We start from the raw sequence: 128,443 nt of genomic DNA, 5'->3' as shown, positions 1-128,443 counted from the left end.
CAGCAGTCTGTACCATCCATCACCTGCTAGTCTTCCTCCAAGCCGTACACTGCCCTGATTTAGAAATATATTGCCATCCCTTCACTGTCCCTGGGTCAAAATCTTGGAACTCTTGTTCTAACAGCACTGTGGATGTCCCTGTGGTTCAAGAAGGCAGCTTACCACCACCTTCTCAAGGACAATTTGGGACGGGCAATAAATGCTGACTTAGGCAGTGATGTTCAAATCTATTTTTTTTAAAGAACAAGAGGCAGGAGTGATCTACAAACACATGGAACTCCTTTCCTCCACACTGATCAATTACCAACATTAATTGATCAATGGAATTACAAGTGCATTATTTTCCATGAAATAAAGTAATTTAAACTGCATGAAAATAATTGGGCAATATGTGTTGGGCTAAAAGGGAAGGTCAAACATTAAGCCATCAAGTGATTGTGAAACACAGCACGGTTCCATTTTTTTTTGATGTGTGTAATCGTATCCCAAGAATAATCACAATCTTGAAGATAAGCTTCAATGCAGAGACTTACGGAATGATGCCACTTGGTCGGAAGAGAACTTAAAGACAATATAAAATAGTGGCGTATGATTCTAAAGGGGTACAGGAGCAGAGGGACCTGGGTGCAGATGTGCATAGGTTATTAAAAAGGGCTGGACAGGTGGAGAGAGCAGTAAGTAAAGCATAGCATTCTCAACTTTATAAATGGGGGAGAAACAAATTGCTGGATAAGATCAGCAGGTCTGCCAGCATCTGTGGAGAGAAATCAGAGTTAACGTTTTGGGCGAGGACGGTTAATCGTGGCAGGGTATTCAAGACCAAGAAGGGGATGTTGAACTTGCACAAGACACTTGTTAGACCTAAGCTGCATACAGTTGTGTTTGACACATTATAGGAACGATGCAAATGCATTAAAGAGTGCAGAGTGGTTTACAAGAATGGCTCCAGGGATGAGGAACTTCAGTTATGAAGATAGATTGAAGAAGTTGGGACTGTTCTCCTTGGAGAGATGAAGCCTGAGAGGAGATTTGTTAGACGTTTTCAAAATCATGCATGGGCTGAATAGAGTAGGTGAGGAGGAACTGTTCCCACTCGCAAAAAGAACAAGAACAAGAGGTGATAGATTTAAAGCCAACTGCAGAAGAAGCACGAGTGAAGTGATGAAAAATCTTTTCACTTCAATATTTAGAATATGAAATGAATTGCCTAGAAATGTGATGGATGCAAATTCAATTGAGGCGGTCAAGAGTGCATTAGATGATTATTTGAATAGAAATATTGTGCAAGGGTATTGGAGGAAAGCAGGAGATTAACACCAGGTAATGTTATTCATTAATGAACTGACACAGGCATGTGAGTCAATTAATCTCCTGCACCAGAACGCTTAGAGTCACAGAGTCACACAGCATGGAAGCAGACTGTTTGATCCAACCTGCCCACGTAGACCAAGTCTCCCAAATTAAACTAGACCCATCTACCTGTATTTGGCCCATATCCCTCTGAGCCTTTCTTATGCATGGACCTGTAAGAGTCAAATGCCTTAACTATTTCTACTTACAGTTGTTTGATAGCACAGAAATTGAATATTCCTGAAAATAGACACATTTCGAGGAAGGATGTTCTAGTAATGGAAGGAGTGCAACTAAGGTTTACCAGACTGATTCCGGGGCTGGCAGGACTGATGTCTGAAGAGGCACTGGATTGGTTAGGTTTACACACACTGCAGGTTAAACGAATGAGCGGGAAAATCTGATAGAAAACCTATAAAATTCTAACAGGGCTAGATAGGGTAAGCTCAGGAAGGATGTTTATGATGACTGGAGAGTCAGAAACAGGGGTCACAATTTAAGGATAACAAAATGTGGAGCTGGATGAACACAGCAGGCCAAGCAGCATCTCAGGAGCACAAAAGCTGACGTTTCGGGCCTAGACCCTTCATCAGAGAGGGGGATGGGGAGAGGGTTCTGGAATAAATAGGGAGAGAGGGGGAGGCGGACCGAAAATGGAGAGAAAAGAAGATAGGTGGAGAGGAGAGTATAGGTGGGGAGGTAGGGACGGGATAGGTCAGTCCAGGGAAGACGGACAGGTCAAGGAGGTGGGATGAGGTTAATAGGTAAGAGGTGGAGGTGCGGCTTGAGGTGGGAGGAAGGGATGGGTGAGAGGAAGAACAGGTTAGGGAGGCAGAGACAGGCTGGACTGGTTTGGGATGCAGTGGGGGGAGGGGATGAGCTGGGCTGGTTGTGGGATGCGGTGGGGGAAGGGGAGATTTTGAAGCTTGTGAAATCCACATTGATACCATTGGGCTGCAGGGTTCCCAAGTGGAATATGAGTTGCTGTTCCTGCAACCTTCGGGTGGCATCATTGTGGCACTGCAGGAAGCCCATGATGGACATGTCATCTGAAGAGTGGGAGGGGGAATTAAAATGGTTCGCAACTGGGAGGTGCAGTTGTTTATTGCGATCCGAGCGGAGGTGTTCTGCAAAGCGGTCCCCAAGCCTCCACTTGATCGCCCCAACGTAGAGGAAGCCACACCGGGTACAATGGATACAGTATACCACATTGGCAGATGTGCAGGTGAATCTCTGCTTAATATGGAAAGTCATCTTGGGGCCTGGGATGGGGGTGAGGGAGGAGGTGTGGGGGCAAGTGTAGCACTTTCTGTGGTTGCAGGGTAAGGTGCCGGGTGTGGTGGGGTTGGAGGGCAGTGTGGAGCGAACAAGGGTCACAGAGAGAGTGGTCTCTCCGGAAGGCAGACAAGGGTGGGGATGGAAAAATGTCTTGGGTGGTGGGGTCGGTTTGTAGATGGCGGAAGTGTCGGAGGATGATGTGTTGTATCTGGAGATTGGTGGGGTGGTGTGTGAGAACAAGGGGGATCCTCTTTGGGCGGTTGTGGCGGGGGCGGGGTGTGAGGGATGTGTTGCGGGAAATGCGGGAGATGCGGTCAAGGGTGTTCTCGACCACTGCGGGTGTAATGTTGTGGTCCCTGAAGAACTTGGACATCTGGGATGTGCAGGAGTGGAATGCTTCATCCTGGGAGCAGATGCGGCGGAGGAATTGGGAATAGGGGATGGAATTTTTGCAGGAGGGTGGGTGGGAGGAGGTGTATTCTAGGTAGCTGTGGGAGTTGGTAGGCTTGAGATGGACATCAGTAACTAGCTGATTGCCTGAGATGGAGACTGAGAGGTCCAGGAAGGTGAGGGATGTGCTGGAGATGGCCCAGGTGAACTTAAGTTTGGGGTGGAAGGTGTTGGTGAAGTGGATGAACTGTTCGAGCTCCTCTGGGGAGCAAGAGGCGGCGCCGATACAGTCATCAATGTAACGGAGGAAGAGGTGGGGTTTGGGGCCTGTGTAGGTGCAGAAGAGGGACTGTTCCACGTAACCTACAAAGAGACAGGCATAGCTGGGGCCCATGCGGGTGCCCATGGCCACCCCATTTGTCTGTAGGAAGTGGGAGGTATCGAAAGAGAAGTTGTTGAGGGTGAGGACGAGTTCAGCTAGGCGGATGAGGGTGTCAGTGGTGGGGGACTGGTCAGGCCTGCGGGACAGGAAGAAGCGGAGGGCCTTGAGGCCATCTGCATGAGGAATACAGGTGTATAGGGACTGGACGCCCATGGTGAAAATGAGGTGTTGGGGGCCAGGGAATTGGAAGTTCTGGAAGAGGTGGAGGGCGTGGGTGGTGTCACGGACGTAGGTATGGAGTTCCTGGACCAAAGGGGAGAAAATGGAGTCCAGATAGGTGGAGATGAGTTCGGTGGGGCGGGAACAGGCTGAGACAATGGGTCGACCAGGGCAGGCAGGTTTGTGGATTTTGGGAAGGAGATAGAAACGGGCACAATTTAAGGATATAGGGTAGGCTATTTAGGTCTGAGATGATAAATTTCCACACCTAGAGAGGCTGTGGAATTCTATGCCACAGAAAGCGATTGAGGCCAAAACATTGAATATTTTCAAAAAGGAGTTTGATATAAGTTATAATAGATAAAGGGATTGTCCATTCCAATCGCCCTTGAGAAGGTGGTGGTGAGCTAACTTCTTGAACTGCAGCAGTCCATTTGGTGTAGATGCCCCTACAATGCCATTTGGAAGGGATGTCCAGGGTTTTAACCCAGCTACACTTAAGGATATATTTTCAAATCAGGGTGTTGAGTGACTTGGAAGGGAGCATGTAGGCAATGGTGTTCCCATGTATTTGCAGCCATAAGACATAGAAGCAGAAATTAGGCCATTCAGCCCATTGAGTCTGCTCTGTCACAAGCCCTTGTCCTTCTAGATGTTGCTCCTGATCCTTCCAATGGTGGAAAAATCCCCATTTATTTTGGTTGGCTGCTTCATGGTTTTGAATACTTCTACCAAATCTGCTCCTAATCTTCTCTTCTCCTAGGAAAACAATTACATGAAATTCCTCTTTTCTAAAATCACTTTTTGAATCTTTTCTGTATTTTCTCTCATGTCTTTCCTAAAGTACAACATATAAAACTATGTGCAATATTCAAGTTCAGACTGATTCAGTTGCTCCAGATTACAGGTTTATTAATCATACATTCAATCTCACTAATGTACATTGTGAGAACTGAACTGGACTAGCCATATCAATCCATTGATCTACTCTTGTTAACCAGAGGCTAGAAATGTTCTAGCAAGTGACTCACCTCCTGACTCCCCAAAGCCTGTCCACCATATACAAGGCACAAGTCAGGAGTGTGATGGAATACTCCCCACTTGCCTGGATGGATACAGCTCCAACAACACTCAAGAAGCTCAACACTATCCAGGACTTTGCAGGTAGTTGATTGGCACCATATCCACAAACATCCACTCCCTCCATCACTGACCATACATGCACACATTCACGTTGGGTCTGAATCCCATCAGCCAAGGCATCGCTTTGTGGTGCACTTGCTGGGCCCGAGCAGTATAACGTTCTGATTTTACTCTCCAGTCACTGTTGAGTTGTGGATTCAAATCCTACCACTCCTGAAGCCCCAGGCAATGTGCCCCAAGAGGTCATCTCCAAGGCTACACGCCCTGGGATTATAAGTGACTGCCTTTGATCAGAAGAACAAAGGGAGGCTAGAACAAGATTTTCAATGAAAATACTTTTAACCTGAGAGTGAAGAAATATTCACTGGGTCGAGTTGGTTAAATATTAAATGAGTGCAGCATTTTACAGCCGTTTAGCATTTGCTATTCTCCACTACTGCGCTATGCACTGAAAACTACTCCTTTTGGCTGACTGCTGCATTAAGAACAGTGTGTCTCAGCCACATTTCAGGCAGGAAACAAATCCATCAATGATTCTCTGGGCCACACTTCACAATTATGGGGAGGCGATGGCCTAGTGGTATTCTCGCTGGGCTGTTAATCCAGACACCCAGATAATGCTCTGGGGATCCGGTTTCAAATCCAGCTGTGGCAGATGGTGGGATTTGAATATCTGGAATTAAGGATCTAATGATAGCCGTAAATCCATTACCAATTGTCGGGTGGAAACCTGTCTGGTTCATGAATGTCCTTTAGGGAAGGAAGCTGCCATCATCATCTGGCCTGGCCTACATGTGACTCCAGGCCCAATCAATGTGGTTGACTCTTAACTGTCCTCTGCGTAATTAGGGATGGGCAATAAATGCTGCCTAGCCAGCGATGCCCTCATCCTGTGAATGAATAAAGGGTAAAGGATATACAGAGCACAGGCTCAGGAAAACGCAAGGAGATTATATCCTCAAGTGAGTGAAACTGTCTCTGAGCTTCATCCAGGAAATCTGGGCTGATAGAACTTGTAGAAACCTGCTCCTCACAAACAGTCCTTCACATGAGAAAGGGTAAAAATCCTTAAACATTTGGCCACGGCTGCAGCAGATTCTTCCTTTCCTCAGTACCTTTTTAACCAAATTCTGAAAGTACAGTCTCCAGAACGGCAAACAGCAAAAGTTGCTGAGACAGAGAATAAGAAAGTGTTTGTCTCGGCAGACAGATGAACATTTCTGTAACAGAAATGACTGGGTTTATGGAAGCAGATTCACAGATTTATTCACTGTCTGACAAGGTAACTGCTAGGCACACAGGTTGCTTCCTTATTGTATGACTCTAATGCACTGAGTAGCAGCAGTGCATCTTATCTACAAGACGTACTGCAGAAATGCACCAAGGCTCCTTAGACAGTACCTTCCAATTCCATGTCCACTTCGGTCTAAAGCGACATTGGCAGCAGATACAAGCAGAGGTGCACCAACTCTTGCAACTTCCCCTCTAGTCACAAATCTTGACGTGGAAATATATCATCATCCCTTCGCTGTTGCTGGGTCAAAATCCTAAATGGCATTGTGAGTGTACCACACTTCATAGGCTGTGATGGTTCAGAAGGCAGCTCACCCCCACCTTCTCAAGGGTGATGACAGATTGATAATAAATACTGGCACTACCAGTGACACCCGCATCGCATTAATAAATTTTACAAAATCATAAAATAGAATTGCCAGGGATCAGGTGTATAGAATTGTAACTGCAACTAGACCCATAATTAAAGGATTGTCCCCCTGACATTTAGGCATTCTACATCTAGCCTATCTGCAAGGAGAATATTTAATACAATGAGTTTTATGATGATCCTATCATGCCATTTATTTTCCCACCCAACTACTAATCAATTGCAATATCACATTAACTCAACAATAACAAAATGAAATTAAATTTCAGTGCTCAAAAAGTCAAATATTTAAACAAACATTGCAATTAGTGTCAGCTGGTTCTATTTAATCATTTGTAAAAATTGTTTTACAATATCTGAATTAGAGTGAAAGAACTTGAAGGCCCCAGAGCTAAATGGAGCTTGTACACTTCGAAAGCTGGTAATAATGGAGAGTTTCTAATTGAGAAGCTTTGGTCAGTGAGCTTTATACTTAGAGAACAAGCAACAAGATTACTAAATGCTGAATTTTCCTACTTTTTGACTTTTTTTTCCAGGGACATTCATAGTGGGTACTGTGCTATGGACCATGTCAATTTCTGTCATGCAATCTTCCACTCCTCAGCTCATTAATTATACAACAGGCCTCTCCAGGGTCCGGCTAATGCAATAGTGTGGCACAAATGGTGGAAGTGCTTGGTCTTGTTGCAACTTTGCGAAGTTCATGCTACTGGTGCCAGATTTAATCCACAATCTCCACAGAACCTTAGACACTGTAGGCCAGAAACTACTCCTTTCATTCAAGTAAAAGAGAAGTACTGCAGATGCTGGAAATCTGTACTAAAAACAGGAAGTGCTGGAGGAACTCAGCAGGTCTGGCGGTGTCAGTGGAGAGAGAAACAGAGTTACTGTATTGAATCCCATATGAATCCTGTTTGGTACTCCGGTTCTGAGGAAGTGTAATTTTGGGCGTGGGAGACAAGAGACTCGTGACTTACTCCAGCACTTTTTGTTTTCATTCATCCCTCACTTTCTGGCCCTGCACCATAGGGACCCAGTGAACGGAATGAGAAGATGGCACCCTGTTTCACTGACAGGGACCTGCAGACGCTGGTGGACAATGTGCAGAGGAAAAGAGCATTGCTGGTTCCTCCAGGCCAACCCAAGAAAACTCTTCCACCAGATACAGAGAGACTGGAACCAGATCAGTGTGTAAGCCAAGGTTATAAGAAATGAGGGTGTGTGTGTGTGTGTGTGTGTGTGTGTGTGTGTGCATGTATGTATGTGTGTGTGTTTGGGGGGTGTTGCAGGTGGGTTGGGGGGGGTGGAAGGGGTGTGGGCTGGGTGGGTAGAGGAGTTGGCAATGATGGAGAATTCCACTGCCGGATTTGCTTGATTCTCCTTGTTACGGGGGAAGTATAAGCTGGTGCAATCGGCCAAAACAGGCACCAGTAATATCTCAGATAACAGAATGTGGAGCTGGATGAATACAGCAGGCCAAGCAGCATCTCAGGAGCACAAAAGCTGATGTTTCGGGCCGACCCTTCATCAGAGAGGGGGATGGGGAGAGGGTTCTGAAATAAATAGGGAGAGAGGGGGAGGTGGACCGAAGATGGATAGAGGAGACGATAGAGGAAGCGCTGCCTCTTGCTCCCCAGAGGAGCTCGAACAGTTCATTCACTTCACCAACACCTTCCACCCCAACCTTAAGTTCACCTGGGACATCTCCAGCACATCCCTCACCTTCCTGGACCTCTCAGTCTCCATCTCAGGCAACCAGCTAGTTACTGATGTCCATCTCAAGCCCACCGACTCCCACAGCTACCTAGAATACACCTCCTCCCACCCACCCTCCTGCAAAAATTCCATCCTCTATTCCCAATTCCACCACCGTATCTGCTCCCAGGATGAGGCATTCCACTCCTGCACATCCCAGATGTCCAAGTTCTTCAAGGACCACAACTTTACACCCACAGTGGTCGAGAACGCCCTTGACCGCATCTCCCGCATTTCCCACAACACATCCCTCACACCCCGCCCCCGCCACAACCGCCCAAAGAGGATCCCCCTTGTTCTCACACACCACCCCACCAACCTCCGGATACAACACATCATCCTCCGACACTTCCGCCATCTACAATCTGACCCCACCACCCAAGACATTTTTCCATCCCCACCCTTGTCTGCCTTCCGGAGAGACCACTCTCTCTGTGACCCTTGTTCGCTCCACACTGCCGTCCAACCCCACCACACCCGGCACCTTCTCCTGCAACCGCAGGAAATGCTACACTTGCCCCCACACCTCCTCCCTCACCCCTATTCCAGGCCCCAAGATGACTTTCCATATTAAGCAGAGATTCACCTGCACATCTGCCAATTTGGTATACTGTATCCACTGTACCCAGTGTGGCTTCCTCTACATTGGGGAAACCAAGCAGAGGCTTGGGGACCGCTTTGCAGAACACCTCCGCTCGGATCGCAATAAACAACTGCACCTGCCAGTCGCGAACCATTTTAACACCCCCTCCCATTCTTCAAATGACATATCCATCATGGGCCTCCTGCAGTGCCACAATGATGCCACCCGAAGGTTGCAGGAACAGCAACTCATATTCCGCTTGGGAACCTTGCAGCCCAATGGCATCAATGTGGATTTCACAAGCTTCAAAATCTCCCCTTCCCCCACCGTATCCCACAACCAGCCCAGCTCATCCCCTCCCCCCACTGCATCACAAAACCAGCCCAGCTCTTCCCCTCCACCCACTGCATCCCAAACCACTCCAGCCTGTCTCCACTTTCCTAACCTGTTCTTCCTCTCACCCATCCCTTCCTCCCACCTCAAGCCGCACCTCCATCTCCTACCTACTGACCTCATCCCACCTCCTTGACCTGTCCATCTTCCCTGGACTGACCTATCCCCTCCCTACCTCCCCACCTATACTCTCCTCTCCACCTATCTTCTTTTCTCTCCATCTTCGGTCCGCCTCCCCCTCTCTCCCTATTTATTCCAGAACCCTCTCCCCATCCCCCTCTCTTATGAAGGGTCTAGGCCCGAAACGTCAGCTTTTGTGCTCCTGATATGCTGCTGGGCCTGCTGTGTTCATCCAGCTTCTCACTTTATTGTCACAAATATAGTGTCTGGTTAGGGGAATAATAGGAACTTCAGATGTTGGAGAATCTGAGATAAGAAGGTATGGAGCTGGATGAACACAGCAGGCCCAGCTGCATCAGAGGAGCAGGAAGGCTGACACTTTGGGCCTAGAACCTTCATCAGAAGGATCTAGGCCTGAAACGTCAACCTTCTTGCTCCCATGATGCTGCTTGGCCTGCTGTGTTCTTCCAGCTCAGCACTTTGTTATCTCTGGCTAGGGAGAGTTGTTTCTTTCCCAAGACCACTCGCCAACATGAAAACCTCTAGTAGATCTGCTCTGTCCCAGGGATGAGTATTGGCTGGAATATAAGGGATGGCAAGCAGCTAAATTATAGGGAAGTGGTTTCAGGACATGAACGTGGAGGGGTGCGGGTGTGTCCAGAGAAGAGGTGATTGTGACTTTCCTTGTGGACTCCACCTCTCCTATCTCCACAATGATATACTCACACAGGAAATGGAGCAAACATTTGGCCCTTTGTGTCTCTTCTGACTTATTTCTTTCTCTACTGGCTGCCCTGAGTAACGTGTTAGAATCTGTATTGGCAGCAACCTTTTTTTGCTTTTTACGATTAGCCTGCCTTTGTCCTCCAAACCTTTCTCCTCAGGTAGAACACAATCTAGGAGATTGTGCTTCACTTACGGGAAACATGATTACTTAAACCATTGTAACTGTCCCTGCCTGAGCCATGCTCAGTTGACTCATGTAGTGTACAACATCTTCATTGTCTACATGATGAGCTCCAATGAACAGTCACAATTCTATTTAACCGAAGCTGAGGGAATGCCGTCAGGTTTTTGTTCAGACTCTACCAATTACATGTTTCTGAGTCAGACATGAGTTGGGAGAGAGTGAATATAGGCAGATTGCATTGTACAATGTAAATGTATCTCCTGCAGACATTTGACCCACTGCTTGTCTCCATCTCTCTGATGAAACAGCCATTCACAGGTAACATTGTGTAAGATCACAAGCTTTTCCTTAATCTCTTTCATCCTTCACAAGGCCTCCAGAACATTGACCACATTCTCACCTAACTCTAAGGTCATAGTATACTCTCAAATTATCTTTTCATTTAGCTTTTGAATCCTGTATGGCCATTTCATCTGCAAAATCCAGGGCCTAGGAATATATTAGGTCTAGTTTTCTAGTACTAATTGAGTGGAGGAAATGCTTCCTGCTTTTCCTGTGGGCTAGAGGGAAGGCGACGTGACAGTTGTTCATGTTCTTTCACCTTTAACATGCTGACTGACACGAGTGTACAGTTCCACAAAGGTCAGATAGTCTTCAGTACCTCACCTAATTTGCCACTTGTCATCAATGTCCCTCAATAAGGAACAAATTATTGAACACATGAAGTATTACCATCTACACTTTGTCCCGTATTCAGGTATAAACTGTTGATGCGCACTTCTCAATTAGTCGCTGAATAAACTATTCAGGACAAACTAGTGAGAAGTATAAGAATGGACAATCAGAGCTTCATTAAACATATAAAAACGGGTCAACGTGAACGTAGGCCCTTTAGAAAATCGACCTGGGAAGACAGTTATGGGGAACAAGGAAGTGACAGAGGAGTTAAACAGATATTTTGCATCAGTCTTTACAGTGGAAGATACTACAAACATCCCACTAATACTAAAGAATACATAAGAATAATTAAGTACCTTCGCCATCACTGGAGAAGTAGGATTAAATAAATTAATGGGCTCAAGGCAGATAAGTTCCCTGGCGTAATGAAGGGCCCCGAACCAAAACTTCAGCTGTGTTCCTCCAGATCCACACTGTGTTGTCTCAGGTTCCCTGGTCCTGATGGCTTGCATCCAAAAAGAGTTAGCTATCGGGTTAGTGGATGCATCAGTTGTCATTTTCCAAAACTGCTCGGATTTTGGAGAAGTTCCGGAGGATTGGAAAACTGCCAATGTGACACACTAGTCAAAAAGGGAGACAAAAAATGCACATAGCTGTCGGCCGATTGGAACCAATTACTGGAATTAAAGTCATAGAATCAATTATTAAGGAAGTAATTGTAGAACGTTTGGAAAATTATAGTCGAATCAAAAAGAGGCAGCATGGTTTCATAATAAGGAAATTGTCTCTGACTAATTTATTACAGTTTTTTGAGGGAGTCTCAACCAGGGGGGATAGAGAAGGCCTGGGATGTGTGTTGATTTTGGACTTCCAATATGTGTTTGAAAAGGTACCCCACAAAAGGTTAAGAGCGATGGTGCTATAAGTAGAATAGCGGCTTGGATAGAGAATTGGCTAATGGGTAGGGAACAGTGAGTGGTGATAAGGGTTCTTTTTCAGGTTTACAACCTGTAACAAAAACAGAAGTTGCTGGAAAAAACTCAGCAGGTCTTTCAGCATCTATGAAGAGATATAAGTTAACGCTTTGGATCTGGTCACCCTTCCTCAGACCCAGCGGAGTTCTACTGGGATCGGTGTTTATTTCTACAACTCCAGCCCATTCCTTCGTAACTTAAAATACATTTACCAAATTCATAAAAGCAGCCACTACATTTTCAAGTCTTCGTTCATATTTGCATTTCACCTATCAATGTCCTTGTGAACCTACACCATATCTTAATATCCCATTATTTAATCAATGATACCCACAGTTATAGAGTCACAGATCTGTACAGCGTGGAAGCAGACCCTTCAGCCCAACTCGTCCATGCTGACCAGATATCCTAAATTAATCTAGTCCCATTTGCCAGCGTTGGTCCCTTATCCGTTTAAACTCTTCCTATTCATGTACCTATCCAGATGCTATTTTATGTTATAATTGTACCAGCCTCCTCCACCATAAGCTGGGCATATTTCCAGTAGCCAGGACCTGCATTTGTGCAAGAAGTGCTTTTAGATACAGCTCCTAGAAGCCTAGGTTTTTGAGTTGGAGCAGCGTTAATGCACATGGTGGAGCATTTGCAGTACTGTGGATCGCACATATAGAGAGGTGGTCACACCACAGTTTCAAACTCCACAGGCTGGAAGGGAATAGCTGATCATCAGGTAGTACAGGAATCTCATGTAGCTGTTCCCCTGCAAAACAGACATGCCATTTTAGATACTGTTGAGGGAAATGGCCTCTCAGGGGATAACAGCAGCAGCCAAATTCATGGCACCATGTTTGGCTCTGCTGCAGAGGGAGGAAGAGATAGGCATAGAAATGCTACAATCATAGGGGATTCAATTGTAAGGGGAATAGATAGGTGTTTCTGTGGCTGCAAACGAGATGGTGTGTTGCCTCCCGGGTGCTAGGGTCCTGGATGTCTCGGAGTGGTTGCAGGGCATCCTGGAGGGGGAGGGCAAACAGGCAGTGGCTGTGGTACACATTGGTACTAATGACATAGGTTAAAAAAAGAGATGAGGTCCTAAATACAGACTACAGAGACCTAGGAAGAAAGTTGAAATGTAGGACTTCAAAGATAGTTATCTCAGGATTACAACCAGTGCCACGAGCAAGTCAGAGTAGTTAACAGCAGAGTAGGGATGAACACGTGACTGAAAAGATGGCATGCGGGGGAGGCTTTCAGATTTGTGGGGCATTGGGGTAAGTCTGGGGGAGGTGGGACTGTACAAACTGGGTGGGTTACTCCTGGGCAGGACTGGGACTGAAGTCCTTGGCAGGGGAGGGTGGGCGGATACTCGGTGTAATGGTTGGGGAGTGTTTAAACTAATGTGGTGGGGGGGGCTTGTGGGAGTAGGGTATTAGGTACTGAAATTAAGGGAGAGGTAGAAACCAAGGAAAACATTACTAAGGACAAAAACTGACAGGGAAATGCTGAAAAGAGCAGAGGAGATGGAGAAGTATAATTGGCAAAGCAGATGAACTCGGAGCTTTGAAATGTCCTTGAAACTGCAACATTACTGCGAACACAGAGACTTGGCTAAAAGAGGGACAGGACTGACAGTTAAATCTCTCAGGATTTAGATTTTTCAACTGTGATAGAAAGGGAGGTAAAATGGGTGAGGGAGTTGCATTACTGGTGAGGGTGTATCTCACAGCGGTACTGAGGGAAGACTCATGCTGTGAGGCAATATGGGTTGAACTCAGGAATAGGAGAGGTGAAATCACAATGCTAGGATTAAACTGTAGGCCTCCCAACAGCCAGTGGGAGATAGAGGAGAGAATATGTAGACAGATGTTGGAAAGATGTAAAAATAGCAGGGTTGTTGAGATGGATGATTTTAACTTCCCCTATATTGACTGGGATTCACTACATGTTAGGAGCTTGGATGGGGCAGAATTTGTAAGGACCATTCAGGAGGGTTTCTTGATATAATATGTAAACAATCTAACCAGGGAAGGCGTTATACTGGACCTGGTTTTGGGGAATGAGCCCAGCCAGGTGAGTGAAGTTTCAGTGGGGGAGCATTTCGGGAATAGTGACCATAATACTGTGAGTTTTAGGGTAGTCATGAATAGGGATAACAGCAGTCCTCAGGTGAAAGTATTACATCGGGGAAATCGAACTACAATAGTATTAGGGAGGAGCTGGAGAACGTTGATTGGAGGCGGCTGTTTGAGTGTAAATCTACATCAAACATATGGGAATATTTCAAACAGCAGTTAAAAAGAATTCAGGAGTGGCACGTTTCTGCGATAATGAAGGATAGGCATGGCAAGTTACATGAACCCTGGATGACCAGGGAAGTTATGACTTTGGTCAAAAAGAAAAATGAAGCATACGTAAGGTGTAGGAGGATGGGAATTGTCAAAGTGTTGAAGTATATAAAGAAATTAGGAAAGAACTTAAACAAGGAATTAAAAGGGCTAAAAATGATCATGATAAGTCATTAGCAAACAAGAATCCCAAGGATAAAAAGCAAGAGGGTAGCCAGGGAAAGGGTTGGCCCACTTTAGGACAAAGGAGGGAATCTGTGTGTGGAACCAGAAGAGATAGGTGAGGTCCTAAATGAATACGTTGTGCCAGTGTTCACCAAAGAGAAGGAATTGGCGGAGGATGATCTCACAGAAGGGAGTGTAGTAGGAACTGTAGATGCTGGAGAATCTGAGATAACAAGGTATAGAGCTGGATGAACATAACAGGCCAGGCAGCATCAGAGGAGCAGGAAGGGTGACGCTTCAGGCCTTGACCTTTCTTCAGAAAAAGGGTCTTCTGAAGAAGAGCCCAGGCCCAAAATGTCAGCCTTCCTGCTCCTCTAATGCTGTTTGGCCAGCTGTGTTCATCCAGCTCTACACCTTGTTATCACAGAAGGAAGTGTTGAGTTTCTAGGCCAAGTTGCTATTAAAAGGGAAGCGGTGTTGAGTGTCTTAAGAAATGTTAAAGTAGATAAGTCCTTGGGTTCTGATGGGATTTATGCTGGAATATTGAGGAAAGCAAGAGAACAAATTGCTGGAGCATTGACAGACATCTTTGTACCCTCTTTGACGACAGGTGAGGTCTCAGAGGACTGAGAATAGCCAATGTTGACCCATTGTTTAAGAAGGGTAACAGGGATAATCCTGGAAATTACAGGCCTGTGAGTCTCATGTCAGTGGTAAGATTCTCAGGGACAAGATCTATATGTATTTAGGAGCAAACGGACTTGTTAGCAACAGACAACGTGGTTTTGTGTCGGGAGGTCGTGCCTCACTAACCTGATCAAGTTTTTTGAGGTGGTGACAAAGATGATTGATGAGGGAAAAGCGGTTGATGTTGTCTTCAGTAAAGCCTTTGACAAGTCTTATGGCAGACTGGTACAAAAGATGAAGTCACATGGTATCAGAGGTGAGCTGGCAAGCTGGATACAGAACTAGCTTAGACATTGGAGACAGAAGGTAGTGGTGGAGGGATACTTTTCAGAATGGAGGGTGTGACTGGTGGTATTCCACAGGGATCAGTGTTGGGACCTGTGCTGTTCGTGGTCTACATAAATGATTTGGAGGAAAGTATAGCTGGTCCAATTAGTATGTTAGTGGATGATACAAAGATTGGTGGAGTTGCAAATAGTGAGGAAGATTATCAGTGGATACAACAGGATATAAATCAGGTGGAGGCATGGGCAGAAGAATTTTAATCTGGACAGATGTGATGCCATTTGAAAGGTCAAGTACAGTGGAAATTATAGCGTGGATGGCAGAAATCTTAGGAGTGTTGATATGCGGAGGGATCTGGGTGTGCTGGTCCACAGATCACTGACGGTGGCAGCTCAGGTACAGAAGATAGTAAAGTAGATTTATGGCATTTGTCGGAAGGGGCATTGAGTATGAGGATAGACAAGTTATGCTGCAGTTTTATGGAACTTTAGTCAGGCCACACTTAGAATATTGCGTACGGTTCTGGGCACCACGCAACCAGAAGGCTGTGTACGCTTTAGATGGGGTACAGAAAAGGATTTTGCCTGGTATGGGGAATTTTAGCTGTGAAGAAAGGCCAGATAGACTGGGTTTGTTTTAACTGGAGTGCAGAATGTTGAGGGGTGACCAAATAGAAATTTATAAGGTTGTGAATGGCATGGACAGAGTGGAAAGTATGAGGTTTTTACCCAGGATGGAGGGGTCAATTACGAGGGGACACAGGTTCAAACTGTAAGAGGGGAAGTTTAAAAGAGATGTGCGAGGCAGATTTTTCACACAAAAGGTGGTGAGTGCCTGGAATGTGTTGCCAGAGGAGGTGGTGGAAGCAGACACAGTAGCAGCATTCAGGAAGCACCTGGACGAATACATGAATAGGAAGGGAATATGGGGATACAGATCCTGTAAGTGAAGACAGTTTTAGTGTGGAAGGGCAAAAGGTCAACGCAGGCTTGGAGAGCCGAAGGCTCGGTTCCTGTGCTGTGTTGTTCTTTGAACTTTCTCTGGCACCTCATTCCACACACATACAACCCTCTGCGTGAAAAAGTTGCCCCTTAGGTCTCCTTCCGCTCTCACCGCTTTAAATCTTTCCGCTCTCATCTTAAATCTCACTGCTTTAAATCTTTCTGCTCTTACCTTAAACCTATGCCTTCTAGTTTTAGACTCCTTGGCCTTGGAAAAAGATCTCAGAAATTCACTCTCCCCATGCCGCTCTCAATTTTAAAAACCTTTATGAGGTCACTCCTCAGCCTCCACTGCTCTGGGGAATATAGCCCTGATGATTCAACCTCTCCTTATAGCTCACACCCTCCAACCCCAGAAAAGTCCCTGAAAATCTTTTCTGAACCCTCTCAAATTTAACAACATCTTTGCTATTGCAGGGAAACCAGAATTGAATGCATTATTCCAAAAGTGGCCTAACCAATTTCCTGTACAGCCGTAACATGACATCCCAACCCCTGTACTCAGTGCTGGGACTGCAACCATTTACAGTAAATATTAATGACTTGGAGGAAGGGCAAATGTGCTGTTACTAAGTTTGCAGACAACACAAAAGTAAATAGAGATTGTCGGAACTGTCAATGCTGGAGTCTGAGATAACAAGGTGTGGACCTGGATGAACACAGCAGGCCAAGCAGCATCAGAGGAGCAGGAAAGCTGACGTTTTGGGCTTAGACCCTTCTTTAGAAATGGGGGCTGGGAAGGGGGCTCTGAAGTAAATGGAGAGAGAGGGGGAGGAGGTGATAGAAGGTGGATAGTGGAGCAGATAGGTGGAGAGAAGATGGGCGGGTCAAGGAGGTGGGGATGGAGCTAGTAAAGGTGAGTGTAGGTAGGGAGTTGGGATAGGGGTTGGTCAGTGAGGAGGGAGGGGTGGGTAGGTTGAATGGAAGACGGACGGGTCAAGGAGGTGGGGATGAAGCTAGTAGGTGAATGTATGTTGGAAGTGGGGGTTGGTCAGTGAGGTGGGAGGAGCGGATAGGTGGGGGAGGAGACAGACAAGTCAAGGGGGCGGGGACGAGAGGGAGGGCTGGTCCTGGGATGAGATCGGGGTGGGATGTTTTTGAAGCTCGTAAAGTCCACATTGAGACCATTGGAATGTAGGCTTCCAAAGCGGAATATGAGGTGATGCTCCTTCAGTTTCCGGGTGGCATCGTTGTGACACTGGAGGAGACCCAGGATGGACATATCATCCAGGGAGTGGGAGGGGGAGTTGAAGTGGTTCACGACTGGGAGGTGTTATCATTTGTCACGAACCAAGCGTAGGTGCTCCACAAAGCAGTCTCCGAGCCCCTGTTTGGTTTCCCCGGTGTAGAGGAGGCCACATCGGGAACAGCTGATACAATATATCACATTAGCAGATGTGCAGGTGAACATCTGTTTAATATGGAAGGTTTTCTTGAGGCCTGTCATGTAGGTGAGGGTGGGACTTGTAGGGGCAGGTGTAACACCTCCTGCAGTTGCAGGGAAAGGTGCCGGGTTCGTGAGGCTAGTGAGAAGTGTGGAGCGGATGAGGGAGTCGCAGCGAGAGCGGTCCCTCTGGAAGTCAGATAAGGGTGGGGAGGGAAATATATCCTTCGTAATGGGGTTGGAATGCAGGGGGCAACCAGGCCATCCATAACCTCATCACCTCAGGTACCTCCCACCCACAGTCTCCAACTTCATTGTTCCCCAACCCCGGACCATCCATTTCTACCTTCTTCCCAAAATCCATAAACCCAACTGCCCTGACCACATTCCACATCAAGCAGAGGTTCACCTGCACATCTACCAATGTGGTATACTGCATCCACTGTACCCGGTGCGGCTTCCTCTACATTGGGGAAACCAAGCGGAGGCTTGGGGACCGCTTTGCAGAACACCTCCGCTCAGTTTGCAAAAAACAACTGCACCTCCCAGTCGCAAACCATTTCCACTCCCCCTCCCATTCTCTTGATGACATGTCCATCATGGGCCTCCTGCACTGCCACAATGATGCCACCCGAAGGTTGCAGGAACAGCAACTCATATTCCGCCTGGGAACCCTGCAGCCATATGGTATCAATGTGGACTTCACCAGTTTCAAAATCTCCCCTTCCCCTACTGCATCCCTCAACCAGCCCAGTTCGTCCCCCCCACCCACTGCATCCCAAAACCAGTCCAACCGGTCTCTGCCTCCCTAACCGGTTCTTCCTCTCACCCATCCCTTCCTCCCACCCCAAGCCGCACCCCCCGCTACCTACTAACCTCATCCCACCTCCTTGACCTGTCCGTCTTCCCTGGACTGACCTATCCCCTCCCTACCTCCCCACCTACACCCTCTCCACCTATCTTCTTTACTCTCCATCTTCGGTCCGCCTCCCCCTCTCTCCCTATTTATTCCAGTTCCCTCCCCCCATCCCCCTCTCTGATAAAGGGTCTAGGCCCGAAACGTCAGCTTTTGTGCTCCTGAGATGCTGCTTGGCCTGCTGTGTTCATCCAGCCTCACATTTTATTATCTTGGAATCTCCAGCATCTGCAGTCCCCATTATCTCTGCCCTGACCGACCCATTGTCTCTGCCTGCTCCTGTCCCACTGAACTTATCTCCACCTACTCAACTCCATTTTCTCCCGCCCTGGTCCAGGAACTCCCCACCTATGTTGTAGGACACCACCCAAGCCCTCCCCCAAAACATCCAATTCCCTTGCCCCCAACACCTCATCTTTACCATGGACTTCCAATCCCTGTATGCTTGTATTCCCCATGCCGATGGCCTAAAAGCCCTCCGCTTCTTCCTGTCCCATAGGCTCGACCAGTCCCCCTCCACCGACACCCTTAACCACTTAACCGATCTCATCCTCACCCTTAACAACTTCTCCTTCAATTCCTCCCACTTCCTACAGACAAAGGGGGCGGCCATGGGTACCCGCATGAGCCAAAACTGTGCCTGCCTCCTTGTAGGATACATGGAACAGTCCCTCTTCCATAGCTACACTGGCCCCATCCCCCACCTCTTCCTCCATTTCTTTGATGACTGTATCGGTGCCGCCTCATGCTCCCAAGAGGAGCTCGAACAGTTCATCCACTTCACTGACATCTTCCACCCCAACCTTAAGTTCACCTGGACCATCTCTGATAACTCTCTCTCCTTCCTGGACCTCTCTGTTTCCATCTCTGGTAACTACCTGGAAACTGATATCTATTTCAAACCTACTGACTCTCACAGCCACCTAAACTACACCTCCTCTCACTCACTGCAAGGACGTGATCCCCTATTCCCAATTCCACTGCCTCCGCCGCATCTGCTCCCACGATGAGGCATTCCACTCCCGGACATCCCAGATGTCCTCATTTTTCAAGGACTGCAACTGCCCCTCCACGATGGTTGAAAATGCCCTCAACCACATTTTTGATCAGTTTGTATATTTGACGATTAAAGATGAAGTGTGAGGTGAGGCAGAGGTCTACATTCAGACTACCCCTCCTCTCACCCACCTTCCTGCAAGAATGCAATCCCCTATGCCCAATTCCTCCGCCTCTGCAGCATCTGCTCCCAAGATGAGGCGTTCCACTCCCTGGTATGCCAGATGTTCTTGTTTTTCAAGGACCGCAATTTCCCCTTAACAGAGGTTGAAAATGCCCTCAACCACATTTCTTGCGTTCCCCACACCTCAGCCCTCACACCCACTCCACACAATAAAAACAAAAACAGGATTTCCCTTTGTCCTCATGTATCACCCCATCAACCTCTGGATTCAACATATCATTTTCCGCCACTTCCGCCACCTGCAATCTGACCTCGCTACGAAGGATATATTTCCCTCCCCACCCTTATCTGCCTTCCCGAGGGACCGATCTCTCCGCGACTCCCTCGTCCACTCCACATTCCCCACCAGTCCCACCACCCATGGCACCTTTCCCTGCAACCATAGGAAGTGCTACACCTGCCCCAACATCTCCCCTCTTGCCCCCATCCCAGGCCCCAAGAAAACCTTCCACATTGAACAGATGTTCACCTGCATATCTGCTAATGAGGTATATTGTATCCGCGGTTCCCAATGAGGTCCCCTCTACGTTGGGGAAACCAAGTGGAAGCTTGGAGACTGCTTTGTGGAGCACCTATGCTCAGTTCGCAACAATGACAACACCTCCCAGTCGTGAACCACTTCAATGTCCCCTCCCACTCCCTGGACAACATGTCCATCCTGGGCCTCCTCCAGTGTCACAACGATGCCACCCGGAAACTGAAGGAACAGCACCTCATATTCGCCTTGGGAGCCTACAACCCCATAGTCTCAATGTGGACTTTACTACCTTCAAAATCATCCCACCCCCCGACCTCATCCTAGGACCAGCCTTCCCTCTCGTCCTCGCCTCCTTGACCTGTCTGTCTTCTCTCCCACCTATCCGCTCCACCCACCTCACTGACCAACCCCCACTTCCTACATATATTCACCTACTAGCTTCATCCCCACCTCCTTGACCCGTCCGTCTTCCGTCCCACCTACCCACCCCTCCCTCCTCACTGACCAACCCCCATCCCAACTCCCTACCTACACTCACCTTTACAGGCTCCATCCCTACCTCCTTGACCTGTCCATTTTCTCTCCACCTATCTGCTCCACTATCCACCTTCTATCACTGCCTCCCCCACTCTCTCTATTTATTTCAGAGCCCCCTACCCCTACCCCATTTCTGAAGAAAGGTCCAGACCTGAAATGTCAGCTTTCCTGCTTCTGTGATGAACATAGAACATAGAATGTAGAACAGTACAGTACAGTACAGGCCTCAAACGTTTACCCTAATCCTAACGTCTATCTAATCTCCATTTTATGCTATTATCCATCTGCCTATCTAATAGCCGGTTAAATACCCCTAATGAGGCCGACTTCACTACCCTCTCTGGCAATGCATTCCACGCTCCGATCACTCTCTGAGTAAAGAACCTACCTCTGACGTCTCCCCGATATCCATCTCCTTTCACTTTAAAACTATGCCCCCTCATAATAGCTACCTCCACACTAGCAAAATGTCTCTGGCTGTCCACTCGATCTATACCCCTGATCATTTTGTACACCTCTATCAAGTCACCACTCATCCTTCATCATTCTAAAGAGAAAAACTCTAGCTCTCTCAACCTTTCCTTGTTAGACCTTCCCTCCATTCCAGGCAACATCCTGGTAAATCTCCTCTGCACCTTTTCTAACTCTCCACATCTTTCCTGTAATGAGGCAACGAGAAGTAGACACAATACTCCAGATGTCCGAACCAGGATTTTGTTTAGATGGCGCATAACTTCACAGCTCTTGAACTCAATCCCTCTATTAACGAAAGCTAACACACCATACGCCTTTTAAGCAACTCTATCCACGTGGGTGGCAGCTTTCAGGGAACTTGGATATGAACCCTAAGATCCCTCTGCTCCTCCACACTGCCAAGAATCTTTCCATTAACCTTGTATTCTGCTTTCAAGTTTGCCCTTCCAAAATGAATCATCTCACATGCTGATTGTACCTGGCCTGCTGTGTTCATCCAGCTCTACACCTTGCTATCACAAAAATAAATAGAAAGGCTATCTGCAAGAAGGATACAAGCAGTTTACAGAGAGGTACTGCTAGGTTAAGAAAATGGGCAAATAGATGGCAAATGACGTATAATGTGGGAAAATGTGAAGAAGTTCATTTGGAAGGGAGAACAAAAGAACAGATTACTATTAAATTGGAGAAATAATACAGAAATCTGCAATACAAAGGGACTTTGGAGGTTCTTGTGCATGAAACGCAGAAAGCTAGCACACAGGTACAACATTTCAACTGGAAGGCTAATGAAAGTTGGCCCTTATTTCAACGGGGTTGGAGTGTAAGAGTACGGATGTTTTATTGCAACTGTGCAAGTTGCTGGTGAGACCACATCAGGAGTACCGTGAGTATTTTTGGTCCTTTTATTGAAGAAAATATATCATTTCATTGCAGTAGTTCAGAGAATGTTCACTTGGATGATCCTGGTATGGAGGGATTGTCTTATGAGCAAAGATTAAATCAGTTGGGACTCATTGGAGTTTAGAAGAATGAAAGATGAACTCATTGAAGCAGATACTTGGCTTGACAGTGTAGATGCTGAAAGGATATTAACTATCAAGACAGCCTAGGACCAGCAGGCATAGGCACAGAATTAAGGGGTGCAATTTAAGACTGAGATGAAGAGGAATTTCCTCTCTCAGAAGTTTAAAAGTCTTTCAAACTCCTTTCCACAGAGAGCCGCGGGGCTAGATTCCCTGTGTATTTAAGCATGGGTGAGACTTTTGCTCAATAGGGGAATCAAGGGTTATAGGGAAGGAAAGTGGATGTGAGGGACTTGATATGAGCCATGACCCTATTGAATGGTAGAGTAAGCTCAAGAGCCAAGATACCTGCTCCTGTTTCTATTCCTTATGGCTTCATGGAGGTTAGATAGACCTTAGGTTTAGGGTAAAAGTTCGGCACAACATTGTGGGCCGAAGGGCCTGTACTGTGCTGTACTGTTTTATGTGCTATGTTCTATAAGTGACCAGAATTGGGAGCTATGGCTGATTCCAGCTTCCATGGCAGCTGCTAGACCAAGAATGTTTATAGTTTCCTTAATGTCCTCCCGGTCGATTGAGCTTCATTTTCCTATGTGGTTCAGGGCCATAATGACTGGTTGCACAAGGAGCAGTGGAAATGAATAAAATCCACGCACTTAAGCAGAAGCATCAGTGAGCAAGGGGAAGACAGGAAATGACATCAAGGCATACGGGGCTGGAGACTAGGTGCTAGTAAGTAGGATTAGAACGAAGAACAAACAAAGAACAAAGAAAATTACAGCACAGGAACAGGCCCTTCAGCCCTCCAAGCCTGCACTGATCGAGATCCTCTGTCTAACCTGTCATCTATTTTCTAAGGGTCTGTTGTCTATTTGCTCCCTGCCTATCCATGTACCTGTCCAGATATATCTTAAAAGACGCTAACGTGTCTGTGTCTACCACCTCCGCTGGCAACGCGTTCCAGGCACCCACCACTCTCTGTGTAAAGGGCTTTCCATGCATATCTCCTTAAACTTTCCTCCTCTCACTTTGAACTCATGACCCCTAGTAATTGAGTCCCCCACTCTGGGGAAAAGCTTTTTACTATCCACCCTGTCTATACCCCTCGTGATTTTGTAGACCTCAATCAGGTCCCCCCTCAATCTCCATCTTTCTAACGTAAATAATCCTAATCTACTCAACCTCTCTTCATAGCCAGCTCCCTCTATACCAGGCAACATCCTGGTGAACCTCCTCTGCACCCTCTCCAAAGCATCCACATCCTTTTGGTAATGTGGCGACCAGAACTGTACACAGTACTCCAAATGTGGCCGAACCAAAGCCCTATACAACTGCAACATGACCTGCCAACTCTTGTACACAATACCCCGTCCAATGTAGAAAAGCATGCCAAATGCCTTCTTGACCACCCTATTGACCTGCGTTGTCACCTTCAGGGAACAATGGACCTGAACACCCAGATCTCTCTGTTCATCAATTTTCCCTAGGACTTTTCCATTTACTGCATAGTTCGCCCTTGAATTTGATCTTCCAAAATGCATCACCTCACATTTGCCCGGATTGAACTCCATCTGCCATTTATCTGCCCAACTCTCCAGTCTATCTATATTCTGCTGTAATCTCTGACAGTCCCCTTCACTATCAGCTACTCCACCAATCTTAGTGTCATCTGCAAACTTGCTGATCAGACCACCTACACCTTCCTCCAGATCATTTACGTATATCACAAACACCACTAGTGTCCCTGCTGACTACATCTGCGGGAAGTGCACCCAACTCCAGCTCCTCGAAAACCGTGTTAGGGAATTGGAGCTGGAGACAGATGAACTTCGGATCATTCGGGAGGCAGAGGGGGTTATTGAGAGGAGTTACAGGGAGGTAATCAGTCCTCAGGTGCAAGAAAAAGGCAGATGGGTTACGGTCAGGGGACGGAAAGGGAACCAGCAGGCAGTGCCGGGATCCCATGTGGCCATTCCCCTCAATAATAAGTATATCGTTTTGGATACTGTTGGGGGGACAACTTACCAGGGGAAAGCAGTGGGGCACAGGTCTCTGCCACAGAGTCTATCCCTGCTGCTCTGAAGGGATGGGGGAAGAGGAGCAGAGCAGTAGTCATTGGGGACTCCATAGTTAGGGGGACAAATAGGAGGTTCTGTGGGGACGAGAGAAACTCACGGTTGGTGTGTTGCCTCCCAGGTGCCAGGGTGCGTGATGTCTCTGATTGTGTTTTTGGGATCCTTAAGGGGGAGGGGGAGCAGCCCCAAGTCTTGGTCCACATTGGCACCAATGACATAGGTAGGAAGAGAGATGGGGATTTAAGGCAGAAATTCAGGGAGCTAGGATGGAAGCTGAGAGCTAGGACGAACAGAGTTGTTGTCTCTGGCTTGTTGCCCGTGCCACGTGCTAGTGAGGCGAGGAATAGGGAGAGTGAGGAGTTGAACACGTGGCTACAGGGATGGTGCAGGAGGGAGGGTTTTGGATTCTTGGATAATTGGGGCTCTTTCTGGGGTAGTTGAGGCCTCTACAAGCAAGATGGTCTTCACCTGAACCAGAGGGGTACCGATATCCTGGGGGGAAATTTGCTAAGGCTGTTCGGGTGGGTTTAAACTAATTCAGCAGGGGGATGGGCACCAAAATTGTAGTTCGACTATAGAAAAGGTTGAGAGTAGGGTGTTCCGAAATAAAGTTTCAGGGACACAAGATGGCACCAGCAAGCAAGAAGTTGATTTGAAGTGTGTCTACTTCAACGCCAGGAGCGTCTGGAATAAGGTGGGTGAACTTGCAGCATGGATTAGTACCTGGGACTTTGATTTTGTGGCCATTTCGAAGACATGGATAGAACAGGGACAGGAATGGTTGTTGCAGGTTCCGGGATTTAGATGTTTCAGTAAGAACAGAGAAGATGGTAAAAGGGGCAGAGGTGTGGCATTGTTGGTCAAGGACAGTATTACAGTTGCAGAAAGGATGTTTTTTGGATGTTTTTACCTCATCAACTGAGGTAGTATGGGCTGAGATTAGAAACAGGAAAGGAGAGGTCACCCTGTTGGGAGTTTTCTATAGGCCTCTGAATAGTTCCAGAGCTGTAGAGGAAAGGATAGCAAAGATGATCCTCGATAGGAGTGAGAGGGTAGTTGTCATGGGGGACTTCAACTTTCCAGATATTGACTGGGAACACTATAGTTCGAGTACTATAGATGGGTCAGTTTTTGTCCAGTGTGTGCAGGAAGGCTTCCTGACGCAGTATGTAGATAGGCCAACAAGGGGCGAAGATTTGGAACTGGGTAATGAGCCCGGCCAGGTGTTAGATTTGGAAGTAGGTGAGCACTTTGGTGATAGCGATCACAATTCTGTTACGTTTACTTTAGTGATGGAAAGGGACAGGTGTATACCACTGGGCAAGAGTTATAGCTGGGGGAAAGGCAATTACGATGAGATTAGGCAAGATTTAGGAAGCATAGAATGGGGAAGGAAACTGCAGGGGATGGGCACATTAGAAATATGGAGCTTATTCAAGGAAAAGCTCCTGTGTGTCCTAGATAATTATGTACCTGTCAGGCAGGGAGGAAGCTGTAGAGCGCGGGAGCCGTGGTTTACGAAGGAGGTGGAATCTCTGGTCAAGAGGAAGAAGAAGGCTTTTGTTAGGATGAGATGTGAATGCTCAGTTACAGAGCTTGAGGGCTACAAGGTAGCCAGGAAATACCTAAGGAGAGAGCTCAGAAGAGCCAGGAGGAGACATGAGAAGTTGTTGGCGGATAGGATCAGGGTAAACCCTAAGGCTTTCTACAGGTATTTATGGAATAAAAGAATGAAGAAAGTAAGATTAGGGCCAATCAAGGATAGTAGTGGTAAGTTGTGTGTGGAGTCAGAGGAGATAGGGGAAGCACTAAATGAATATTTTTCAACAGTATTCACTCTAGAAAACAACAATGTTGTCGAGGAGAATACTGAGATACAGGCTACTAGACTAGGTGGGATTAAGTTCACAAGGAAGAGGTATTAGAAATCCTACAGAGGGTGAAGATAGATAAGTCCCCTGGGCCGGATGGGATATATCCTAGGATCCTCTGGGAAGCCAGGGAGGAGATTGCCGAGCCTTTGGCATTGATCTTTAACTCGTCATTGTCTACAGGAATAGTGCCAGACGACTGGAGGATAGCAAATGTGGTTCCCCTGTTCAAGAAGGGGAGTAGAGACAACCCTGGTAATTATAGACCAGTGTGCCTTACCTCAGTTGTTGGTAAAGTGTTGGAAAAGGTTATAAGGGGATAGGATTTATAATCATCTAGAAAAGAATAAATTGATTAGGGATAGTCAGCACGGTTTTGTGAAGGGAAGGTCATGCCTCACAAACCTTATTCAGTTCTTTGAGAATGTGACCAAACAGGTAGATGAGAGTAAACCGGTTGATGTGGTGTATATGGATATCAGCAAGGTGTTCGATAAGGTTTCCCACAATGGGCTATTGTACAAAATGCGGAGGAATGGAATTGTGGGAGATATAGCAGTTTGGATCGGAAATTGGCTTGCTGAAAGAAGACAGAGGGTGGTAGTTGATGGGAAATGTTCATCCTGGAGACCAGTTACTAGTGGTGTACCGCAAGGGTCGGTGTTGGGTCCACTGCTGTTTGTCATTTTTATCAATGACCTGGATGAGGGCTTAGAAGGATGGGTTGGTAAATTTGCAGATGATACTAAGGTCGGTGGAGTTGTGGATAGTGACGAAGGATGCTGTAGGTTGCAGAGAGACATAAATAAGCTGCAGAGCTGGGCTGAGAGGTGGCAAATAGAGTTTAATGCAGACAAGTGTGAGGTGATGCACTTTGGTAGGAGTAACCAGAAGGCAAAGTACAGGCCTAATGGTAAGATTCTTGGTAATGTAGATGAGCAGAGAGATCTCGGTGTCCATGTACACAGGTCCTTGAAAGTTGCCACCCAGGTTGACAGGGCTGTTAAGAAGGCATACAGTGTTTTAGCTTTTATTAATAGAGGGATTGAGTTCCAGAATCAAGAGGTTTTGGTGAAGCTGTACAAAACTCTGGTGCGGCCACACTTGGAGTATTGTGTACAGTTCTGGTCACCGCATTATAAGAAGGATGTGGAAGCTTTGGAAAGGGTGCAGAGGAGATTTACTAGGACGTTGCCTGGTATGGAGGGAAGGTCTTACGAAGAAAGGCTGAGGGACTTGAGGCTGTTTTCGTTAGAGAGAAGAAGGTTGAGAGGTGACTTAATTGAAACATATAAAATAATCAGAGGGTTAGATAGGTTGGATAGGGAGAGCCTTTTTCCTAGGATGGTGACAGCGAGCAAGAGGGGGCATAGCTTTAAATTGAGGGGTGAAATATATAGGATAGATGTCAGAGGTGGTTTCTTTACTCAGAGAGTAGTAAGGGAATGAAACGCTTTGCCTGCAACAGTATATTTCCCAAACTTTAGGTACATTTAAGTCGTCATTGGATAAGCATATGGACGTACATGGAATAGTGTAGGTTAGATGGGCTTCAAATCGGTATGACAGGTTGGCACAACATCGAGGGCCGAAGGGCCTGTACTGTGCTGTAATGTTCTATGTTCTACGTTCTAACAGTGGTCCCAGCATAGATCCCTGTGGAACACCACTGGTCACAGGTCTCCAATTTGAGAAACTCCCTTCTACTACTACTCTCTGTCTCCTGTTGCCCAGCCAGTTTTTTATCCATCTAGCTAGCACACCCTGGACCCCATGTGACTTCACTTTCTCCATCAGCCTGCCATGGGGAATCTTATCAAACGCCTTACTGAAGTTAAATAGTTAGGATTTGTTTCTGAATGGTGCACACATGATGGGCTGAAGGGCTTTTCCTGTGCTGCAGACTTCTGACTTTATGACCATTATTAATTGAGTTTGGTGAAGAACTGCAGGAGGGGACTTATCAGGATCTTAAGCAGCAACATTGGCTCATTTGGCTGAATGACCTGCGTCTGTCATTTTAATTAAACAAAATATGAAGCAAATAATCCTCAGTAATCTTTTACAGGACAGCATTTATTATTTCACCTTCGTTACATTTGCATTTAATATATATTTCCTTCCACAGGACATTGGACATTGACTGCTGTTTAACTGATGATAGGCACAGTATGTAAATGTGTAACTGCTAATGTTGTTATCCATTCTTTGGCAGCCTTCCATCTTGTGAGATGACTGTTTGTGGTTTATTGGTTGACAATTTCAAACATTAACTCAGGAACCTCACTCTGGCAGCCTCTGGTGCATTTCCTGCAGAGAAAAATTAGTTTCTGTCTTTATTTTCCTGGACCCTCCTCTTGACCAGCTGAGCTTTTTGTTCCTGCTTATCACTTCTAAAGTCACTTCAAACAATCAGTTTCCAGAGTCTACAGTTATTAGCAACTGTTTCCTCTTGTCAGTGTCAGTTCCTGACACCCTTATCCTCACTTGTAGGTGCCCTTCTACTCAACATCTTGGTGCCCAGCAGCTGGTAACTCAACCGCCAGTTCATCATAGAGAAGGTCTTTGCAGTTATGGCTGTCATCTATCTGAGGAATTTATGCTGAGCTTTGTTGACTTGATAATGAGTATAGATATTATTAATCAGCCTGTTTGGGTGGCACAGTGGTTCGCTCTGCTACCTCTCAGTGCCAGGGACCCAGGTTCAATTCCACTCTCGGACAACTGTCCAAATGGAGTTTGCACATTCCCCCCTTGTCTGCATGGGTTTCCTCCAGGTGCTCTGGTTTCCCAACCAACAGCCCAAAGATGTACAGGTTATGTGGACTAGCCACACTAAATTGCCCACAGTGTCTAAGGGTGTGCGGATTATGTGGATTATTGAGGTTGGTGGATTATTGGGGTTGGTTGGCTCACGTTGCTGGTTTGTTGTTCTGTAGACATTTCATTACCCTGCCGGGTAACATTATCAGTGCAGCCTCTGATGAAGGGGAGGCTGCACTGAGGATGTTACCCAGCATGGTAACAAAACATCTGCGGAACAACAAACCAGCTCGGCGAGCCACCCAACCTCAACACCCGCAACCCGAACTACAGATCTACTCCAAAATCTTAGGTGGATTAGCCATGGGAAATGCAAGGCTACTGGGATAGGGTAGAGAGTTCAGCTGGGTTGAATGCTGTTTGGAGGGTCGGTATGGATTTGATGCCCCAAATGGCCTGCTTCTACACTGTAGGAATTCTATGATCTCTGTACCTTCAGGCCACCTTGATACTGGAACCCGATCTTCTGGCCCATTTCTGGTCATGAGTGTATGCTGATGGAATGAGCAAGCTTCATGATCTCTCAGTTGATGTCTTAGTTTTACCAAAAGATGTTGAGGATGCATCTGAAACAGTGAAGTGGGAGGTTGGGGATCCTTCAATCTTTTCTCCTCTAGCATTATGTTCTGCAGGTCTCATTGCTATAGATGAGTGGTGCTGGGGGCACCGGCTTGTTGTGGTTTTTCTCAGGTTACTGTTATTCCACAATCTCTTACTCAGCTTGGATATAACAGCTGCAGATTTTGTGATTTCAGCACCACGTCACAGATTGCTGGGAACTGTGAAGCCTGGATACATGAAGCTAGCAACATCCTCCAGCATCACATTGTCAATAACGGATGATGGGGATGTGGTCAGGTAGCAACATGGTAAGATCTTGGATCAGGACGTATGTCTTCTTGATGCTCATGGTCAAACCAAACTCTTTACCGACATGAGAAGAGTTTGTCCATTTGATGCTCAAGGTGTTTCCTCAGTGCGGAATGCTGATGGGAACTCCGTGAGCAGGCTGAACAGCTTTCCTGCACTTCTGGTATGCAGGCCGACACCCCTATAGGTTTATTCTTCATTATTTCAATCCTTGGATCAAGGGTTGGGGATGGAATGCTGGAGGTGAAGCTGGGAAATCCAAGGCCTAGAACTTGGAGGTTTGGAATGAGAATGTTGAAGTCAGAGGCTCAGGGGTAGGGTGGTAAATCAGACAGCTTCTGGGGAAGGTCAGAACCATGTCAGGAAGTAATAGCGGATTCACACGAGTAGGAGTTGAATCAGGCAGGGTGTAGTTGTTGGGAGCGGAAGGAGTGGTTCCAGATGGGTGATCAATCGCAGCACCTTCATTATACAGGCACTATGGATCCAGCAGGTACATAGAAAAAGACTTATCTCCTCAATCCTACTGTCCTTGCCTGGTCTTATCTGCCAGGTTTCTGAGGTTAAACACTGCCACCCACAGTTAAAATCAAATAAAACTTTAAATTTGATTTTATTGTCACGTGCATCGAAATGCAGTGAAAAGCTTTGTTTACGAGCGGTACAGGCAGATCACAGCAAGCAAAGGATGCACAGATCAGAAAGACTTAGTGGCATCCAGGTTACATTGTAGGTTATATTAGTTGAGGCTAGAGGCTATTTATCAGTCTGATAACATTTGGAAAGAAGCTGTTCCTGAACCTGCTTGTGCGTGTGTTCAGGCTTCTGGATCTTGTGCCTGACAGAAGAGGTTCTAGGAGATCATTGCCAGGGTGCAATGGGTCTTAGATGATGTTGGCAGCCTTTCAGCAGGAGAAAGCCATGTAAATGGAATCCATGGATGGAAGGCTGGCTTCTGTGATGGCCTGGGCTATGTACACAACCTTCTGTAGTTTCTAATGGTCCTGGGCAGAGCCGTTGCCATACCAGGCCGCTATGCAGCTGGACCGTGTGCTTTCAATGGCGCATCTGTAAAAGTTGGTGAGGATGAACACAAATGAGACTCCCAGGCACAATGCAATAATTAAAATGCCAACACACCTCATTGAAACCAGGTTGGTGCCCAATCAAGTGGATAGCTCAGGAGAGTTAAAAATGTAGAGAGACAAACATGCCAAAAAGTCTACAGCTGAGCCCAAAAATGAGCTGTAACCCATGTCTTATTGCTGCCTGGTGGTGAGCTGCCTTCTTGAACCATGGTAATCCATTTGGTGAAGGTAGATTTGCTAGGACTTATAAAATTCTAACATGACCGGACAGGGTAGATGCAGGGAGGATGTTCCCGATGGTGGGTGTGTCGGAACCAGGAGTCACAGTATGTGGATTCGGGGTAGACCATTTAGATGAGGAGACATTTCTTCAACCAAAGAGGGGTGGGCCTGTGGAATTCATTATAACAGGAAGTAGTTGATGCAAAAACTTTGAATTTATTCAAGAGGTGGCTAGATATAGCAATTGGTTGCAAATGGGATCAAAGGTTGTGGGAGAAAGCAGGATTAGGCTATTGAGTTGGATGATCAGCCATGATCATGAAGAATGGTGGAGCAGGCTCGAAGGGCTGAATAGCCCCCTCCTGCTCCTATCTTCTATGGTTCTATGGGAACACCACCATTTGCAAGTTTCTCTCCAAGCCATTCACCATCCTGACTTGGAAATATATCACTGTTCCCTCACTGTCACTGGGTCAGAATTCTGGAATTCCCTCCCTAATGGCATTGTGAGTCAACCCACAGCAGCTGGACTGCAGTCGTTCAAAAAGGCAGCTCACCACCATTTTCTGAAGGGCAACTAGGGATGGGCAATAAATGCTGGCCAGCCAGCGATATCCACATCTCATGACAGAATAAATCAAAGTATGGCCATACCTGCCCCTATGGTCTCCTCAGAAATGTTCCCCATCCAAGTGGATATCAAGTCTGTCACTCAGTTGACATCCATGCAGGGAACCTGATAACACATCTCGGAAGTAAAACCCTGGCTTCTGGCCTCCCCTGCCTTCCACTGATATAACCCACTCCCCTCACCCCTATCCACCGCCTGTGAAGGACCAGGTAAGTTAAAATCCAACCCAACATTTCAGATGAAGGATCACTGACCCAAAAAGTTAACAGCTTGTCCTGGATACGTTTTTGTTTTAATTCCAAACTTCCAACCTCTGCTGTAGTTTGCATTTCAACTTGCATGAGCATGTGCATTATCAAAGAATTTTCTTCCATATCATTGCCTGTGATGCTTTGTAAAGTGCTTAGTTTGTCAAAGCTATCCTTTGCTGGCCATCTGTTTCAGAGATTATCCCTCTGATCACGGAATGTCAACCACAATGAGCACTGCGTCAGGCTCGCTGGAGATAAAATGGGCTCTGGGCTGACTCATACCTGGATAATTTCTCTTCCCTGGGACAAGAAACACAACTCACAGAATGGCTCAAAAAACTGTTTTAATTACTGGCTGCTCTTCAGGAATTGGCTTGGCTATCGCCTCTAAACTGGCCAAGGATGATAAAAAAAGATTTATGGGTGAGTTTCAAGCACAAAAGGTTTGTATCTCAGAGAGACAGCCACAACAATATGAACAGAAAGCAGGGAGAAGGAGGGGTACAAACCAACTTCAACCCGAACAGGAGTAGAAAGGACAGACAATGTTAGGGAATGTCATGTAATAGAGGGAAGAATAGAGAGAATGTTAGTGCAGGATGGTTGAAAATATAGACAAGATAGAAAAAGAACTAAGAAAAGGATTGGTAAGCGGGATAGAGTCAGAGAGTGTGAATTGGGGGTAAACGTGAACAAAAATAGGAGGGAGAGTACGAGCAGAGGCAAATGGGATAAAGTGAAGGGCAGGACAGAGGGAAAAGAACAGAGCTCAACCCAGGGTTTGGGAGTGAGACGTTTTGCAGGAATTGAGTGAAAACTAATGAAGATTCCATTACAACATGGAAACTATAAAGCATCTGTAGTTCTGACTGAGATTTTTTCAGATGCATTTGAAAATCTATGCTCACACCCACTAGAGTACAAAATGAAAAACAAAGTGTGATCCTGTCATTGAAGCTGATATACATTTTATGTGTCAGTGTAAGGGAATAATACAGAAGGAATGCAAATCTCTAATCTTTGGCAGTTTATATTGATGTATTAGCCCAACTGTAGACTAAAATAGTCAATTCAAGCTGCAAGCAAAGTCAGGGAATAGATTGCAGGAAATCGTTTGCATTTCTGAGACATAATAATCTTTACAAGAAGCCATCTCTCCTAATATTAAAAGTATCAAATGTACTGGTTATATTTTGGTAACTGAGTTTTTTAGAGCTTTGTCTCACGAGGAAGCTGTGACCTGTACCTGCTGTTTGTATTTGCATTATTTGTAAATTCATTTGCAGTTTATGCCACCATGCGGAATCTGGATAAGAAGCGAGATCTCATGAATACTGCCGGAAGTGCACTGGGCAAAACACTGGAGATTAAACAATTAGATGTTTGTTGTGAAAAGTCAATCCGTGACTGTATTAACAGTATTCCCAACAGGAAAGTCGATGTACTTGGTAAGCACACCTAGTCTTAAAATGATTCGGAAGTAATTTGTTAGGCCAGACGTGGAGAAAGTAAGCTCAGTATAGAATTCAAGAGGAAGTCATTAAGCTTTTAGAATGTAGAAGTTGTGAATACAGCTCTGTAGTGGATGCCTACGGTATCTCCTGGTTGCCCAGGTTTGAGCTGCGAGATCTGTTTCTGTCTCATGTAAAGCAGCAGTAGAGCCACACAACATGATGGAGGGTGTTTGCAGTGCAAAGATGGGACTCCTTGCTTATTGATCACTCCTCCCAAAACTATCATAGATGGATGCACTTATGCCAGGTAGATCGCCAAGGGCATGGTCAAGTTGATTCATCCTTCGTGTTCATTCTCTCACCTCATGCAATAGCCCAGAAAGGCAATTATAGGATTGGTAAACTCCATCTGTTGTAAAGCCATCATGATGCTTTTGGTGGTAAATGGCAGTCTCAGCCGTTGTACATTGGGCAGAATTAAACTGCAGCCACTGGAATGAGGTTGATGCTGGTGGGGGTCAGGGAGAATTAGCTGGGAGCACCATATTAGATTAGATTAGATTAGATATTAAACTCCCAGCATCAGGAAAGCTATCACCAGTAAAACAGTGCTGAATCAGCGATTAACTGTGAGTTGGACTGCCCTTTGAAACTGCCTGAAGACTGCACAAAATTCTCTGTAAGTTTGTCAACAGTCTCTTAGGTAGGGGTATTGGGAGAGGGTGTTATCCTTCATTGTCAGGCATTCAATGCTTGACTGAGGACCCAATATTGGGCCTGAATGTTCATCCCATGCCCTAGCCTCCGACTCCCACTGTCACCTCTCACTCCTGCTCCCTGTGAATCTTATCCTGCCGTCACTGACACTTCTTCAATCTTAATGCTCTGGTAGGTGCATTATCAGCAGCTGTCATGCCCCGTGCTGAGGCAGATGCTTTATGGGTTAATTCTTGCCCTTATTCGTGGGACATTCAGAATGAATTACCACAGGTTTGGAATCATTTTTAGGCCAGTCAGGTTACAAATGACAGATTTCCTTCCCAAAAAGAAATTAGTGAACCAGATGAGTTTTTACAACAATGCTAGTTTCATGGTCACTGTTACTGTTGAGGTTTTTATTCCAGATTCATGATTAAATTACATTAAAGTACCCCAGATGATGGGGTTGTGAGATTTTAAGTTCTATCTCAATGCCATTTACTGATCTTGGTTCTATCTCCCTTGATACCTATATGTAATAGAATTTAATCAATTTCAGTTTGAAAAATTTCAATTGATCAAGGCTCAGAAGCTTTTCCAGATGTCAAAAGTTCCAGGTTCCCTCTATCCTTCATGGGAAGAATTGATTTTTGACATTCACTGCCACAGGGCCTAGCTGTTATTTTAAGTTTGTCTCTCCTTGCCCTGGGTCTCCCTGTCCCCAATCCCTACAAGGGAATATTTATTCAGAAGATTAGGTCATGCAATTGCTAATTCCCTGCCTCTAAGCCTGAAGCTCTAGGTTCAAGCCCTACTTCAGGACTTGTTGATCAAGGCAGGCACATTCATAATGTGACCTCACTGTATAAACCAGCAAATCTTTTGATGTAGGCAGTAAGAATGGGAGAGATTCCTGGTTAGTTACATTCTAGACAGAATGTTGGAGTCTTGACCATCAGTATTTCTAGCTCCAGACCACAGCATGCAGGTAAAGGATGAGGAGAATTTTTTCTACCAGGAGAATGGTGAGTCTGTGGCATTCACTGCCACAGAAAGTATTTGAGGCCAAGACATTGAATGCTTTCAAGAAGGAGTTATATCAATGTTATGTGAAGGAAGTGAGAACAGGATACTGAACAGTATACTAAGTGGTGAAGCAGGCTCCAAGGGCCAATCAGCTTATTCCAGCTCCTATTTTCTTTGGCTCTATGTAAAAGTTCATCTTGCCTCAGCAATACAGATTCCCTGGGTGGACTGTATTGTGCACACATCAAATCCTCTAATCATCTTAAACCAGTCAATTGGATCGTCATTTAATCTTCTATATCTAATGTATACAAACCTAACTATTCTAACTATTATCATAATTTAATACCTTCAGCCCTCATATGTGATCAAAGTTGAATAAAATTCATCAGCTCTAATTATTTAACACCGTAGGTGTAAATTCAGCCCAGAAAATCCACTGTCACACAAACACAAGATTAGAATTTCAGAAGACATACCATAATTGCCAATCCACAGAACAGACAAAATGTTGGCTGGTAATTTCAGTAACAAGTCTCGTTTAAGTAAATTGTCAAAGATTATAAATTCTGACATCATTTAAGGAAATTGTGATAATTTGAAGAAAGGAAGGAAATGTCTAGAGCAAACAAGGCTGTACTGTGAAGTTTATAAAAAGCTCACTGAGCTTTTAACCATTGTTTGATTATTTAAACAATCTCTTCAATCAATGCATTTTGGGTGATTTAAACTACAAGGTGCAGAAAGCCCCTTTCAGTGCCAGAGAAACTGCAGCAGAGTTACAGGAGCAGAATCTTTGCAGGATTGGAAGAGATTACAAAAACCAGGAGGAGTAAAGCCACGTAGGGGATTTAGAAATAACAGCTTGAGAATTTTAAATTGCAACAATGCCTTTCTTGGATTCAGTATGATTAAAGAAACAGAGTGTGTTAGGTGGACAATGTGACAGTGGATAAGTGCTGGAGCAAGATGGCATGATCAACCATATCATAGCTGCAGAAAGAGTGTGAAGAATAGGGAGGAATAGTTTAGCTTTGCCATAGTCACATAGGATATCATTTAGGATAACAGTTGTTTCTGTGGAGAAACTCAGCCGGTCTGGCTCTTCAGACCTTTTTGAAGAAGGGTCACGAAACATTAATTTTGCTTTCTCTCCCCAGATGCTGCTAGACCTGCTGAGTTTCTGCAACAATTTCTGGTTTTGTTTTGGATTTCCAGAATTTGCCGTACTTTTTGTTTTGTTATTGTGCCACAGGTGGAAAATTGATTGGAGGAGTTTAAACATGGATTTCTGGGAAAAGTGGGAATGGATTTGGATATTGACAGCATGTTCAGGGCTTTGGGGAAGAAGGAAAAGTTGGAGATAGGGATTGCAAGGCCAAAGAGGGTGCAGAATTAGGGAAAGGACAATGAAGGCTGTTCGAAGGAGAGATGAACAGTTTATAGAGTAAAAACCATTAAACGTATTGGCTAACATGGGAACCAGGATGGGATACTGGATAGTGAGCAAATTAATTAGAGCTGGAGATGGATCCTCTTGGTACGTTGAGTTTGGAGAGGATAGCACGGAAATGCAGGAGCAAGTGGAGAAAGGTACTATTGCAGGGTTAGGACGCAAAGGATCCTTAAAGGAAGGTTGCTGTGGTGGGCAAGGGGAAGGTAAGGAGATACTGGAGGTAGCTGAGTGGAGAACCTCAGTTTTAGAGATAACAAAATCCATGCGCTCCTTGTATTTGTTTGAGATGGAAGTGGAAGAGTGAAAGGATTTAAGGCAACTGTTTGCAGCAGAGAAAGGAACCTGGAGGTGATCTTTATATTTATTCTGGGGGGCCCTGGAACTGTTGGTAGTTTAAGCAGACAAAAGCAGGACCTGAACATGTTTTATATGGTTCAGCCAGATCTGTCAGTGAATGACTAACCCAGTTGTCTGCTGTATCTGTTCAAGTTAGCCTCCTATCCTCTGCCTTGGGCTTAAAGGAGGCATGATATGGGTCGCACCTGGAGAAATATACAGGACAGGATTTTAATTTGGACGTGGATAGCAAGAGGTGAATGTGTGATGGGTTGATCAGTCACTGCATGAAGTTGTGAAGGAATTTTGGAAGTGTGGTTGTAAGCAAATTATGAGAGAGCTTTCTCCAAGACAGAAGCAAGTCGAATTGGGAGAGGAAAGTGGGATGTGGGTGGAGAATGATACAAGGAATTTCAGAGTTGACTTTATGTGCACAGATATGATTTGAGTAGAAAGGTGACATAAGATGGAAAAGTACATGGAGGGAGAGATTGCAAGAGGACAGGATGGGGATCCGGAGGAGAGCGAATCCCAAACAAAACTAATTCTCGACAGCCTAATGCTAATATCAAATTGAGTCTACTTTTTATATTAATCTTAATCCTAACTTTAAAATAAACTCATTACATATGCTAATCCTAATCACTGGTCCATGCTGCTTGGAATTAACTGGCCTCAAGGTCTATTGTAAGTTAGGGAACAATTGACTCCGTCTGAGTTACATTGCTTGTGGTGGAGTAATTCTTGTCGAGGCACTGAATGAGTTTCCTCGCTGTTTCTTACCAAACTTGTCACATTAATTGGTGCTTCAGCCCTTACCAAGTCTGATTTCCATTCTCTTTTACCATGTACTGCACATGGACCAGTTTAACACTCACTGGACTTCCTGGAATTGACTGGCATCACAGCCACGCATGCCACCTTTAAAAACCCACTGTGCACCCAGACAAGCACTGTCAGTCTGGAGCTTCGGTTTTTGACATTTGTCCTGGTCATGACAAACAGGAGCAAATCAACACTTTGCTTTCAGACTGAACCTTAGAGGTCCTACTGAACAGGCTGGTGCAATCTCACCCCAGGATCAGCAGAAGAAGGCACAATACCAGACCATGCCAGACTGGACCAAGGATGCCACCCAGATACAGCAGTTTCAGCTTTCTAGAGGAATACATAGAGCTGTGCTTGACTGACAGTTTCGGGATTCTCTGAGCAAAGTCTACTCCCCTTGTATTTCTGAGGCCTGCTGACAATCGTGGCAAGCTTCAAGCTTTGTGTCTGCACTAAATGGCATGGAACGCGGTCATAAAAGGAGCCTGGTATGTCTGGCTGAAGGAGCAAGGAGAGAAAAGGCAAGTCATTCAGGTTTCTGAGTGAGTGAGTATTAATGACAGTGAGCAAAGAGGTCAGAAACGCAGCCTGCTCCAGTCCGTGACCTGGGTGTGTGTGTCCCTGAGTGCACACTGCCCATGTTACAGCTCTGCATTGAGAGTTGCCTGTGCAACCCAAGGTGCAGCACTGAAGTGCAGGAACATCCTGTAAGTGGATCGGACCAGTACCATGATGGTTCATAGAGGTTGGCACATGTTGGACTCCAATGGTCCTTGGATATGGGATGTGTTTGGGTGGTGTCCATAGAGCATGCCTAAGATGTTGGTTCCTGGTGTCCAGCATGGAGGTTTTTTGGAGCAAGTGACACCTTAAGCCTTCCAAGAATTGCTTTGGTTGTGGGTTTACATGTTTAGATTTTCTGATGGCTAATCCGTATCTAGAGTTTGGTAGGATCACAGCCCATGTTGAATTGGACTCTTAGCAATGCATTTACTAAGCAATAATGATTATTGATTGGGAATTCACCACTGGCTATCGAGAATCTCACCACACCACTTGGGAAAAGCCTATTAGATATGGTGATATGATCTCAATGTTGAAATGGCAGCAGCAAACATCTCACCTAATAGTAACACTCATCTCATCATGGCCCACTTCACTCAGAGTCTGGTAAAACTCTGCCCATTGAGTTCATTTGCACTATCTTCAGCACCTACAAGAACCACTGAGGTCTGGACAAGATAGTGGTGTTCTTCTGCGGCAATATTTCGGAAAAGGCATTTGCAGAATCTCTCAACTTCACTCCAACATTCATCCTTGATATAACAGCCCACACCCATCTCTTGTTTAAGAGGGTGTGGTATAAAAGTGGTGAGAATTGAGCAGAATTGGAATCTAGCCCAAATTCCAGGCGGCTATGTGAACGTACCCTCCCAACACAAACTGTCTTCTGGCCAATGAGCCAAGTGTCACTCCCAGCTGTAGCAATGAAGCGTGAGCATGAGAGATTTCTGATTTAGCCTTGTATCTGTGCTGAGTTAGTTGATGTCAGCTGGAACACCTCCAAGTCTCTGCATCAAAGAGGAGGGGAGAAACATTCGGAGTTCCTATTCCTACCCATCACACCACAAATGAATGTATACAATAAAGACTGTTTTTCTGAATGTATTTTTGAATGTGGACAGAAATGGGAAAAGGACTGTTTGGAAGTCTGGGGTCAGCTCAGTGGTTAGCGCTGCTGCCTCACAGTGCCAGGAACTAGGTTTGATTCCAGACTTGGGAGACTGTCTGTGTGAAGTTTGCATATTCTCCCTGCGTCTGCTTGGGTTTCCTCTGAGTGCTGTAGTTTCCTTTCACAGTCCAAAGATGTGCAGGTTATGTGAATTGGCTGTGCTAAATTTCCCAGGGATGTACAGGTTAGATGGGTTAGCCCAGGGTTACAGGGATGGGGTGGGTCTGAATGGGATGCTGCTCCCGTTGCCTCTTTGCTTATCACTCCCCTAATGTTTTCGCTCACTGCCAACTGCCTGCCACTCCCCTAGCTAACTCACTTACCACGCCCCTCTCGTTGGCTCCTTCAATGCATTGCTCTCTGCCCTGCTCTGCACAATCCACATGATCTGAACACTTCAATGATCAAAACACGTGTCTCAGAATCACAGTGTTATTGTGATGCAGAAGGAAACTGCTCAGCCCATCAAGCCAGGACCTGATCTATTATCTAGTGCAGCTCTATGATCTATATCCCCGCACAGCATTACCACCCTCAATGTACCTTACATGTAGGGGTCAGTTAGCTCGGTTGGTTGGTCTGCAATGCAGAGCAATGCTAACTGCATCAGTTCAATTTCAGCACCAGCTGACTTTAACAAGAGTTGGCTATCCTTCTCAACACCTCTGCTCCCCAAGGCACAGTGACCCTCATATTCAACCACCATCAGTCATCTCTCTCAAGAGAATAGCTCCATGGTCTGGTAAGAATGTAGTGACTTCACCTTATCTTTAAGGTAAATCTAAGTTTTAAACAAACCGTGATTCCTGCATTGCACTCAGTTCAGTTTCTGTGTTCTTTGATGAACTCCCTGCAGTGTTGATGACAGTGGCATTACATTTGTGGGAGACTGTACTCCTTACTGTTGCAGAGGCACACGTTGAGCCATTTTAGACAGCATTTTTATATTCTGCTGAGAGAAACTCTGTGAGGAACAATATCAGAGTTAACGTTTCAGGTCTGGTGGCTCTTTCTCAGAACAAGGGAAGGGTCACCGGACCCGAAACGTTAACTGCTTTTTTTTCTTCACAGATGCTGCCAGACCTGCTGAGCTTTTCCGACAACTTCTGTTTTTGTTGCTGATTTACAGCATCCGCAGTTCTTTTGGTTTTTACACAATACTATCAGCGATGCAGAGACAGGGTTTTACACTTCCATCCTGTCTAGTTTCAAGGCAGACTCATATAAAATTCAGCAGATGGATTCCCACCACACCTACCCATTGAAATTTTAAGTGCTGTTGGGGCAGGTGAATCAGGTGAATCTATTGAAGTAAAAGTGTCATAGACTCATAGAGTCATACAGCATGGAAACAGACCCTTCGGTCCAACCAGTCCATGTCAAACATAATCCCAAACTAAACTAGTCCTTCCTGCCTGCTCCTGGCCCATATCTCTCCAAGCCTTTCCTATTCATGCACTTATTCAAATGTCTTTTAAACATTGTAACTGTGCACACATGCACCACTTTCTCAGGATGTGAGCTACCCTCTGTGTAATAAATTTGCCCCACATGCCTTTTTAAATCTCTCTCCTCTTACCTTAAAAATGTGCCCCGCCTCATCTTGAAATCCCCCATCCGAGGCAAAAGACACCTATTGATGACTCTATGTATACCCCTCATGATGTTATAAATCTCGATAAGGTCAGCTTGCAACCTCCCTCATTCCAGTGAAAAAAGTCCCAGCCTATCTTTATCACTCAAACTTTCCATACCCAGCAACATCCTGGTAAATCTCTTCTAAACTCTCTAACTTAATGTGTTTTAGGCTAGAATTTGTGCTCAGTCTCTGCAGTGGGGCTTGAACACATAGCTTTATGAGTCAAGAGATGAATGTACTACCACTGAGCCACAGTTGATTAACGGGTCAAAGCAGAAAGTTGCATGCAAAATACATAGATATATGCAATTTAAATGGTATTTAAGTTACAAGGGGTCTTGTGGTACAATGGTAGTGTCACTGTGTTCAAACCCTGTGTCATGGCTTGTCTAAACAAGGTGATTTTAAAAGTGTAATGGTTGCATGAAAAATAAACAGTTTAAAAGTAAACTTGTTGAAGTATTTTTGTAGAAGGGATAGAAAGGCAGACTGCATGAGGTTAGAGCACACCATCCCGCAAGAATTAGTTTGTATTATTCTTAAAATGAAGGGGCTTACAATTGAGTGAAGATGAAAATTTATTAATGCTGATTTAACAAGGACATTTAAGTTTTGCAAATGTATGAATGTACACGTATTTACATTAATTTAATAATAAATCAGCTTTGCTTGGTTAAAACCAAAAACTGAGTACAAACTTGTGATTGTATAATTCTGTGTGCATTATCTCTTCCAGTTAGCAATGCTGGAATGGGGATGATTGGACCGATTGAGTGCCAGAGCTTGGAGGAGATGAAGTATGTTATGGACACCAACTTCTTTGGACTTGTTAGACTCCTTAAAGAAATCCTGCCAGATATGAAGAGGAGGAAGAAGGGTCACATTGTGGTTATTAGTAGTGTGATGGGAATTCAGGGTATGGTTTGCAATATAATCACTTAACTAACAGACACGTTGAGATCAAATTCTTCATTGTCCATGTTTTATTTAATTTAACCTGTGAATTAATTTCTCTTTCTTGAGTGGTGTCATTTTTCACAAGAAATTTCAGTTGTTTGGCTATTTTCTTTTTGCAGGTATTTTGTTCAATGATATCTATGCAGCCTCAAAATTTGCAGTGGAAGGATTTTGTGAAAGTTTAGCAATTCAGGCGATAAAATTCAAGTTGAAGTAGGTACCAACTTTGCCAACTTTGAGAAAAGAAAGCTTTGAGTTAATTAATAGTCAGTTGTTACATTTTTATATGTGTGGAACTGATTTAAATGATCTGCTGCAAAACTTATTCAAATTACTACATTATATCAGGCAGTGTATGAATTTGGTGATTACATTGACAAAATTAATAATTTATGTTTCCTATTATTAAATAGTTTTTATAATAGCTGTGGTGCCATTTCATCTGTCAGTTATATATTATCTATGAAAATCCTTAGCCACATTTTGCCAACATGAATGTAAATCACTGATATTAGCTCCGGATCCAAATTTCTGTTGGCCGTATTTACCAGACTAGACACATATTGATTGCTTACAAGGGAAGTAAGTTTGGTGTTGGGGTGGATGGAGGTGCCGCAGAAGAGAGTAGAACAGAAACCATTGCCCCTTTGTCTACTTTTGAACACCATTTATGGTAAACATCTAAGAATACATTACCCCTTGTATGATCAGCTTCTTCTATGGAATATCCCATCTTGCATCGTAACATTTCAGAATCTATGCTCTGACCAGGGAAGATAACTGGACTCATATCTTCTCAACAGTGAGTTGAACGCTGACCTTTTCTCCCAATTAAATTGCTAGGAAAACAATTAGACATGGGATCCAACGGACAACGTCATGTTTGGGACAAACAGAAGCTCCATCTGCCATCAAAACCATTTCTGAACTCAATAGAACTCTGATGGCCAACCATTACAGAGTGACATGTTAAGTTATTAAAAAGGCACAATAACTTGCATAATGTTTACTTGTTATTTGCTCGAAATTTCCCAAATTGTATTGGAAACAGCAAGGTGATATTTCTATGCACAAGTGCAAAACCAGCATTCCAGAATGCCCACTCATTCCAATAAAATGTACCTAATTTCCATTTTCATCAGATTCCACAATGGGCTGCAGAATTGGAATGGCAAAATTTGATCCCCTGTGAAATTCCTCCTCAGCTCCGTTCTACAGGGTCATTCCTTCACTCTATGCCGTCAGGTCTTAGTCTCCCCAACTAGTGGAAATATCTCCTCGTCTACTCAATCCAGGTTTCTCAGTATTCTGTACGTTTCAATCAGAACCTCTAAATAGGCCAAGAAACATCAAGCACTCCTCATATAACAAACCCTTCATACTAGGATCATTCTTATAAACCTCTTCTGGACACCATCCAACACCAGCACATCCATCCTTCGATAGGGGGCCCAAAACTGCTCATTCCTGCTGAAAGTGCAACACCAGAGTGTTCCATATTTTTGACATTTTCCCTCATGGATTGTTCAAAATAAATGCCTCTTGTTAACCTGTATAAAGTTATGTTCCAAGTCTATGATTCTATGGATAGAATCTTCTGCTGGAAGAAGGGTATTAAATTTAATTGGATGGCGCCATACCTGAAAATTGTGGACAGCATGGCCCATAGTCTACCATCCCACCCCTCCCACCTCGATACCTCTCCCCTGCCAGTTGGTTCCTCAATCAAAGACTGTCTGTTCCTGTTTGAAGGATTGGTCATCAAGAATGGAGAGGATGCTGAGAACCAACATTCCCAACTCACCACTCTGCCCATCAAGCCTTGCTGGCAAACCCTCAGCTTCCTTTGCCTGTGACCCAACCCTGTGAACCCCTACCCTGTGTTACTCACCTTTGCCTTGCGTCATCCTGGGAATCCAGGGTGTGTGTTGACTGCAGCAGCCACAGTCAAAATAATAATGACAGCAAAATGATTGAAGAGAAAAAGATACTCTGACCATGTGGAAGCCACTACTGGCTGTCTAAGAAATAATTAATTATCAGGAGTTCATCAGTGACTTCTCCTCTTTTAATCTGACAGCATCACTCTGATCGAGCCTGGCCCCGTAATCACTGAATTCGAAAAAAAGGTTTATGAAGAAGGACTGAAGGTGGATCTGTCTGCAGCAGACCAGGAAACGAGAGATATGTTTACAAACATTTACCTGCGTAACTACAAGGACATATTTGTAAGCTTGGGACAAACTGCTGATGATGTGGCTGAGGTATGAGAAATTAAACAAAAAGCTACACCATATAAATCAATAAGAAGTGAAATTATTTGACTGGAACTATGCTTGAAAGGAATAAAATCAATGTTTTCTTTTCTTATGATTTCAAACAGAAACTTAACATGTCCTTGACTTTGAGCCTTGAACATAGAACATTACAGTGCAGTACAGGCCCTTCAGCCCTCAATGTTGCGCAGGCCTGTGAAACCAATCCGAAGCCCATTTAACCTACACTATTCCATTATAATCCATATGTTTATCCAATGACTATTTAAATGCCTTAAAGTTGGCGAGTCTACTACTGCAGGAAGGGCATTCCACGCCCTTACTACTCTCTGAGTAAAGAACCTATCTCTGACATCTGTCTTATATCTATCACCCCTCAATTTAAAGCTATGTCCCTCGTGCTAGCCATCACCATCTGAGGAAAAAGGCTCTCACTGTCCATCCTAGCCAATCGTCTGATCATCTTGTATGTCTCTATTAAGTCACCTCTTAACCTTCTTCTCTCTAATGAAAACAGCCTCAAGTCCCTCAGCCTTTCCTCATAAGACCTTCCCTCCATACCAGGCAACATCCTGGTAAAGCTCCTCTGCACCCTTTCCAATGCTTCCACATTCTTCCTATAATGTGGTGACCAGAACAGTATGTAATAGTATAAATGTGGCCACACCAGAGTTTTGTACAGCTGCAACATGACCTCATGGCTCCGAAAATCAATCCCTCTACCAATAAAACCTAACACACCGTACACCTTCTTAACAACCCTATCGACCTGGGTGGCAACTTTCAGGGATCTATGCACATGGACACTGTGATCTCTCTGCTTAGCCACACCACCAAGAATCTCACCATTAGCCTAGTACTCTGTATTCCTGTTACTCCTTCCAAAGTTACTCACCTTACACTTATCTGCATTAAACTCCATTTGCCACCTCTCAGCCCAGCTCTGCAGTTTATCTATGTCCCTCTGTAACCTGCAACATCCTTCCTCACTATCCACAACTCCACCAACTTTAGTGTCATCCACAAATTTACTAACCCTTCCTTCTACACCCTCATCCAGATCATTTATAAAAATGACAATAGCAGTGGTCCCAAAACAGATCCTTGCAGTACACCACTAGTAACTGAACTCCAGGATGTACATTTTGCATCGACCACCACCCTCTGCCTTCTTACAGCTAGCCAATTTCTGATCCAAACCGCTAATCACCCTCAATCCCATGCCTCCGAATTTTCTACAATAGCCTACTGTGGGGAGTTTGACAACGTTTTAGCTCATGTCTTTTGTTATTTGTTCGCTCAGGGGAAAGACTATCTCGAATCACCCTTGGAAAGGTGGTGGTGAGCTGTCTTCTTAAGCTACTGGAGTCCATGTAATGTAGTTACTGACCCAATGACACTGAAGATACAGTGACACATTTCCAAGTCAAGATGGTGTATAACAGGGAAAATGGATATCATAGTTTTCCCAACAATAACTGAAAGCAGTAGTTGTGTATTCCAACCATTTCTACAGGTTTTTTAGAGCACTAATAGATCCTGCTTTTAATTGCCCTCCCTGTACACTCAAAGTACCTGCGAAGGAGCAGTCAAAATAGGATGAGTGACTTACTTGCATCTCTCCCTCTTCATCTGCCTGACTGCAATTCTAAACTGTAGGTATCAAAGACTGATCCCGGCAGCTTGTATTTATACATGTGCCAGTACTGGAACTAGATCTCCAAATTTAATCTGAAATTGGACTAGGGGCAGCAGAGCTGTGTCAAAGCTGCTCGGCACAGAAATCAGAGGATGTTCAGAAAAGTTAAATATTCCTTAAGTATCCTTCAAGGACCATAACAGCAGGGGAATCCTCTTTAGTGCCCTCAAATAACATCAATTCATATAATTTCTAAATGGTTTTGTCTTTCCTTTTATTGTACAGCACACCAAGAGGATCATTATCTCAGACAATCCGCCATTTCGTCATCAGACAAACACCCTTTACACTCCAATGACAACTCTGAAGTATGCCGATCCAAATGGAGATCTCCCCATTGACACCTTCTACAAAATGGTTTTCCACCATGATAAAGTTTTCCACGCGAGTCTCAATTTTATTAAATTGTTGAGATGGAGAAGCAAAAAGAGTTTTAACTTAGGAAAAACAAATACTAAGGAATAGTCTTTATCTACCCTGACTATGAAATGGCTAGAAATCACTTGTTAAAAATGAAAGCCGTTACTTCTATTCATTAGCTGGGCTTCATGTTATAATTTACCATTTTCTCATGTATCTCATGTATCATTAAGACCAGGTTGGGGAAGCTGGAGCTATTCTCCTTACAGAAAAGTAACTTGAGGGAGATATAATACTGCGATACGTTTAGATAATGTAGAGAGAGTTAAGCTGTTCCCATTAACTAAACCTTGTCCCATGGTAGCATAATTGTATTACAATTAACTTCAGTGACGGAAACTAACACTGCAGAGAATATTTGTCAATTGTGGCTATTTTCTGTCGGTTCTAGTAATAATTCAATCATACAGATGGAGGCTATAAAGAAAATTTGAATCAAAAGCAGAAATTGCCAGAGAAACTCAGCAGGCATGGCAGTACCTGTGGAAAGAAAACAAAGTTAATATTTTGAGTCTTGTGACTGTTCTTCAGATTTGATTGGGTTTGACTTGGTTTGATTCAGTATTCACATGTACCAAGCACATGCTAACCAGATAAATCATACCTTACATAAGCACGTCAGGGTATATAAAACCAAATGCAGAACGTAGTGTTATCGCTACAGAGAAAGATTAGCTCTGACGAATGAGAGGTCCATTCATAAGATGGCAGCTAGAGAAAAGTGGTATTTATCTTGTCAACAGAGGTGTAGGGGCAAATGAATGAGCAAATAGGTGGAGCTCAGAGTGAGAGGACATAGTTAGGCAGACAAAGGTTGATTGTAAGGCAGGGAAAAAGCTAGATAGAGATAATGGTGGATTATGATTGGTGAAAATAGCTTCATTGACAGTGCTGTAAGCAACCATGTCATGACAGGACCTGGCTGTGGGCATGGGCAAAACACATGGAAGGAGGTGTTCAGGCCCAAATAGAAATTGATTCTGAGTCCTGAGGTGAGAACTTGAGGATTGCCTGGCTCTTTTGTCATTTTAAATGCTGACTGATAGATTTTAATTCTCAGACACTGTGTGACAGCATTATTGTGGCAGTGATACAATATTCATTATATATCAAAACTAAACAGCTTTCGCGGAAAAAAAAATTGTTTCCAAAAAAGCAATGTTCCTGCTGCCCTAGAGATAGTAAGAACGGCAGATGCTGGAGAATCTGAGATAACAAGGTGTAGAGCTGGATGAACACAGCAGGCCAAGCAGCATCAGAGGAGCAGGAAGGCTGACATTTCGGGCCTAGAAAGAAGGGTCTAGGCCCGAAACGTCAGCCTTCCTGCTCCTCTGATGCTGCTTGGCCTGCTGTGTTCATCCAGCTCTACACCTTGTTATGTCTTCCTGCTGTCCTATTTAACTTACACAACAAACGTGACTAATTATCACAGAGTCACGGTGTCATTGTCCTGGCAGGGTAGAATTGTAGCCATATTCTTTGTCATCTGGTTGTCTTGAAATGAATAGCACAAATTGTAACATTGTTGCTTTAGAGAAAGCTTACTCTGTCAATGTGGGCTCTTTATGGCTAATCATGTGCAACACCCATTATGGAATGTTACTACAGCTGAGAGGAGTGAAAATCTATTTGTGTTGGCTGCAACGGAACTGAATACTACAGGCAAATGGCTTTGCAGCCCAGAATTCCAAAACATAAAGCAAGCTAAATTATGTCAACCCTAAAAGTGTTTTTTATATTCTCTCTCAGGATGTGCACATCCCTGACTAGACCAGCATTTATTCCTCGTGCCTAATTGCCCTTGACAAGGCAATGATTGTTAAACCCCAAAGGCTAAACTGTTCATTGAACAGAATGCAGGAATGTACATTTTTTTCGTCAGCTTTAGTCTAATAAAAATATCACAAAAATTCCAACCCACTGCTTACTTGTTTTCCACATAGCTATACACCCAATTGTCCCCAAATTAACATAAAACCATTGCCTGTTCCCTAATTCCATTTGGTCTGACACCTCCCAACCAGACTCCACTTACTCCACTCTAATTATAAACTACCTTACTGAACTGTTGCAGTCCTTGAGATGGAGGAATACCCAGTGCTCTTAGGAAGGGAGTGCCAGGACTTTGACTCAGCAACAGTGAAGGAATGATGATATTATTCCAAGTCAGGTTTAGTGTGTAAATGTCTTCCCAGGTATCTGCTCCCCACGTCATTCCAGATGGTTTAGAAGGTGCTGTAGATGGAAACTTGTGTTACCGTCTTCATAATCTGTCAAATTAATAAATTAAAAATGATTTTCTCCTTCTTCATTTTGTAAAATCAATCGTGTCAGCGTCTGATGTTCTATAACTCTCATGCAGCATCTTAACACAAAGTCAGAACAGTTATGATTGTATCACCCCCACCACAATGGCTCAGAGGTTAGCACTGCTGCCTCACAGCGCCATGGGCCAGGGTTCAATTCCACCCTCGGGTGACTTGTCTGTGTGGAGTTTGCACATTCTCCCCTTCTCTGTGTGGGTTTCGGCTGGGTGCTCTGGTTTCCTCCCAAAGATTAGATTAGATTAGATTCCCTACAGTGTGGAAACAGGCCCTTCGGCCCAACAAGTCCACACCGCCCCTTGAAGCATCCCACCCAGACCCATCCCCCTACAACCCACACACCCCAAAACTACCAGCAACTTAGCATGGCCAATCCACCTGGCCTGCAAATCTTTGAACTGTGGGAGGAAACCCACGTAGACACAGGGAGAATGTGCAAACTCCACACAGACAGTCGCCGGAGGTTGGAATCAAACCCGGGTCCCTGGTGCTTTGAGGCTGCAGTGCTAACCACTGAGCCACCGTGCCGAACCGATGTACAAGTGGATTGGTCATGCTAAATTATCTGTAGTGCTCAGAGGTCTATACGATAGCCATGGAAAGTGTAGCGTTACGGGGATGGGTCTGGGTGGGATGCTGTTTGGAGGGGTGGTGTGGACTTGTTGGGCTGAATGGCCTGTTTCCACGCTGTAGGGATTCTACGATTCATACACCCTCTACACTGTCACTTATGAGGGGGTTATGCTGGGATAGTGCCCTGTCTCCAGATTCAGCTCGATCTGCTACCACCCCACTGTTTATGTCCCTGCACTGCATGCCAGTAATGGCCTCAGAAATATTCATACACCAGGGAATGAGAATGTCATGTGGATCCTGATGTTATTTTCATGAGTCATGTGTATGTCCAACGATGCCTGGAAAATCTGCTGTGGATCAGAAGCTCAGCTGGAAAAATGTATTAAGAAGTATTTTAGGAGGCCTTCTTGTGAGTAGTCCTTCTCATCTGGAACTGATAAAGAATCCTTGACTTTCCTCCATTTTCTCTTTCTTTTCTTGTGGTGGAATGGTGGCTCTGTGGTTAGCATCGCTGTCTTCCAGTGCCAGGCACCTGGATTCGATTCCATCCTCAGGCAACTGTCTTTTTTGGAGTTTGCACAATCTCCTCTCCCCACGTGTGCTTGGGTTTCCCCCCACCGTCCAGAGATGTGCAGGTTAGGTGGATTGGCCATGCTAAATTGTCCATAGTGCGCAGGCTAGGTGGCTTAGCCATGGGAAATATGGGGTTACAGGGTTAAAGCAGGGGTTTTGATATGGGTGGGATGCTTTCTGGAGGGTTGGTGTGGACTCGATGGGCTGAATAGCCTGTTTCCACACTGTAGGGATTTCATGATTCCTGTGACAGCACTGCCCGTGTCATGTCTTCTGGGCTGCCTTCCTATGCCTGAAAGCAACATCTGTATTTCTTGTAAACATCATAAAACTTTTGGTGAGGAACTAAACCAGTGCCTTGCCCTTCCGTAGATTTTTTAAGGTTTCCACTCCCATTCGTTTTTGTCTTTTGTTGACAGCTGCTGACTCACAAGGATTAATCATTCTTGATTGAATCAAGCTTGAGACCTGATTAGCAAGGAATCCTGATTGGTTTTTCAAATTTGTGGTTGCTCAGTTGTGAGCTTGACCTTACGTCTTTCGGACAGACACACTTCTAGTAAAGGTTACTACATCATGATCAGGAATCGTTAGTTGATTTTGGTTCTTAAGCTTGCAGACACGAAGCAGAACTTTGAATCAAGTAGGATCTAAAGGTTTGAAAATCCCAAACCTGAGCCCAACCCACTTGAAACGTGCCCATCCTAACTTTGGCAGAGATGGAATGGGGCTTGTGCGGGCAAGTTGATCCTAAGAAGCATGAAGGTCCTTTAAATAGAGTAATCAAGTTGATTGCCTCTAGTTTTCTTTTTGATTTAAATTCAAACCAGCAAATGGGGTCAAGAATGATGTGTTGTCACAGCCTTGCTGGTGGCCTGGAGCAAGAACCAGTGACCCAACTCCCCTGTGGTGATCAAGCAACATACACACCATCCTCCAAGATCAGGTATCATTGCAAACGAGAAACAAAGAACTGTGGATGCTGGACATTGGAAACACAAACAGAAATAGCTGGAAAAACTCAGCAGGTCTGGCAGAACCTGTGGAAAGAAAGCATGGCTAACGTTTTGGGCCCAGTGACCTTTCTCCAGACTGCCATGTAGCAGAGAAATGGCTGGTAGATATGCTGAAGATGGGTTTCGGGAGGAAGTAATTAAGAGGTGGAGATGGAATACAGAGAGAGAGTGAACAGTGATCGGGCAGGTAAAGGGATGAGTAAAGTTCAGCCTGGGAGGTGAACAAGAAAAATGTTTAGAATGGTAATCCTATTGGAGAGAGGGGCAGAGCTCCTTCAATGTCATTCATAGTATTATTGAATCTATATCAACCTGCAAGCATCTCTGCAACTGCCATCGTCAGCCTTTACCACAAACCATTCCCTAGGCCACTGAACCTACAAGCCACTCTGTACACACCCTATCCCTCACGGTCTCTTTCTGGCTTCTGTGCAGCAGTAAAACCATGGGGTCCTCAGGCAGCACCTCTGCTCCTCTTCTGAAAGTGAGGCCAGCTCGCCAACCTGGTGAGCTTTCCAATAAGGAGTATGTGGAAGAAAAGTCACATACTCTGTTCAGGAACCTGAACTCTTTCCCCCAACTCTGCCATACCCTTACCAATAACTCAAACCTCTGCCAACTCTCAGTAAATATCAGAGACACTGAGATCAGTTCTTGACCAGTAACATGCCATGATTGAGATCCCGAAGCTCACATTAACCACGTTGCCTGCTTGACTCAGCTACTTGATGAAAAGCTCTGAGTCATCAGAAGAGTCTTGTGATATGCATATTAGAACTAAAAGATTACAATGCCCTGTCTTAATACTTTCCTCAGCCAAAACACATCACTACTGGAAGCCAGTGTCAACTAAAAGGCTCTTTCTCCCCAAACTAATCATGTCCTCAAACCTCTTTTCTATCCCCAATCTTGCAACACCAAATGCTAACATTTCATGGATATCCTTGGCGCTCAGACTAAATTATCTTGGTGATGCCCCTGTCACACTTTCCCTTTCCTCTCTTTCTTGCTTCCAACTTCTCTCCAGATCCTAGCTATATTCTACCTTCGTTGCAGTTTCTTCCATATTTCTCCCACTGCGGTGCTTTTTCCAAGGATCCCTTCAGCTCCCTATGTTAGCAAGAAAAGGATCAACAAAATTCATTATATTTGATCAGCAGCCTTCTTCACCCAGTCAGTGGCCTGGTCCATCCATGTCAGAATGATGGTTAAGAAAGCATACCAACGTCTCTACTTCATCAGAAGGCTAAAGAAATGCTAGAAGTCCACAACGACTCCTTCCAATTTTTATAGACATGCCAAAGGAAGCATATCATCTGGATGCATCACAGCTTCGTATGGCAATTGCTCTGCCCAAGACCACAAGAAATTACAGAGTTGTGAATGCAGTTCAGTCCATCATGAAAACCAGCTTTCCTTCCATTGACTCTGTCTACACTTGCTGCTGCTTCGGGAAAGCGGCCAGCACGATCAAAGGCACCTCCCACCCCAGTTATACACTGTTCCATCCGGCAGAAGATCCAAAGGTTTGAAAACACACACCAACAGATTTAAGAACAGCTTCTTCCCTGCTGTTATCAGGCTTATGAACAGACCTGTAGTATATTAGAGTTGATCTTTCTCTGTAGCTGTAACTGTAGCTGTACATTTTGCATTCTGTTCTATTACCCTTGTGCACTTATGTAAGATATGCTTTGTCTGGATAGCACATAAAACAAGACTTTTCACTGTAGCTTGGCACATGAGACAATAGTAAATTAAATCAAATCAAAAATCAGTAGAAAATTTGACAAGAAATAATGGGAAAACTGAATGAATCAGTCACTGGGCAATCCTGCTCTGATTTGCCCCTGTGAATGAGGTTTAATCTTTCCTTCCTTCAAAACAAAGAGAGAAAGACTTCGAGGTATCGTCTCAAAACCAAAATAAACTGCTGGAAATCTGGAGTAAAAACAAAATATGTTGGAAAAACTCAACTGATCAACACTAATGGCACGAGAAACCAAATTAACATTGTAGTTCAATGACCTTTCTTCAGGTCTGAAATATTGGATGCAATCTTACATTCCCACAATGGTGGGTTTGAAGTTGGGGGTCTTGACTCAAATCCAATTTTCAGGGAGTGGTGGAAAATTCAAGTATCTGTGCCCTGTCCGCACCATACACCACCCCCCGCCCCACCGACTTTCTTGGGCCTGTTATAACTCTTAAGTGGCTAATTAATGAAATCCTATGCCAGGCATGTAACCTGGCAGCTATTACTGGGTACGTTGGTGCTAGATAAGGAAAGGGGATGTCCTTTGTGACCTGCAGAGGCAACCCTTCCACCATTTAACTTTCCCTCTCAAATCAGGTCTCGACTTTCCTCAGCCATCTCACAGTGCCTGTCAGCAAATCTACTGCAATCTATTGTAATCCTGACATTGGCCACCACTCTAACTTGGTGCTGTTCAGATTGTGTAGACTGCTAGTTGGCTCATGGGATTGCTTGGCAGTGGCAATGTTCTTAGCCCATTAATCCCTTTCTAAGTGTTAAACAGTTGTGAAAAGCTTTTGTGGTGTCCCTACCTCTAGACCAGGAGGCTTGGGTTCAAACTCCACCTGCTCTAGAAGAGTCACTGCACACAGCCGGGCTTCACAGAGTCAGGGACCTGGGTTTGATTCTAGCCTCGGGTGACTGCCTGTGTGGAATTTACACATGGTCCCTGTGTTTCTGGGGTTTCCTCCGGGTGCTCCAGTTTTCTCCCACAGTCCAAAGATGCGCAGGTGAGGTGGATCGTCCATGCTAAATTGCCTGTAGTTTTCAGGGATGTGCAGGCTAGGTGGATTAGCCATGGGAAATGCAGGGTTACAGCGATATGTTAGGGGAATGGGTCTGGGTGAGATGCAGTTTCAAAGATTGCTGTGGACTTGATGGGCTGAATGGCCTGCTTCCACACTGTAGAGATCCTTTTCTATATGACCTAAATCTATGTGCCCCAGCTGACCTTTACCCACTCCATTGTCTGCCTAACTGATTCTTTCTCTTTGGGCTCTATCTCTACCTCTTATCTTCTCCTACCCCCTCCCCTATCCCATCTTCTGCAGAAATACCAACCTTTTCCTAGCTGCCATCAGTTCTGAAGAAGGGTCAGTGGACCCAGAATATTAACACTGCTTTCTCTCCACAGATGATGTCACATCTCCTGTGTTTTTCCAGCAATTTCTGTTTTTATTTCGGATTTCCAGCATCTGCAGTTCTTTTGATTTTTTTAGAGTATAACTTAAATGGCTGTGGGCCTATCAGTAAGGTAGGAAGCTTGGTAAGTAGAGATGTGTTCTTCATCAAACCTTTGGTGTCAGAATGTGTCCCCAGTCCATTAACTTGATTTCTTTGTCCTATGGGTGCTGTCAGTAAATTTCCTTTTGTAACCAGATCTGTGTTTGCTGCTTTCTGTTCCAGATAATATTTATTTCAATTTAATTTACAATATTACAGAGATAGTAGGAACTGCAGGTGCTAGAGAATCTGAGATAAAACGGTGTGAAGCTGGATGAACACAGCAGGCCAAGCAGCATCAGAGGAGCAGGAAGGCTGATGTTTCGGGTCGAGATCCTTCTCCAGAAAATTTACAATGTGTTGTTTTCCCCAAGTGTCAGATAAAATGTCCCAGAAATCCCCACAAAGGAAGCACATTTCAGTAAAGTTAATCCAAGTTATTCGTTGTCAGTTGATGTATGCCCAGCTCCTCAACAGTCCATAGGCTGACAAATGCATAGTATAGCTGACTTATAATGCTCAGAAGGAAGAGGGAGATAGAGATTTGATTTTAAATAACACCTTTCACAACCTTGGAACAGCACCTCCCAGAATGTAATAGTCTCGCAGTCTGAATTTACCAAGTGTAAAGGAATACTAATATATTACTGAGGATGATGCATGGCAGCAATCTCTAGACAGATGGTTACTATTCCGAGATAATGGGAACTGCAGATGCTGGAGAATCCAAGATAACAAAGTGTGGAGCTGGATGAACACAGCAGGCCAAGCAGCATCTCAGGAGCACAAAAGCTGATGTTTCGGGCCTAGACCCTTCATCAGAAAAGGGGGATGGGGAGAGGCTTCAGAAATAAATAGGGAGCATCAGAAAAGGAGGATGGGGATGAAGGGTCTAGGCCCGAAACGTCAGCTTTTGAGGTCCTAAGATGCTGCTTGGCCTGCTGTGTTCATCCAGCTCCACACTTTGTTATCTTGGATTCTCCAGCATCTGCAGTTCCCATTATCTCTGATCACAATTTTAACTTCACTGCAAAGCCTCTTCCAGGATGCCTAACCTGAAACAGTTACCCTCGTCCCTCCGGACCAACCTCAGGGGATCTCTCTCCCACTGCAACTCTCTTGTACCTATCTTCTCCTCTATCCATCTTCAGTCCGCCTCTCTCTCTCTCCCTATTTATTTCAGAACCCTCTCCCAATCCCCCTTTTCTGATGAAGGGTCTAGGCCTGAAATGTCAGCTTTTGTGCTCCTAAGATGCTGTTTGGCCTGCTGCGTTTATCCAGCCCCACACTTTGTTATCTTGGTTACTGTTCCAACTGGTTAAGAGCCTGGAGTATCTCTGTGTTTTCTTCTGATGCAATGAGTGAGATTGAAAACTCGCTATGTGCAGAACATAGTATAGGCTCCACACTGGAGCAAACTGTGACTCAGTTTACTGATATTTCAGTGCTGTACCCCACCCATGGCATTGAATTCAGTCACCGGACAGCAAAGAGGATCAGGAAAGCTGTTACTCATAAAGTTGGATGTTTCACCCGCAGTTCCAGTTTATAATAAGGCTGAGCCAATCTGCCATTGCACAGACACGCTCAAAAAGGTGTTTTTCCCACGTCTGGGCCTTGTGTGAGTTCATGATTATGCTAGTTATTGAGAAATTGCGCCATGCCTGGTAAATGTTGACATGGGTCAAGTTAATCAGGAATTTGGGCCGTCTTCAGGTGCAGTGGTAATGCCCCTACCCCTGGTCCAGGAGGCCTGGGTTCAAATCCCATCTGCTCCAGAGGTGTGTAATAACATCTCTGAACATGTTGAATGGAAAAATAGGTTAAATAAAAGAAATTAATCAGGGATTTGGGCCCTGTTGTTGGGCTGTGGTAATGTCCCTACTCCCGGACCAGGAGGCCTGTGTAATAACAACTCTGAACGGGTTGATAAGAAAAAGTAGCTTGAATTAAACTAAAGTTGACTGAGGATTTGGAACACGCCCATTTCATCACTCTCATGGTAATTATACAGAAAATTCACAAGGCTTTATGTTATATAGCTGAGCTTTGCTAGTGCATAATGTGAAGTTATCCGCTTTGGTAGGAAGAGTATATGATCCAAACATTTAAGTGGAGGGATGGTGCAGAGAGATCTGTCCTTCTGCATGAAACACAAAATGTTCGTATGGCAAGTAATTAGGAAGCCAAATAAAATGTTTGGTCCTTATTGAAAGGTGGATGAAGTACAAAGTTAGAGAAGTTTTGCTACAGCAGTGTAGGCTGTAAGTGAAATGGTACCTAGAGAACTGCATACAGTTTTGGATTTCTTAATTAATCATAGAATCGCAACATTATGGAAGCAGGCCATTTCGCCCATTGAGTCCGTACCTAGCCTCCAAACAGCATCCCACCCCCCACTCCATCGCTGTAACCCTGTATTCCCCATGCACAATCCACCTAACCTGCACATCTTTAGATTGTGGAGGAAAACCACGATACCCTGAGGTAACCCAGGCAGGCACCAGGAAGAATGTGCAAATTCTACACAGTCACACAAGGTTGGAATCAAACCTGGGTCACTGACGCTGTGAGGCAGCAGTGCTAACCACTGAGCCACCGTGCTGCCCAATTAAGGAAGGATATACTCGCAATTGAGGTATTTAAGTGAGAATTCACTTGATTTTTTAGGATGAAGGCATGCATCTAATCAGGAAGGTTGATCAGGTTGGGCCCATTCTCATTGGAGTTTAGTGGGATAAGAGATGATCTTACTGAAAAATACAAACATTTTTCAGATAGTTTGACAGAGTGGATGTTGAATGGATGACTTTCTTCACGGGGGAGTCTAACATCTCACAGGGCCTGAACAATGTAGGCTGTGGTGAGATTTGTGGCAAAATTGGACAAAATGCCCAGGAAGACATATTTCATTATCAGGAGCAATGGCTGCATCATTTATGCGTTTGCTGAATGTTATGGTGCGTTTCCCTGGTATGACTCTTCTTCAGAACTGAATTTTTTAAATTTGTATTTTTGGCGGAGGGGGTAGGCCCTGTGAAAGAGGACAGAGGGGCTTTTAATGATGGTGAAAAAAAAGTTGTAAAATGGGTTTAAACTAAGGTGTGAAAAGGAGAGGATTTGTCCTCTTGACTAAGTGCAAAGTGAACAAACTACCAATAGATCAAAGTTCTGGAGCAGTGGAGGGGTGGACAGAATGTAAGGAAAATAGAGATTAGGCCACACTGCAGCCATATTTCTGACATTGCTGCGAGGCCTGCTGAGTTTATCCAGCATTCTCTGTGTTTGTCTCGCATTTCCAATATCATAGTATTTTTCTTTTATTCAAGGCAAGTTTCTCACTAGGCAGTGACAAATCTCAATTAAAGGAGAATTATAGCTTGTTGAATTTTTTATTCATGGCTTAAATCACCTGATTAACATTCAGCTTCCTGTCCTACCAAACCTACCAGATAAACTAGAGGTTGAGAAACCTCAATGCGGTAGACGGACAGGGCACCAGGAGACTTCAGTGTACTGCTGGCTGTGAGGAGCCACCATGTAACTCAGCACCAAACAGCTTCTTAGGGACTATCCATGGGGACCAGACATACACTCACCCCTTGTCCACAGAGATTGGTGTCTGACATTTCCCAAGACTTCACAAGCCTCATTGCACTTCCCTGATCCATTTGCGAGATGTTAAGGAAGGACAGACTTGCATCGTAAGGTACACTTGCAATTAACATCCACAGGAAGGGACATCTGCTCACAGGTTGGACTAGGTTGCAGCTCAGGGCTGACCACTTGATGTTTTTTGCACTTGCTCATTTCATGATCCCACCCAGATTCTCGCAGCATCCATGCCTTACCTTGCCAATTGGCTTGGTCACACAACCAGCCAGTTTATCTCGCTGCTCAATAGTTCCCAGTCAAGGAAGTGAATATCTTGCTGTACTGGCAGTGTGCTATATCAATCTCCACCCACATCATGTGCCAACAACTTACTTAGTAAATACACTGCACATGTAGCAAGCAAACAATCATGTCTCAAAGTCTGAGGGAGTAGTCATCACTGAAATCTTTGGAGTACCCATCAGTCTGGAGGGTCCTGGCACGGTAAGTCAAGAGCAGATTCCGATATCGGTTCAGGGAATTTGCCATGGTCAGTTATCTGGTCAGACAACCGATTAAGAGATCATGAAGTACCAACACAATCTACCGCCCTCTATACACATGTCCCTCTTGCTCCCACATGTGGCAGCAGCTCTCAATGCAGACATCGATCCATGGGGTGGAAGTGGAATGAAGCATCATGCTGGCACAGTCACACACAGAGCTACACAGAAAGTCAAACCAACAAAGGCAGTACAAAAAGAATCAATTTTTACAAATATCAAAGGTGATATCTGACATAGAGTGCAATGTCACCAATGTGGCCAACATGCCTTCAATAGGTTTTTCTCTTCCTCCCACTCCCATTATGTCTTAGTCTAGTCCCTGAAGATTTGATCAGGAAACTTTGGGGTGATCCAGAGATGCTGAAGCTCTACTTGCCAGAGGCAGGTGAACTCTCCATAGCTGCAACTTCCAAGAATTGGTGGGGAAATGCAGGACAGGGCCTGGCTACGTCCAGAGTGTCATGAGAGGAGATTCTGATGGGTCTGTATGAGGTTCCTCCTCCGCTAGCTGCCTCTTGGCACCAGCCTGTTGCATTGTGAGGAAAGGGGCATCTGTAGTGCATGCCAGGTTCCCTATGCCCCTGTCACCATCACCAGTCCTGAGGAACAATAGCCAGGATGATTGCCTGCAGAGTATGTGCTCCCCAAGCAGGCCCTGAGGCTGCTGTCTATGGCAGCCACCAGACGGTCACATGCTTGGGGTGAGTGGGTCACCAGAGGTTAGCTGCATGCTGCAGCTTCTGGCTAATGATGGCTGTTGGTTCCCATAGTACAAATCTGTTTCTCCCTGTACGTGTGGATGAAGTCCCTGATTGCCAACACCATGGAGTGCGCTCTTGCCTGCGGCTGCCAGTCCTCTGAGTGCCAGCGACCTGGGGCATTTCCTCCTCGGCCTGCTGTCAAGCTGGCACAGTGAAGTGCCCCTACACTTTCTAAAGCAAACATTCCCAGTGGGGTGAGAGATAATGGGAACTGCAGATGCTGGACAATTCCAAGATAATAAAATGTGAGGCTGGATGAACACAGCAGGCCAAGCAGCATCTCAGGAGCACAAAAGCTGACGTTTCGGGCCTAGACCCTTCATCAGAGAGGGGGATGGGGAGAGGGAACTGGAATAAATAGGGAGAGAGGGGGAGGCGGACCGAAGATGGAGAGTGAAGAAGATAGGTGGAGAGAGTATAGGTGGGGAGGTAGGGAGGGGATAGGTCAGTCCAGGCAAGACAGACAGGTCAAGGAGGTGGGATGAGTTTAGTAGGTAGATGGGGGTGCGGCTTGGGGTGGGAGGAAGGGATGGGTGAGAGGAAGAACCGGTTAGGGAGGCAGAGACAGGTTGGACTGGTTTTGGGATGCAGTGGGTGGGGGGGAAGAGCTGGGCTGGTTGTGTGGTGCAGTGGGGGGAGGGGACGAACTGGGCTGGTTTAGGGATGCAGTAGGGGAAGGGGAGATTTTGAAACTGGTGAAGTCCACATTGATACCATATGGCTGCAGGGTTCCCAGGCGGAATATGAGTTGCTGTTCCTGCAACCTTCGGGTGGCATCATTGTGGCAGTGCAGGAGGCCCATGATGGACATGTCATCTAGAGAATGGGAGGGGGAGTGGAAATGGTTTGCGACTGGGAGGTGCAGTTGTTTGTTGCGAACTGAGCGGAGGTGTTCTGCAAAGCGGTCCCCAAGCCTCCGCTTGGTTTCCCCAATGTAGAGGAAGCCGCACCGGGTACAGTGGATGCAGTATACCACATTGGCAGATGTGCAGGTGAACCTCTGGACGTCCAGTCCCTGTACACCTGCATTCCGCATGGAGATGGCCTCAAGGCCCTCCGCTTCTTCCTGTTCCGCAGGCCCGACCAGTCCCCCTCCACCGACACTCTCATCCGCCTAGCTGAACTCGTCCTCACAGTCAACAACTTCTCTTTTGACACCTCCCACTTCCTACAGACTAAGGGGGTGGCCATGGGCACCCGCATGGGCCCCAGCTATGCCTGCCTCTTTGTAGGTTACGTGGAACAGTCCCTCTTCCGCACCTACACAGGCCCCAAACCCCACCTCTTCCTCCAGTACATTGATGACTGTATCGGCGCCGCCTCTTGCTCCCCAGAGGAGCTCGAACAGTTCATCCACTTCACCAACACCTTCCACCCCAACCTTCAGTTCACCTGGGCCATCTCCAGCACATCCCTCACCTTCCTGGACCTCTCAGTCTCCATCTCAGGCAACCAGCTTGTAACTGATGTCCATTTCAAGCCCACCGACTCCCACAGCTACCTAGAATACACCTCCTCCCACCCACCCTCCTGCAAAAATTCCATCCCCTATTCCCAATTCCTCCGCCTCCGCCGCATCTGCTCCCACGATAAGACATTCCACTCCCGCACATCCCAGATGTCCAAGTTCTTTAAGGACCGCAACTTTCCCCCCACAGTGATCGAGAACGCCCTTGACCGTGTCTCCCGTATTTCCCGCAACACATCCCTCACACCCCGCCCCCGCCACAACCGCCCTAAGAGGATCCCCCTCGTTCTCACACACCACCCTACAAACCTCCGGATACAACGCATCATCCTCCGACACTTCCGCCATTTACAATCCGACCCCACCACCCAAGACATTTTTCCATCCCCACCCCTGTCTGCTTTCCGGAGAGACCACTTTCTCCGTGACTCCCTTGTTCGCTCCACACTGCCCTCCAACCCCACCACACCCGGCACCTTCCCCTGCAACCGCAGGAAATGCTACACTTGCCCCCACACCTCCTCCCTCACCCCTATCCCAGGCCCCAAGATGACATTCCACATTAAGCAGAGGTTCACCTGCACATCTGCCAATGTGGTATACTGCATCCACTGTACCCGGTGCGGCTTCCTCTACATTGGGGAAACCAAGCGGAGGCTTGGGGACCGCTTTGCAGAACACCTCCGCTCAGTTCGCAACAAACAACTGCACCTCCCAGTCGCAAACCATTTCCACTCCCCCTCCCATTCTCTAGATGACATGTCCATCATGGGCCTCCTGCACTGCCACAATGATGCCACCCGAAGGTTGCAGGAACAGCAACTCATATTCCGCCTGGGAACCCTGCAGCCATATGGTATCAATGTGGACTTCACCAGTTTCAAAATCTCCCCTTCCCCTACTGCATCCCTAAACCAGCCCAGTTCGTCCCCTCCCCCCACTGCACCACACAACCAGCCCAGCTCTTCCCCCCCACCCACTGCATCCCAAAACCAGTCCAACCTGTCTCTGCCTCCCTAACCGGTTCTTCCTCTCACCCATCCCTTCCTCCCACCCCAAGCCGCACCCCCATCTACCTACTAACCTCATCCCACCTCCTTGACCTGTCCGTCTTGCCTGGACTGACCTATCCCCTCCCTACCTCCCCACCTATACTCTCTCCACCTATCTTCTTCACTCTCCATCTTCGGTCCGCCTCCCCCTCTCTCCCTATTTATTCCAGTTCCCTCTCCCCATCCCCCTCTCTGATGAAGGGTCTAGGCCCGAAACGTCAGCTTTTGTGCTCCTGAGATGCTGCTTGGCCTGCTGTGTTCATCCAGCCTCACATTTTATTATCTTGGAATTCCCAGTGGGGTGTCTGTATCAGAGCTGGAGAGGGTACAGGAGGCAGGCTTGCCAATGCTTCTGCCAAGGTCTTAGTCCTCTCATCCTCGATCGCTGACTATCCAAAAGCATTGGTCCCCTGTGTACTGTTCACCTATCTATTGTTGAGCAAATCCTTTGCACCAACACTTTTGGGAAGAGAGACTCAGGGAAAGAACTGTGATGTTTGATCATGAGGAGCACAATCCGCTGCCCTCTACACACATGTCCATCTTGCTTCCATATGTGGCTGCAGCTCTCAATGCAGACACCAATCCATGGGGTGGGCATGGAATGATGTATCATGGAGGTCAAGGAGGTGGCATCTTGTGGAACTGTCTCTGATATGTGCAAGATGAGTTTGAGTTTGATTTATTGCTGTCACGTGCCAAGATACTGTGAAAAGTGTTGTTTTGCATGCTATACAGGCAGATAGTATAATACAAAGTGCATCAGGGTAGCAGAATAAAGTGCAGAATACAGTGTTACAGCTGCAGAGAAGCTGCAGAGAAAGAGAGAAATCGATATTAACATGTGAGAGGTCCATTCAAAAGCCTGGTAACAGTAGGGAAGAAGCTGTTCTTAAATCTGTTGGTACATTTTCAATTTTTTACATTTTCTGCCCAATGGAAGAGGGTGGCAAAGATTATAACCAGGGTGCAAAGGGTCTTCAATTATGTCAGTGCTTTTCCAAAGCAGCAGGGAGTGTAGATGGAGTCAATGGATAGGAGGCTGGTTTGCCCAGTTGACTGTGCTATATTGACAATTCTGTAATTTCTTGCAACTTGGGAAGACCAGTTGTCATACTGAGCTGTGATGCATCCAGATAAAATGCTTTCTCCGGTGCACCTTGAAAAATTGGTGAGAGTCCTTGTGGACATGCCGAATTTCCTTAGCCTCCTGAGGAAGTAGAGATGTTGTGCTTTCTTGACTATCACATCATTGTGGGTGGATCAGGACAGATTTCTGGCGATCATCACTCCCAGAAACCTGATGCTCTTGACCATCTCCACCTTAGCACCATTGATACAAACACAGCATGCTCTCCACTCTGCTTCCTGAAGTCAATTATAGCTCCTTTGTTTTGCTGACGTCGATGGAGAGGTTGTTGTCTTTACACAATGCCACTCAGCACTCAAACTCCTTCCTCTACTCAGTCTTGTCGTTGTTTGAGATCTGACCTACAATGGTGGTGTCAAAGAGAGAAAAGGCATTGCAGTCAGCGGTTAGGAGTGGGGTGTGTTCAATAACCTTGACAAAAGGGTTACTGGGAGAGTTACAGAGGAATGAAGAATAATACTTGCACGGATGTCTCAGTCTTCTCCAAAGACCAGGATTCTCTCTGCACAGGGGTTGAGGAGTCTGAAGCTGGAACCCTTCCATCCATTTGCACTTTTCTGCCCTACTGCGGCCAGTCTTCACCTGAAATGAGAGGAAGGCAGGGATAAAGGTAGTTGAAAGTGGGTGGTAGGGTAGTGAGGTGGTTCAAAGGAATGATCAGGCAGTATAGAGAACTAGTGTGGGAGGTATGGGAGCCTGAGAGCAGATAAGGGAAAGTGTTGCAGACAATAGTGAGAGTGGTGATCGAGTGTGAGCTCTCAGAGAGAAGAGTGTGGCACTTAATGTGGTTCAGCGAAGATGGTCATTTACCTTCTCACTGCACTGCTAGCTGCTCCTCTGCACCATGGAGACCACACAGATCAAGCTGGCAGCCTGGGATCAGCCGGCTAGAGCCTAGTGGCATGGACCCCTTTGCCGAACCTCTGGGAAGTGCACCATTCAAGCCACCAGGACCTCCAGGTTCCTGTCAGAGGACCATGGCACCTTCTCCAACACCTTCACTTTTGTCCATGACCATTCAGCTGACTTCTGAAAGCCAGTGCTCACCCAGGTGCACTCCTGCCTTTCAAAGATGTGGCGTTGCCAGGGACGCTGGTCTTCCAGTGGATATCCAGTGAGTGGTGAATTGCTCTGGGAATGGCACATGGTTAAATGGGGCTAGAAATGTATGAATGAATGCTATCTGGAGGGCAGGTGGTTAATGAGGTATGTTTGATTAGATACGGTAAGAAATCTCGCTAGGCCTCACAATGATAAACTCTTAGGCAATTCTCCACAACTCACTTAACCACTAAAATAGTTTCACAATAAGGATACATCTATTTAAGAGAGATGAGGAGCAATTTCTGTTATCAGAAGATAATGAATCTTTGGGATTCCCTTTTCCATGGTGGTATGGAATCATTGAATATATTCAACATTGAGATGGACAGACTTTTTGAATGAGGTAACAATGTTGGGGCTATACTACAGGCCTTCCAACAGCGAGCATGAGATAGAGGCTCAAATATGTAGACAGATTATGGAAAGATGTAGGAGCAACAGGGTGGTGGTGATGGGAAATTTTAATTTTCCCAACATTGACTGGGATTCACTTAGTGTTAGGGGTTTAGATGGAGCTGAATTCGTAAGGAGCATCCAGGAGGGTTTCCTGGAGCAGCATGTAAATAGTCTAACTTGGGAAGGGGCCATACCGGACCTGGTGTTGGGGAATGTGCCCAGCCAGGTAGCTGAAGGTTCAATAGGGGATTACTTTGGGAATAGTGATCACAATTCCATAAGTTTTATAATATTGATAGACAAAGACGAAAGTGGTCCTAAAGGAAGAGTGCTGAATTGGGGGAAAGCAAAATTTGGCAGGAGCTGGGGAATGTGGATTGGGAGCAGCTGTTTGAGGGTAAATCCACATTTGATATGTCGGAGGCTTTTAAAGAGAGGTTGATTAGAGTGCAAGACAGACATGTCCCTGTGAAAATGAGGGATAGAAAGGGAAAGATTAGGGAACCATGGATGACAGGTGAAATTGTGAGACTAGCAAAGAGGAAAAAGGAAGCATACATAAGGTCTAGGCGACTGAAAACAGACGAAGCTTTGGAAGAATATCGGGAAAGTAGGACCAATCTGAAACGAGGAATTAAGAGAGCCAAAAGGGTCATGAAAAATCTTTAGCAAACAGGGTTAAGGAAAATTCCAAAGCCTTTTATTCATACATAAGGAGCATGAGAGTAACTAGAGAAAGGGTTGGCCCACTCAAGGACAAAGGAGGGAAGTTATGCAAGGAGTCAGAGAAAATGAGTGAAATTTTTAATGAGTACTTTGTGTCGGTATTCACTGAGGAGAGGGTCATGACAGATGTTGAGGTTAGGGATAGATGTACGATTACACTAGGTCAAGTCAGCATAAGGAGGGGGGGAAGTGTTGAGTATTCTAAAAGGCATTAGGGTGGACAAACTCCCAGGTCCAGATGGAATCTATCCCGGGTTACTGAGGGAAGCAAGAGAGGAAATAGCTGGGGCCTTAACAGATATCTTTGCAGCATCTTTGAGCATGGGCAAGGTCCCAGAGGACTAGAGAGTTGCTAATGTTGTCCCCTTGTTTAAGAAGGGTAGCAAGGATAATCCAGGTAATTGCAGACCAGTGAGCCTCATATCAGTGGTGGGGAAGCTGCTGGAGAAGATACTGAGGGATAGGGTCCATTCACATTTGGAAGTAAATGGGTTTATTAGTGATAGGCAGCATGGTTTTGTGCAGGGAAGGCCATGTCTTACCAACTTGATAGAATTCTTTGAAGAAGTGACCAAGTTGATAGATGAGGGATGGGCTGTAGATGTCATATACATGGACTTCAGTAAGGCATTTGATAAGGTTCCCCATGATAGGCTGATGGAGAAAGTGAGTCTCGTGGGGTCCAGGGTGTGCTAGCTAGATAGATAGAGAACTGGCTGGGCAACAGGAGACAGAGAGTAGTAGTAGAACGAAGTTTCTCAAAATGGAGAACTGTGATCAGTGGTGTTCCACACGGATCCGTGTTGGGACCACTGTTGTTTGTGATATATATAAATGATCAGGAGGAAGATATAGATGTTCTGATTAGCAAGTTTGCAGATGACACTAAGATTGGTGGAGTAGCAGACAGTGAAGGGGACTGTTGGAGAATGCAGCAGAATATAGATAGATTGGAGAGTTGGGTGGAGAAATGGCAGATGGTGTTCAATCCAGGCAAATGCGAGGTGATGCATTTTGGAAGATCCAATTCAAGAGCGAACTATAAGGTAAATGGAAAAGCCTTGGGGAAATTTGATGCACAGAGAGATCTGAGTGTTCAGGTCCATTGTACCCTGAAGGTGGAAACGCAGGTTGATAGAGTGGTCGAGAAGGTAAACGACATGCTTTCATTCATCAGACGGGGTATTGAGTACAAGTGGCAGGTCATGTTTCAGTTGTATAGGACTTCAGTTCAGCCACATTTGGAATACTGCGTGCAGTTCTGGTCACCTCATTATCAAAAGGATGTTGATGCTTTGGAGAGGGAGCAGAGGAGGTTCACCAGGATGTTGCCTGGTATGGAGGGTGATAGCTATGAAGAGAGATTGAGTAGATTAGGATTATTTACATTAGAAAGATGGAGGTTGAGGGGGGACCTGATTGAGCTCTACAAAATCATGAGAAGTATCGACAGGGTGGATAGCAAGAAGCTTTTTCCCAGAGTCGGGGACTCAATTACTAGGGATCACGATTTCAAGGAGAGAAGGGAGAAGTTTAAGGGAGATGTGTGTGGAAAGTTCTTTATGCAGAAGGTGGTGGGTGCCTGGAATGCATTGCCAGTGGAGGTGGTAGATGCGGGCACGATAGTGTCATTTAGGATTATCTAGACAGATACATGAATGGGCAGGGAGCAGAGGGATACAGATCCTTGGAAAATAGGTGACAGGTTTAGATAGAGGATCTGGATCGGCTCAGGCTTGGTGGGCTGAAGGGCCTCTTCCTGTGCTGTAATTTTCTTTGTTCTTTGTACTCTGCAGAATAGGGAAATCAGGCGTTGTGGCGTGCAGGGAGGAAAGTGAACTTATTGAAATGGTAGATCAAGCTGAAGGGGTTGAATGGCCTACACCTGCTGCTATTTCTTGCAATTTTGTAATGAAATTTTTACTACATTCATGGTCGCTTGAGCTTCTGCACAGTCGAATCATGTGACAGAGATAATAATGCAAAAGTGGAAACTTTTCCATTACAAGGATCAAAACTGCCTTTATAAACCATCAACAGCTGTCCCATATTAAGGTTATTCATCTGTCACTCAAGCAAACTCATATTAACATTTTCTTCAGTTACTGTTTCCGTGACAACACTCTTCCAATCAAACTTGAGCATTCAGATGACAGGGTTAATACAGTGAATACAGTACAAAGCCCAGAAGGTTCTCATTCTGGTTCCTCTGCTTTCCATTAATTACATACCAGTCTTAGGCAATGTCTTTCACCAGCAATCAGCTTTCACTACACTAAAGTTTTCACTAAAGTTGTTTAGTTAAGTAATATTGAATACTTCAGGTTATCATTGTCACTTTGAGGGAACTAGTAAGTGTTGTAAACTTTAAGAAATACTGCTTTTGAACAACAAGAGTGATTTATTTTTATGCAGTGTTACCAATACCAAAAAGAAACATTTCCAAATGTTTTAGCTGAATACACTTAGCAGGAAGCAAAGAAACATAATGGGGAGGTCAAAGACAAATTAACCAAGTTGGATTTTGGGATCAGATTGATGGAAAGGAGAAAAATGACCAACTACAATAAACTTTGAGGATATCTGCAGAGAGAGGAAAGATTATATTACAATGTCAACAAATGTACAGCGAGCCATGTAAACTGTCTCGAACATCATGAATGCCAGAGTACAGATTCCATCGGACTTTCTGGAGGTCGGTTAGCTCATTGGGCTAGACGATTAGGAAGTGTAGAGAATAAACCCTCAGCATCAACCCCTAATGGCTGTGATCGTTCATAGAGGTCTTTGTCCTGTCATTGTGGAGTGGTTGCCCATGAGCTATACCTAATGAATAATCTAATGGAGAAAGATGTCTGTGGCCCTGGTGGATCATGGCCTCTTACCTTACATTTCTACTCAACTGCCTATTTGATATAAAATGTCAAATGAGTTAGGACTTCCTAAGTAGGTGAGAGAACAGAAGCCTGTGATTCAACTCTCACCCTTGCTTCTAGCTCACAGTCATCCTAGCAGATCCTTATGCTAAGCTTTGTGTCATGTTGTTTTAGCTCTCTGAGTTGAATTAGCCACCCTATATTCTGAGGAAAACAATTTATCCCAGGAAGAAGGATGTCGCTCACTGACATTTCAATCTTGTCACGTTGAAAGATCTGGAAAATGTTGCATTCAGGACCTTGACCTTCAAATTCCAGAACATGACTCACTGTGTCCCTGCAAAAACCTGAGGGATGATTTCTCTGCTGGTTAGGATCTCATGTTCCATTATTCAGTAACTTCAGTTAAATCTAAACCTACTGAACATACAAATCTCCTCTACACCATCCTTGGCCTGACCCTGATTCACTGATGGTAGAGAAATGACTGAAGTTTTATTCATTTGTGGAAAGTGGACATGACTGGCTAGGTCATCATTTAATACCCATCCCTAATGGTCCAGACAGCAGTTAAGAATCAACCACATTGCTGTTGCTACAGTCATATGTAGGCCAAACCAGGTACGAACAGCAGATTTCCTTCCCTAAAGGACATCAGTGAACTAGGTGGGTTTTTCTGACAATCAGCAATGAATTCATGGTCATTGTTAGACTTTTAATACCAGATGGCCTTTATCCTCATTTTCAAATCATTCCACCCCTTTGCTCCATATGATCCAAGAAGCCTTTTCCTGTAGTTTTTAATTATAAGGTCAGCCAGATGGACCTCATAGAATATAGGGCTGTTAACCTTGTCCAATCAGGGAGCATTGGCTGATAGATTAAAAGAAGAGTATCAGACATTCTGACATTCTTCGACCTGGCTCTGAGGGAGCTGGACCAATATCAAGGTCTTTCTACGTCTAAATAAATGGTGACTTGGTAACAGGATACAGGCCTCTGTGGAGTTACTTCATCTCCAATCATCTGTCCCAAACCATATTTTCTGGTTGCTGTATAACCTTCCTGCTACATCATTGTAAACTGCCTCATTTAACCATATTATTTTTGTGTAGTCCTTGTGGGTATATTAAAACACAATTGCACTTCACCATCTTGGCTTTAAAGCGATCCCATAAAAAAAACCTACTCAACCATGCTTCTGATCTCCTTCTAACATCCTTTGGTTCATGCTATATATGCAACAAGACATGATGTGGAGCATGGTCACTTCTATGTTATAAATTTCTGTGACTCCTGAGACATCTCTATCCCCCTTTCCGATGTCCTCTGAAGTGCTCTTTTTGCTGTAACCATGCTATAAGAACGTAAATTGTTATGGCAGTACAGAATGCAGTCTAAAGGTTCAACATTTTCCAGTCTTTTCAATGTGACACGATTAAACAGTCAGCAAGTGTTTATTTTCTCTTTCTCTCTTGGGACAGAACTATTTTGATACAACAATAAGGGAAAAACAAAAAAAGGTAATCAGGAAACACAATGCAATATTTAGTTTAAAATGACAACTGGGTCTCTCCCTAAGGATCAGGTAAAGTCATTGTCAGAGGTGTATTTCAATTACAGTGGACTCTTGGTGCCACATACTGGTGGTTGTGAACATAACAGCTGACAGCTGAAATCTTCTAACATGATGCATACATAAAAGCCAAAAATAAAATCGCAGATGCTGGAAATCTGAAACAAGAGCTGAAAACAATGGCAATTATCAATATATTTTGGATAATGCATTTGAATAATATTTCAGATGCTGTTCCTTCAAAAAAAGGTTTCACAGATGATCAGGATTTAAAAGAGAATACAGAACATGGGAAAATGGAAGTGAAAACATGCTTTCACACACACACACACACACACACGTGCGCACACACACGCGCGCGCACACACACACGTGCACACACACACGCGCGCGCACACTCACACACACACACACACACACACACACATTCAGTTACAAGGAAAAAATAAAATAAACTTAAAAATATTTAAGACCTTTGAGTATGGGAAATGGGACATCATGTTAAGGTTGTACAAAGCATTGCTGAGGCCTCTTCTGGATACTGTGCTGCTGTGGTCTCCATGTTATACGAAGGATATTATTAAGATGGAGAGAGTTCACAAAGGATTTACCAGGGTGATGATGGGAATGTAAGGTTTCAGTTATAGGCACATGTATGACTCTATGATTCTAAATGGAAACCAAAAGACATGGGCATCAGAAAAGAAAATAGGAGAGATAATACAGCAACAGCTTGAACTTATAAAGCAGCATCAAACAAAAAAACAGTCCAAAGAACTGCAGACACCAAAAATCATAGGAGAAACTCAGCAGGTCTGATAGCAACTGTGGTGAGAAAGCAGAGTTAACATTTCAAATCCAGTATGAATCTTCGTCAGAACTTAGGAATGGTCACTCGACTCTAAACCTTAACTCTATTTCTCTCTCCACAGATGTTGCCAGACCAGCTGAGTTTCTCCTGCAATTATTGTTTAATTTGGTGAGTTCAGTTAGCTAAATGCCTACAGTGTGGGGCAGAATGATGACAGGGTCAAGTTAATCCCCTTGGTTTGTCCCATGCTTGGTGTGCAGTGCCTTTTCTCGAGGGATACAACCACTTGTTTCTCCATCGCAGTAAAAGATGCCTATGGTCCCTGGTGGGCAATGCCTATAACTTTAGAGTTGAAAACATTCCAAGACATGAGATTTGTGAAACAAAGAATGTATGTGGTAGAGAGACGGAAATTTGCCATATCTCTGCAGGTTCTAGTGACTTACAAGTAAGAACGGCTATGAGGGGCTAAAAAGCCTCCTGCCTCGTAAAAATTCTGCGATACTATTTCGGAAAAGAAACAAAAAGCCAGTCAAAACCAAGGTTGCTGTTCAGTAATAAATCTAAGCAGCACACTCATCTCACTACTTGGAAAAGAGAAAGCAGGAGCTTTAGTTAAGATTTGAAATTACTGATTAAATATGAAGCTCAAAGTTCTCAGGGAAAACTGTTTCTTAGAAATATAAAGTGTTCCTCAAATATGCACTGAATGTCACGGCAGCAAGGTGCTAGACTAAAGGCAGGCAGATCACAAACAGGAATTGACGTGCAATGTGTCAGGGACTTCAGGATCCACAATTGCTCTCAGAAGAGGGATGTTTGGCAAAGTAGACACTCAACAGCTCCCTTTACTGTTCACTAAGTTGGAGTGAACTATACACATGTACAGTTACATTTTGGCCAACAACTGAGCTTCTACCTTTTTTTAGTTTGTTTTAGTATTCCATTAGCTATTTGGCCTTAACATTATTTCCAGAGTATCAAAGATTTCTATGCAAAACTTTTTAGCTGGTCCAGTTAATATATTTTCTATGTGTTTTGGGAGATTCATTCTTTACGAAATGAATATAACGCCTGAATGGCTGCAGTTCAATTGAATAATATTCACAAATAAATTTTGGGAATATGAAATTCATTATATTACCAAAGACCATAAACCTAGCAGCAGAATTAGGCCATTCAGTCCACCTAGTCTGCTCCATCATTTGATCATGGCTGTTACGTTTCTCAATTGCATCCTCTTGCTTTCTCCACATAGTGTTTGATCACTAGTTGATTACTAATCACGAACCGATCTATCTCTGTCTTAAACACAGACAATCACTTGGATTCCACAATCCTCTGTGGCAATGAGTTCAATGGACTAACCTCTCTCTAGTTGAAGAAATTCCTCCTCTTCTCAGTTTTAGCAGGTCATCCTTTCACTCTGAGGCTGTGTCCTTGAGTCCCAATCTCTCCCACTGTAGGAAACATCTGTTCCACATCCAGTCTATTCAGGCCTCTCAGCATTCTGTAAGTTTCAATAAGCTCCTCCCTCATCCTTCTAAACCCCATCAAGTACAGACCCAGAGTCCTCAACCGCTTCTCATACGAAAAATCCTTTATCATTCTTGTAAACCTTCTCTTGGACCTCCTCCAATGCCAGCTCATGTATCTTGAGATACAGGTCCCAAATCTGCTCACAGTATTCCAAATGTGGTCTGACCAGGGCCTTATACTGCCTCATTTCTTCTCTTGCATTCTAGCCCTCTTGAAATGAATGGTAAGAGTGCATGTGCCTTAATAACTGCCAAATCAACTTGCATGTTAACCTGAGAAAAATCCTGAACTACGACTCTCAAGTCTCTTTGTGCTTCAGATTTCTAAAGGTTTTTTTCCCTGTTTAGAAAATAACCAATGCTTATATTCTTCCTTCCAATGTGCATAGCCTCACACTTGCTCACATTGGGTTATTCCATTTGCCAATTCTTTTCCAAATGTCGCCTGTCCAATTCCTTCAGTTGCCTCCCCACTTCCTCAACATCATCTGCCCTTCCACCTACCTTTGTGTCATCTGCAAACTTAGCAACGATACCCTCAGTTCCTTCATCAAGATCATCAATACATAAAGTGAATAATTGCGGTCCCAACACTGAATCCTGTGGAACTGTAATTAATTAACTGTAATTTTGCAAATTAGACAGGGGGAGAATGTGGGTTTTGGCAACAGTGGGAACATTTATCTCAGTTCAATGTCACTGTCTATAAATTGCAGAGATCTCGAAAGATCAGCAACCTGTGTATCTAACATTTTAAGGAGCACATCCCATGATCCAATGCCCATTTTTGAACTCTGTTGGGAATATTTTGAATGATTTATCCAAATTGATGGCAATTAAGAGTTTTCAGAATGCATAGTTGGCTTTCAAAGTTCAAAGTTTCTGAAGAACACAGGAAACATTTGAAAATTTGGAACTAAGTAATAACCTCAATAACCTAGGAGCAAATTACAATCATGGATGGAGGCTTGGCTGATCGGCAAACGGCAGAAATGGGGATAATGGGGTCTTTTTCAGGAAAACAGCTGGTTACCAAGTTCCACAGTGGTCTGTGTTGGGACCACAATTATAGTGTAACAGTGATACATATTCAGTGTGAAGACCACACATAAAATTTCTCTGTTCTTCTTTGAAACACTTTCACAGCAGGAAGAATCAGTGAAACTTATAAATGATGAAAATGGTCTGAACTGATCTTGTATACCTTAACATGGAACACTATTACACTGGACTCCAAACATTAGCCAAAGTACAAATATGTACTTTAAGTTTGTGTTCCAGTGACTTCTTCAGATCGGTTACAGTTTATATTCTGAAGGAGGGTCATTGAAGTCAAAACATTCATTCTATTTTCAATCCACTGATGCTGCTACACCTGCTGAGTTTCCTCCAGCAACTTGTGTTTTTATGCGTTTCAGCTCTCCAACATCCGCAGCTTATTGCTTTATATTTGTATCTTGGTCTCTGGGATCGTGGGAGGAACTCGCAACCTTGTGGACTTAGAGGTTAAGAAGAAAGACATATTGTCCTGAGTTGGGGCTGGCACCTAAAATGATTAAAGATGGGACGAGTGGCCTAAATGCGGCGGTGCTGGCGATCTCTGAGGACGAGGAATTCCGGCTGCTGCCGCTGGGGGTCCTCATGGAGGTCGGGTCGGTGGGCGGGGCAGGGACGCCGGAAGTGCGGTACTCCGCGGCTTCGCGGATGGTTTCCGGTGGCCGATCCAAGATGGCGGCGTGGCCGGCAGCAGGGGAGTGAGTGTGGGACAGACAAGGAGGTTGATTCGGTGACTGGGGCTGCATGGTTCGGGGGCCTGGATACTCGGGGACTTAACGTGAGCTTCCGAGGATCGCATTGGTGGGATCGGAGGAGACAGAGAGGGATCCTTTGGAGGTGGTGGTGGTGGAGGAGGAAGAAGGGGAGTTTATATCACAGACGGAGGGGGGGGGGGTGCGTTGGTGTGAGGATTTTTTTTAATCCAAAGAAGGCTCTTTACTTGTGAAATACTTCCTCGAGCCATGGCTTCGGCGTCCGGCAACGACGACGATCTGACAATCCCCCGGGCGGCCATCAATAAAATGATCAAAGAGACGCTGCCTAACGTACGGGTGGCTAACGAAGCCCGGGAGCTGGTGGTGAGCTGTTGCACCGAGTTCATTCATCTCATCTCCTCTGAGGCCAACGAGATCTGCAACAAGTCGGAGAAGAAGACCATCTCCCCAGAGCACGTTATCCAAGGTGAGGGCAAGGGCAGGGCCCCGGTGGGTGGTCGTGGTGACAAAAGTCGAAGGGACAAGAGCCCTGGACACGTGTTTCACGCAAGGTTCATGTATTCATTTGTCGTTTTGGTGTCTCCGATAGGAACAGTCACCTGAACCCAGTTTGTCACTCGGGGGGGAAATTATTTTCATAAATCCTAATTACCCCGCAGCAGCCTTGAGAGTAGGTAGGGGGCTAGAAGTTGATAATGAAAGCAGTTGTGTTTTTGCGCATTTGCGAGTTGGGCAACTTAAGTAACATTTTAGATTTCATCGATCTCAAGATGGATAATTTCCAGAATGCGATTTTTTTAAGAGTGTGGTGAACCGTATTCAAATGACAGACCGTAACACGACTTTAAACAAAAAAAACGAAAGAACTGCAGATGCTTAATCAAACAAAAGCAGAAATTGCCGGAAAATCTCAAAATACCTCAAGAAGGATCATTGGACCCAGAATGTTAACTCTGACTCCTCTCCATAGATGCTACCAGACCTGCTGAGCATTTCCAGCAATTTCTGTTTGTGTTAGCGACGAGACTTTGCTTGTGAAAAGGTTTTAAATTTTTTTATGGATGTGAATGGTGGAGGTAATTGAGTTGTTTCCATCCGTCTGGCTAACTCAACTCAATTTGCTTGTACAGAAATTGCTTATGTACTGTTGAAAATGTAAAAATTAAACCAATGATCATTAAATTGAATTTTTTTCTAATTTGTGATTGCCCTAATTCCAATATACAATTGTTATTGAATATTCTCTGCCATCCTCTGAAATTATATATAATTAACCACATGTTCATTTGCTCCAATGGTCAATTCTTTATAAATGCTAGGTACATTTTGTTGCGGTAGAAGGGTTGTGAAAATTTCAACCTAACTTAGATAATATGAGCTTGTCTTTTGGAGATGCTCCTTCTCTGGTTTATCAGTATTCATTTGAATTATATTTATGTTTTTATAAATATTGCTGTAAATGCCAATATGTCAAATAGGTCAGATTCAGGAGAAGTTAGAATGGAATGTTTACACTTGTCAGTTCTATAAATGTTTTGAGGTTTGATATACAATCAAGCCAGAATTTGCCCAATTGTATTTTTCAGGCGACAGATATGACTTACATAGAATACTGCAAGAAAGCTTATATTTACATTGTGTCATTTTTAGAATAATATTGACCTGAATTGAATAATTACAAAGTTAAGTACAACTTATTGTGATTAATTAGGTGAATTAATTTTTTGTATACTGTGAAACATTCAAATCAGAGCTCACTACTAATAGACTAGTCCATTTCTTCCTGCAGACAGACCATCAATGTAGCACGTTTCCTGGCCTTAAAGTGACATTAGCTGACTGGTTTTATAACTGACTAGGTGCCAACATCTGTTTTGGATGACATGTAAATCAAAAGAGTTTGTGAAAAACCCTACTGACTCTTGCAGTTGTGGATTGACCCTTTTTGGATCCTTTTTAAATGTTGGCTTCAATCAAAGCAATTGCCCTGGGACTCCACCCTTTCTTTGGGTGATTGCATAAAATAAGAAATGTGTGAGTAACCAAAAAGGTTAATAAAACTAGGTAAGTTAGTTTGGACTCAAGCGGTCTTTCCTTTAGGCCAGGCTACCGTTGCATCCTCCAAATTTATCATTTGCCTTTAGACTTATAATTTACACAAGATGTAAGCTGTTCAGCTGGACAGATGCCAGCAATGTTGCTTAGTGACAAATGTGAATGAGTTGTCAGCCATTTTCTCTCTTCACTATTGCCTCAGACAATATTTACATACTGAATATTGATTAAGATTTTGTTTTGTACTTAACTCTGGTTTGTTGCTGTAGAACTGTTAGGCTCTTATCTAGACTATGTAATGGGATGTATTCATCTTTTATTAACTTCCCCTTTCTGTGTTAGTGAGTAAATGTAGAAACATCTTTTTTTAAGGTTAAAAACCCACAAATGATTGCTCATTATTTTTAGTACATCTTCAAACGTTTAACCTTTGAAGCCAGCTTAAGGTTCCCATTGTGCATATGAGCACAACCGAAGAGCCGATTATGTGTTTTTCACAGACTGTTTCTTTTTCAGCTGCTTTTAAGCTGAAAGTTGTTGAATATACCAAAGACCGTGGAAATCGCCCTGTAGAAAGATACGGTGTGAGCAAATGCAGCGTTCGTTTGCGATGAAAACAAAGTTTGGGTAGGTTTTTAAGAAAAACTGCCTAATGGCTTGATTCTAAAAGGCAAGTTTTAAAAAATGATGACATATTTGGGTAACTGAGGGCAACTGGAAGTCAGATGTTGAATGCATTAGTAATAGCATTGATACCAAAATTAGACTAATTGTTTCCTGAGCAGAAAATGATAAATGTAACTGGGATTTTCCAGTCTTATAGCTGCACAAGTACTCTGTAGTTTTTGTTTGCTTTTAAAACAAAAGCCTGTCATGCAGCAATTTGAAGTCAACGATAAACTACTTTCAACAAAAATACCAGTTATTGCTAAGCACAATATATATCGCCTGCATGTGAAATCCACATTCTACTTCATTTGGGATAAATAAATTAGCTCAGCTGCGTGTGCAATGGCATATTCAGCATATCTAATTATATAACATGCATGGAGCATTGCAAACCAATAGGCCTGTATATTTTTTAAATACTTGCCAGCAGTGCATTTTTGTATGTAGTTCTGGTGACAGGAATGATGGTGAATGGCCATGGAATAGAAATATGGCTGTCAAATTTGTGTAAGTGATCTCAGTAATCTTAGAATTAACTGCCTGGAAAGCCAAATTCAAGCTTCATAGCAAAAAACTTGTAAAATTATTTGTTAGTACTGGGCGCTGAAAGACTCTTTTGGGGAGTCGAAGTAGATAATTCAGTCCATATTTCTTTATTGCCCCAGGACCAATGGAAAACCATGTTTCATTATAATTATTTAGCCTGAAACTGTGATACATTTCCTCTTCTGGCTGTATTGCTAAAGGTGAAACATTAAATGTGTGGTTTTCCCAGGGTTTTATATGAAGCATGATCAATTCAAGTTGAACCTCACATGGCTTTGTTCACTGGACCTCTTCCCTGAGTGTGGGTTCATTTTTATTTCTTTGTGTTAGAACTGTTACCTACATAATCTGACATTTCATTGTGGGAGATGTTGATCTCTATATTTGCACATGATAGGAAGGAAAGGCATCTTAGCCAGAGTAAATATATAGTATCATTATTACATCTATTTCTGCTATTGTAACCTTGCCTGAATTTACTCCTGTCTAAAACACCCTAGACTTGGCTATTCTAATGCATCTCTGGCTGACCTACCATGTTACATAGTCTGTGAATTTGAGTCATCATTAAAACGGCTACCCGTGTCTTAACTATCACTGGGTTCCGTTTAGCTACCAGAAGGGAATCGATGTTTGTGAGGAAGACGCAGGAAAGTGGAGTTGAGGATTACCTGATCAGACAAGATCTTATTTAATGGTGGAGCAGACTCAATGGCTTACTTCTGCTGTATCTTATAAACTTATTATGTGGGGGGATTACGTTTGTTCATAGGTAAAGAATTTATTTTTAGAACGCTCACCTCTGTTCTCAAAACCTTCCAGACCATCACCCATCCCTATCTGTAATCGACTCTACAACTTACTGAGAGATCAGTGCTTGTCAAATTCTGGATTCTCGAACCTTCTCAGTTTTATGCCACCATTGATGGCTGCACTGCCTCTTTATTTATCCAGGCCAGGAGGTCTGAAACTGCCTTCCTCCATCTCTCTGCATCATTTTCCTTTTTATTAAGTTATTTCTAAAAATGAATGCAGAAATAATTCGGTCCAGAGACTTGTGTTGGCCTTAAAATGTACGTATAATAAAATGGCTAATAGAATGTTGTCTTTTAGATCTACCTAATGCAATACAAACAGGAAAAGAGTCAGCCATGTTGCAGAAATACAGCAACATTATTGGATTGCACCTGGAGTACATGTTTTGATATAGGAAGAGCAGTTGAAAATTTGCTGGTATTGATTGTTGACAATGTCATAAGCAAAGAGAACGTACAGGATCTTGAATGTCTAGCTTGAATGGTAGAGTTCACTGTTTTACAGAGCATTGTGACAGTACTCCAGCAAGGGCTGGATCAATGTTTCAGGAAAAAAATTTGGACGTTGAATGCATTTCATCTAGACTAAAGGTTTTATCCTTTAAGTTTAATCAGTTTATCAATTAATGTCTTTTTACTTCATTTTTTTAAATTTTAATTTCCATCCTGCCTCTGGTAGATACTGTAGCTTAGTAACAATTCTGTATTTCTGCTATTTTTGTTTATGCTGTGAAGCCTGGAAGTAATGCGAAATATGTTAAGAGGCAGTTTGCTACTTTTTTGAGCACTTGAGCTGGCACATAGGTAGCAATGACATTTTCTGTTCCTTTTTTTTCTATTCTTTCCTATTTCTATTTGCATTAGAACTTATAATGTTTTATTATGTAGCTGGGGTTTCAAAACTAGAATCCATAGCTTTGCATGTGTTCTTGAATTAAGCAACCTTGAGGTTTTTTCTTTGCTTTAAAATCCTTGTATGCTCATGTGAAATATTAACGATACAATTAAGTGACTATAAATAAGAATTAAACTTACTTGGAACTTACAATATGCTGTATGGTCATGTTCTGCCATTCACAAGTTTGCGTTTTGTGAATTTGCTTAACTTGCAACATTTACTGTACACCTGAATGCTGACTGTGGATCTATTTTTTGCTTATCCATAGCTCAGGAAAAAAATACTTCCTGAAGTAAAATGTGTGCTGCGCATATGTCACATACAGTACTGAAATGTTCACTGTTTGCAAAGATAATCATTGGTTGCAGTGTTCTCCGGTAGCACATCCTCATGAACGGCAAGACTTTGCTGTGTATCACAGAGTAGCAACCATCTCAACTCGTGATTGCACTAACTTTGTTCATGATTATCTGTCATTTTTGGTGCATGCTTTTGAAAGTAGGTGTTGTTTCTGTTCACACACCCACATGTACGAGCAAACAGAAATGCATAAATTGTTTACAACTTTGTTAGTTACTAAAACACTGTTTTCTGATAGCTTGAGGTTGGTAGAGAGTAGATAGTACAGTGAATGTTTCCACATCCAGCTACGGTTGAAGTGAAGTGTTTAAATTTGAGTTATACTACTCATATTTGTGATAGTTAACTGTTTTCCTTTGCACTATTAAAGGATTTGATTATTAAATTTAGTATGATTGGCTGATTAGTTTCTTTTGCCGTCTTACAATTGGATATTACATTTCTTGTTCTTTGTGTCTTGTTAAATAATATGACAGGAATCATGATTTCATTGGATGTTTGATAGACAAAATGTAGGCTGTCGCGGAGGCACTTCACCTATTTCCCAAGTATTGCAAGCTTCTGAAATGCAGCACCACATGTAGATAGTAACGTGGCTTTGTCACAGTGAGCTTTCTTTCCAGCTGAATATCAAAAAGGGAAGGCTGGAAAGGTAAAACAAAGCTTAGAAATATGGAATCATTCGAATGCACTTTTCGGACCATCCTTGCCTTAGTCAAATTAGGTGCAATAAATGCTTTTAGCAGTAGACTTGAAATTTACATAAACAGGCATGAGGCTGTTTGATTTAGTTTTAATTTTACTGGCCAAAATTTAAATATCCACTGGGTACTTCAATATATCCCTACCTTTACTTGACAGTCATTTAAATAGTGTGTACATTAATCCCAGGAGTTCTTGTGGCACAGTGTCCCTGCCTCTGGGCCGACGAATTGGAGTTCACATCCTACCTGTCACAGGTCTGTTGTAACATGTTTGAACAAGTTGTTTAAATACTTACAAATTAATGATGATGGATGTGTAGAAATTATAGATGTTGATGGGGACAATTACCTTGAAATACAAATATAGGTAAAATAAAAGTACACTTGGTTGGTTTAATCAAATAAATTCTTGTTTGATTTTAAATGTATGCAACCCTTTTTGCCAGATGATTTAGTGAGTTCTGCTCCTTCCAGAATTATTTTCTGTGGTGCTATCTTTTGAACTTGTCAGCAGTATTCATTTTGTTAACTGTAACAGACCATGGCTGTGTGTGTCAATTAAATTCAGACCTGCAAGTGCAATATTTTATATTTTCTGCATATATGATTGGGGGTCAAACCATGTTTGCACCCTTAATTTTAAATGTTTATTTGATGTGCCCTCATTTTATTTTTGCATTGTTTCTAAGCTGACTTAACTTCCTTAGTTTAAAGAGTACTTCTGCAGGTACTTTCACACATTGAATTGCAGAATTGATGATTATATTTGCTGCATTAGCACAGTATAGTGTGGGTATTTCATTTACTAGTGTACAAAGCAGTAACTATAGAAGGCTTTTTCTTTTCTCAGGCTAAGTTCTGCTGTTCTAAATCGCAATAAACTCCAGCCAGATTCTTTTATAATGTTTAGCTGAATAATGCTGATGCAGTAAATCTATGTAACAGTAGATTTGCACTTGGCCTGATGTTTTCTGGTGCAAACAAACCGATGTGTTGCTAATTTGATCTGATGTTAGTTTTAATAGGCAGTGATAACGCCCTTTGATTCCAACATTGAATCTGTATTCACTGGACACTTCACTGTTTTCTGTATTTATTTATCTTTACTTAACTGGAAACACAATTAAATTTCTGATTGTGAACTCTTCCGAAGTGAAATTTTGTTCTTGATGTGCCATCACAATTTCTTGTCAAATTTGAAACAAGATGTAACATTGGCCCAGACCCAATGAAAATGAGCAGTTGTTATTTTACAACTTTTACCCTTCTAATTTTGTAGCTTAAGGATTTGGTGCAAATGCAGAATAGCATGGGAATTCTAAAATTGTGATCTGTCATTCATTGCTCTGCCAAAGAAAGTATTGTGGACCTATCTATTACTGGCAGATAGTGAAGTGAATAAATTTGAGAACCACACCTTTATGCGCTCATATCATTAGAAACTTCATTAAAAGTGAGGTGTTTATTGGGGTTTAGCTGGGCTTTTATTGGTCATTAATAACTACAGCAGATCAATTGATCAGTTTCTGAAATATTAAGTATCTGCACTGTGATTAATCAGTATTTTAAAAGATTTTTTAAAATTGATTGTTAAAGACTTATACCTTCATCTTTGTCAGAATTATATAATGTCAGTGGCTTATTAGACAATATGAATTTGGAAGCCTTATTGAATAAGCTACAATCTTATGTGCATGAAGAGGTTGGAACTTTCATCACATACGTCGCCAAATCTCCTGGCAAGGTTTTCTTTGAGGTTAGCATTGAACAGTCTTTTCTCGCCACTGACCATAAACTCTGGCCTGTTATAATTGCTTGGAATTCCAATATTTGTATTGCACGGACTTTGGAGACCTGCCAACAAGACAGCTTCAATCAGATGTCTGGAAATGCAGCTCCTGATAACACAAAGGAGCATGAGTTCTGTCTTAACCGTCCTGTCCCCACAGAATGAACTGACAGTATCATTGTCTTGACCACGTTCTCCCTGTCTTCATTTTATCAATCTGAACCATTTTTCTCTAACTATTCATTTTTGCACAGGTAGCACCCTCGTTATCTGAATTTCTATTTTCATCTAAACCTGTGTTTCACCTATGTAAGTGCATAGCCTAAGGTTGTCATAATTTGAGTATCACATGGACGTTCATGAGTTTTGTTGTCTTTGTGGTTGCTCTAGAGACTGTGAGATTGACACGCCTAGATTATATTGATGTTTGAGGAAAGTTCAGCAAGTACATCACTTTTTACCTTCTGCATGGTGCATTGAATTTTGTGAGATTGATGTAGTCCACAAAATACGTTTCAATGTGTATGGTTTATGGTGGGCTACAGTGCCTTTCCAAGAAAGGTGGGCTGCGATGCAAAAGTTTGTAGGCCTTTCTTTTTTTAGGGTGTGCTTCTGTTTTTTTTTTAACTGATCACTTTGTCATTTATGTGAAGACAGTTTTGTGCAGACGATCCATTTGGAAATTCTGTAGTTATTTATGTGAAACACATGGCCTGCCCATCTAAGTTAAATTTTCTCGAGGGTGGTCTCCATGTTATTGAACCTGGCATATTGAAAGACCTACACAACGATCATTGTTAGCCACTAACAGTCCTCATTAACAGCAATTCACCCTCCTAGTAGATTGTTGTTCACTCCTTTGTCTGTCCAACTGTTCTTATCTCTCTTTGGGCTTTAGCTGCGCCTATCATTTACTCCCTAACCCATCCCCTCACCCTATCTTCTCCATATAAACTGATGCTTTCCTAGATACCATCAGTTCCTAGGAAGGGTCCCTTGACCCAAAACGTTAACTCTGATTTCTCTCCACAGGTGCTGCCAAACCTGCAATTTCTGTTTTTGTTTCTGATTTACAGCATCTGCATTTCTTTCAGTTGTCACAATTAAAGATATAATTGCTTGTCATTTTGCCCTCTGTCACATTCTCATATTGGACCTCAAGTGTCTTTGTGTGTTCCAGAGCTTTAATGTTGTGCCTGTAGCAAATCCAGGATTCTGTACTGTACACCAGAGTGATAAGGACACTGGCCTAGTAGAGTTAAACTATGGTCTTCAGCTTAATACTGGTGTTAGCTGGAAATAGAACCTGCTTTTTGGATGCATACGCTGGGATATTCATCATTAGTAACATTCCTATAAAGTCTACTACGGAGGTATGAGAATTTTTTTACAACATTGTAGTGACTGAAACATAATCTTGGCCTTGAAGATAATTATTTGAAATCCCATCTGTTTGCCACCACTTGGATTTGTTTTCCATGTTCTGGATGCTGTCTTTCTTGTGGTCACCTAGGGCACAGTCACCTGCATACGGATGTTCCCTGATTACTGGTTTGGTACTTTGGACAGTACCAAAAGCGCTGCACTGTCGAGTGTTGACTTTTAGCTGAGATATTGAACTGAGGCTGCAGTTGCCTTCTTGGGGATATTTGTTTAGAAAGAGCAGCGGAGTTCATCTGGTGTGTCTGCCAACATTGACTCCCTCAAACTGTATCATTAAAGCAAATGAATTGGACGCTTATCTAGTTGTTGTTTGTGTTTTTACCGTTTGAATATTACCTGCCGTGTTTGCCTACAAAAAACATGAAGTACTTTAGGACAGACAGTTGCAAGTTCTCTTATCAGGGGTTGACCATTCAGTCCCAGTGCTGTTTGCCTATAATATTCCCTCTCACAACCACTTCTTGCCCTGAACTTAAATAAATCGCTTCTTTTACAAATCTTTAGTTTTAGCTTCTGTGCTTTTCAATGTTCCCACTCCTTGCTTTTTCATCTTGTTGAGCATTCTGCAAATGTTTCATTTACCTGAGGAAGCAATAGTAACAACGTAGATTTATAAAGCTCCTTTAACATAGTAAAGCATCCTAAGGAACACTCAGGAGCATTGCCAAGCAATTTGTGTACAGAGCGATATGAGATTGGAGCAGGTGGTTAAGAACTGTGCTAAAGGGGTGAGTTTTGAGCATGTTAAAGGAAGAGAGAGAGGTGGAAACGTGGATGGGTAGAAAGAGGATATTCCAGGGCCAATGGCCTATTAAGCTGAGGGCACAGCTTCCTAAAATTGCAATGTGCAAGAGGCCCCAGAGATCAGGGCAGACAATGGGATTGGAGTTGATTTGGAAAGCAAAGGACACAGATTGATTTGAAAAGAAAGATGTGAATTTTAGAGCAAATGTTGTGGACCAGGAGCCATTGCAGTTCTACAAGCGTGGTGTGATGGCTGAACAAGGCTTTGAGTTTTTGAGTGCTCACCCTTTGGAGGGTGAAAGATGAGAGATTGGCATTGTAAACATTGGAATAGTCAAATTTAATAGTAACAAACACATGAATGAGGGTTTTGGCAGGAAAGAGTATGGGCAGAGCAGGGTCAGAAATGGACAATATTGCACAGGTGAAGATAAGCGGTATTAGAGATGAAGCAGTTCTTGAGTTACAGTCACAGTGAATAGGGTGAGCAGTGGAATCTGTGTGAAATGATTGAGTTACAGTGGCACTAAACAATGGTGTAGATTTTATTGTTGCTGCTTTAAAAATCTAACTGAAAAGATGTAACAGGCTGTGTAGCGTCTGTTTCCTCAATTCCAATGTGACTTTTTGAACTTGGTGTTATCTAGCTTTTGGTGAATACATGTTAAGGCAGTATGTGGTAACATCCATGTGAATGTTATCACAAGTGAATACCAACAGTTTCTCATAATTCAAATGAATATTGTTTTGTCGCAGATGTCGCCAACTACTTTTGTTCAACATTGTGACCTTGCCTGTGTATAATATACTTTCTGGCAATACTGTGTTCTTTGTCAGAATTACCCAAAGTAGCATTTTTGTTTTAAAATAGTTGAGAAGTTTTGGAAATTGTCAATGTTTCCAAATATTACTGAACTTCATTTCAATGAAAACAAATCAAAGAATTTTACATTGCAAGACTTGAATAATTAACATCTTCTGGTGTTAAAATCATAGCCAGTTTAATTTGAGGACAAGGTTACTTTTCCTCCTCCATCAGAAGCTATGGATGTTCCTCCAAAATATTAGCCTAAATTGGTTGAAAAGCCCAACATCAGGGTCTCTTTGAAGCAAGAAAGGCCAATTTCTCACTTCCAGAAAAGAGACCCAAAAAAAAGGTAAGTTCTTGAATAAGTGATTAATAGTGTTGTAATAGTAAGCTGTTAAATGAGAAGGGAAATAGATTGTACATGTATAAAGCTTGTGTTTTTCTTTGTAATCTAAAATTGTTGGATTGTTAAATTATAAAGCCACTGGTTGGTAAATTCGGTAATTTGCTGGTATTTATTTCAGGCTTGCCATATGTGAGCTGAGAATAACTAAAATGGTTGTTGGCAACTGGCCAGAAGTAAAGATAGCATTCTGAACGCTAAATAAAAATTTAGTAGAATTTAATAGATTCAAAGTAGAATTACCTTTTATTAATGCTGCCATTGTCATCATTTCTGCCACTCCAAACCAATGAGAATCCTAATGGAACAGACTTAAAAGTTATGACTAGATTGAGAATTCCTCCATCAAAAATGTGGAGAGCTTTAGGTGTAAAATTCTCTTAACACTTCAGTTATTTTTAGTTGCAAATTTTCTTACGCTATTACTGCACCTCACATACTCGTTTTAGACAAAGTGTTTTTCTTAAGCTGCTTACAATGCTGATTCCTCAACGTTGGGAGGAGCTAACACCAGGTAACATCTTTGTAGAACACCTCTACTCAGTACACAAAGATAACAAAGGTTCAGGGTTGCATGTGACATGACTCATTGGGTTAATGTGCTGGAAATCGAACCCCACTCTTCCCAGAATTGTCACAGATTTGAAAAGATTGAATCAATCTATCCAAAGTCTCCAATTTACATGACTGAACTTTGGTTAAAAGAAAACACTAACCAGGTTTTTGTACTTAACAAGAAAATAACTTTATTACAAACAAATCAGCTTTAACCAGTGGCAGTTAGGAAATATGAATTTTTTTACTTGGATGTACTCTATCCTCCTTAAATTCTCACCCAGCACACAAAGACAGACAAAGCATGTATATTAAGGATGGTAAAAGAAAACAAAAAATCAGGGAAACACAGTTCATAAGCACCTCTCTGCATCACAGGATTTGCTGAGTCGTTTCTTTTGGTTTCTACCCATTCCTTTCGATTCTTTGCTGTTGACACAGGTTGTTTGCACACCGATGCACTCTTTCGTTCACTGGTTGAGAATTTGTCCCTTCACTGTCTTTGAAAAAAGCTCTTTAAATCTTCAGTGAGGATTTGGAGAAAAAAATGAGTACAGGAGAGAGAGCTGTTACTGGAGAATTTCTGGTGCCGCCACAATGAGGGAGAAACATTTTTTTTGAAGCCTCTTTAGGTTGGACGGGTCTCTTTTGAATCAGCCCCCAAAGCCGTGATCAGGGGCCAATTAGAATGTTTTTGTCAAGCACTTTCCCTTATTTCAGAAGCTGCTGGTTTTTTGTTATCAACTTCTACATTGATTCTTCCAGGAAAATACACTATTGCATTCAACTCTCAACGTGTTCAAGTAAACCTGATTTTTTTGTTAGAAACTGCAGTCATCTCTTTATTTTGTCATCTTGGTTTAAAGCAGTATCTTTTTTAGTTCAAAATCCAAAATCAAAGGAAATAAATGTGTATCTTCACGCCTGTTAATTTTATTGCCAGTCCCATTTTCCAGCTCCAGCTGCTTTATCCTCAATCTGCTACACTTTACAGCCGAGCAGACCTGAGATTGGGTTCAAGGATTTCATTTCATAACAACTGTCCCCATCTTTTCAGACACCAGTCATCCGTAATGAGCCTGCAGTTCTCACTTGCTTGTCCTCTAGACCCATCTTAAAAATACTCACTAAGTCTGGCACTGTCCAGAGAGTTGATATATCATGTCATTAAACTTTTGTTAATTTGCATCAATATTTCATTAGCAGGATTTGGGATTAACCTTAATTTTGTTGGATACCAAGAAAAAAAGGTGAAATTGTTAATTTTCAAACGGAAGTTAAATCCACAGCAACAAAACTTACAAATGTTAAGTCCTTTAATCATGTTGAAGAGAAATTAATGTCCCTGAAATGATTGGTGGAAACATTAGAACTCTGTAAATGTGCAGCAGGGTGGCCAACATAATATAAACAAACTGATTATGTTGGGTGTGGATCCTGTGTTATTTGTTATACAAGTCCAGGTACTTAAGATTTTTTTCCTTTGTTAGTTACTTTTCACTGGAAAATATCTGGTACAATAAATGCAAATTCTAATATGGTAATTGTTTTCTGTTTTTTTTTTAAAGCCCTGGAGAGTCTTGGATTTTGCTCTTACATTAGTGAAGTAAAGGAAGTCCTGCAAGAGTGTAAAACAGTGGCACTAAAGAGGAGAAAAGCAAGTTCACGTCTTGAAAATCTTGGCATACCAGAAGAAGAACTGTTGCGCCAACAGCAGGAGCTATTTGCAAAAGTAAGTAGTGGATCTGAAGACAAGTTGTGTATATGGACATTAAATAGTTACCGTTTTTTTAAAACATTCCAAAGTGTTGCGGCAACAATCAGCCTCTGCAGTTTCCTTGTTAACTTCTTGCTGAACTAACTGTTTATGACAATTTTTCAGCAGAAGATCTGCCTTTAAGCATTATTCAAATATTTAATTGATTGACATTAGATAATATGTCTGGACCACTGTTGTTAGGTGACTTTTACAGAGCGAGGTTTTCATTGGAATTCTGTTAGGTTGATTGCTTAGCTATCTGGTGTTTCTAATCTAGACAAGCAAATATGATGTGGTAGCCATTTCTGCTGGTTAGATTCCAGGATGCTAAGGTAGACTGGGTGATTGGCAGTTGGGATAATAACTAGTAAGGGGATTCAGATCACTTGCGTAGCTTGAGAGATTAAATTTGAAGTAATAATAAAGTTGTACATAATTGGATGAAAAATGAATGTCTTAGTTCAAAGTCAGTTGTGCTTTAGCAAATAGTTGAATTATTTAGTTATTGTTGCGTCATCTTAATGGAAAGATTTCAATTTGAAGTAAACAACTTCAGACTGCCCAGTCGCGAACCATTTCAACTCCCCCTCCCATTCCTTAGATGACATGTTCATCCTGGGCCTCCTGCAGTGCCACAATGATGCCACCTGAAGGTTGCAGGAACAGCAACTCATATTCCGCTTGGGAACCCTGCAGCCCAATGGTATCAATGTGGATTTCACAAGCTTCAAAATCTCCCCTCCCTCTACTGCATCCCAAAACCAGCCCAGTCGTCCCTGCCTCCCTAACCTGTTTTTCCTCTCACCTATCCCCTCCTCCCACCTCAAGCTGCACCCCCATTTCCTTCCTACCAATTTCATCTCGCCCCCTCGACCTGTCTGTCCCCCCCAGACTGATCTATCACCTCCCTACCTACACTCACCTCTACTGGCTCCATCCCCACCTCTTTAACTTGTCTGTCTCCTCTCCACCTATCTTCTCCTCTGTCCATCTTTGATCCACCTCCCCCTCTCTCCCTATTTATTTCAGAACCCTCTTCCACCCCCTCCGCCTTTTCTGATGAAGGGTCTAGGCCCGAAATGTCAGCTTTCCTGCTCCTAAGATGCTGCTTGGCCTGCTGTGTTCATCCAGCTCCACACTTATCTCGGGTTCTCCAGCATCTGCAGTTCCCATTATCTCTGATACAACTTCAGACTGAAGAGAGTTGATTGCAGGTGTAGAATGTGTTGTGCGTTGTATAGATTTAGTACATGGATTCTCCGACTTTAAGATTTAAAGTATTCATTCAAAAGTAGAGAAGTGCAGATGTTGGAAATCTGAAAAGAAGACAGAAAATATTGGAAACACTCAGCAAGTCAGGCAGCGTCTATTTTGAGAGAAGTGATAAATATTTCAGGTCAGGGACATGTCTAGATAATGTCATTGAGTGGCTATTTAAAAAACATGATTTCAAAGAGTTTAACCTCTGACTTTATAATGTATTCCAGGTTAGTCTGTTAACTACTTTAGGTTCTGACCACAGTGGAGAAAATAGTACAAAATAATTAATGAATTCAAGCTAAACTTGAAGTATTAATTGCCTATTCTTGAAGTTCATTGATTCTGTATTCTCTTAAAATGGATTGGAGGATTGGACTTGGATTTTCCCCCAGCCCTACCTGGGAAAAATACCATCTTTACTTTTGTTTCTTTCCCTAGCAAAATAGTGAGGTGGGTTTATTTCCCTGTGGAGTCTACTTTATGATCAGTACCACTTCTGTGCAGCTTGTATCCAAATAAATTGAGTCATGTCACTTCTGTTGTGATGCAAATAGTTGTTTACAGGCATCCACAATGTAGTTTGTTTCATGGCATTACTGTGAAAGCTTCTTTTAAGTAGGATAGAATAACCAGTGTAAGCTGCTTTGTTTATCTTGGCCACATCCCTGAATGAATACTGCTGGAGTTGTTCCAGCATTTGACATAATTTTAGGCTTCTACATTAATTCTTACTTCTAAATGTGTCATATAGAAAATAGGAGGAGAATAGGCCATTTCGCTCTTCGAGGCTGCTCAGCCATTCAATATGATCATGACTAATCATCCAAATCAGTACTGTATTCCCACTTCATCCACATACCTTTTGATCCCCCTCACCTTGAGAACTGTATCTAACATCTTGTTGAAAATGTTCAATTTTTTTGGTCTCAGCCACTTCCTGTGACAGAGAATTCCACAAACTCATCACTCTTGCTTTAAAAATAATTCCTCAATTCAGTTCTAAACAGCTTGTCTCACATCTTTAGTCTGTGACTCCTGGTTCTGGACTCCCTGGCAAATCGGAACATCCTTCCCATGTTTACCCAGTCCAGTCCTATTAGAATTTTATTGGGTTCTGTGCAATCTCCACACACCCTCCCCTCACTCATCTAGACCACAGTGAATACAGTCCAAACTGATCCAGTCTCTTTCCATACATCAGTTCTGCCAACCCAGGAATCAGTTTGATAAAGATAACAAAGTGTGAAGCTGGATGAACACAGCAGGCCAAGCAGCATCTCAGGAGCACAAAAGCTGACGTTTCGGGCCTAGACCCTTCATCAGAGAGTTTGATAAACTTGTGTTGCACTTCCTCCACAACCAGAACATCCATCCTCATAAATGAGACCAGCTGTACACGAAGGCCCTGTACATTGCAGCAAGAATGTCTGCTCCTGTACATAAAGCGAAGAACATTGCAGCACAAGTACAGTCCTTTGGCCAGTCATGTCTATGCTAACCATGATGCCACTCTAAACTAATCCCATTTGCCTGCATATGATCCATATGCCTTTATTCCCAGCCTGTTCACATGTCTGTCTCAATGCCTGTTAAATATTGCTATCATGCCGACTTCTGCCATCTCCCCTGGCAGTCTGTTCCAGGCACCTCCAACCCTTTGCATAAAACCTGCCTTGTAAGTGTTGTATAAAAATAATACAGAGACATGGTTGAAGGTGTATAGGTGTCTGGGTTGGTGCTCCATGCCATTCTGTATACTTTCTCCATGACCTTAAATATTTTAAAATATTTAGTCACTTTTTGCTTTTTAAAAACTTCCTGCTTTATGCGCTTCCTAAAAACATTCAATGTACTAATCACCCAAGCATATAGAAAATATTTTATAACCACTTTATTTTTGGGTGATATTCTTATCCTGTCTATTTATTAGTCAAATTCTCTTGCTGTGATGGCCAGTATACCATTTGTTTTCACTGCTTGCTGGACCTACCTTCTTTCAGTGATTGAGTACAAGGGCACCCAAGTCTCGTCACACCATCTCCTTTTCTAATTCATTGTCATTCATATAATCTACCTTCCTGTTTTTGCTACCAAAGTGGATAGCCTCACATTTATCCACACCATACTTCATCTGCCATGTCTTTGCCTGCTTATTCAACTTGTCCAATTCAGAATGAAGCATCTCCGTCACAGGTCTTCCTCCCACCTAGTTTTGTGTCATCTGCAAACTTGGAGATATTACATTTAGTTCCCCCATCTAAACTATTAATATATATCATGAATAGCTGGGGTCCAAGCACTAATCTCGGCAGTATCCCTTTATGTGATGCCTCTTCTTAGGGGGAAGAAAATACTTTTTTTCTAGTATTTCCTGTCTACCAACCTGATCTCTATTCATTTCTGTACAAGTACAACCATCTCACACATTTTAATTTTGTTCCTAATCTTTTATGTGGAACCTTCTTGAAAGCCTTCTGAAGGTCCAAGTCAAGCCAAATCCACTGGCTCCAAATGATCAACTCTGCATCCTCAAAATATTCCAATTGAATTGTTAAGCAATATTTTCCTTGCGTAAATCCATGCTGACTGTCTAATCCTGTCGTTGGTTTCCAATCGCTCAGCTATTAAATCTTTTATAATGGACTCTAGCCTTTTTGTCCATTACTGTGTCAGGCTGACTGGTCTGTGATACCACTTTTTCTCTCCCTCTCCCCCTCTCTTCTTTTTAAATAGAAGGCAATCAGTAGATACTGAGTAATATTTTACAAGTCAAAAGAACAATTTCTACTTTGAATTGATTGGAAAATGTGATATTACTTAATCTGGATTCCAGATACATGTGTGAACAAGTTCATTTAACTAAGTTTGGAATTCCTACAACTGTCTGTTTCCTCTCCACAGATGTTGCTGGACCTGAGTTTCTCCAGCAATTTCTGTTCTTATTTGTTTTGAATATTTTCTGTCTTTTTCTCAGTTTTCGGATTCTCCGCTTTCTAAGTACACGATGCTGTGCCAAAATCCTTTCCAAAGGCTGTTTTCTCTCTCTTTTTTTCCATTATACAACATTCATTTGAACTTGTAGATATGTTCCTGGAAGCTAATGCTTCACTCATAGCTATTTGCATCAAAGCAAGTCTCCCTTTTAAATGTAAATATTACCAGAAATTGCATTTTCAACCGTGGATTTTTCAGACCCAATAACTAACACAGACATGCAATATAAACAAAGCAGTGCAAATAAGTCTTGTACAGTCCTTGTTATGTAACAAAGAACCACAGTTGAGATTTTTTCTCCTGATTACTGTAAAATAAAGTTATAACATAATGCCTGACATATAGTAGACATACAGTCCTTTCTGCTATAACGTGATAGTTGTGCTCGTGTGACCTTGTGCATTAGAAAGTCACACAACAAAAATAACGGGACTTCTGGAAAAAATAGGCACCAAGAATATTACACAAAATTGAAACAATTTTTTAGTTAGCTTAACACAAAGGATAGTGCAATTTAAATTAATTTTAAATTTGTATCTGATAATTAAATAATTCAGTAAATTTAACACTTTATCTTGAAAAAAAATTGAAGATAACTTGATGGGACAAGCAGGTGGTTTTGAGGTTGCCAAATTGTTAAGACAGGTGCTGATGTTCATTGTCGGCGTCGTCATCATCATCATCACCACCTTGTCCTCCAGGTGCAGTTGTGGTTGCAGGGTTAGAACAAAGTATAGTCAATCCAGAGGTGAATGGTTGTGATTCATTGTCTTCTGACTGTTTCTGGGGGTTGGCTTAAAGTCCAGTTTTTGCTGCTTTGTCATTTTTCTTCTTTCATAAAGACACTGTTCATAGGGTGCCACTTAACACCATATTCCACAAACTGCTACCCTGCTGCATTCTGCATTGTAATCGTTGTCTTATAAGAGCTGCAACTGCTTCTCAACTTCCCTCAGGATAGAAGACAAAAGACAAGTGAAAAGATACCCTGGTGCTGCATCTTGGACAACTTCTTCATCTCCAGCTTCCATTTCCCCCTCAGCAACAAGTTGTTGTATATCAGTGGTCTTCACAGTGGGAGCTGAGCAGCTCTTCAACCTCCTCATTCTTCAAATTCAACTTGCTTTGCAAGAGCAACGCAATGTTCTTTGATTCTTGGGAGCTCTTCTGATGGTACAATGCCTTGAAATTCATGAATAAAATGTGGGCGAAACTTCTGCCAAACTGCATGCAAGCAGTCCGTACTGACATCATCCTAGGTCTCCAAGATAATGTCAATTGCACTCTTGATGTTAAAGTTCTTCTAGAATTGAAGAACACTCTCCTTATTAGCCCTCATTAGCTGCAATCAGCCTCTTAAATGAGCACTTTTAAATAATAAGCTGTAAAAGTTGCTATTATACAATGGTCCATGGGTTGAAGGAGAGCGGTTGTGTTTGGAAATAGAAATAGCACTTCGCTGCATTTTCTGAAAGCATCAGTGGTGGGGGGATGACTTAGCGCATTACCCAGGATGAGGAGAATCTTGAAATCCAAATTTTTTCCTTGCAATAATTTCTAAAAACATTAACAATAAGGTCTGAAAAAATTTGTCCATCATCCAATCTCTTTTGCTTGACCTAGAATAGACACCTAGAATAGACTTAAGGTAACTTTCCAAGGCTCGTGAGTTGACAGACTGGTACACCACCGCCAGCTTAAGTTTTAAGTCTCCACTAGCATTGGTACCCAACAGCAAGTCAATGATCCTATACAGCTGTAAAGCCTGGAGTGTGCGCTTCATTCATAGAAATGTAGCTTCTTGATGGCATCAGCTTTCAGTAAAAATCTGTCTCCTCCAAATTGAACATTTGATCTAAGTTGTAGCTAACTTGCTCCATCAATTTTTTTTTCACTATGGGAGGAAATGTCATCATATGTTCCTCATCTGCATTGGTAACTTTGCCACATATCTTTACATTATGAAAAACATAGTGGTTCTTAAAACCAGCAAACCAACCACTACTAGCACTAAAGGCAGGCACATCTGCAGGATTTTCAGCTTTATTTTCTTTAGGTCTTCATAAATTGATACGGCTTTCTTTTTTATGGTGAGAAGGCTGATCCTATGTCGCTTTTCGTTTGGTCTTCTATCCACGACACTTAGAAGCCACTCCATCTCCTCAAGTTCCTTTGGCCATGATCTCTCAGATTTGTTAGCACTCAGGCTTGTTCCAGCAATACAGCTTGCTCTATATTTATCGGCATTGTCTCTAGTGGTGCGTAACGTAGAATTCTTTTTTCCTGTTGCTCAAACAACATCACTTGTTCTTTCATTATGTTCAAAATGCTTTATAACATCTAGATGCTTTTCCAGTGATACAATCTTTCTTTTACCTTCACTACCCACAATGTTATCACCAGGACACTTCCTGTAAACATTCTTCTTACTTTGTCCTCCCATATTTATGGGTAACACAGCAAAATTTGCAAAAAAGAGGGTAAATTAGAGTACCTCTCAAAAAGTACTTCACAACAAAGCGGGTCAACTGAGCATGTGATGTTGACATAGTCTGTGTTGACGTCAACATTGTATACCTCTGTGCACCGCAATGCTTAGTGTTGGTGGTACCTACACTCACTTTAAAATAATGCCCCCTTGTAATAGCTACCTCCACCCTAGGAAAAAGTCTCTGGCTATCCACTCTGTTTAAACCTCTGATCATTTTGTACACCTTTTGTCTGCATGTATTGATTCTTTTGACCTCAGGCCCAGGATGGGTTACCAATTTCTATGGATTTTTCCCAATCTCCTCCTTCCTCACTTCTGAAACCCTCACATGGAATAAGTGAGTGAATGCTTCCCTTGTTTTGCTGTTTCAGTAGAATATAACTGGAACTTGTCTGAAATTCCTCCATGTTCCTGTTCTCCTCTCACTGCTTCCCTCTTTTCAGCCCCTCATTGGTCCTTCTGCTTCAGATTCAGAACTCTTGATCTTTTCAATTATTTGTCCGACTTTTGCTTTCCTTGTCATTGTAATGTCCTGCAGCGCTCATCACTAGGATAGAGTATCTCTTGTTCCTTTTGATTCCAGAGTCATTTTTGCATCACCGTCCCACCCCACCTATTCCACTTACAGAAGCAGAATCACATGCTCTGAAGTATTCTTCCCAACTTGCTATCTCACTGAAAACTGAAGTTCTTTAACCATCTTTTCAGTCACCTTCTCAAATAGTTTTGCAGCATTGCAGCCCCCTCCCCCCACTCTGTGAAGTGCTTTGGAAAGTTCCATTCTGTTGCAAATACTGGTTATTTTGGGCAAGCTAAGAAGACAGTTTGGGGGAAAAAAACAAGTTTCCTATCCATTACATTCAATTAAATTTCACTGTTCTCCAAATCGAAATTTATGTCATGTTCATTGCTCGCTTGTTCATTAAAAATCAGTTCTGAGTAAGAATACTTTTAAAATTTAGCCTACCGCAAATAAATACTGTTAGTTAATATGTATTGAAAGCTATTGAAATGCTGTAAATTAAACAGTCAGTAAGCCCTATCTAGGCTGTCAACAAACCAGCTCGGTGAGCCAACCAACCTCAACACCCACAACCCGAGCTATGAATCTACTCCAAAGGGAAAGTTGCCATGTCCAACTGGACCATAGGGCTGCTCTCATGAGACAGTGATAACTGGTGGTGGCTTAACCTGAGGGGTCCCATGCCTCAGGCGAGAGGAGTGGTTGAAATGGAGAATCCTTTATGGTAACCCAAGCTCTTACCAAATATTCTTTTAATGCTGCCAGGATTCTCCGGAAATTTCTGTTTTTTGTTTCAAAGTATTTTATCTGCCTTTCCTTATTTTCCCTTGCTCCTCAACCCTTCAAATTTAGCTGACCAATTCTGAAAGTGTCAGCAGTCGTCAAAAACAACATTAATTCACTGGAGGATGACCAAACTCCACTGTCTGGGTCTAAGTGACCTAAATGGCACGATAACTTTCTGAAAATGTGAATATCCGGTGTTAAATTCAGAGTTTGCGAAACTCGTAATTTAAATAAACTTTTTTTGGATCAATTAGCATTCTTGTCCAGGTTGTTTACTGATATTTCTAAACATTGTTGCCTTGTTCAGAAGCATGTTTTGAGGTAAAGGTAGTCTTTTTTGTCCTGGTTTAATGTAATTTTTTCAATGAATCAAGGTCTTGCTCACATCCTGCTGTTATGTTCTGTAAGCAGATTGACTGTATTGTTGAAGGTGCTTTGTTAGTCTCACCCTCAATGTCATTTGGCAGGCCTCTAGTCTTTCTGTGAAAGACATTTACATGTGTCCCTTATTTTTACAGGCCAGACAGCAGCAGGCAGAATTAGCCCAGCAGGAATGGTTACAGATGCAGCAAGCAGCTCAGCAAGCACAGTTAGCAGCATCTGCCACAGCCAATCCAGTCAACAAAGCAGGATCATCACAAGATGAAGAGGAAGAGGATGATGTGTAAACTTTATCAGCAAATTAGTTGTACACATTATTTACCACATTGTTAACAATGACTTGGTTTGTCTGCAATTTCCAGCTTCATTCACAACTTTGCAGACTGGCTCCTGGTGTTAGAGTGTCACTGGTCAAGTTACGGTTGTCATGAGTTTTCATGTGTAACAGTGAATCACTTACGTGTACAGGATTGGAAGTTTTGCAGACTAATATTGAATATTTACCTAACAGGTGACCAGAATTGGGAGCAACAAATCACTGCAGTACTTTGAAGCTCCAGCACCTGTTTCTTGTATCTTTCTGAAATTCAGTATTGTTACTGCTCATGAATCTGAGAAGTAATGCTTCAGTTTGTGTAATCGGTTGCTTCCTTATTGTTCAATACTGAAAGCAAAATTTATTAAGTGGCTTATTTAAGTTTGCAACTGAAATGTTTTTTAATGTATGACTTGTAACCGGTGGTAAGAATGACTTTAAAAAATCCAAATTTAACTGCCCATATTTCATTTTTCCTTTGAAAAGGATGTTTAACTGGGTTCACAGAATTTTAAAAAGTAACAATATTAACTTTGGTAAAACCGTCAGATCTGTCGTAGGCTATTTACTCTTAATTTTATGTGGCACGTGTTCTTACTTCATGGCTAGTTTTAACTCATGGATGTTAAGTAAACTCTATTTCCCAATGTCAGTGTTAAAAACAAAACATCATTTTAGTCAGCAGTTATAATACCAAAGAGTGAAGTCAACGGTGGGAAGATTGACAAATGAGCTAGGGTACTTAGAGAGTGTATGTTAACTGCTGCTTAAATGTTTTAGCTGTTTTTGTACTGTCATGTTCAAGTTCTTACAGAAATATTCACAACTGCTAACTATTTTGGGATTGACAAATTTCACCTTTATCTGTGGGAGATTTCCAATGCAGAGTGTATGTTTTTTAAATCGCAATGCGAAGTTGATTGTGCTAGTTAATATGTAACTCTTCCCTGGTGCTTATTGTTCTCTTACATTTTTTCATGTGCTGTTTCTCTTAGCAATAAAAAGACGCGTTTTTATTAAAAATGTTAAAAATCCACTTTTTGTTTTGCTATCTTTCAGAATTGTATTACCACTGAGCAAAAGTTGACACTCGGATTTACAAAAAATGTCCTATTATCCTTTGGAAATGTTGACAAATTCATATTCTTATTTGTAATTGTCCTCAATTTTCACCCCTGCATTAACATTGCCTCATTGAAATAGCATGCAAAAGATCACCTGAAACAGATGCTGTGGCTGAGGGTGTCATAATTCTGAAGAAGGGTCAATAGACCCAAAATATTACGTTGCTTTCTTTCCACAGATGCTGCCAGGGCTCTTGAGATTTTCTAGTAATTTCTATTGCGTGCCATTTGCTTCCTCACTCAACTTCTAGAAACCTGTGAATCTAGAATTATGACCTATTTCACTAACCCCAAGGATCTCTGGATGAGAAATTCTGGAATTGAGATGACTGACCTCCAGCAAACTTTGTGCCAGCTATACCTCCATCCAAGTTGAGAGATTTTCCCCTGAGTCCCATTGACTCAAGTTTTTTCTAGGACTCCTTGATGCTACCGTCAATTAAGTGTGGCCTTGAAATACCAGGGCAGTCATTCTCTCCCACCTCTGGAATTCAGCTTTATGTCAATGTTTGAATCAAGTTGTAATGAGGTCAGGAACCAAGTGACCCTGGTAGAATCCAAACTATGCAGGTTGTGCTCAGTGAGTAGGTTAATGTGGAAGAAGTACTGTTGGTGACATCTTGCATCTCTTTACTGATACTGAGTGTAGTCTGTTGGGTAGTGATTGGCTGGTTTGAATTTGCCCTTCTTTTTGTTTACAGGATATTTGTTATCTGGTAGATGCCAGTGTTGTAGCTATACTGGAACAGCTTGGCTAGGACTTCAACAAGTTCCAGAGCACAAGATTAGATTAGATTAGATTAGATTAGATTCCCTACAGTGTGGAAACAGGCCCTTCGGCTCAACAAGTGCACACCGCCCTTTGGAGCATCCCACCCAGACCCATCCCCATCCCCCTATAACTCTCACACCCCTGAACACTACAGGCAATTTCGCATGGCCGATCCACCTAGCCTGCACGTCTTTGGGAGGAAACTGGAGCACCCGGAGGAAACCCACGCAGACATGGGGAGAATGTCTGTGTGGAGTTTGCACAGTTGCCCAAGGCTAGAATTGAACCCAGGTCCCTGATGCTGTGAGGCTGCAGTGCTAACCACTGAGCCACCATGCCGCCCATGATTGCTGAAATGATGGCTGGGCCCTTGCAGTTTCTAATACTCCAGCTGTTTTATTTAATTGTATGGAGTAAAGCAAACTGGCTAAGGGCTGCCATCTGTGATGCAAGTGACCTCTGTGGGGGGGGGGGGGGAGGGGGGGGAGGCAAAGATGGATTGGACATTTCGCACTTCTGGCTGAAGAATATGGCAAATGAATTGATATGCTGGGCTCCTTCATTATTTCAGACGGGGATGTTTGTGAAGCCTTTCTCCAATGAATAGTCCATCACCATTCACAACTGGGTGTGACAGAGCTACAGAGCTTATATCCAATGTTTTGTATGTGGAATTGCTTTGCCGTATGTATCACTTGCTGCTTAGCCCTGTCTTGTACCTTCATCAAGTTGACACCTCGGTTCGAAGTACACCCACTGCAGCTCCAAGCATGCTGTCCCGCACTTGCCATTGAATTTTGGATGTTTATTGATAGTAGGCTATTTCTTTTTGCTCAAGTCCTACTTGTATTACAATTTAAAGTTTTAATATTCTTATGTGGAGAATGTGATTAGAAACTGAAATCATCCACATGTATCTGATAGCTTTATATTGTACTTTTAATATTTTGTATATTTACCAAACTAAAAATCAAAGCTTAAATACTGGTCCCTTTTGCCTTCAATCAGCTGCGGCCCCTAATACAGTATTATTGCAACTTGAATTACATGCAGATAGGTTACCATGATTTATTGTAAAGTTTTGAATATTTATTACAAATATGGTAACATTACTGTGTTAATGAGGGGTAAGTGTTTTAGTATTCTTGACCGAAAGCCATTGTGGTGCTCTTGATGCTCAGTTTTTGTATTAAATCATAACAAATATGCCTTGGTTGTTATTGATTCTGCCTAAAAGCAAAGTACTGTGGATGCTGGATATCTGAAATAAAAACACAAAATGCTGGAGAAACTCAGCAGATCTGGCAGCATCTGTGGAGAGAGAAATAGTTAATGTTTTGCATCCGATATGACTCTACAAAAGAAGTCATATTGGAATACATCTGGACAGTAGAAACCAAATAATACAGGATCGATCATATTGGACTTGAAACAGTTAATGTTTCTCTCTGCACTAATGCTGTCAGTCCTACTTAGTCTCTCTAGCACTTTCTTTGATTGATCCTGTATTGTTTGGCCTCTGCTGTCCCGATCTATAAGCAGGGCGGTTAAATAATGGCTTCAACTTGAAACAATAAAGTGGAAACCTTTGAAGACTACTTCCTATATTCCAAAATAGGTTGCTAATGAATATATTCTGAACTGACTACTGCCATACCCAAGAGTCTGAAAATAGATGGTGAAAACAGTAGAATCCCTACAGTGCAGGGAGGGGCCATTCTGCTTGTTTGATTCTGCACTGACTCTCCAAAGAGCCTCCTACCCTATTCCTGTGGCCTCTCATTTTACTATGGTTAATCCACCTGGCCTGTAAAGCTCTGGACACCGTAGTGCAATTTGGCGTGGTCAATCCACCCAACTTGCACATCTTCGGACTGAGAGGAAACTGGAGCACCCGGCAGAAACATGCAGAGTAAGCAAACTCCACACGGACACCCAAGGAATGCAGTTCCCTGGTATTGTAAGGCAATAGTGTTAACCACTGAGCCACTGTGCCGTTTGGAGTCACTTGTAGCGTAGTCCAGATAAGGATGACATTTCCTTCTCGAAGGGGCATTAGTGGGCCAGATAGGGCTTTTTTTCAAGTAGCAATAGTTATTGTTATGGCTACCATTACCGAGGGTAACTTTGTTTCCTAATTGAGTATGAATTCCACAACCTGCCATAGGGGATTTGAACTCATGTCCTTCCAGCTTTGAAAGATTCCTAGGCCCCTAGATTATTAGTCTAGTTGAAGAGAGAGTGGCAAAAAATAGGAAACTATAGACCAGTTAGTGATGTGATATTGGGTAATTGGTGGAATCTATTATTAAGTAATATGAAAGGTGATGGTGTAGTGGTATTATCACTAAACTATTAATCCAGAGACCAAGATAACATTCCAGACATGGGTTCAAATCCTGCCACGGCAGATGGTGGAATTTGTAATTCAATAAAATATTGGGAATTAACAATCTAATGATGACCATAAATTCACTGTTGATTGTCGAGAAAACCCATCCGGTTCACTCATGTACTTTAGGGAAGGAAACTGCAGTCTTTACCTGGGCTGACTGACATGTGCTTCCAGACCCACAGCAATGTGGTTGACTCTGAACCACCCACTGGATAGTTAGGGATCAGCAATAAATGCTGCCTGGCTAGTGATGCCCTCATGCCATTAATGAATAAAGGAATAACAGGACATTTGAAAAGTCAGTGCTATCCATCAGCATCAGCATGGCTTTATGAAGGGTAAGTCCTCATGTTGGAGTTCTTCAAAGATGTAACAAGCAAAGTGGATAATTGGGATCCTGTGGAGGTAGTATTTCCATAAGGTGCTGCACAAAAGGTTAATATACAAGGTAAGATCATATTGGGTTGGAGTTAATTAGCTTGGATAGGATTGGCTAACAATTAGGAAGCAGAGAGTTGGGATAAATTGAACTTCTTTCTGGTAGACAAGATGTGACTCGTAGGGTACTACAAGGTTTGTTCCACAAGTGCCAACTATTTACAATCTATATTAACGTCTTGGATGCAGGGATTGAAGGTTCTATAGTGAAATTTGCAGACAACACTAAAATAGGTAAGTTGCAATAAAGTAATAAATTTACAAATGGATATGAAAAGTTTGGTGAATGGGCTAAAATTTAGCAGACATAATTTAATGTGGATAAGTGTGAGGCCATTTGTTATGGTGAAAGAATTAAAAGGCAACTTATTAAATAAATGGAGATAAATTTTGGTGCAGAAGCATTTGGACATCCTCATGCACGAATTGCAGAAAACTAGTTTGCAGGTACAGCAGGTAATATGGAAGACAAATTGTTTCCTGAAGAGAAATTGAGTTGTTTAGACCTAAGCACTCTAGAATTTTAGAAGAATATAAGGAGCTCTCATTGATCTAAGTAGGTACTAAATGGAATATTGATAATGTAGATGGAGAGAAGATGATTCCTCTTGTGAGGCAATCTAAAGTGAGAGGTAAGAGTTTTAGGTTGAGGGTAGCAGATTTAAAATGGCGATGAGAAACTAGTTCTTTCAAAGAGTCATCAATCTGTGGAATTCACTACGCTGGAGTGTGGTGGATGCAGGGACATTGAGTAAATTTGAGGAGGGGATAAAAAGTGGAGTGAGACCAAAATGAGGTTATAAAGGAGCTGAGTTGTCTTCTGCTTCTACTTCTAGAACAAGAACATAGAACAGTACAGACCCTTCGGCCCATGATGTTGTGCCAACCCATTATCCTACTCTAAGATCAAACTAACCTGCATTTTTTTTTTGTTTTTATGTCTCTTTGCAATAATGAGTATAATAACAAATATACAACTCCTGTTAAAACAAGGGGGATGTACAATGATCTTTTGTATTGAAATCTGTATTTCTAATTCAGCCATGGGATGTGGGCTTTGCAGACTGGATCTGCTTTTATTGCCCTCTGTAGTAACTCTTGAGAAAATGGCTGTCAACTTTCTTCTTAAGCCCCTGCAAGCCATTTGATGTCGGTACATGCACAGTTCTGTTAGAAGGTGGGTGGTGGGCTCCAAGACTTCGATCTCGTGACACTGAAGGAATATTTCCAAGTCTGATAGTGTGTAGCTTGGAAAGGTATTTGAAGGTGTTCCCATCTACTGCCCCTGTCCTAAGTGGTACAGGTTGCAAGTTTGGAAGGTGTTTTGGTGAATTTCTGTAGCATATCTTGTAGATGGTGTACACTGCTGCTACTCTGCATTCATGGCGAGTGAAATGAAGGTGGTGGGTTGCTTTGTTTTGGTTTTCTGGAGCTGCACTCATCCAGGTAAGTGGGAATATTTGAAATTGCTTAAAAGTTTTCAATCTGAATGATAAAGATTGACAATGCTGTGGTCTTTATTGGGAAGGTGAAAAAAATTTCCTTTTATTGTGTGCCTTGGCCTGTGACATAACTTGTGTATACTGCGTGAGGATTGGGACTTTTTCATGTCTTGTAAAGTCCTAGTTCCAAGTAAATTTCCTTTTTTTTTAAGTTGTATAATAGTTTTCAAAATACATCCCTGGATCTTTCAAACCAATTACTTTTGAAGTGTAGTCACTTGTAGATGACGTACCCAACTAAGGTTGTTGACCTGCTTGCCAAGCTGGCTTGTTTTCATTCAGACATTTCGTCACCATGCTAGGTAACCTCTGCAGTGAGGCCTCCGATGAAGTAATGTTGTTCTACTCTGCTCGGAATTTGTACTGTCTGGTCTGTTGTGGTGATTAGTGTCATTTCCGGTTCTGTTCTGTATAGGTTTGTATATGGGGTCCAATTCAGTGTGTTTGTTGATTGCATTATGGATGGAGAGCCATGCCTCTAGGAATTCCTGTGTGTGTCTATGTTTGACTTGGGCTACTATGGTTACGTTGTCCTAGTTAAACTGATGGCCTTCATTGTCTGAGCGTACTGATATCAGGGAATGCTAATATTGTTTTGCTGCTAACTGACGTTTGTGTATTCTGATAGTCAGTTTCCTTCCTGTCTGTCCGATGTAATGTTTGTGGCAGTTATCACATGTTTTTGTAAACTACCTTGGTTCTGCATGTCGCGGGTATGGGGTCTTTCATTCTGTGAGTGTTATATCATGGCTGTGGGCTTATGTACTACCATGATTCCTAGTGGTCTTAGGAGTCCTGTTGTCAGTTCTTGATGAGGAACAGTATGGCCAGAATGTTAAAGTGTACTGTGTCCTCTTGGTGTTGTCTATTTAGTAGGTACCTGTGGATGAAGTTGCATGGATATCCGTTTTTAGCGAGAATTTTGTGTAGGTGCTCTTCCTCTTCCCTGCGAAGCTCTGGCGTGTTGCAGTGAGTGGCACAGACTCAATGAGAACAAGCTAACTCAACGAGCAAGTCAACAATCTACCCACAACCCAAGCTACAAATCTTTGCCAAAACCTTTTAAAGGGGTAACCAGCTTTCAAATAGAAGTATTAAAGAAACACAGGACTTAAATAACCAGTTCATCGGTTAGTGGTTGCGGGGATAATTTTGTTTAGATCACCAGAAAAACTAGCCTTTCCTTCTATGAATGGTGTCAAAGGATATTTTGTGTGAAGGACAGAGTCTTAGTTAGAAAGTCAACACAGCATCAGTGCACATACTCCCTCGTGATTACACTGGGGTGTCAGCCTTGGTCATTGCTCAAGAACATAGGAACAGGAGCAGGTCATTAAGCCCCTTCGGCTTGTTCTGCCATTCTATGACATCGTGGCTGTTCTATTCTATTTTCACTGTATTTGTTACAAATACATGTAACAAGTGGCTCAGTGGTTAGCACTGCTGCCTCACAGGCCCAGGACCCGGGTTCGCTTCTAGCCTCGGGTGTGTGTCTGTGTGGAGTTTGCACATTCTCCCCGTGTCTGCGTGGGTTTCCTCCCACAGTCCAAAGATTTGCAGGTTATGTGGATTGGCCATGCTAAATTGCCCATTGTGCCCAGGGATGTGTAGCTTAGGTGGGTTATAGGGGGATGCATCTGGGTGGGATGCACTGAGGTTCAGTGTGGACTTCCGAAAAGCCTGTTTCCACACTGTAGGGATTCTATTCTATTCTATATACTAACTCCACAGAGCTGCCTTTGGCCCATTTCCCATAACATGTTCACTGAACAAAAATGAATCTATCTTCGATTTAAAATTAACAATTGACCCAACTTCAACATTATGCATTTGCAAAAGAGAGTTCCAATCATCTACTACGCTTTCCCTGTAGAAATGCTTTGTGACATCTCTCCTGAACAGTCTTGCCCTAATTTATACTATACCCCCTAGTTCCACAATCTCCAACCCTTACCCACCCGGTCCTTTTCTGCTAATAGAAGATAGAACATAGAACAATACAGCACAGAACAGGGCCTTCGGCCAGCGATGTTGCGCCAACCTGTGAACTAATCTAAGCCCCTCCCCCTACACTATCCCATCATCATTCATACGCTTATCCAAGGACTGTTTCAATGCCCTCAATCAGATCACTCCCAATTTCTAAATTCTGGGGAAAACGGGCCTAATTTGCATAATCTCTCCTCAAACTTAACCCTGAAGTCCAGGTGTCATTGTAAACCTACATTGTACTTCCTCCAAGGTCAGTATAACCTTCTGAAGTGTGATGCCAAGATGGATACACAGTAGTCCAAGTGGGATCTGAGCTGGATTTTGTATACCTGCAGCATAACCTCTGTGTCCTTAACTCTAGTTGAACTTGACCCTTTTAACGTCTGGGCCTGTGAGGCAGCAGTGCTGCCACTGAGACATGGCTGATATTCTTAACCTTCAAAGGACTCGCATGTAAAACATTATGAACCACCTTGTGTAGAGTCGAGTTGTTTTTTTAAAATTGAATGGACTTCAATTTTGCGTTAAGTAATTTCTGGCGGATAGAGAACTATGATTTAATGCTTTCAAATCCTTACAGGCATCTGTGGTCTCTGGTGATGCATTTATAATTGTTAATAATTAAACCTATCCATAATATCCACATTCAAATCTCATAAGAATATTTACTCACATACATTACAATATTTATAGATCATTGTGCTGCTTCACACCAAGTTGTTACCAGTGTTGTTACTAAGCAATTTTTTTGGGTAAATAATTACCAGATAGGAACACAAATGTGAACTTTGTATGTACCTTTCCATTGTTCAAACATCTGCTTGAGGCTATGGCATACTGCAATACTGTAATGGAATCTGAGAATTGTTATGACATAGAAGCAGGCTATTTAGCTCATCAAGGCTCACTACAAAAACAATTTAGCAAGTCTTGCCATTTTTTCTATAGCTCTGCAACTTTTCTTTTCCCTCTCTCTTTAAAGTGCTTTATTCCATTCCCTTTGAAAACCAGTTGCCTTCACCAATCTTTCAAGCCATGCCCTTGTGTAAAATATTCATTATTTCTGCTGCATTTGTCTTTTTCTTTTAGTCACTTTATCACTTGGATCTTTTGGTTCTTGACATTTTTCCAATGGGAACAGTTCATTTATTCTCAGTCTACCTGCTGAGATTCCTTGTGAACACCTCTGACAAATTTCCTCTCAACTTTCTCTTGCCAAAGGAGAATGATTCCACCTTCCTGAATCAATTCACACTCAGGGAGGCTACAGCTTCAGTCTTTGAATCATGATAGTGAAAAACTGTAGCCAAAGAAGATCTTTGGGAATCTCAAGTCTTTGAGGGATTGCCAGTTCTATATATCTAGAATGGTTGCAGTAAAGTCCCTACCGTGTGGAAGCAAGCCATTTGGCCCATCAAATCTAGACTGCCCCTCCAAAGAGTGCATCTCCCAATCGCTGTAACCCTGCATTTCCCATGGCTTAACCACCAAGCCTGCACACCTTGGGGCAATTTAGCATGGCCAATCCTTATAACATACATATCTTTGAGGAGGAGACCCACACAGATACAGGAGAATGGGCAACCTACACAGACAGTTGCCTGAGGGTGGAATTAAACTGGGGTCTGTGGCGGTGTGAGGTAGCAGTGCTGCCCCCTAAAGACAATAACATTACCTGTTTGAATATATCCGTGAAATGGAGGTCTCTGATCTCTGGAACCGTTGTACATTCTCTGAAGCTTTCACATCCTTCCTAAAATATGGTGCCCAGAACTGGTTACACAACTCCAGTTGAGGCCAAACCAGTTTTATACACTCTATATCTCTATTTTTAAAGCCCAGAATTGCAAACACAATTTTGAATAATTTTCTTAACAATTTCTTAACAAAAATGTTCAAAATTTTGTAGTGTGTCTCTTTTTGCACCCTCCAGAATTTTATTGTCATGGCCTACCAAATGTGTCCACAATATGTTCAGTGAAGTATAGATTAATACAGCATTTGTAGCTCCTTTTTTAAATTTGTAAGGATTCAAGTTAAAGCAGAGCAGTCGTTAAACTTCCATTAAACAGGGTAATTGTTATGTTATAACAAGTTATTACTGCGGGTTCTTTAGTAATCAAGTTATTAACGTAAAATTACAAGTATCAAGATTTTAAACAAATACAATTAAAACAAAAGAATACGTGTTTGTTTTTTTAAAAAGGAAGTCCCATTAAATATCTGTTACATTTAAGTCGTCATTGGATAAGCATATGGACGTACGTGGAATAGTGTAGGTTAGATGGGCTTCAGATCGGTATGACAGGTCGGCACAACATCAAGAGCCGAAGGGCCTGTACTGTGCTGTAATGTTCTATGTAAACAGCTGGGGACCATTGCTGCAGCAAGGTATTCAAGCAATGAGGTTAACCATTGAAGATACAGTGAGTAATGACCTCTGTTGATGAATAGGTAAGTGTTCTCTTGTAAAGATTCATTTTTCCAGACAGCAGATTTTGGGAGGGAGAGAAGATCCCCGTTCTTCATCAGTTCTGTGGTTTCCTTGTTTTTTACCTGATTTTTTTCAGTGCTTGGTATTGCTATACTTTTCTTCTTTGTTTCCTTCTTCAAAATACCCCTCTAAAGGAAGTTCTAAATGCCTTTTTCATGGAGTTCTAAGCACTTACTGTTCTTAGATAACAAAGTGTGGAGCTGGATGAACACAGCAGGCCAAGCAGCATCTTAGGAGCAGGGAAGCTGACGTTTCGGGCCTAGACCCTCCTTCAGGAGAGGGGGAGGGGAAGAGGGTTCTGAAATAAAAAGGGAGAGAGGGGGAGGCGGATCGAAGATGGATAGAGAAGATAGGTGGAGAGGAGACAGACAAGTTAGAGAAGCAGAGATGGACCCAGCAGAGGTGAGTGTAGGTGGGGAGGGGATAGGTCAGTCTGGGGAGGATGGACGGGTTGAGGGGGTGGGATGAGGTTAGTAGGTATGAAATTGAGGTGTGGCTTGGGGGAGGAGGGGATAGATGAGAGGAAGAACAGGCTAGGGAGGCGGGGACGAGCTGGGCAGGTTTTGGGATGTGGTAAGGGAAGGGGAGATTTTGCAGCTGGTGAAATCCACATTGATACCATTGGGCTACAGGGTTCCCAGGCGGAATATGAGTTGCTGTTCCTGCAACCTTCAGGTGGCATCATTGTGGCACTGCAGGAGGCCCAGGATGGACATGTCATCTGAGGAATGGGAGGGGGAGTTGAAACGGTTCGCAACTGGGAGGTGCAGTTTATTGCAAATTGAGCGTAGGTGTTCTGCACAGCAGACTGACCTATCTCTTCCATACCTTCCCACCTACAGTCATCTTTACTGGCTCCATCCCCGCCTCTTTGACTTGTCTGTCTCCTCTTCACCTATCTTCTCCTCTATCCATCTTCGATCCGCCTCCCCCTCTCCCTCTATTTATTTCAGAACCCTCTTCCCCTCCCCCATTTCTGATGAAGAGTCTAGGCCCGAAACATCAGCTTTCCTGCTCTTCTGATGCTGCTTGGCCTGCTGTGTTCATCCAGCTCCACGCTTTGTTATCTCGGATTTTCCAGCATCTGCAGTTCCTATTATCTCACTTACTGTTCTTACCAGGTTTCTTTATCCAGTTCAAACACTTAAAATAGTGATATGTTGATTATTAGGAAGCAACAATTTTATGAGGCAAAGAAATCAATTATGCAGAGTCCTTCCGATCCTTTGTATGTTTGCAAACTCGTGGTATTTCGAGTATCTTTCTGCAATCATTTGGAGTTTGCAGTCTATGAGAGCAGTTTTAGACAATAGGTGCTGGAGTAGGCCATTCGGCCCTTTGAGCCAGCACCACCATTCATTATGATCATGGCTGATCATCCACAATCAGTATCCTGTTCCTGCCTTATCCCCTTAACCCTTGATTCCACTATCTTTAAGAGCTCTGTCTATCTCTTTCTTGAAAGCATCCAGAGATTTGGCCTCCACTGCCTTCTGGGGCAGAGCATTCCATATATCCACCATTCTCTGGGTGAAGAAATTTTTCCTCAAATCTGTTCTAAATGGCCTACCCCTTATTTTTAAACTGTGTCCTCTGGTCCTGGACTCACCCATCAGCGGAAACATGCTTCCTGCCTCCACAGTGTCCAATCCCTTAATAATCTTATACGTTTCAATCAGATCCCCTCTCATCCTTCTAAACTCAAGTGTATACAAGCCCAGTCACTCCAATCTTTCAACATATGATAGTCCTGCCATTTTTTAATCTTTTGTGTTCAGTTTGAGTCAGATTAGTTTTTCAGAAAAATCTATATGTCATAACTTTTTTGTTCGAGACACGGATCCTTTGTTTTACTCTACCATTTCTCATTTTTCCTATGAAAATGTGTCATGTCACACCATCTTGTGTCAAATTTAATTTGTCATGGCTGTCTATTATTTCAAGCTTATAATCTATTCCCCTTTATGGTATGTAGAAACTATTCCTGTGCGAAATGGATGTTAATGCTTGCTTATAATATAATTCAGGAAGTTTAATTTTTATCTTGAGTAATTCGTCATATAATGTTTAAATATATAAAATAGTAAAGATACATAAAATGTATAATGTAAATTTGTTAAGCCTTCAACACATATTTGATTTCATTATTTTAAGGATCTTTTCACGTTAGTTTTATAGCAGATTGACAGTCATTTGTATTAGTTGTAATAATTTAATTACTTTGCAACAACATTAATCATTTGATGAGAAGTAAGTTTTCTAATCTCTTGGCATGCTCTGTTACGGAGAGATGCGACTAGCTTACAAGAGCGTGGTTAATCACTTTTCCTAAGTCTCTGTTGTCTTGGCAAAATAATTTAGGAAGGAAATTTGTATTCATCAGGTCCCTGGAGATGGTGCTATAGAAGCCGAATATCTTCTCAAGTGTGCAGTGTGTCACTAGATGCTTCCACTGTGTGTGGCATAACAACAGAGTTGTACACACAGAAACTGATCCTTTGGTCCAACTCATTTGTGTGGGTTTCCCTGTCAGTGCTGAAAGCAGCTGAACAGATCTACTGAATATTTTCCAAATCTTGGCCATGCAGATCCACGCAACAAACTCAGTTATCACTCACTAAAACATCCAGTTTTTGACTGCAAGAGGGGTCCACCGTTTCTCCACCTTTGTTCTCACTCTGGTCTCTCTTGTCTTTTGGCCTTCTGGTTTGTTCCAATAAAACTCAACCTAAGTTCAAGAAACAGCACCTCATCTTTGGATGAGGCATGTTACAGTCTTCCTGATTCAACAGTGAGCCCAACAATCAGAAAAGTGACCTCCGGCCCCATTTTATTTCATTTCTCTTTGCTCATTTTTTTTTGTGACAGCAGTCGTTCATCATTCTGCCCTTCACGTCACTTCTAGATATAACAAAGTGTGGAGCTGGATGAACACAGCAGGCCAAACAGCATCTCGGGAGCACAAAAGCTGATGTTTCGGGCCTAGACCCTTCATCAGGAAAGGAGGATGGGGAGAGGATTCTGAAATAAATAGGGAGAGAGGGGGAGGCGAACCGAGGAGGGATAGAGAAGAATATAGGTGGACCCTAACCTCCGGACCAACCTCCTGGGGATCGCTCTCCCACTGCAACTCTCCTGTACTCCCCTCTCCACCTTTCTTCTCCTCTATCCATCTTCAGTCTGCCCCCCCTCCCTATTTATTTCAGAATCCTGTTCCCCCCCCTCCCCCTTTTCTGATGAAGGGTCTAGGCCTGAAACATCAGCTTTTGTGCTCCTGAGATGCTGCTTGGCCTGCCGTGTTCATCCAGCTCCACACTTTGTTATCTCGGATTCTCCAGCATCTGCAGTTCCCATCACTTCTAGATATATTTTGTTTCTTTACTTGCCCCTTTTACCACCCTATTTGGCCTTAGACTATGAGCCTTTAATCATTTGATTTCTCTTGCTTTCCAACCATTCACAGCCCTTCCTTTGTTCTTTTATTTGTCCTTCTTTTAAAACTAATTGCGTATAACTTTTCCTAGTTCCGAAGAAAGGTCATCAAGCTGAAATATCAACTCCGTCTCTAGACCAGCAGATGTAGCCCAACCTGCTCAGTATTAGCAGGATGTGTACTTTTATTTCAGTTGCAGCATTAGCAGTATTTTGCTTTAGTATTAGTCTTCATTCACTGCTATGTCTCTTCCAGGAACTCCGAAGAAATTCTGTTCTTCTCACTGATGGGGTTACTTTTTGTTTCTTTTCTATCTTGTTCACCTTCATTTCTTTGTATTTCTCCTCTTATATTTGATCAGGTAGCCAGACTACTTTTGCAGCTACATCTCTCCTTTTCATTCCCTCACGAGATGTTGGCATCACTGGCTGGCCAGCATTTATTGCCTGTCCCTAGTTCCCCTCAAAGGGGCGATAAGCTGCCACCTTCAAATTGCTGCAGTCTGTGTAGGTTGACCCAGAAGGCCCTTCGGGAGCATTTGACCCAGTGACAGTGGAGGAATGGCAATATATTTCCTTAGCGATTGTGTCTGACTCAGACTTCCTTCAGCTGATACTCCTCCCCCCACCCCCAACGCCTCTTTATGTTTCATATTTGCTTAAGATTACAGATATCGCTCGTGTACTCAATGTTTGTCACATCCTGAGAACTAACACAATACACTGCTGTCAATGCACATTCTCAACTCCTCTCTTCACCAACACTGATTAAACCAAAGCTACCCAATCTGTAGGTTCATTTCATCATTTGTGTCACCTAGTGCTTGCATGAATTTTTTTTGTTGATGGATGTTAAAGATCAAGTTTCGTGTGTAATGCCTCTTTGGATCCTTCTTCTCCATCATTTCAGGTGATCAAAACCCTTCCTCCAATTTTATCCACTGCCAGAAATCTGTCCTTTAAACCTTGCTAAGCCTGAATGATTGGTCCTTGGCAGACACTTCAGCTTCATCTCATTATGCGCCCTCCCCACCCTCAAAGAATTCTGAGTCCAGTGCATGCTAGGATCTTCTTATGGCCAGTAGGATGCTCCCTGCTTATTGAACTTCTCCAATGTTCTCCCTCTACTCATACCCTCACTTTCAACCTTTTAACTCTCGCTGCACCTTTTCGTTGAGATGTCCAGCATGACATCAGCCATTTCAACCTCACTGTTCTCCTCGCTCATTCTAACCTGTTTCCCTTTGAACATGCAGGGTTCCATTTTCTCATGTCCAATCCTAGCATTACCATCACATCTGCTAATGTCTTTTTCCATTCATGAGTGGCATTCTTTTTGCCATAACACACGTTAATTGCCAAAATATTCTCTTAAAATAATTTAACCTCTTACAAGGACCTATTGTGTTTTTTTAAAATCAATTTACAGGGAATTCCTGTATTTTTTTTCTTCCTGTCATGTATAAATATTCAATATTCTGAGCCTTTCATACAAAATACCAATACTTAATATGTCGGGGTAAATATTTATCATAAGTCCTCTAGTATCCTCGTATTTTGTTTTTGTTGGAAACTGCTTATTGACTATTGAGTAATGTTTTCTTTTGTTAATGAATCTTTAATCATCAGTTAATAATTTATTCACTGTTAATACATTGGTTAAGGCCCCTTTTGTTGTCAATTCAAAAAACCCATTGTTATTGCTATTTATGTCTGAGTTCCTCATCTCAAACAGTTAATCTTTTACTCACTGTAAATGCTTTTATTGTTACTGATTCCTAATATTGACTCTTAATCCCTGGTGCTCTGTTAATCCTCAAAACTATTCATTATAAGCTCTTCAACTGGCTTTAAATTTAATGCCACAGAGAGGCTTCCAACTTGTAAAACTGAAAATAGACATGATCTTAGCATTATATATTGCACAATATTTTGCTGGATATTTTCATCTGCAAATCAGAGATATCAGCTTTAGAGTCATAGTCGTACAGCATGGAAACAAATCCTTCAGTCCAACTCGTCCACGCTGACTAGGTATCCCAAATTAATCTAGCCCCATTTGCAGCATTGGGCCCATATCCCTCTAAACTCTTCCTATTCATATACTCATCCAGATGCCTTCTTAAATGTTGCAATTGTACCAGCCTCCACCACTTCCTCTGGCAGCTCATTTCCATACACCCCCCTGTGTGGAAAAAGTTGCCCCTTAGGTCCCTTTTTAAATCTTTCCCCTTTAACCTTTAAACCTATGCTCTCTAGTTTTGGACTCCCCTTCCCTGGGGAAGAGAACTTGGTTATTCATCCTATGTCCCTCATGATTTTATAAACCTCTATAAGGTCACCCCTCAGTCTCTGGTGCTCCAGGGAAAATAGACCGAGCCTGTTCAGCCTCTCCCTACAGCTCAAACTCTCCAACCCTGATGTCGTCCTTGTAAATCTTTTCTGAGCGCTTTCAAGCTTCACAACATCTTCCCTATAGCAGGGAGACCAGAAATGGTAAGACCCCTTTTTGGAATACTGCATTCAATGTGTTGTACAACCACAACAATAATATCCTGAACTCTACTCAGTGCACTGATCAATAAAGGCAAGCATGCCAAATGTCACTTCCTTCACTCTATCTACCTGGGACTCCACTTTCATGGAGCTATGAACCTGCACCCCAATGTCTCTTTGTTCAGCAACACTCACCCAGGACCTCACCATTACGTGTATAAGTCCGGTCTTGGTTTGCCTTTCCAAAATGCAGCACCTAACTTCTATCTAAATTAAACTCCACCTGCCACTGCATGGCCCAACTGATTAAAGTCCTGTTGTACTCCTGGGGTAACCTTCTTGGCTGTCCACATTTTGTTACCATCTGCAAACTTACTAATCATAACTTCTTTATTCACATCCAAATCATTTATTTGAATGACAAGGCATTGATCCTTGCAGCACACCACTGGTCAAGGGCCTCCAATCCAAAAAGCAACCGTTCACCAGCACCTGACCAAGTCAGTAACTTGCCTCTAAATGGCTAATTTAATTCTCTCAGGTGTCTAGAGTTGAATGTTTACATCTGTTCATCCTGAGGCGTTTTTCAGGAACTACATTGAATTTTTAATCTTTCTTCATCCCTTGCCTTAACCACATTTTATTCTACCACTCACTGAATTGGGAAAGTACCCAATTGTCTATTGTACAACTTGACGGTCTTGGCATCAAGTAGTTGCACAGCTGAGACTTTAAGATTGTATCCTGCTGTGTGCCCAACAGCTTCCTGCTTTATCCTCTCCATTGTTTAGAAACTTTGTCACTCTTTCAGTTTGGACATAATGAGCACTTTAACCTGTCAGCATCGCTTAACTGTTGTAAATCCAGAAGCAATTCTTTGGAGTCGTCTTAGTAGTTTTTAATTGTCACTAATCCTTTCTTTCTTTTGTAAAAGCACCACTGGGCACATTTCTCTGCTTCTGGCCTCACTGCATTTTTTTTTGGTAGGATGTTTGTTATTTTTTGGATTTGTATTCTGCAGTTTAAATGGCAGAGAATAAATTCCAATGGTTTGTCAATCACTAAGGTCGCTAGGAACAGTGCTCCTAGTCAATGTGGCACCATTACTTTGTCATTATGCTATTTTATAATGCAATGCTCTGCCATTTTATTACATATTTATATTTTTCACACAATATGGAGGAGACAGACGTTGATATTTCCGCAGTGTCAAAACCGGATTCTCCAGCATCTGCGGTTCCTATTATCTCAAACTGTATACGGTTTGTTCAAATATTATTTAACTTAAACCAATATCTGATTAAGCTTGGGTTTCAGCTTGTTAGAACTTCTTGTGTTCAATCAACTTTCTGTTTAGAAAGAGGAGAAACAAGGGGCCATTATGTATGTGGTATGTAGAGTAACAACTTCACTTCGCTGTTCCTTTTGGCATAGATTGTTCAGTTAAATATTGGGCAGAAAAGGTGAACTCTGTTCACAAAGGACATAAGGTCCACTTTAGAAGGCATAAGGTTCATGTACCCGAATCATGTTAAATGGAAAAAAATTATCTAATATACTACAACAAAAAGATTACAACACTCCAATGTGATGACTGCTCCTACCTTGTTAGACTTGATTTTCAGGATTTGAGTAGACCATGAGTACTGGTGTTAACTTGCTTCTGCTGAGCATAATAACTTTTTAAAAATATTTAAATCATATCCTTAATTGGATTTTTCTCCATCAATACAAACCCCTTCTTCAGAAAACAAAGTTACACTTCCATTTTGATTTTTGTACCATTTGCAAAGTTAGGATGAACAGGAGGCCTCATGATAGAATACTGGCCTGCTGAATTCCAAATACAATATTTTAAATTTGTCTAGTTACTCAGTAAGAGTTTCCACCGAGTAGATGGAGTCATATGAAGCTCAGAAGTCACCAGATTTCATTCACTGACTTGTGCTAGATTCCCCTGTCTCCTCCCAGTGTATTAGGATGAGAAAATTAGCCAAAATTCTCACTTCTGATTGTTATCTAATGATTCCTGGAAATGCAAATTGGGACTTTTTTTTAGGTGGGATTTGGATTGGTTTTGACTTTTGATAACACGTTAGTCAGTCTTTGGCTATCAGTGCTCTTTTGTGAATAATGATCACTTGGGTGAAATGCTAAGGAATGACCTACACAAATGTGAGCACAGGGTAATGTTGACTTCAGGAGGAAAATGGAGTGGAAATAACTGGTGAGAGAAAAGATAATGTTTGTTGATTATTCTGATGGTCTTTCCAACTTGGAATGTAATTTGTAACTGTTTATTGCCAAGTCTATTCACTTTGGCCACATACTTTCTCATAACATTCAGACAAAATATAAAGTCTTTAATGCATATTAAGTTGAATCAAAATTTCTTGCACTTTGAACTGTGAATGGCATGGTGAATTAGCATATTCATCTCATTTTTGGGAACCTGGATTCAATTCTGGTTCTGTTCTTAGTCGGAGTGCTAAGAATCTAATGCAAATGATTTTTGAAACAGTTCCTACTGGGCACCACATAAAAATAAAACTGTTTATATTTCCAAAACAGTTTGGCATGCAGACTCAGAACTGGAACAACATCCGATTTCTGGAAACTCTATATTTTCAGGCCTAAGGGCATAAGGAATAAGAACAGGAGGTACCAGATGGTTTCTTAAGCCTGCTCTGACATTTAGTATGATAATGGCTGAATTTTTACTTAAATCACATTCCTGCCCTGTTTCCTTTTCTCTTGACGCTGTTCGTGTTCAAAAATCTATTGATCCCTGCCTTGTGTACACTCAATGACTGAACACCCACAGGTCTTTGAGATAAAGAATTTCCAAGATCCATAACTCGTTAGATATTTCTCCTCATCTCAGTCTAATGTCTTATACTGAGACAATGAACCCTTGTTGTAGATATTTCAGTCGGGGAACTGTCACTCAGTGTCTACTGTGTCATGTTGTCTGTGTTTTAATGAGATCTATCACCTTTCCTAACTCCAGAAAAAGTAGATCCATTCTGCCTAATGTCCCCTTGAAGGGCAGACTATCTAAAGCACCTTTTGCATTCACAACTCTTCCACTCCAATTCTAAGTAACACAACAGAATGTTAGAGTTGTTATAGTCCCAAGGGACAACAGGCTGCTCTCTCATTACAGACAGACCGTTGATGGTGAGTTTAACCTGAGGGTCATCTTGTCTCAGCAAGGGGGAAGTTTGCAATGATCTCAGCTCAAAAGAATTGAATCCAAGCTGGTGGCATCAAAAACCAACCATCCAGCTAACTGAGCCAACCAGCCTTTAAGGAACACAAAACTATGCAGTTACCCACAGACCTGGTCTCAACAAAGCCAAATATAATTGCAATAAGGCTCTCTTAATGTTATTCCATAACTCCTTTGTATTAAACACTAGCATACTACTCACATGCCTAATTGTTTGCTATATCTGCATGTTAACTTGTAAGTAAGTCACAAAGTTATCAGTTCCTTGGTCTAATCCTGCTAAACCTCAGATTTACCATTCATTCAGCAACATTTTAAGTCTCCTCTCTTAATCTAAAGCTGTCTAAGTTCTCCAATTAGCTACAGTTGTACCATGTCTCCAGGAGAGTTTTTATCGCTCAGTGAGGTGCACATGTTTTTGAAAATTGAATTATTCATTTAAATGCTTTCTATTGCTTATCTACTATAATAGATTTAAATCTAATTTTTCAATCTGCATGAGTTAATTTGCTCCTCATACCTCTGTAATTTGCTAACATTTTTAAGACACATTGCTTTGGACTTAACCACATTATTCTCAAATTTACTGTGAAAGTTTGAGGGTAGGTGTATGGCTGGGACAGACCATGGTGTGCCCAACTGGGCTGCTTATCTTTAGTAGGAGAATGTAAGATTCCAACATAAGACCCACTATTTCTTTGTTCACTTTGTCTTCAGGTATTTTTGATAGCATTGCATCTGTATTTTGTGTGTTTAAAATCACCATAAGGTGTGGGGGCAGAAGTAGGCCATTCAGCCCCATTGAATTTGCTGTGCCATTCAGTGAGGTCATGGCTGACCTGAATCTTCAACTCCACTTTTCTGCCTTTTCTCTTTTAACCCTTGATTCCCTCTCTGATTAAAAGTCTACTATACTGAATAATTATTGTTAAATATAATATAAACAATATAGGTGAAAACTAAGTGCTGCAATGAGTACCTCACCTCCTAACTCCCTAAAGCCTGTCCACTGTCTTTAGGGGCACAAGTCAGGAATGTGATGGAATACTCCCCACTTGCCTGGATGAGTATTAGCTCCAACACACTCAGAACTTGGCTCCACCCAGGTCAAAGCAGCCCACTTGACTGGCATCATATCCACAAACATCCATTCCCTTCATCACCGCTCAGTAGCAGTAGTGTGAACTATCTACAAGATGCATCACAAAAATTCACCAATGATCCTTAGGCAACACCTTCCAAATCCACAACCACTTCCATCTAGGAAAGAGCAGCAGGTGGATGGAAGATACCACCTGCAAGTTCTTATTCAAGCCACTCGCTGTCCTAACTTGAAAATAGATCACTGTTCCTTCAGTGTCACTACGTCAAAATCCTGGAATTCCCTTCTTACTAGCCTTGTAGGTCCACCTACATGATATGAACTTCGGTGGTTTAAGACAGATCATGACTACGTTCTCGATGGCAACTGACGGTCAATAAATACTGGCCCAGCCACTGATGCCTCTGTTCCATAAGTGAATGAAAGAATATAATTAGTAGCTTGTCTTGTCTTTTATTTAAACTTTGGTTTTCTCCACTGTCTGGTCTTAATAGTGCCATAAATTATCTAACTAGCTGTTTTCAGTCATTGACAAATGACTATTTCAATGAGTATGTGTTTGCTTTGCGTGTGAAATCATAAAAATGGTGTGGCACTCCATTGACGCCAATTAAAATCTGTCATTCAAAATGGAACGTCTGACACAGACTAATTCCATTTTGAAACTGCTTGTAGAATAACCTCCAATTTCAAAGTCCTTGGATGCTTGCACTTTTCTGAAACAATAACCAGTATAAAAATTCCGTTTTTGTTATGTAGCAGGATGCTTTAGACAACAATGTGTTCCTACTTTCCACTAGGTGGCCACCATGTTTTCCTATTGAAGACTCCTTACATAATGTGCGAACAGAACTAGTAACTAAACAGTCGCTAGTGTGAACCTGAAAGGCTCAAAATACAACATCAATGTGAGACAGTTAGGGAATTAAGGGTTATTTGTGAGAAAGTGAGACTCTTAAGCAGAACGTTATAGCTAGCGAGTTTTGAGAAGATTTGTAGCTCACATCCAGAACGTTATAGCGTCTGTAGAATTAATCTGCAGCAAATCGAAGCAATTGCCAATCGCCTACCACAGCGCACTTTCATTGTGGGGCACATGTTGCTTGCAAAGCATAATTTATATCTAAATTCCACCATCTCAATTATCTGTTTGATATTTGTTCATGTAAACAGCAAATAGTAAACATTACAAAAACTCTGCATTAACTGGACTTTTTGGCTTTAAACTTGATTATTGAATGTATTAACACATCTTGGGTACAATTCTTCTGGCGCTAACTAATTGCTGGTAACCTTCTAGATCACTATTTTTGAGAGAAGTTAAAATGGCCAGCATTGAGAAACTAGTCAATGTGTTTGTAGCAGGAGTGACCGGATAGCAATCAATATTGGGAACATCTCGCCCTCTCCTTCCTACCTTCTCTGAATTGAACATTGACTTTTCTATCTCTTTCCTTTCTTCTGTTAACCTTTCAATTCATTCAACTTCATTTTTAGGAGTTGTGTTTTGTGATTCTTCCCTGTGCGTTTCCAGAGGCTTCATTCAAGACTCTTGCATCCCCTCAGTTCTTTCAGTGGCATTTTGTTGCTTCATAGTGATGTTTTACATATTTTTATTGTTTTCAAATCCCATCACAAACTCTAATCTTCATTTCACACCCTGGTAACAGCCTGATACCGAACAATCCTGTTCAAGAACTTGGTGTCTTAAGGTTTTTGAGAAAATTTGTAGCTCTGGTTGTTGAGGACTTGCTCACTGAGCTGGTAAGTTTGTTTGCAGATGTTTCGTCACCGTACTGGGTAACATCATCAATGTGTCTCCGGTAAAATGCAGTGTTCTGTTCCGCTTGTTATAATGCGTCTTGGTTTGGTGTATGGATTTGTTTCTTTGTGGTTGGTATGTGGGTCCAGCTCTACGTGTTTGTTTACAGAGTTCCAGTTTGAGTACCAGGCATCCGGAATTTCTTGTGCATGACTTTACTTGGCTTGTGCTAGGATGGCTATGTCGTCCCAGTCAAACTGGTGTCCCTCTTTGTCCGCGTGTATTGAAATGAGTGATAGTTGGTCATGTTGGCTGGTAGCTAGTTGGTGTTCACGAATCTTGAAGGCTAGTTTCCTTCCAGTTTGCCCTACGTAATGTTTTTGGTAATCTTTCTGTTGTAACTTGTAAATAATGTTGGTTCTGTTAGTTGTGGTTGTCAGATCCTTTGTTCTCATCACTAGCTGTCAGTGTAGCTGTCTGTTTGTGGGCTACCATGATTCTTAAGGGCCAGAGTAATCAGGTGGTCATTTCAGGTATGTCCTTTAATGTACAGTCGGGTAACTAGTGTTTCTAAATGTGTTGCATCTTCTTGTTGCGGTCTGTTGTGTAGGTATCGGTCTACGTTTTTTGGATAACTGTTGTTTCTAAAGACACTGTATAGGTGTTCTTCAGAGATCGTAGGAACTGCTGATGCTGGGGAATCTGAGATTGCAAGGTGTGGAGCTGGATGAACACAACAGGCCAAGCAGCATCAGAGGAGCTTCCTTGGCTTTGCGCAGCTCCGGGCTGCTGCAGTGTGTTGCGACTCACTTGAACAGTGTTTTGATGCAGCTCTGTTGGTGGGTACTGGGATGGTTGCTATTGTAGTTGAGTACCTTGTCCATGTGTGTGGCCTTCCTGTGAATGCTGGTCTGGAGCTCACTGTTGGTCATGCATTCGACCATTACATTAAGGAGGCAAACCCTGTTGTTGGTCTCCTTTTCCCTGGTGAATTGTATGCCAGTGAGGATAGTGTTTTAAGAGTAAATGGGTTTCCTCTTGTAGAGAGATAATGGGAACTTCAGTGCTGGAGAATCCAAGATAACAAAGTGTGGAGCTGGATGAACACAGCAGGCCAAGCAGCATCTCAGGAGCACAAAAGCTGACGTTTCCGGCCTAGACCCTTCATCAGAGAGAGGGATGGGGAGAGGGAACTGGAATAAATAGGGAGAGAGGGGGAGGCGGACCGAAGGTGGAGAGGAGAGTATAGGTGGGGAGGTAGGGAGGGGATAGGTCAGTCCGGGGAGATGGACAGGTCAAGGAGGCGGGATGAGGTGGTAGGGAGGAAATGGAGGTGCGGCTTGGGGCGGGAGGAAGGGATGGGTGAGACGAAGAACAGGTTAGGGAGGCAGAGACAGGCTGGACTGGTTTTGGGATGCAGTGGGGGGAGGGGATGAGCAGGGCTGGAGTTTCCTCTCTGATGAAGGGTCTAGGCCCGAAACGTCAGCTTTTGTGCTCCTGAGATGCTGCTTGGCCTGCTGTGTTCATCCAGCCTCACATTTTATTATCTTGGAATCTCCAGCATCTGCAGTTCCCATTATCTCTGGAGTTTCCTCTTGTGTTTTTTAAAGAGCATTTGACAATAACAAAAGATGGCACCTGAACTATTGAGGATCCGACAACCACAACTAACAGAACCAGCGTTATTTACAAGTTACCATGCAAAGCCTGCCAAAATCATTACATAGGGCAAAGCAGAAGGAAACTAGCCTTCAGGATTCATGACACCAACTAGCTACCAAGACACATGACCAGCTGTCACTCATTTCAATACACATGGACAAAGAGGGACACCAGTTTGACTGGGACAACGTAGCCATCTTAAAACAAGCTGAGCAAAGAGATGCACGAGAAATCCTGGGGGCCTGGCACTCGAACTGGAACTCCATTAACAATCATGTAGAGCTGGACCCCGTTACGAACTGCTAAGAAACAAATGTGGAAGTGATGCCACCCACCCCAGCAAACCGAGACACACAAATAGAAAGTGGGACAGGACACAGGTGCTTCACTGGAGGCACACTGTTACCTAGTATGGTGACAAAATATTTGTGAACAAACTTACAGCTCAGCAAACTAGTCATCGACCACCACTTGGTGTCTGATTAAACTGAGATGAGCTTCTAACTTTGAATTATTTGCATCACCAAGGCCACCTTCTTCTACTTCCCCAATATCAGCTGACTTCAGTCTGCCTCAGCTTATCAGCTACTGAATCCATCATCTGTGCCTTTGTTACCGCTAGGCTTAAATAGCCAACAGTCTCCTTGGTGACTTACCAGCTTCTATCCTGCATACACCTTGAGATGTTCTAAATTCATGCTATGTCCTGTAAATTCTTCATCCCTGTGCTCCCAAGCTCCTAAGGCTACATAATGCCCACAATTTGAAATTTTGATTTATAATTTAAATTGCTTCAAATCCCTTCATTGCCCTGGGCCCCTCAATCTCTTCATTACTACACCCTCTAAGACCTCTGATCCTTCATATCTGGTCTCTTATGCATTCCAGAATTTAATTGCTCTACTATTAATGTAGTGCCTTCAGTTGCCTAGGTCCTAAGCTCCAGAATAGCTTCCTGAAATCTCTCTATTTCTTTCGTCCTTTTATACACTCCATAAAACTTGCCTCTATGACCAAGCATTGTTATTGTATGTTCCAGTATCTCCATGGTGTCAAATTTGCTTGATAACGTTCCTGTGAAGTGCTTTTGGACTTTGAACAATGTTAAAGCTGCCTTGTCATTGTCATCAGCTGCCTGTTTGCCCATTTTACTGATTTTCAAGAAAAACTGTATGGGTTATTTTAACCATAAATGGTTCCTTTGTGACAGCTACCAGAATTTGACTGTTCCTGGTTCCAATTTAGATTTGGGTCTGAATCTGAAATGTTAATCTGACTTCTCTTTTCAGATCCTGGTGGATGTGTTGTATACTTTCAACATATTTAAAATGATTAAATATCCAACATTCAGTTTCACTTCAGCATTCTTGCCCTAGTCTGCTTTGAATATAGTTACTTAAGACCAGACTGGGGACTACCTGGTTGATCTGTTTCAAAGTCACACTAAATATTGCATTTACCCAACTCCAAAACAAAAAGGATATTGTCGACTTCAATTGAGTAAACTTTAATTTTCAGAGACATTTGCATTTAATGTATCATTTTAATGTGATAATTCTACCATCTCATACGATAGGTTTTTCCGCAGGAGTGGGAGTAGGCCATTCAGCCCACTGAACCTTCTCCACATTCAAAAAGATCATAGCTTAACCGATTCCAGCCTTAACTTCACTTTCCTGCTTGCCCATCAGTCATAACCCTTAACTTTCTCGTTGATCAGAAATCTGTCTAACTCAGTCTTGGATAGTCAATGACTCAGTCTTCACTGTTCTGCGTGAGAGAATTCCTAAGATTAACAACCCTCTGAAAGCAGTCATTCCTCCTCATTGACAAAGGGAGATCCCTTATTTTTAAACTACGCCTCCTAGTTCTATAAACTCTCAAAAGGAGCATCGTCCCATTTTCTACCCTGTTAAAGTCCCTTTTGAACATTATTTATTTCAATGGAATTACATCTTCTAAACTCTAATGAGGTCAAAACTAATCAATGCTTCCTCCTAAGACGATATCTTTATGCCAGGAATCAAACAAATGAACTTTTTCTGTATTACTTCCAATTTAAGTACATTCTTCTTAAGTAGGGAGATAAAACTCTGCATACTGTGTTCAACCAATGCAGTTGTAGCAAGACTTCCTTACTTGTAATTTCCACTCCTCTGTTATAAAGGCCGACATCCGATTTGTTGGACCTGCATGTTAATTTTTTGTGATTTTTGTACAAAGACACTCAAATCCCACTGCACTGTAAAATTTTGCAGTTTATTTCCAGTTAAATACTATTCTGTTTTGATTCTTCATGTGATTTGCTTTTCATCTTTGGAGACATGCAGTACAGAGTGCCAAGAATTACTGGGAAATTTGATTGCTGGAAATACAATCACTTGTTACCTCGCATATTTCAATTCAAAATCACAATTCTAACTGAAGCCAATTGTGTGTTGCACATAGGAATTATTGATTTCATGAAATAATCTGTTAACATCACTGCAATAGTATTGAAAGCAGAATAAACTAAACCCACCTTGAGATGGTGATAACGGGAACTGCAGATGCTGGAGAATCCAAGACAATAAAATGTGAGGCTGGATGAACACAGCAGGCCCAGCAGCATCTCAGGAGCACAAAAGCTGACGTTTCGGGCCTAGACCCTTCTTCAGATAGGGGGATGGGGTGAGGGTTCTGGAATAAATAGGGAGAGAGGGGGAGGCGGACCGAAGATGGAGAGAAAAGAAGATAGGTGGGGAGGGGATAGGTTAGTCCAGGGAAGACGGACAGGTCAAGGAGGTGGGATGAGGTTAGTAGGTAGGAGATGGAGGTGCGGCTTGGGGTGGGAGGAAGAACAGGTTAGGGAGGCGGGGACAGGTTGGACTGGTTTTGGGATGCAGTGGGTGGAGGGGAAGAGCTGGGCTGGTTTTGGGATGCGGTGGGGGAATGGGAGGTTTTGAAGCTGGTGAAGTCTACATTGATACCATTGGGCTGCAGGGTTCCCGAGCGCAATATGAGTTGCTGTTCCTGCAACCTTCGTTACGTGATAACAGTTCATCCACTTCACCAACACCTTCCACCCCAACCTTCAGTTCACCTGGGCCATCTCCAGCACATCCCTCACCTTCCTGGACCTCTCAGTCTCCATCTCAGGCAACCAGCTTGTAACTGATGTCCATTTCAAACCCACCGACTCCCACAGCTACCTAGAATACACCTCCTCCCACCCACCCTCCTGCAAAAATTCCATCCCCTATTCCCAATTCCTTCGCCTCCGTTCCCACGATGAGGCATTCCACTCCCGCACATCCCCGATGTCCAAGTTCTTCAAGGACCGCAACTTTCCCCCCACAGTGATCGAGAACGCCCTCGACCGCGTCTCCCGCATTTCCCGCAACACATCCCTCACACCCCGCCCCCGCCTCAACGGCCCAAAGAGGATCCACCTCATTCTCACACACCACCCCACCAACCTCCGGACACAACGCATCATCCTCCAACACTTCCGCCATCTATAATCCGACCCCACCACCCAAGACATTTTTCCATCCCCACCCTTGTCTGCTTTCCGGAGAGATCACTCTCTCTGTGACTCCCTTGTTCGCTCCACACTGCCCTCCAACCCCACCACACCCGACACCTTCCCATGCAACCACTGGAAATGCTACACCTGCTCCCACACCTCCTCCCTCACCCCTATCCCAGGCCCCAAGTTGACTTTCCATATTAAGCAGAGGTTCACCTGCACATCTGCCAATGTGGTATACTGCATCCACTGTACCCGGTGTGGCTTCCTCTACATTGGGGAAACCAAGCGGAGGCTTGGAGACCGCTTTGCAGAACACCTCCGCTCAGTTCGCAATAAACAACTGCACCTCCCAGTCGCAAACCATTTCTACTCCCCCTCCCATTCTTTAGATGACATGTCCATCATGGGCCTTCTGCAGTGCCACAATGATGCCACCCGAAGCTAGCAGGAACAGCAACTCATATTCCGCTTGGGAACCCTGCAGCCCAATGGTATCAATGTGGATTTCACCAGCTTCAAAATCTCCCCTTCCCCCACCGCGTCCCAAAACCAGCCCAGTTCGTCCCCTCCCCCCCACTGCACCATACAACCAGCCCAGCTCTTCCCCTCCACCCACTGCATCCCCAAACCAGTCCAAACTGTCTCTGCTTCCCTAACCTGTTCTTCCTCTCACCCATCCCTTCCTCGCACCCCAAGCCGCATCTCCATCTCCTACCTACTAACCTCATCCCACCTCCTTGACCAGTCCTTCTTCCCTGGACTGACCTATCCCCTCCCCACCTCCCCACCTATACTCTCCTCTCCACCTATCTACTTTTCTCTCCATCTTCGGTCCGCCTCTCCCTATTTATTCCAGAACCCTCACCCCATCCCCCTCTCTGATGAAGGGTCTAGGCCTGAAACGTTAGCTTTCGTGCTCCTGAGATGCTGCTTGGCCTGCTGTGTTCATCCAGCTTCACATTTTACCACCTTGAGATGGGCTTGTTTTTTGCTCAAAATTGTGAAGGAATGTTTTGACATTTAAAACAAAACCACTGCCATCCCTCTCACCAGCTCTACGTTCACAAGCCTGCCCTCTTGAAAACCTGGTGATAGACTCCGTTATGTGAGTAAGTCCAAGTAGTCAGTGTCTTCACTGACATCTGTGTAATTGATCATGAGCAAAGAATATGATGTAAGATTAGATGGTCATTTGCAAAACTGGTTGGTTGTGTTGTCATTGGAGTTCAGGGAAAACTCCTGTGGCTGCACCTCACTGGCTTTTCTTTCACTGGTCACATTGAATGATGTGAGTTTGGCGTAGATGGTTCTCAAAGCATGTTGAGTTTAAAACCAAATGTGTAACAGTGGGACATGAGTCTTTCAACTGTCTTGTGTGTACATGCACTGTGCAAAACAGCATTGAACTATTCAGAAAATGCTGCTGAAGTACTGCGTGAGTGACAGGATCAACCTATCTGTATTTCTGGCCAATTGAGGTTAGTGCATTAATAATAATAATAATGACTTCAGTGAGGAATCTCTTACATGACCACCTTAAATGCTAAGCACATGAATAAATGTAAAGGTAAACAGCAAGTGCAAAGTCCAACCCTTCGGGAGTGTTAATGTACAACAACAAAACATATATATTACAGAAAAGGAATTGCAAACAATTCAGAATCTGGGACAAAGGTTTTAATTAAAAGTTTGCTCGTTATATTCAATATTGTCTCAATACCTTTTTTAAGCATGATAAATACACAAACTTCAAAAATACCATACAACATTTCATTTTTAAGAACAATAGTTTCTCATCCTAAAACAACATGTAATCCTTGCTTATTTTCAGAAGCTAGATACATTCTAATAATATGATTAGTAATCTTCTTATTTGTCAGGCTTATAAAACAAAATACTGTAAACCCCGAGTAGAAGCTTCTTTTCAAATATCAAAAATAGCCTGATACGTCTGAAGCATATTTTCAATTTCTTTTGTTTTTACTATAAACAATTATTACTAACCATCCCAAAACAAGCAAAACTTGTAGATTCCAGCATCTGCAGTAATTTGCTCCTAAAACTTGTAGATTTAGTCCCTATTCTAATATTGTTAGTAAAATGTGTTATTCCTGTGAGACAAAAACTGAAAACGACAAAGCCCTGCATCAAAATAATTGTATTCTTTTATTTCAATACTTAAAATTTTTTCCACAATCCGTCAAATAGGATCACAATACAAAGATAAGACTCCTGACCAGTAAAACACTGACATTGCTGCCTGGGATATTATATGTTTGTCTTTTAAAGCAATTTTTTGCAAAGGAGTGATTACCTTACATATGGAGCTTGTGGAGAGGCCTTCTCTGAATGGTTCTGGAGAGAGTGGTTTTCAATCTGGAGATTGAAAGCTGACAGTGGAGGACTTGTGATACTTTTTATTGTTTCAGCGAAGTGTGTGTGGTTTTTTTTATATGTGGGTAAGGGTGGGTAGCCTTATTTTTATCTATGTTGCTGTTGACAGCTTCTTTTTAGGTTTAATGCCACTGAAGGTAAACAAGAAACAGTGTGAACATGAGTGAATCTGGAGAAATGATTACACAGCAGGATGAACCAGATAGATGGTTGACTGTCTGAAAAAGTAAGAAGGTAGTTCTTAAGTCTCTTATGGCTAATCTTCTCTCAAACAGATCTTCTGTTCTGGATACTATTGATGGGGATAGTCTCTCGGATGGAAATAGAAGTGGCAGTTAGATCTTGAGCACTAAATGAGTCTTATGTTAAGCTGGGTTTGTCGAGATTTTAAAAGAATAATTGTTAAGGGGACTTTCCTGTTGGGGGCACAGAAAGAAGATTCTGAGGCAGTGAGCATGAATGTATGATATTATGTTGCTTTCCTGGTGCCAGGCTTAAGGATGCCTTGAAAAGATTGCAGAATATTGTCAAAGGAGACAGTGAGAAGCCAGAAGTTATTGTACACGTTGCTGGAATGACATAATCAGGGAAAGGGTTTAGGCTTTGCAGAATGAATATGAGGTTAGGTAGAGAGTTAAAAAACAGAACTTCAAAGTAGTAATCTCTGGTTCACTCCTGGTGCCAAGTTCTAAGAAGAAATAAAAGGATAGGGCGGATAAATTAATGGCAGAACTTAGAACATAGAACAGTACAGCGCAGAACAGGCCCTTTGGCCCTCAATGTTGCGCTGACCTGTGAACTAATCTAAGCCCATCCCCCTACACTATCCCATCATCATCCATTTGCTTATCCAAGGACTGTTTAAATGCCCCTAATGTGGCTGAGTTAACTACATTGGTAGGCAGGGCATCCCACCCCCTTACCACTCTCTGAGTAAAGAACCTGCCTCTGACATCTGTCTTAAATCTATCACCCCCTCAGTTTGTAGCTCTGCCCCCTCGTACAAGCCGATGTCATCATACTAGGAAAAAGACTCTTACTGTCCACCCTATCTAATCCTCTGATCATCTTGTATAGAACATAGAACATAGAGAAGTACAGCACAGTACAGGCCCTTCGGCCCACTATGTTGTGCCGTGGAATAATCCTAATCCAAAAATAAAATAACCTAGCCTACGTTCCCCTCAATTCACTGCTGTCCATGTGCATGTCCAGCAGTCGCTTAAATGTCACTCATGACTCCGCTTCCATGACTACCACTGGTAAACTATTCCATGCGCTCACAACTCTCTGGGTGAAGAACCTCCCTCTGACGTCTCCTCTATACCTTCCTCCTAACACCTTAAAACTATGACCCCTCATGGCAGTCAATCCTGCCCTGGGGAAAAGTCTCTGGCTATCGACTCTATCCATGCCTCTCGTTACCTTGTACACCTCGATCAGGTCACCTCCCTTCCTCCTTCTCTCCAGACAGAAAAGTCTGAGCTCAGGCAACCTCTCCTTGTAAGACAAGCCCTCCAGTCCAGGCAGCATCCTGGTAAACCTCCTTTGCACCCTCTCCAAAGCCTCCACATTTTTCCTATAATAGGGCGACCAGAACTGGACACAATATTCCAAGTGTGGTCTCAGCAGGGTTTTGTAGAGCTGCAGCATAACCTCGTGGCTTTTAAACTCTAGCTCCCATTAATGAAAGCCAAAACACCATATGCTTTCTTAACAACCTTATCCACTTGGGTGGCAACTTTGAGGGAGCTGTGGACTTGAACATCAAGATCCCGCTGTTTCTCCACACTGCCGAGAATCCTGCCTTTAAATCCTATATTCAGCATTTAAGTTTAACCTTCCAAAATGCATCACCTCACATTTATCCAGGTTGAAATCCATCTGCCATTTCTCAGCCCAGCTCTGCATACTGTCAATGTCTCGCTGAAGCCTGCAATAGCCCTCGATACTATCAACGGCACCTC

The 128,443-nt window shown here is 42.9% G+C and overlaps 2 protein-coding genes across 2 annotated transcripts; both read left to right on the top strand.

Annotated features, from left to right (window-relative positions):
- Positions 1–32,404: 32,404 nt before the first annotated feature.
- On the top strand, positions 32,405–47,990 carry zgc:109982 (uncharacterized protein LOC553564 homolog). The gene is made up of 6 exons (XM_048540066.2): positions 32,405–32,629; positions 33,493–33,654; positions 42,113–42,292; positions 42,453–42,546; positions 44,414–44,597; positions 46,534–47,990. The coding sequence occupies exons 1-6, from the start codon at positions 32,533–32,535 to the stop codon at positions 46,771–46,773; spliced, it is 957 nt and encodes a 318-aa protein (XP_048396023.1). The 5' UTR covers positions 32,405–32,532; the 3' UTR covers positions 46,774–47,990.
- A 25,792-nt stretch (positions 47,991–73,782) lies between these two features.
- Positions 73,783–97,201, top strand: dr1 (down-regulator of transcription 1). The gene is made up of 3 exons (XM_048539882.2): positions 73,783–74,332; positions 87,224–87,387; positions 95,987–97,201. Exons 1-3 carry the CDS (start codon positions 74,113–74,115, stop codon positions 96,134–96,136), a joined length of 534 nt encoding a protein of 177 aa, XP_048395839.1. The 5' UTR covers positions 73,783–74,112; the 3' UTR covers positions 96,137–97,201.
- Positions 97,202–128,443: the final 31,242 nt, after the last annotated feature.

Source organism: Stegostoma tigrinum, chromosome 8 (assembly GCF_030684315.1).
Source record: "Stegostoma tigrinum isolate sSteTig4 chromosome 8, sSteTig4.hap1, whole genome shotgun sequence".
In the NCBI taxonomy this organism is placed as follows: Eukaryota; Metazoa; Chordata; class Chondrichthyes; order Orectolobiformes; family Stegostomatidae; genus Stegostoma; species Stegostoma tigrinum.
This window is presented reverse-complemented; position numbering and strand designations above follow the sequence as displayed.

Excerpts from the sequence above, each read along its gene's own strand:
- zgc:109982 (XM_048540066.2), top strand. The coding sequence starts at position 32,533 with ATGGCTCAAAAAACTGTTTTAATTACTGGCTGCTCTTCAGGAATTGGC. Across the intron at positions 42,293-42,452 it reads TAGTGTGATGGGAATTCAGG|GTATTTTGTTCAATGATATC; the intron begins GTATGGTTTGCA and ends TTCTTTTTGCAG. Across the intron at positions 44,598-46,533 it reads CTGCTGATGATGTGGCTGAG|CACACCAAGAGGATCATTAT; the intron begins GTATGAGAAATT and ends TTTATTGTACAG.
- dr1 (XM_048539882.2), top strand. The coding sequence starts at position 74,113 with ATGGCTTCGGCGTCCGGCAACGACGACGATCTGACAATCCCCCGGGCG. Across the intron at positions 74,333-87,223 it reads CCCAGAGCACGTTATCCAAG|CCCTGGAGAGTCTTGGATTT; the intron begins GTGAGGGCAAGG and ends TTTTTTTTAAAG. Across the intron at positions 87,388-95,986 it reads AGCAGGAGCTATTTGCAAAA|GCCAGACAGCAGCAGGCAGA; the intron begins GTAAGTAGTGGA and ends TTATTTTTACAG.